General features: G+C 45.3%; 1 long non-coding RNA gene across 1 annotated transcript; it reads right to left on the minus strand.

Moving 5' to 3' along the window:
* Window positions 1-9295: 9295 nt before the first annotated feature.
* Window positions 9296-62511, minus strand: LOC140387222 (uncharacterized). Its single transcript, XR_011933786.1, has 4 exons — window positions 62405-62511; window positions 33446-33481; window positions 25506-25532; window positions 9296-9331 (listed from the first exon to the last, which is right to left on the minus strand). It is a non-coding gene; the product is annotated as an uncharacterized lncRNA (long non-coding RNA).
* Between the last annotated feature and the right edge of the window lie 81668 nt (window positions 62512-144179).

Consider the following 144179-nt stretch of genomic DNA (forward strand, 5'->3'; position numbering starts at 1 on the left):
ATAAAAATTGCATGCTCCTAATTGTATGAGAATGCGGTTCATTCTGACTTCCGGAAAACATACTGAGTTTCCATCTCTATCAATTGGGAGGTCAGAAATTAGCCAGCAACTTATCTGCGTATCTGGCGTCAGATATTGATCAAAACGCCTGAGGACAATATAGATTGTTTTTATCCGAATCAATACGACTGAACATGTGATGCGATTATATCCCCTCAAAACTCCATGCCCTAGTTTATATTACATTTGTTTTTCTTTACCAGATTGCGATGTAAATTCCTGTGTTCCAATCATTATTGATAGGGATTATCAGTATAACATTGTGCCTGCCATACCCGTTATGCAAAACGACTTATCGGACATTCTGTATTGAAATATGTGGAAACGAGTTATTCCTATTCGGAATTTGCCTAGGTCACCAATAAATAAGATGTTTGGCCATTTCAAATTGGTGCACTGTCTGGTTAATTGATACCGCGCAAAAATGCATGCTGTTATCGACTGTTCAAAGCGCTTTATGCACTGAACAATTGAGCTTGAAACCACCTACAGATCGGGATTTTTTTCTGTGATACACATTCTACATAGTGCCTCTCAGAAGCCGCGATACAGCCACATGCAGAAGCTATGTGTTCGCGAAAGTCCCCGAAGCCTCGGAGTGAGATGCCTCTGACGATTTGAGGTGCATCGATTAGAACGATTGGTTATTGGCATCAGATGCGCCAAATCTTAATTATATGTCTGGTATCTTCTAACTTGCTTTCTGAATGTGTGTTTTGGAATTATAGATTGCCCTTTCCTTGATTCAATTAATTACGAGTAGAATTTTAATTCCTGATCAATCTCCATAACTGGCATGATGATATGCTATTTGATGATTTTTTTTCACCGATTCTTTTAACAAGTCTATTCAGTTGTTTTATCACTGTGAGTACGATTAAAACAATTCAACTAATTCGCAACTGTATTTAGTGACAAAGGATGCAGCCCAAATAGTCAGCGTTTTGCAGCAACTGATGAAAATCAGCGATTTTGCTCCAAAAGTTGTTTCTTTTTTCTCGTTCCACATGTGCAATAGATTCCAAGGAACTGAATCAAAACAATTGGAACCAAAAACAGTTGTGTCAGCGAGTTTCAGATTTTAACACATTTTAAGTTAAGACTGATGGCTCCATTTTATTTTCTTTGTGCGACATAAGCGCTTTATAACTGCTTTGGGAAAGGCCTAGTCGTGGAACAAATCGCATCAATTTGTATCGGTCGTTATCTCTGCCAAATATTAAAGATGTTGGTTCGATCAGAAATTGTTGAATAAAGGACACCAGTCCATCTGTCCCAACGTCCCCCGCCCCCCCCCCCTCCCCCCCCCCCCCCCCCCCGCGCCCCCAATACTACAGCAGAAGGTGATCCAAAAGGCCAAGCCACGGTTGTTATCCGCGACGCTACCTGACACACTTCGACTCAGAAATAAGCCATAGTTTAATGTGCAAAGCTTCCACTTATGGTGTTCTGGCCTAGTCCCGTACTGCGACCGCCGACGGTTCGGAGTGACCAATCATTTTCACGTCTCGCGACCGAACATAACTGTGCCCAAAGCGAAAGGATGCGTCTGACTCTCAGATGTTCCTCCAGTGTGTGTACTGTCATGCATTCAGAGTATCTCCAGACCACAAGCCTCTGTTCAGGCTGTCGGTAGAGGATCAGGTGATACCCCCGGTCGCATCCGCCGGAATACAGCCGTGGTCTTCCCTCCTATCACCGTACACTTACACACTAGATTACTACCCCGGCATGCGGATTGCGATTGCTCACACGTTGATCCCCCTCTACTTTCACAAGACCACAGAGGTAATAGCGGCACTCCAATTCATGGTGTCTTTTCTGGTTAAGGTAGCTCCCATTAAAGAGTGGGCACAGCTAAACCTGAAGTTACCCAGGTCCGACAGATGGTCCAGCACAGGAGTCAACACAGAGCCCTGCAGGTCGATTTGCGGGCGATACGACAAACCTTTGGAGCACAATGTAGGGGACGGTGTTTTGTTATGGTGGGGGGGGGGGGGGGGGTATGGGTTGTCGTCCCAGAACGTGACCGGCCTCTTACAGTACAAGACATCCAGACCTGGAGGTATCCAAGATGCAGATGCTTGTCCTCATCTCGAGTTGGCGGCACGTGATAGACTCGAACATCGAACAGTACAAGACATCCACACCTGGAGGTATCCAAGATGTAGATGTTTGTCCTCATCTCGATTTGGCGGCACGTGATAGGCACGAACATCGAGAAGGTGGTCCAGCGCTTTGCGCTTGCCAGGAACACCAGAAGGCTATACCTGCTGCTCCGATAGACATTTTGGGAGAACGTTAGTCGCAAGGCCACCGGGAAGTCATTGGCGAATTCCAGGGAGCGGCTTTCCTCACCATGGTGCCCGTCCACTCAAAGTGGCTCGAGATCCAGAAGGTGCAGAGCGTGACCAAAAAGACAACCATGGACAGACTCCAGTACATTTTCTATATCCAAGGAATACCCGGCGTCCTGATGTCCACTAACGGTGCAGCGTTCACCAGGAGGAAGATTAAGTCGTTAGTGGCCTCGAATTGAAATCGACACATGCAGACTGCCCCATATCTCCCGGCCTCAAATGTGTTAGCCGACCGGGAAGATCCAAACTTCATAAGCGTCATGAAGAGACAGACCACCGGATAATGGGATATCCAATTGGCCCAATTCCTTTTCAGTCAGCAGACGAACACACATGCCACCACAGGAATGACATGGGCGAAGCTGCTGATGCGACGCTGGCTCAGGACTCCGCTCGGCCTCATCATTCTGAACATATGTGCTCGGATGCGCCAGCGCCAAGACCGCTCCGTGAAAGACGCTATTCGGCGCCTGCAGTTCATGAACTTAAGTCAGGAGACGCAATGTTCGTTGGTAATTTTGCTGCTGGCGCCACATGGAAGCAAGGCGTGGTGTTCTGCTTGACTGGTCCGATTTCCTATTCGGTCCAGGCACAGGGACATAAAGCCAGCCACCACTGAACGTCATCCACCGCCGGGCGCAGGGCCTCCTTTACAGGCTCACAGGCTCAGAGCGTAAATCTGTGTCCGCATGCGGTCTCCGCCGTTGGCTAGATCGCCCCAGAGTTCCGCCCAGTTCGCAAACCCGATCGTCGTCAGTTCCGCCTGTCGAGACCCAGGAGTATGACACTCCCGCCGCCTCCTTCTAACCCTCCGATACCGAGTCTGATATTGGCAAAGGACCGTCCGACGTATTCGTCCAGCCCCGTCCGGCAACAACGCTTTGAAAGACGACACCACTTCTGCCTTGACGCTCCACTCGAAAACGATGGTCCCCCGTGCGCTACGCACTCCAGGACTTGTCTCATCGACGCCGCACCATTGTTTACTCAGCAACGATAAGGAAGACATGGTAGATGGCATGGACGTTTCTGTAGACTTGGCGAGGTGGGGGCAGAAGTGTTCCGACCCCTTGAATTTCATGGACTATGCTCTTTACGATTATTCCCTCAACCCGGTATTTGGCGTTCGGGGTTTGCACTTAAGAAGGGGAATCTTCACAGTAGAAAAAAGTGACCTGTGTTCAGGTCAGGAAGGGTGGCCCTTCGGGTAGAGGAGTTGTAGATTTGTGAGTTTGTGCAATAACATTGTCTTCCTTCCTGCCATTCCGTGTATTCCTGCGTCTGTTCCATTGGACAGTACAGGTTCAATCATTCTGGCGGCAAGGATTGAGGAAAAAACTGAAGTCCACTGCAATTTGAAACGTTGGTATGTGACGCATTCAACACATTTTTAACGACAATTGACCTGGAATCATTTTACAGATGATTTGATGAGAATAATTTCGGTAATGATATTTATTTCGGTACACATTATGGAATGCTCTGGCCGCTTGGATTCTGTTTTTCTGCTGGCAGCGGGACACTGCCCGCTGGATTCTAGACAGTGTGGTGTGGCGCCGATGGAAAATCCCACGGATAATCATCGAGAAGGTAGAATCCGGCCGCTCCTGAACGACGTGTGGCCTAGATAAACTCGCACCGAAGGATCATGCTGATGATGTATGACAGACAAGCTACTTTCTGGGTATCTAGAATAATAATAGCAATCAAATTTATGGTGATAAAAGTATGACAGGGGATGTGGCCTCGACATCCTGGGTTAGTGCGTGATCACTTCCAGCCCGAATTGACCCGGAGTGGCGACACAATTGAAATTAGCAACTAATTCTTAGAAAAGTCCGGAAGTCCAACAGCTGCAGTCACTATGCTTGTAAATTTACTGTTAATCAAGAAGTGGAACTATAATTCAATAGGCAGCAGATGCAAATGTGAAGAAGATTATCTAATGTTTAACGCCACCTTCTCCCACACTTTTCGTTAGCACCACACTGTATTCATACAAGGGGCATACAGTGAGGGCAAAGAGGGATGGAAAAAAAAATCTAACGAAGAGATAATGGTTAAAAGTTTTTCTGTCAGGTGGATGTCTTTCAGACTCAATATATTCCTCGAGGTCTTCAGCTGGGTTAGATCTTTGCTTGCAATCTCTGATTGGTTTCATTGTTAATTCGTCTACATCTCAAGTTTTCTCTGTAGTTTTAGAAAACGTAGACACAAACCCAATTTAGTAGAAAAAGCAATAGAGATGGCAACTCAGAGCGTCTTCCATCGGCGTTCAGGACCTTTCACTTTCTTTTCTGGTTGCACTGAATATCTTTCACCTGACGTAAGCGAATCACTGCCTGTTTCCAAGCAGAATAATGGTTTTGTCCAATCCATTGTCCACCAGCCAAGCAACGATAACCAATCCCTCCGATTTCTCAGCTGGCAGCTAGTCTGCGATTATTCTGTGGAAAGAAATCTACATCTTCATGGTACAATATAGAATTTTCCAACTTTTGACTCCTGGCATCCTCTGCTCACCTTAAAGCTATATGTCAATTTAATAGCCATGGCTCGGGGCGGCACGGTGGCGCTGTGCTTAGTACTGACACTTCCTTGCACCAAGGACCGGTGTTCCACGCAAAGCACAGGTTACTGTCCGTTTGGTACTTGCACATTCACCCCGTGGCTGCGTGGGGGTCGAGCATAGAACTTAAAAATATGTGCAGGGTATGTGAATTGGCACTTAATTGGAAAATATATCCCTGGGTCAAAATATCATAACTGCAATGTAAAAGAAATGGAAAATAAGCGAATCATTAGGGAAGGTGCTTCGTATATTAAGAGAGGAACTAATTTTACACATATCAGAACATCAGAACTGAATGGCTCTTACGATTACCTTTAACCAAATGCATAAACTTTTTTTCAAATGCATGACCCTTGTTTCTGCACAATGAACTGTTTAGATGTAATTTTCAGAGTTCTGTGCAATTTGGATATTAAATGATAATTTATTCATTGGACAAAGTGAAAATTGAGGTAGCTTGGGAAATAGAAAATCTAGCTTTCGAACAACTGCAGGCATTATCTCGAAGCATATTCTATGGTCAGAATTTGTGTACCTATAATTGGTTAAAGTTACAGACACTCAATCCTTCTGGAGGTCTTCTGTAATGTAACAGTTCGTTCGTTCGTGTGTGTTTCATTTCGTTATGCACTGTTGTCTGACAATTGTGTTTTTGACAGAATTCTTTGCTTTGATGGCCAGTTCTCCGAAAGGAAAATATTTAATATAGACCATACCATCATCTTTCTGCTCAATTATTCTTTCTATGTACAGCAGGAATCAGAAGTAATTGTTATGTTCGATGTCATTTGAATCAAATTCTCTTCGTCAATCTTATCAACCTCATAAAAATTGAGAGATACATATTCGCTTAGGATGTCTGTGGAACGGTGTATTTTTAACTTTATTTCATGAAAACTAAATTTCCTTTGAAAGATGGTAAAATTTGGGGTAACTCCTGGTTAATACATAAAACACCCTCATTAATTAAATGTTAATTCATGCGGCGGAAGATTATGTTCATCGCAGCTCTAAATGCACCCCAAAACCACTGCAGATCAGAATTGAGGTTGAATTCGACTATTTTGTCAGGATTACATGCAATGAGTATCTCCTGGGAATGTTCATCGCGTTTGGATGCGGCACTGGTGAAAGAAGCACAGGAAATATTTTTGGCTTCCCACAGAATTCCGGAAGGTCTAAGTCCAAATAAGTCAACTGTTTATCCCTCTCCATCTGCGAAGATATACACGATGAGATATCACTACATTTCTTTTGCAAACGACGGCATTGGCAAGGATAATCTTTCTCCACCTCAGACTTTGTTCAAAGACATTATGGTGCACATTGCGGTGTCTATCTGGATTCGGAAAACACTTTGGAGAGATCAATCTTCTCCAAACTATTCGAATCTTACTTGCTTCACTTTAATACAAACTCACAACTGATGTGGGAAAATGTTGTTTGAAGCGCTGAAAATATCAAGATACACTTTGTATATATTGGCCTGTTCGTTACCAATAGGTTCGCCATCTGAATGTAAGCTCTTGGCAGGAATTACATCAGCCGCTGCAAATTGCCGTGAATTAATACGTCAGACGAACGTCGAGGTAGCTCCAGAGTATATTTCAGCAGGGACGGCGGTTGACCCATCTGCCATTGCACCATTTGACACGAACAGAGCAAAATTCTGTGTCCAAACCTATATGGATGGAACGTTCCTGAAATACAATTGTTGCTGTTGGAATCTAGAATGTAGAAATGTCCACGTTTCAATCAGATTTTGAGTGCATGCATTTTTCCTGTCTTAAATTGTGGATGAAAATGTAATTATGTTGTACATGTGGTCAAATGTTTTGGCGCTTCACCAATTCAGAAAGGTGTTTATTACACTTACGCTATTATGTCAAGTCAATGTAAAGGCGATATTCATGATCCCCAGTGCATTTTACAAGAACTATTCATCATGTCTTTCCTGTTTGGATTTCTCACTCTTTTCTAACATGCTGCCTGTAGATTTATCAGTCACCGCGGTGTCAATTATGCCTTTAAAGATGACTGCCCAAACATTACAATGCAACTAGTCTGTGTGTCACAATGACAAAAAATGACGATTCCAACATGTAATACAGCAATATACTTCAAGTCATTGGTCCTAATTACTTCCGCGAATTAATGACCGAGTCAATTATAGACCATTCCAGATATCGAGTTCTGAAAAAGTTATCAACCGATAGTTTCCAACTGGCTCAGTTAAAAAAAAACTTCGAGTCCTAGAGTTCAACATTTTAGGTTTTATTTACTAAAGCAAGACACGAGCAAGAACATCAGACGACGATGAACTATGCAATACCTGAATTTACTGTTTCATCAAGTACACGTCATGAACTCGAAAACTGCCAATGGGTCAACTACTGCACAACGATGTTCATGCTCCGGTTGCGACTTCCCCACACAAATTATATTCTTCCTGGAAGGTGGGGACCTGAGCTTCACATCATAATAATACAGTTGTGGCCTCGTCAGTGATTTTTTTTACAATTGCAATATTATATTCTTACTTTTAGATTTCGTATCCCTGCCAACAAAGTTGAACATTAGCTCTGCTTTCTTTAAAACCTTAGCTGCTTGAACCACTGCCTTCTCGGACTTGTATACCTGTACACCATGATCTCTTACTTTATGATATTCCTAATTATTTTGTATTCACTCAAACCATTTGACCTTCATCAACGCATGACCTCACACGTCTCTGTGTTAAATACCACCTGCCACTTTACGGCCCACGCCACAATCTATAGTATTTTGGCGAGTGTAACTGCCAGTACGCTGTTTGCAATTTGGAAAATCAGGAAATGTTCCAATTATTGAATCTGTTCTAATTCTATTGAGTTGGTCTGTGTTGCTGGTCATTTGAAATGTTGAACTATTGTTCCATCATCTCTTCATTCTTTGACCATTTTGAAAAGAGTAACTGCGGCTTTTCTGCTAAACTGAAATGCTTTGCTTTCGATTTCCATTCAAATCATGCCGAGTGCTTTCCTCCACTCCAGGACCTATTTTGAACTGAATGGACTATTTTACAACTTTGCAATATTTCGACGCAGAGAAAATGCTGTCCACCCATGAACACCCCCGGTCTTAGAGTTCGATACTCCAAGCCAAATAAGAAACTATACCAAAGAACCTAGTGCATGAGCACTCAATTTATTCTCACCGCCTGGTCAGGCCTCAACAATAGCTAAAATGCTTCTCCAGACTATAACTTTTTAAACAATTTTTAAACTGTGCAGAAAGATCGATTTGTTCCAGGAAAAATAATACTACAAAAGGCTTGATTAAGTTAGAATCACATTTCATTAAGGCAAATGAAAAGAAAACAACGTTTCCACTTTTACTTCAGCCGACACAATCTGATAACAAACAGTTCCTTCGGCTTAATACACGAGTTCCATGAAACCAGATTGCACATGAAATTAAAACCCTTATTCCGCTTGCACAAACAGGCAAAGGTATTACTTGTGAAGTCAATCTTTTATTCGGTTAGGGATATTTGTTCAGATTTCTTTTAAAATTCTACATCTAGCAATTTTACTAACCTCGCAGGTCGATTCCACCCTGTAACTTTCCAAATCAGCATTTATTGTTTATCTCGTTCCACACTCTGATCAGCTCTTCAAGCAAACGTTGTGCCCTGAGCTGTCCTCCATTAAATCAATTATCGTTATTATGTCTGATTGTCAACGTCCTTTTGTACAAACGGACAACGCTATGCCATGCACCTGCAACTAACCTTCCACTGACAAATAAATAGGTCATCAAGCCCTGTGGTGGGCTTATGGCTGGTCAAACAAGATTGTCCCGAATGATATGTATCTTTAGTGAATCATCTTGTCTCAACCGGGAAATCCTGGGTATTCGCAATAACACGGTTAAGTGTAAGCGGGACAAGATGGATGCAAGCGTATTCCTCTGAGTGTAATGAAAGCAGTCTTTTCTTTCATCATGTTTAACGCCTAATTTTCCAGCACATATTGGACCCCATTTCAGGACCAAAGTTTTAAAGAGCTCCCTGTCACGACACAAGCCATAGTGTGATTTGCTTGTCATTAATATCCTCTGCAATTGCATAATTATGGATTCCAGCACAATGTCTCCGATTTACCTCCTATTCGACCCTCTTCAGATGTCTGCATGTTAAGTCCAGGATATCTTTTTTCAATGTTCAATTGCACGCATGTATCTGCTGTGTTAATTGATATCACTTTAGTTTGTTACTTTTAAGATGGAAGGAATAAGGAATATAACAATTCTTTCGTGGTACCTGCTGATTCGAGGAGCTGGGTCAACTTCACGATCACTGTTAGAAAAGATAAAGAGGCCGTGTCAAATTGTCCATTAATTGACGCATGAGGTACATGTTGAATAGAATGCGACAAACAACGCTAAAATGGATATCTCGGATCAGATAACACCTTACATCTACACGTGGTGCAACCAGCATGTCATAAATGGAAAGCACACCTGAAGCCGCACAATTTGGTTCCGCAGAATTGGGAATATGCCGGCAGCAACAGGCATAACTATATATTGATCAGTGCAGATCAAGTCAGTTTTATCCACCGTCTGGATTTAAGCCCCATTGCATGACTGGAGTTTTCTCACAAATAAGATGTTCAGAACGACTCGTTTTGCACATGACAAATATAAATTAAATCAAGACGATTTATTTTTTTACTGAACTCTCGCAGAATGATACCCGGGGATGGCACGCCGAACTATGAAATAGTAAGACTGCTGTAGCACAGAAATACAGTAGTTAGTTCATTAATGTTTGTATCAGCTTTCTGTAAAAGGAACGAAATCAGTCCCTGTAACAGTTTTAAATGACAGGATATGTCCGATGGGTACTACAAAGATGTACGGAACCAAAGGAATTGAGATCACCATAAAATCGTTTATATAGAGACTTATTAAAAATGACTTATTTGACTTCATTTACGTTGTGTTCGCCAGACCAAGCGACAGGGAAAGCCCGCCCCCCACCACACCAGGGGATGAATGTAGGACCGTCCTCTCAAGAGAGTTGAAGGATAAGTGAGATGAGACAAAGTCAAACACAAAAGCGGCGGTGAAGTGTGCGTTGGCGAAAGCTCTGGCAAGCATGCAGATAGGCCTGGACAAAGCCGAAAAGTGACTGGAGGCTCAGGAGACAACTAATACAGGTCTGAAAGGGCTGGAAAAGACCTGGGCGACCGAAGCGTCGCCCCGGAATAGATGGTAGCAAGGCGGGGCGCGACACAGGGCAGCGCGGTAGCCTTGTGGATAGCACAATTGCTCCACAGCTCCAGGGTCCAGGTTCGATTCTGGATTGGGTCACTGTCTGTGCGGAGTCTGCACATCCTCCCCGTGTGTGCGTGGGTTTCCAACGGGTGCTCCGGTTTCCTCCCACAGTCCAAAGATGTGCGGGTTAGGTGGATTGGCCATGATAAATTGCCCTTAGTGTCCAAAATTGCCCTTAGTGTTGGGTGGGATTACTGGGTTATGGGGATAGGGTGGCGGTGTTGATCTTGGGTAGGGTGCTCTTTCCAAGAGCCGGTGCAGACTCGATGGGCTGAATGGCCTCCTTCTGCTCTGTAAATTCTATGATAACAAAGCAGCTTCAGAAGAAAGGTTGAGGATCAGGAAATCCGGTCTAGGCGGCAGAACCTCCATATCGTGCGCCTACCGAGCGGGTTGGAAATTAGGAAGCCCACAGACAATGTGGCCCAATCACTGGGTAAGCTGGAGGGAAGGGACAGTTCCGACAACCCACCAGAAACCGAGAGGGCTCTCCAGTCGCTCCGTCTAAAGCCCACAACTAGCGATAATTGCAAAATAAACCGGTCCAGGGCCGTGGTAGAATCCTGCGATGGTCCAGGAGCCCCACACCTACAGCTGAGAATGCCACAACATCAGGATCTAACAGGACATTGGGGCTGACCTGGCCAAGTGCCGGGCCGAATTTAACAAAGCAAAGGTCCCGTTGTGTTGAAACGGCGTAGGATTCGGAACGCTGAACCCAGCCAAGCACCTGGTCACGTTGCAAGTCAGGGAACGCATTTTCATGTTCCCTGCGGATGCTGACACGTTTGTCGCAGAGGACGTCCGGGAGATATGGTTGCAGGGCCAACGATGAAGAGCCCGCAAAGTACCAACTAAAAAAGTTTCTCCCCCTTTTACAATCTGTGCAGCCTACATTAGACAATTACCACAGCGACTACTTTACGCGCGAGAACACTGTCTGGATTTAGAGATTGTGTGATAACAGAGGGAACGGAGATAGAAATACAGCTATGCACAAGGTAAGGTGGGGGAATTGCGGGAAAAGAGCTCAGAGATCGGCAAATGGGAGGAAGTGCACCAAATCCTGAGTGGGGGATAACTATACTTGCGAGGTTGCTCGCACTGGTATTCATGAGGAAGATAGAGTCCCCCTCAACGAGGACGTTGGCTGGCAGAGGGAAGGGGTAGATAGCGGACCTGGAGGTGTAGGGGAAGAAAGGGGGAGGGGTGGTAGCCATTGGATGAGTGGTGGTACGGCGGCGGGGGGGGGGGGGGGTGGCGGGGGGGGGGGGGGGGGGAGGAAAACGTGGGGCGCAGGGAAAGACACTATAAGGGAGAATAGGTGATGGCGGAGGGCATTTGATTGGCTACAGCAGGCCACACGTGGCCACTTGGAGCACAATTTCGCTGCAAGCCGCCAGTTGGGAATGACCATGGATAAAGACAAACAACGCAATTCAGGGGCTCATCCACACAGTCAACAACAGTTGGCGGCCATGTTGGATACTCCTTGGTAAAAGGAAAACCACGGAATGCAGTGGCCTGACTTCACGGAGAGAAAAGCGACCGCGGCAATTTTCGACAGCCACGTAACAAACGGAGTTCAGAGCAGCGTCCAACAGGCAAGTGTGGTTGATCTCACAGGGCGGGGACAGGGACGGGCACCGGGGGGGGGGGGGGGCGGGGGAAAAGGAAACCCACAAGGATAGTCTCCTGGCACGTCAGCGGACTTAACGGCCCAGTTATAAGAGACATGGCTAACGTGAAAAACACGAAAGAAGACACAGTCTTCCTCCAAGAGACGCACCTGGGGGAGAAGGACGGACTACGGGTAAGGAAGGGGTGGGCGGGACAGATTTACCATTCCTGCTACGGAACAAAGACCAGGTGGTAGCCATTTCCTTAAATAACAGAACGATGTTTACGGCGACCAATGTGGTTACTGACCCAGAGGAACGGTGCACCTTGGTGAACGGTGTCCCGGATGGGACACCGGTTGTCATCTGTAACTTGTCTGCTCCCAACTGGAATGACGAGGGGTTTATGCAGAAGACCACGACGTACATTTCATACATATATACGCATCTACTGACAATGGGGGTTGTGGGATGGGTGGGACTTTAACTACGTATAGGACCCGCGGGCGGGCAAGTCGAATCTGAAAGGGGAAAGACCTCCAACATGGCAAAATAACTCAGCCTATTATTGGAGCAGGTGAGGGTGGTGGAGCCATAGCGATTCACCTGTCCAAGAGAGAAGGAATTCTCCTTCTTCTCAAAGTACATACCGTTTATTCCCGGAACGACTTATTTTTAGTGGGAAAGTCGGTGCCTTCAGGGCCAACACGCCGAGTCATAATCTCCGTCCATGCTCCACATTCTAATAACATAAGAACTAGGAGCAGGAGTAGGCCATTTGTCCCCTGCAGCTTGCTCCACCATTCAATGAGATCATGGCTGATCTTTTCTGGAATTAGCTCCACTTTCCGGCCCGAACACCATAACCCTTAATCCCTTTATTCTTCAAAAAACTATCTATCCCTTCTTTAAAAAAATTATTGAAGGCGCCTCAACTGCTTCACTGGGCAAGGAATTCCATAGATTCACAACCCTTTGGGTGAAGATGTTCCTCCTAAACTCAGTCCTAAATCTACTTCCCCTTATTTTGAGGCTATGCCCCCTTGTTCTGCTTTCACACACCAGGCAAAACAACCTGCCCACATCTATCTTATCTGTTCCCTTCATAATTATATATGTTTCCATAAGATCCCCCCTCACCCTTATGAATTCCAACGAGTACAGTCTCAGTCTACTCAGCCTCTCCCCGTAATCGAACCCTTCAGCTCTGGGATTGACCTAGTGAATCTCCTCTGCACACCCTCCAGTGCCAGTACATTCTTTCTCAAGTAAGGAGATCAAAACTGAACACAATATTCCAGATGTGGCCTCACGAACACCTTATACAATTGCAGCATAACCTCCCTAGTCTTAAACTCCATCCCTCTAGCAATGAAGGACAGCATTCTATTTGCCTTCTTATTCACCTGGTCCACCTGTAAACCAACATGTTGCGACTCATGCTCTAGCACACCCAGGTCTCTCTGCACAGCAGCATGTTTTAATATTTTATCATTTAAATAATAATCCCTTTTGCTGTTATTCCTACCAAAATGGATAAACTCAAATTTGTCAACATTGTATTCCATCTGCCAGACCCTAGCCATTCACTTAGCCTATCCAAATCCCTCTGCAGGCTTCCAGTATCTTCTGCACTTTTTGCTTCACCACTCATCTTAGTCTCGTCTGCAAACTTGGACAAATTTCCCTTGGTCCCCAACTCCAAATCATCTATGTAAATTGTGAACAATTGTGGGCCCAACCCTGATCCCTGAGGGACACACTAGCTACTGATTGCCAACCAGAGAATCACCCATTAATCCCCACTCTTTGCTTTCTATTAATTAACCAATCCTCTATCCATGCTAGTACTTTCCCCTTAATGCCATGCATCTTTTTCTTATGCAGCAACCTTTTGTGTGGGTATGGGTTTGGAGACGGGCCGAGCCTAAGTTGTCGTCCCCCTCCCCCCCCCCCCCCCGAGGTTGGACACGACTTTTTGCGAGAAAATATCACATGCCAGAGACGAGTACATTACTCATAACCAGAATGCGGCGGTACGGTCTGGGTGGCACTGAAGGTCCTGGTCACAAGATAAACGATCGCTTTTAAAGCACAAAGGTAGAGGAAGGAGAGGGCGACAAGGCATCAGGTAGCGGACATCATACTGGACGTGGACCAATTATATTCTGAGGCAGAGACCGGAGAGCTCCTTGTGGAGAAGAAAAAACTATTGATGGATTTTGATCTGTTCTTGACGAGGAATGCAGTGCACCAACTCCGCCAGGCACTGGGGGCCGTGTAAGTGCCAAAGACAAGTCTAGCCGCTTGCTCGCTCATCAGCTGAGACAGCAGGAAGTCACGAGGGAAATAGTACAGTTCAGGGACAGCAGACGCAAATTAGTACTGGAACTGGACAAGGGCGACAAGGCCTGTGAGACCTTCTCCAAGGGGCTGTACACCAGTAATCCCCCAGTTAGTGACTCTAGGATGAAGCATGTCCTTCATGGATTGGCCATGTTATATCTGGGTGAGTACAGGAAACTGGGCCTGGAAACACCATTAGAACTGGGATGGACATAGAGAGCATTAGCTCCAACCAGGTGGGGAAGGCACAGGGACCAGATGGTTTCTCAGCTGGCCTTTGCTAAGAATTATCAAAACCACTGGACCCAGACTTGCAAGCAATGTTCACATACTAGTTGGCGAGTGGAACACTGCCGCCTACACTAGCAGAGGCCTCAATCACGCGGACACCTTCAAAAGACAAATATCCAAGAGAATGCGGTTCCTACAGACCCATATCACTGCTTGACGTCGAACCCAAATTACTGGCCAATATCTTGGCCAGAAGGCTGGATAATTACATTCCAGAGGTGGTTGCGGAAGACCAGATCGGCTTTGTCTTGGGGAACATCAGGCGCCTGCTGAGAGTCATACAGAAGTACCTCATTGATGTACTGGAGCAGTTCGGCCATGGAACAGGGTTTACCACCTGGGTGAAAGTCATGAGCAACGCTACCAGGGCGAGCGTACATGCATACACCACCAGCTCTAAGTAATTCCAGCTGCATAGGAGCACAAGGCAGGGATGTCCATCACCCGTGCAGCTGTTCGCATTATCAATCGAACTACTGGCGATTGCGCTCAGGACGGCAAAGAATTGGAAAGGGATCTGGAGAGGAGGTCGAGAGTGCAGACTGTTGCTCAATGCAGAAGGTCTAAACTTCTTTTTCTCGAGCATGCGAAGCAGCATGGAAGGAATCATGGTGTTCTTGAAAGAGTTTGGAACCGTTTCAGGCTACAAACATAGCCTGGGCAGAAATGCGATCTTCTCGAGAACCCGCAAGTGTAAGAGTAGAGCTCGAGGGGCTGTCGCTTAAACATCCCCGGCACAAATTCCGCCAACTGGGGTTCCAGATCGCTCACGAGTAGACCGGGAGTTGTATGCGGAACCTGGCCAGCGTGACGGAGGAAAATAAAAATGAGACATGCAGAGATGGAACACACTCCCTGATCAAAATGAACGGATTACCCAGAATTCTCTTCCTATTTCGAATGATCCGGAACTCTCTCCCAAAGGCCTTATTCAATTCCCTGGACAAACTGATTATGGCGGCTGTATGGGGAAGGGGTGCGGTGAGTGGAGAATGCAAGGATTCCAAAGAGAATAGTGCTGAGAATGAGATCCACGTGTGGCCTATCCCTCCCAAATATACAATGTTACTACTGGGCAGCGACCGCAGAACATAAGAACATAAGAACTAGGAGCAGGAGTAGGCCATCTGGCCCCTCGACCCTGCTCCACCATTCAATGAGATCATGGCTGATGTTTTGTGGACTCAGCTCCACTTTCCGGCCCGAACACCATAACCCTTAATCCCTTTATTCTTCAAAAAACTGTCTATCTTTATCTTAAAAACATTTAATGAAGGAGCATCTACTGCTTCACTGGGCAAGGAATTCCATAGATTCACAACCCTTTGGGTCCAGAAGTTCCTCCTAAACTCAGTCCTAAATCTGCTTCCCCTTATTTTGAGGCTATGCCCCCTAGTTCTGCTTTCACCCACCAGTGGAAACAACCTGCCCGCATCTATCCTATCTATTCCCTTCATAAACTTATATGTTTCTATAAGATCCCCCCCTCATCCTTCTAAATTCCAACGAGTACAGTCCCAGTCTACTCAACCTCTCCTCGTAATCCAACCCCTTCAGCTCTGGGATTAACCTGGTGAATATCCTCTGCACACCCTCCAGTGCCAGTATGTCCTTTCTCAAGTAAGGAGACCAAAACTGAACAAAATACTCCAGGTGTGGCCTCACTAACACCTTATACAATTGCAGCAGAACCTCCCTAGTCTTAAACTCCATCCCTCTAGCAATGAAGGACAAAATTCCATTTGCCATCTTAATGACCTGTTGCACCTGTAAACCAACCTTTTGCGACTCATGCACTCGCACACCCAGGTCTCTCTGCACAGCAGCATGTTTTAATATTTTATCATTTAAATAATAATCCCTTTTGCTGTTATTCCTACAAAAATGGATAAACTCACATTTGTCAACATTGTATTCCATCTGCCAGACACTAGCCCATTCACTTAGCCTATCCGAATCCCTCTGCAGACTTCCAGTATCCACTGCACTTTTTGCTTTACCACTTATCGTCTGCAAACTTGGACACATTGCCCTTGGTCCCCAACTCCAAATCATCTATGTAAATTGTGAACAGCTGTGGGCCCAACACTGATCCCTGAGGGACACCACTAGCTACTGATTGCCAACCAGAGAAACACCCATTAATCACCACTCTTTGCTTTCTATTAATTACCCAATCCTCTATCCATGCTACTACTTTCCCCTTAATGCCATGCATCTTTATCTTATGCAACAACCTTTTGTGTGGCACCGTGTCAAAGGCTTTCTGGATATCCAGATACACCACATCCATTGGCTCACCGTTATCTACCGCACTGTTAATGTCCTCAAAAAATTCCACTAATTTAGTTAGGCACGACCTGCCCTTTATGAACCCATGCTGCGTCTGCCCAATGGGACAATTTCCATCCAGATGCCTCGCTATTTCTTCCTTGATGATAGATTCCATCATCTTCACTACTACCGAAGTTAAGCTCACTGGCCTATAATTACCCGCTTTCTGCCTACCTCCGTTTTTAAACAGTGGTATCACGTTTGCTAATTTCCAATGCGCCGGGACCACCCCAGAGTCTAGTAAATTTTGGTAAATTATCACTAGTGCATTTGCAATTTCCCTAGCCATCTCTTTTAGCACTATGGGATGCATTGCATCAGGTCCAGGAGACTTGTCTACCTTTAGCCCCAATAGCTTGCCCATCACTACCTCCTTGGTGATAACAAACCTCTCAAGGTCCTCACCTGTTATAGCCCCATTCCCATCAGTCCCTGGCATGTTATTTGTGTCTTCCACTGTGAAGACCGACCAAAAATCCTGTTCAGTTCCTCAGCCAGTTCCTCATCTCCCATTATTAAATCTCCCTTCTCACCCTCTAAAGGAACAATATTTACCTTAGCCACTCTTTTTTGTTTTATGTATTTGTAGAAACTTTTACTATCTGTTTTTATATTCTGAGCAAGTTTACTCTCATAATCTATCTTACTCTTTTTTATAGCTTTGTTTAGTAGCTTTCTGTTGCCCCTAAAGATTTCCCAGTACTCGAGTCTCCCACTGATCTTTGCTACTTTGTATGATTTTTCCTTCAATTTGATACTCTCCCTTATTTCTTTAGATATCCACGGTCGATTTTCCCTCTTTTTACCGTCCTTCCTTTTTGTTGGTCTAAACCTTTGCTGAGCACTGTGAAAAGTCACTTGGAAGGTTCTCCACTGTTCCTCAACTGTTTCACTAGAAAGTCTTTGCTCCCAGTCTACCTGAGCGAGTTCTTCTCTCATCCGATTGTAATCACTTTGTTTAAGCACAAAACACTAGTGCTTGATTTTACCTTCTCACCCTCCATCTGTATTTTAAGTTCCACCATATTGTGATCGCTCCTTCCGAGAGGATCCCTAACTATGAGATCATTAATCAATCCTGTCTCATTACACAGGACCAGATCTAGGGCCGCTTGTTCCCTCGTAGGTTCCATTACATACTGTTCTAGGAAACTATCGCGGATACATTCTATAAACTCCTCCTCAAGGCTGCCTTGACCGACTTGGTTAAACTAATCAACATGTAGATTAAAATCCCCCCTGATTGTTGGACAGGTGTTGGATTTGGAGGTAGGAGAGCACTTTGGGGACAGTGACCAAAATTCGGTGACGTTTACGTTAATGATGGAAAGGGATAAGTATACACCGCAGGGCAAGAGTTATAGCTGGGGGAAGGACAATTATGATGTCATTAGACGTGACCTGGGGGGGGGGGGGGGATGAGGTGGAGAAGTAGGCTGCAAGTGTTGGGCACACTGGACAAGTGGGGCTTGTTCAAGGATCAGCTACTGCGTGTTCTTGATAAGTATGTACCGGTCAGGCAGGGAGGAAGGCGTCGAGCGAGGGAACCGTGGTTTACCAAGGAAGTGGAATCTCTTTTTAAGAGGAAGAAGGAGGCTATGTGAAGATGAGGTGTGAAGTTTCGGTTGGGGCAATGGAGAGTTACAAGGTAGCGAGGAAGGATCTAAAGAGAGAGCTAAGACGAGCAAGGAGGAGACATGAGAAGTATTTGGCAGGAAGAATCAAGGAAAACCCAAAAGCTTTCTATAGGTATGTCAGGAATAAGCGAATGACTAGGGAAAGAGTAGGACCAGTCAAGGACAGGGATGGAAAATTGTGTGTGGAGTCTGAAGAGATAGGCGAGATACTAAATGAATATTTTTCGTCAGTATTCACTCAGGAAAACGATAATGTTGTGGAGGAGAATGCTGAGCCCCAGGCTAATAGAATAGATGGCATTGAGGTACGTAGGGAAGAGGTGTTGGCAATTCTGGACAGGCTGAAAATAGATAAGTCCCCGGGACCTGATGGGATTTATCCTATGATTCTCTGGGAGGCCAGGGAAGAGATTGCTGGACCTTTGGCTTTGATTTTTATGTCATCATTGGCTACAGGAATAGTGCCAGAGGACTGGAGGACAGCAAATGTGGTCCCTTTGTTCAAAAAGGGGAGCAGAGACAACCCCGGCAACTATAGACCGGTGAGCCGCACGTCTGTAGTGTGTAAGGTCTTGGAGGGGATTATAAGAGACAAGATTTATAATCATCTAGATAGGAATAATATGATCAGGGATAGTCAGCATGGCTTTGTGAAGGGTAGGTCATGCCTCACAAACCTTATTGAGTTCTTTGAGAAGGTGACTGAACAGGTAAATGAGGGTAGAGCAGTTGATGTGGTGTATATTGATTTCAGCAAAGCGTTTGATAAGGTTCGCCACGGTAGGCTATTGCAGAAAATACGGAGGCTGGGGATTCAGGGTGATTTAGAGATGTGGATCAGAAATTGGCTAGCTGAAAGAAGACAGAGGGTGGTGGTTGATTGGGAAATGTTCAGAATGGAGTACAGTCACAAGTGGAGTACCACAAGGATCTGTTCTGGGGCCGTTGCTGTTTGTCATTTTTATCAATGACCTAGAGGAAGGCGCAGAAGGGTGGGTGAGTAAATTTGCAGACGATACTATAGTCGGTGGTGTTGTCGATAGTGTGGAAGGATGTCGCAGGTTACAGAGGGAGATAGATAAGCTGCAGAGCTGGGCTGAGAGGTGGCAAATGGAGTTTAATGTAGAGAAGTGTGTGTTGATTCACTTTGGAAGGAATAACAGGAATGCTAAATATTTGGCTCATGGTAAATTTCTTGAAAGTGTGGATGAGCAGAGGGACCTAGGTGTCCATGTACGTAGATCCCTGAAAGTTGTCACCCAGGTTGATAGGGTTGTGAAGAGGGCCTGTGGAGTGTTGGCCTTTATTGGTGGAGGGATTGAGTTCCGGAGTCGGGAGGTCATGTTGCAGCTGTACAGAACTCTGGTACGGCCGCATTTGGAGTATTGCGTACAGTTCTGGTCACCGCATTACAGGAAGGATGTGGAGGCTTTGGAGCGGGTACAGAGGAGATTTACCAGGATGTTGCCTGGTATGGAGGGAAAATCTTATGAGGAAAGGCTGATGGACTTGAGGTTGTTTTCGTTGGAGAGAAGAAGGTTAAGAGGAGACTTAATAGAGGCATACACAATGATCAGGGGGTTGGATAGGGTGGACAGTGAGAGCCTTCTCCCGCGGATGGAAATGGCTGGCACGAGGGGACATAACTTTAAACTGAGGGGTAATAGATATAGGACAGAGGTCAGAGGTAGGTTCTTTACGCAAAGAGTAGTGAGGCCCTGGAATGCCCTACCTGCTACCACGCCAACATTGAGTGCATTTAAAAGTTTATTGGATAAACATATGGATGATAATGGCATAGTGTAGGTTAGATGGCTTTTGTTTCGGTGCAACATCGTGGGCCGAAGGGCCTGTACTGCGCTGTATTGTTCTATGTTCTATGTTCTACTCTGACTAGCTCGTGGCAGAAAGAGCAAAATGATGGATAAAGGAGCCAGAGGCTGAGTGGATGCTCAAAGGTGGGCTCCTCCAGATGTATATCTCCCCGGGACCTAACCACGGCGGCACTCCCATCCCCACCTAATAACTGTTCAACGAGACCACTATTGGTAGCAACAGTCCAGTAGTGGAATCAACTGCTACAGCATTTCGAGTTAACTAAGGTGTTCGATAAAGCCCCATCTGCAACAGCGCCGGGTTCACGTCGGCGACCATGGACGCCTCCTTGAAAAGGAAGAGTCAGGATTGGGGGATGTTGACAGTTAGGGACAAACAACAGGGTAACAACGCTCGAAGAGCTGACAGAACTATTCCAGTAGAGGTGGGGTGTCTAACGAACTCAGGTACCTACAAATCATCCAAGGAAAAGACGTAAGGATGTACCCACGGCCAACACGACACTCACTGCCAGAAGACCTGTTGGACGCGGACATCTTAGGGATAAAAAAACACAGGGTGACATGTGCAGACGACTGCTAGGGGGCCCAACATCCAACTGGATGAGACAAGTTAGAAGTGGGATGAGGACTTGGGTTTGAAATAGTGTGGGGCCTCTGGACGGAAGCACTGTACAGGGACAACTCCACGTCCATATGTCCAAGGCTAAGCCCAATGCAGCTAAAAGTGGCACTCAGAGCCCAGTTAACCAGAACCAGAATGAGTAGGTTGATCGTGGAGGTGGAGCACAGATGCGAACGGTGCCGAGAACGCCCTGCCAACCGCGCCTACATGTCCTGGTCTTGCCGCAGACTTGATGGAGACTGGGCAGCCTTGTTTGAGGCCATAGCCAAAGCGATGCGGTAAGTGAGGATGGTGCCATGCCCTAGAGTGGCAGTCTTCGGGTATCAGAACAGCCAGATCTATTCATCGAGAGGACGGTGGCGCTCTTGCCTTTGCCTCCCTAATCGTCTGCTCCAGACTTCTGTCCGGGTGGCGGTAAGGGTCACCACCCACACCACCAAAGCTGTAAACTGGCTGTCCGACCTGTTGGAATTTCTTCAAATGAAGGAAATCAAATTCGCCATCCGAGGGTCGGAAGAATGCGTTCAGAAAACGTGGTAGCCATTCACTCGGTTGATCCAAGTCCGACGTCAATAACTAGTACGCCAAATATCAGGACTGTGTAGCTATGACACGGTAAGGAAATGGGCGAGAGGGGGGTGGGTGAGGTCAAGAGAACAAGAAACACAGACAAGCCCAACAAAACATCCAGGAGAAACAAGGGGAGGGGTGGCAACAACAACCTGGGACAGAGGGAAGAAATGCAAAGGGAAAACAGTTGGGGAGCGAAACACAGGGGACCACAATCACCACAATCACCACGGCAAACACTGTAAGGAAGGAATACAAGAAAATGAGGGGAAAACTGATGTATTTATGTAAATACTAAAAACCGATCTCTGTGTAATTAATCCTAATTGATCTTATATATAATGTTGTTGAACTCCCACTGTTTGTTCATACGTATATCAGTTTTGCACACCCAAAACTCAATGAAAAACATTTTTTTTTAAAGTAGTGCAAATAGAATTAGTATTTTTCTCAACAATATTCTTTTAGAAGAGGTTAGATGACTTACAGGATGTTGGTATCAGAGACAAAAATCTTTCTGCCCGCCGTGCCTTTGCAAATTCCTTCCAGCCAAATTATCTCAACCAGTGCCATTCCGTCCTTTTTTCTCAATAAATAATTTTCCCGTCTTCAGAAAAATAACAAATTTTAGTTGGGCAAATTTTGACGGTATTTTCGGCCAACATAATCTCGGCAGATCACTTCACATCTTGGCCATAACAAGTAAAATGAGTTCGCCAAATGACAGTTGCTGCTGTCATCACTCACCTGAGATAATTGTCCTCGAGTTTTCGACGGTGCCAACAAAAAGATAGTTATCTTCCCACATTCTCTGCCAAGCCAGCTCTCATTCATAAGCGTCCTGTGAATCTTGAAGCAACCATGCGTCCTACAATGTGAAGAGGCTAAGTTTCGTAAAAGTAGAAACTTATTGGAATCCACTATCCCTGGAGTCCTTCTCCAGAATACTTTCTCTAATCAATTAACGAGGGAGACAGTCCAGAAATTGAAGCAATAGTAACTTTAAAATGCTGGTTTTTAATTTGAAATTCAAGCTACGTGTATAGTTTGAATGTGCATGCAAAGGGACGGTAGCATCTCTTATTTTTAATGTATATCTGGTAAATAATGTCACTGGAATGAGCACTGAAACAATTATGGGCAGAGGGTAACGATAAGTCAATTTAGGAACTGTCTCTCTCGTTAATTATTTTTTAAAAACTGCATAAGCGTTGAGTAGAGACGCAGTTAATCAAATTCTTTGACGCAATTTTTAGAGTTAGCTACAATGACATAACCCTTCATATAAATTGGGTGACTCAAATTAGTTGCAGTATAATGAAAGAATGAATTTATATAGTTGATAGGGGATGGTTTTCTGGAGCAATATGTTAAGTAATGAACAAAGGAGCAGGTCATATTGGACTGGGTGTTGTGTACTGAGAAAGGATTCCTTGGCAATCTAGTTGCGATAAAACCCTTGGGGATGAGTGACCATAACATGGTGAAATTCTTGATCAATATTAATAGTTAAGTAGTTGATTCTGAGATACGGGTACTGGACCACATGAAATGTAACAATGCTGGTATGAGGCATGAGCTGGCTATGACAGAGAAACATAACTGAAAGGAAGGACAGCGGATAGACAATGACATGTTACCAAGGAATAAGTAGGTGAACTCCAAAAATGATGTAATTCTGTTTGGCTAACGAGTAGAAAGAGAACTGTGGCCAAACAATGGACATTATATATCGTATTGGAATCAAAGAAGAAACATACAAATTAGCAGGAAAATGCGATAGCCCTGAGGATTGGGAACACTTTCAAATTTAGCTAAGGAGGAGCAGGGTTTGATTAACAACGGGAAAATACAATTTGAAGTAAACTAACAGTCAACATACATACTGACTGCACACAAAGATGGATGAAAACGAATGTAGGCCCCGAGCAGTAAGAAATGGGGCGATTCATAACAGTCAACAAAAAGATGGCTGAGGAACTACATTCATACTTTGCATCTGTCTTCACCAAGAAAGACGTGGATAATTTACCGGAAGTATTGATAAAGCATAGGTTTCGGTGGGAGCCTGAAGGAAATTAATCTGAGTAAATATATCTCTTGGGGGAAATTAATGGAATTGAAGTTTGTTAAAACTGCATGGTATGATAATCTTCATTCCAGAGTACTTAAGACGTGGCTGTGGAAATAGTACGTTCATTGCTGGTCATTTTCCAAAATTATTTGGACTCTGGAAATGCTCCTACCGATTTAAGGGTATTGAATGCAACCCGAGATCCAAAAAGGGAGGTATAGACAAATCAGGGAACTATAGACCAGTGCGCCTACCGTCCGTTGTAGTACACCATTAAGAAAGCAATGATGTAATCAGACAAAATCAGCATGGATTTACGAAAGGAAAATCATGCTTGACAAATCTGCAATAAATCTGTGAAGACATAACTGGTAGAGTTAACCTGGGAGAAGAGGTGGATGCCATGTTGTCAGATTTTCAGAAAGCATTTGATTTTATCTAACATAGCAGATTAATATGTAAAGCGAATAGGATTACGGGTCGTGTCTCGAGATGGGAAAAAAGCTGGTTCGCAGACATTTGAATGACTGGATCTTTTTCTGACTGGCAGGCAATGCCTATTCAGGCACCGTAGTGATCTGTGCAAGGACCCCAACTCTTCATTATTATTTATTGAACGAAGGAACTAAATCCCAATTAGAGGAAAGACAATGTGTTGTGGGAGGGTGAGCTGTGAGAAGAATGCAGAGATGCTTCAGCGGAATTTGTACAGGCAGACATAGCGGGCAAATGCATGTCAGATATATTACGATGTGAATACATGCGGTTTATCCACGTCGATAGGAAACATTGGAAGGCAGATTACCATTTCGATTAATGTAAACTGAGAGAAGTAGAAACTCAGCGAGACATTGCTTCCTTGTGTATCAATCGCTGAAATTAAGTGCGCAGGTACAGCAGGCAGTAAAGAAGGCAAATGGTTTGTTGGCTTTCAGAGTGAGAGGATTTCAGTGTAAGGACAGATATGATTTACAACAATTGTAATGGGCATTGCTGAGGCTACACCTGGAGTATTGTTTGCAGTTCGGCTATCTAAGGAAGGATGGTTTTGCTCTGGAGGGAGTGCCACGAAGGATTCTCAGGCTGCTTCCAGGGATGGCAGGACTGTCATATGAGGAGAGACTAAATCGGTTAGGATTATATTCATTAGAGTTTTAAAAAGTGAGAGAGTATATCACAGAAACTTGCACAACACTGACAAGGTTGGGCAGGGTAGATTGAGAAAGAATGTTGCTGGTGGAAGGTGTCTCCAGAACTAGGGGCCATAGTTGGATGATAAGGGGTAATCCTTTTAAGAAACAGAAGAGGAGAAATGTCTTCACGCAGATTGTGGTGAATCTGTGAAGTTCACTACCACAAAAAGTAGCGGAGGCCGAAATGTTGCCCAATTTCAAGATGGAATTCGATATAATTCTTGGGGTTAAGGAATCGGGGATATGAGGGGAAGACAGAATAAGGATATTGAACTTATTAATCATCCATGATGATAACGAATGGAGGAGCAGGCTTGAAATGCCGAATGGCCCCCTCCGGGTTCTATTTTCAAAGTTTCTATGTTTGGATATGTAGGGCCCCTTGGGAACACATATTGCGAAACAGAAAGAAACATAAAAACAAAACTCCTGTCGGCATTATCAGTCAGCATTGTCTGTGGTCAGACTTTCTGTACGAGCAATTCTATGACATTGCGCAGACTTAATCATTCTGATAGCCTTCGTTAATCTAACATTTCTTTCATATGGGTCTGCTTAATTTCGTTCGACACTATGGTCTCGCAAGTTAGTTTTCACCGAAAGCTTTGCTTCAATTCCCAACTTTCCGAAATGAAAATCTGTAAAAAAAAAAGCATATATACGGCACCTTCATCTTTACGTTTAATTGTTCTTTCTATATGTATAAAAGGAAAATAAGGAAATATTATTATTTTCTATTTAATTTGAATCAAAGTCGCTGAGTCAATAATATCAAAACTGTTGATTACGTTGGTCCATGTATTTTTTTATCTGAGGGAGTTATATTTGTTTTCGATAGATATGAAATTCTGTGTTTACTTTTCTTCACAATTTGGAATACCCAAATCATTTGTTTTCCCCAAGGGGCAATTTAGCTTGGCCAACCCAGCTACGCTGTACATCTTTGGGTTGTGGGGACGAAGCTCACGCAAACACGGGGAGAACGTGCAACTCCACATGGATAGTGAAACTATGTATTTTCCATTGATTTCTGAAAACAAAACTGCCTTTGAAAGATGGGAAGATTTGAGTCACTCATGTTTAATACTTAATACTCCGACTGTAATTGAATTTCCACTTCATGCGGCGGAAAATTACATTCATTCGAGCTTTGAATTCACCCTCATCCCTGTTCGGAAAGAATTAAGGTAAAATTAGATGGTTTTATCAGAACGATGTGCAACGAGCATTTGCTGAGAATGTTTATCGCCTTTCGAAACGACCCTGGCGAAATAAGCACAATGAGTAGTTCAGGGGTGGACGCATGCTACAGAATTCTGAAAGGTCAAATTCTACACATGTTTGGGACAGATTTATCATTGTTATCTATCCCAATAAATGTGAAATACATTTGGCGAGATTTCACAACCTTCCTTTTTCAACCGACGGCATTGGCAACAGAAATATTTTCCCACCCTCAAACTGCTTTCGTGAATATTATGATTCACAAAGTGCCTGTCTGGATTCGATAATTATTTCATCTAGATCAATGTTCTCCAAACGATTCAAAGTGGACTTGATTCCTTTAAATACAAGACGTGCAACTGGTGTGGGAAAAATATAGTGTTATGCTTTGCGAATATCAAAGCATTTTTTTCATATCTAGGTCAGTTCGTTGCGATTCGGTTCTCTGTCAAAATAGTCTAATCTAATCTGACAACGTTTAATTCAAACAATCTTTACTGTCACCAGTGGGCTTACATCACTGCAATGATGTCACTGTGGAAAGCTCCCAGTCGCCACATTCCGGCGCCTGTTCGGGTACACAGAGGGAGAATTCAGAATGTCGAAATTACCTAACAGCTCATCTTTCGGGACGTGTGGGAGGAAACCGGAGCACCCGTCGTAAAGCCACACAGACACAGGGAGAACGTGCAGACTCCGCACAGACAGGGAGTCAGTCGTGAATCGAACCTGGACACTGGCGCTGTGAAGCAACAGTGCTAACCACTGCAGGCACCCGGTAACAATTCCAACAGACACTGCCATGATTTAATACTGTAAGCGGGCAATGAGTCGGTCGAGAGTATATTTCACCCGTGACGGCAGCGGAACCATCTGCAGTTGCACCATTTTCTGTGCTCCAGAACCCGTACTGAAGGACCGTCCTCTGAAGTAAATGTTCCATCCGAGGCCGAAGGTCGTATTCACTTTACATGCACGTTCCATCTACATTTTGAGTGCACGGAGTTTCCGTGCATTACTTTGTGGAATAAATTGCTTTACTTGTGGCCTAATATTTTGGGATTTTCCATATTCAGAAAACACTGTGGTTAGCACTGTTGCTTCACAGCTCCAGCGTTCCAGGTTCGATTGCCGACTTCGGTCATAATCTGTGTGGAGTATGCATCCTCTCCTCCTGTCTGCGTGGGTTTCCGACGGGTGCTCCGATTTCGTCCCACAGGTCCCGATAGACGTGTTGTTAGGTAATTTGGAAGTTCGGAATTATCCCTCTGTATACCCGAACAGGCGCCGGAATATGGCGACCCGGGGCATTTCACAGGAGGCGAATTGCAGTGTTAATGAAAGCCGAAATATGACAGTAAAGATTATTATTATTACCTCCAATTACACTATCATTCCAGGGTAACATACCGATAACGTTCATGCTTTGCGTTGCTTTGAGAAAGAAGGATGAACTTTTCATCATGCCTTTCCTGTATGAACTTCTCATCTTTGGTGGTATAATTCCATTACACATATTCGTCGCCCCAATATTAAATTCTGCATTTAAAAATGGCTGTCAAATCATTACATAGTAAGTAATCTGTGCGTGACCAGTTCAACAACGACTTTTCCACCATATAATAGTGCAATCTAGTTCTTGTCATTTATACTGCTGGTTGCGGTTAAGTAGTAATAACTATCGCCCCAGAAGAACGGTCCTGCGAAAGTCATCAACCGATAATCTCAAACTGGCTCTTTCAAAATGTTGGATTCCTGGATTTAAAAATGCTCTTTTGTTTAATTTTCAGGAAGACACGAGCAAGTACATCCGGGTGTGCTGAACTCTTCAATATCTGAATTTGCAGTTGCCTCAAGCACAGTTCAGGAAATGGGAAAAGTGATTCAGAGACATGCCAATCGGCCAACTAATGCATAGCGACGCTTATCTTCGATTGCTATGTCCTCCGATGTTTTCTTACATAACTCAGCCAGAGTGAGCATCGTTTTTCTGCCTCCCAAAATGTGATGCCACGTTCCTAAGTAAGCCAGCTACAATATTGCGTGTACTGCAGAAGAACAGTAATACGCATTAAACTGCATTGGCTAAAACGTCAACACGTACAATCTAAGAAAAACACGTCAGCAGGCGGAGTAGATGATTCTTTTCACTGCAGCAAATGTAACTCCCTGAACACATTTCCCATGATCTGCATGGATAAATCAACACCCGATAGATTGCAGCAGTTGAAAAAGCCGGCTAACCATAAGCTGCTCAAGAGCAACTTGACAATAATGACTTGTCGAGCTTGCAGGAAGCGTCAACATCTGCTGACGGAGAAGAATAAATTTAACTCTTTAGCGCCCCAGTCCATTGGAATGAAGTACATAATCGCATTCATTACTCAATCTGTGTTCCGACCAACATTGGTGTTGTTAGGTATAGCGTCCAAGCCTTAAAATTATACCCTGAAGCACAATTTACTGCTCGTTGCATTTAGACGCTGTGGTACATTTATGCCTTTCGCTCACCGTGACTTCCACCTTGAAGGGTAAAGTTCACTCCTTCTCTTCTTACCAAATTACAATTAACTGCGCAGATCATTATTTCACAAATAAATGATCAATTCTAAAGCGTTTATTCAACTCATTCTAAAACTATGTGTTGACTTGCGCACTATGAAACTACTCTGTGGTTTTATAGCATTCTTTAATTTGTGTATTGTGCTCTCCATTCCAATGTCCAAATGGTCAATGCAAATCTTGAGCAAAATTGGTTCCAGCAACAAAACATCGCAACCTATTCCATGCTGAACAATTTTCCCTTGTTTTCGCTTCCGCTTACTTCAAAAAAAGAACGCTGTAAATATTGCCACTTATCATATGCCAAAAGATTATGTGAATATATGTATGAACATTTTCTATTCCAGCTCATCCAAGATCCCTAAAAATCCAGAAGAAATTAAGTAATGAATAGCCATTGCACACTCTATATTTTACCTCCCTGAAAAACTGAAAATGTCTGGTCAAGGACGATTTATCCCTTTCAAATCAATGATGTATTTTCATGAATAAATTTATCTTTGATACAGGTTATTCTATATTTTCATGTGAAAATACTGAACAAGGCGTTCTATACGTTCCTGCGCATGTGCAATTTGACATCCTCAAACATAGTTGGTCAAAGCGCAGAAGAGCAACAGTCATAGGGGACTCTATGGTCAGGGGCACAGATAGGCGTTTCAGTGGACATGAATCAGACTCCAGGATGGTATGTTGTCTTTCTGGTGCCAGGGTCCAGGATGTCTCAGAACGGGTAGCGGCATCCTGAAGGCAGGAAGGCAAACATGCAGAGGTCGTGGTATACGTTGGTACTAACGACATAGGCAGGAAACGGCATTATGTCCTGCAGCAGGAGTTCAGGGAGCTGGGCAGAAAGTTAAAAGGCAGGACCTCTAGGGCTTTAATCTCGGGATTACTCCCTGTGCCACGTGCCAGTGAGGCTAGAAATAGGAAGATAGAGCAGCTAAACACGTGGCTAAACAGCTAGTGTAGGAGGGAGAGTAGCAGTTAACTGGACCACTGGGAGATATTCCGGGGCAGGTATTACCTGAAGAAGGACGGGTTGCATCGAAACCGGAAAGGCATAAATATCCTGGCCGCGAGGTTTGCTAGTGTCACACGGGAGAGTTTAAACTAGTATGTCAGGGGGGTGGGTACCGGAGCAATAGGTCGGAAGGTGACAAAATAGAGAGAGAACGACGGATTCGGGCTAGTACGGCTCTGAGGAAGACCAGACAGGGATGTTGCTGAAAACAGCGCGACTGGTGGCCTGAAGTGCACAGGTTTTAATGCAAGAAGCATAACAGGTAAAGCAGATGAATGTAGAGCTTGGATTAGTACTTGGAACTATGATGTTGTTGCCATTACAGAGACCTGGTTAGCGAAGGACAGGATTGGCAGCTTAACGTTCCAGTATTTAGAGAAGGAGCAGAGGAGGTTCACCAGAATGTTGCCTGGTATGGAGGGCGCTAGCTTTGAAGAGAGGTTGAATAGATTAGGATTATTTTCACTCGCAAGACATAGGTTGAGGGGGACCTCATTGAGGTCTACAAAATTATGAGAGGTATAGACAGGGTGGATAGCAAGAAGCTTTTTACAAGAGTGGGGGACTCAATTACTAGGGGTCACGAGTCCAAGGTGAGAAGGGAAAAGTTTAAGGAAGAAATGCGTGGAACGTTCTTTACGCAGAGGGTGGTGGGTGCCTGGAACGCATTGCCGGCGGAGGTGGTATAGGTGGGCACGATCGCGTCATTTAAGATGTACCTGGACAGGTACATGGGCAGGAAGCAGAGGGATACAGATACTTAGAAAATAGACGACAGTTTTAAATAGAGGGTCTGGATCGGCTCCTGGCTTAGAGGGACGAAGGGCCTGCTTCTGTGCTGTAATTTTGTTTTGTTCGTTGTTCTCTTTGTACTGCGGGAGGAGAACTCAGAGGTCAGCGAGTCTATCTGCGTAGAAATCAGGAAATAGAAGGGTGCAGTCACAATGTTGGGCGTTTACTATAGGCCTCCCAAATGCCAGCGGGAGATAGAGGAGCAGATACGTATACAGATTTTGGAAAGGAGTAAAAGCAACAGGGTTGTTATGATGGGAGACTTCAACTTCCCCAACATTGACTGGGATTCAGTTAGTGCTCCAGGCTTATACGGGACAGAGTGTGTAAGGAGCATCCAGGAGGGCGTCTGCAAACAATATGTAGATAGTCTTACGAGAGAAGGGGCTATACTGGGCCTGGAATTGGAGAATGAGCCCGGCCAGGTTGTAGAAGTGTCAGCAGGGGAGCATTCGGGGATAGTGACCACAATTCAGTAAGTTTTAAAGTGTTGGTGGACAAGGATAAGAGTTGACCTCGGGTGAATGTGCTAATTTGCGGGACAATATAACTATAACAATATTAGGCGGGAACTGAAGAAGCTAGATTGGGGGCGGATATTTGAGGGTAAATCAACATCTGACATGTGGGAGGCTTTCAAATGTCAGTTGAAAGGAATTCAGGACTGGCATTTTCCTGTAAAGAAGAAGGATACATATGGCACATTTCGGGAACCTTGGATAACGCGAGATATTGAAGGTCTCGTCAAATAGAAAAAGGAGGCATTTGTCAGGGATAGAAGACTGCGAACAGATGACGCCTGTGTTTAATCTAAGGAATGTAGGAAGGAACTTAAGAAAGGATTAGGAGGGATAAAGCAAGTCACGAAAGGCCATTGGCAAGCATGGTTAAAGAAAATCCGGATTTTACACGTATATAAAAAGCAAGAGGGTAGTCAGGGAAAGGATTGGCCCACTGAAGTACAGGGGAGGGAATCTATATGTGAAGCCATAGGAAATGGCCGAGGTACTAAATGAATACTTTGCATCAATATTCACCAAAGAGAAGGTATCGGAGGATGTTGAGTCTGATGAACGGTGTTTAGATAGCCTGGGTCACATGAAGATCCAAGAAAATATTAAGGTGGATAAGTCCCCAGGGTCTGGTCGGAGCTACCCCAGAATACCGAAGGAGGCAAGAGAGGAAAGTGCTGCGGTCTTGACGGAAAGCTTTGGATCCTCACTGTCTTCAGGTGATGTTCCGGAGGACTGTAGAATAGCCAATGTTGTTCCTTTGTTTAAGAAGGGTAGCAAAGATAATCCCGGGAACTACAGGCTGGTGAGCCTTACGTCAGTGGTAGGTACATGACTGGAGAGAATTCTTCGAGGCAGGATCTACTCCCATTTGGAAGCAAGTGGACGTATTAGCAAGAGGCAGCACGGTTTTGTCCAGGGGAGGTCGTGTCTCAATAACTGCATGCAGTTTTTCGAGGAGGTCGCAAAGACGATTGATGCAGGTAGGGCAGTGGATTTTGTCTCTATGGACTTTAGTAAGGCCATTGACAAAGTGTCTCATGGAAGACTGGTACAAAAGTTTAAGTCACAGGGGATCAGAGATGAGCTGGCAAGATGGATACAGAACTGGCTAGGCCAGAGAAGGCAAAGTGTAGCAATGGAATTGTGCTTTTCTGATTGGTAGGCTGTGACTAGTTGTGTTCTGCATGGATCATTGCTGGGACGTTTGCTGTTCGGTGTATATGCAAATGATTTGGAGGAAAATATAACTGGTCTGATTAGTAAGTTTTCGGACCACACACAGTTTGGTGGAATTGCGGATAGCGATGAGGACTGTCAGAGGATACAGCAGGTTTTAGATTATTTGGAGACTTGGGCGGAGAGATGGCAGATGGAGTTTAATCCGGGCAAATGTGAGGTAATTCATCTTGGAAGGTGTATACAGTTAGGGAATATACAGTGAATGTCAGCAATCTCAAGAGTATTGACAGTAAGAAAGATCTAGGTGTACAGCTCCACAGGTCACTGAAAGGGGCAACACAGGTTTGAAGGTTGTCAAGAAGGCATACGGCATGCTTGCCTTCATTGGCCGGGACATTGAGCAATAAAATTGGCAAGTCATGTTGTAGCTGCATATAACCTTAGTTTGGCCACACTTGTCTTATAGTGCTCAATTCTGGTCGCCACACTACCAGAAGGATGTGGAGGCTTTAGAACGGGTGCAGAAGATATTTACCTGGATGTTGCCTGGTATGGAGGGCATTACTATGAGGAGATATTGAATGAACTCGGTTTGTTCTCACTGGAACGAAGGAGGTTGAGGGGCGACATGATAGACGTCTACAATCTTATGAGGAGCAAATACAGAGTGGCTCGTCAGAGACTTCTTCCCAGGATAGAGGGGTCAATACCTAGGGGGCATGAGTTTAAGGTGCGAGGGGCAAGGTTTGGAGGAGAGGTTCGAGGCACTTTTTTTCTACAGATGCAAGTGGGTGCCTGGAACTCGCTGCCGGAGGCCGTGGTGGAAGCAGGGACCATAGTAACGTTTCAGGTTAACTTGACAAATACCTGAATAGGATGGAAATAGAGGGATATGGAGGCCGGAAGTGAAGAAGATTTTAGTTCAGACGGGTAGCATGGTCGGCGCAGGCTTAGAGGGCCGATGGGTCTCTTACTGTGCTGCACTTTTCTTTGTTCTTTGTTTTTGTTTGTACATTACGTAGCCGCCCATGTTCGAGCATTATAATTTATATAAAGTCATAGTGTGATTTGTTTTGTTACCTTTTTCTGTTCAATTGTTTAACTGTTACCGCGATCCCAATGTCTTCAAAACATTCCTATTCGACGCTGTTGAGAACTCGACATGTTTATTTTGTGACATTTCAGTAACGCTCAACTACTCTCATATATCTTTGATGTACATTGACGCCATATTATTTTAGTTTGCTCAGTGTGTCCGATGATTGATTTTACGTAAAAGTAATGAGGATAATAACAAATATTACGTGATACCTGCTGATTCCTGGAGCTTGGTCAACTTCTTGATCACTGTCGGAATATATGAAGAGACCGTGACAAATTTTCCGTTCATTGAGGTGCACATTGAAAGAAAATGGGGAAAACACGGCATATGTTGAGACTTACTGCAGAAACTTGAGCTACCGGTAATACAAATGAAGGAGCAGTGGACTCAAAATTGTGAATCGTGATGTAGAGGTACAATTGGACAGACCGTTCAGGGTGGTGGTCAGAACGCAGTTGGTGAGCATACAGGGAATCGGTGAATGGGTAACCGCCAAACTGCATAAGAGAGACAGTCATGCAGTATTGGTGCTAACTGAGTGTGTCTTGCTTGCTAAAACAGTTTTTAAAATTCGATACTGTTAATATCATTGGGTTCTCGGCGGCGGTTACCCAGTGAAATAACCGTCCAATTTGAGTGTGAACGTTTCTTCGGGCCGGCGGAGAAATAGTGGCACAGAATTTGACAGTCATTTGTTCAGGAAGGCATTTTTGTGACACTGGGAGTAAAATAATGATGGCGTCCTGTCTCTGTTGCAATTCTGAATCATATACGAGTGAGACTGGCGATTATTCTGCTGTGGGTGAATAAGCAGCGACAGATTGTGTTCAACATTTTAGCTAAAGCAGTTTTATTAAATTGGATGAGGTCCTGAAAGCGGATTTTCGGGATGTTGGTCGGTAACACAAAATGCAAGAGGTCAAAAGCGGTAACACTAGGTTTGTGCCGTGTGGCACATGATGATCAGCCCATGAAGGGAAACATGAGCTTTCACAGTTATTTGGAGAATTGCTGCAAGAGGTAGTGCATCGGATTTCTGAGTATTTGGGAACATTCCGAAACCGGTCGGACCAGTAAATGTCGGACACATTGGCCTGCCGACCATTATCCTTGTGGAAGAAATTTGCCAATTCTCTTTGGGAGTAATTTGTTGCCTTCACTGTGGATGGCAACTGTGGGGTAGCTAAATTTGGATGGACGTAATGTTGGTAACGGGAAAGTAGAAACATAACAAGATAAATTGGAAAGGAGTCAAACGCGAGCATCAATTCAACTTAGAGTGCGGAATGATGCTACAGTCGAAATTAAAGACGGTCAACCATTTAACATTCCTTTATGGAATGTTAGGATCGCAGGCTGGGATAGTATTTTTTTTAATTTTTATTAAATTAGACGACCCAATTATTTTTTTCCCCATTAAGGGCCAATTTAACATGGCCAATCCACCTACGCTGCACATATTTGTGTTGTGGGAGTGTTATCCAGGCAGTCAGTGTCCCAAGGCCGGGATTCGAATCCGGGTACTCAGCGCCATAGACAGCAGTGCTACCCATTGCGCCACGTGCCTACCCTACTGGGACAGTATTTATTGCACATCCCTGAGTGGATTCATTATTAAACACCTTTTCTTTTTTTCAATTTAGAGCACCCAATTATTTTTTTTCCAATTGAAGGGCAATTTAGCGTGACCTATCCACCTAGCCTGCAAATCTTTGTGTTGTGGGGGCGAAACCCACGCAAACATGGGGAGAATGTGGAGTTTCCAGAGCTGGAATAAAAACTGGGACCTCCGCGAGGTGAGGCAGCATGGCTAACGCACTGCGCCACCGTTCTGGTTGTTAAACACCTTTCTGTGCATCTTGAGGAACATAAATTCCAGCCACGTGAGGGCAACAGATTTACTTACCTAATTAACAGAGCATTTTGTGTGATAATCGGCAATAGCTTTTTGGTCATCATGAATATTTTAATTCCAGTTGATTAGTGAACTCAAATTTTACCGTCCGCCGTTGCAAGATTGAAACCCTCGTCTCCAGAACATTACCCTGCACCTCTGGATTCCTGGTCCAGCAAAAACCGCACAATGTTCCTGCGTTGCTCAAATCTGTATTGATGTGCTAACTCTCTCTGAAAACCTAGAACGTTTCGTAACCAGGGTTCAAGCAACCTTCGAATTAACTGATCACATGGGGTACGAAAAGGGGCCAGTTGTTTCTCCAGATTCCCGTTCAATCTGGATAGACACATAAATGGGCATGGGGGGGGGGGGGGGATGGGGGTGCGTGGAACTTTGTCTGCAGTGGAGCCGATTTTAATTAAATGAGCTGAAGTGAACATTAAAGGAATACATTGAAAATGAAAGCTGAAGAAACTAAACAGCTGGAATTGTACCTAATTTAACGTTACAATGAAGAGATTTTGCATGCGTAAATGTCAGAAATTCGAATGTTCGAACTTAGCACACTATTAGACGGGAATCTGTAAACAGAGAATATTATCAATTGAGCATTTCCCAAGGTTGTTTAATCTAAAAAATATATAATAAGGTAAAAGGTGGCAAAGCCTGAAGCGCTGTAAAAAAATGTTTGTGCATACTTTCACACCACTGGCACAGTCACAAGATGCAATACATTTCAAACCTGGGACAGTCAGAAGATAAAAAACACTTTTTGACCAGACATTATGGCAAAGGCCATATGGAAGACCGGTTTTGGGCCTCAGAATTGCAAGAATTACAAAAATATAAATATCACTGCAAATGTACAGCATCAGAACAGGTCCTTCGGAACTCCAAGCCCGCGCCGACCATGCTGCCCATCATCCAGAAACCTTCGACGCTTCCAAGGTCCATATCCCTCCATTCTCGTCGCCTTCCTGTATTTGTCAAGAATGCCCTTAAACGTTACTCTCGTACTTGCTTCCAGCATCTCGTCCGGCAACCTGTTGAAGTCACCTACACACCTCTGTCTATAAAACGTCCCTTTCACATCTCCTGTACACATTTCACTTCGCACGTTAAATCTCCGGCACCTATTAATTGATTGTTCCACCCAGGGAATAAGCTTCTGCCTCTCCACTCATAATTTTGTACACATCTATCAGACCAATCCATTCCTCTGACGATCCACTGAGAACAAACCAAGCTTATTTATTCTCTCCTCAAACACAACGCCCTCTATACATGGCACAACCGTGCTAAACCTCTTCTGTACAGCCCCCCCCTCCTCTCCCCCCGAAGCCTCTACTTCATTCTAGTAGTTTGGTTGACTAAAATTAAACACTATATTCCATGTGTGGCCTAAGTAACGTCTCTTACTTTAGCATGACTTGCCATTTTTTAAAGTCAGTTCCCTGACCGATGAAGGGAAGCATGTTGTTTGCCTTTTTGGCTACGTTCCACACTTCCGTTGCCAGTTTTAGTTTCTTGGGGACGTTTTCACCCAGGTACCATTGCCTGCCAGTAGTACAAATGATTGTGTCATTTACTGTCTATTCGCAACCTATATAAGGCCTTCGAAAATGCATTAGTTCACATGTGTACGGGATAACTGCATCTGCTATTTCTCTGCCCAAGTCCCTGACAAATCTGTATCCTTCTGTATCTTCTGACAGTCCTCATCGCTATCCGAATTCCACCAACCATCGTGTCAGCCGAAAATTTACCATCACCAACCTTCGTGTTGGCCAAGTGCTTTGAAGATATGAAGACATCTTAAAACAGTGCTTTTCTCTTTCTCATGAACATGCATGACATTTCTTGTTGATTTTTTGATTTCTTAAATCTTCAAAGATGAAAGTGGATCATTTATGTGAACAAAGGTTTGGTTACACGTTTTAAACCTCTGAAACTATTTACATTTGGACTGTATCATTGCACAATGTAACGGGTGACTTGCTTCAAAATGTTTGTCTATTTTAATTTAGATTATGGTCATACGATTTTACAAGCGTTCGAGAGCATTTTGGTGTCACTATCCTTGTAACGCCTGATTTTTTTTGAGGTTGCAGTTTATACACTGACTTCAGTCCAGATGACATCGATTCGGCCCATAAAATTTACACTGACACTCCGAAAGAGTATACTACTAATGTCTATGCCCATGCACTATTCGCAGTAACCACCAAACGTTTGGACACGACGGACAAAGTCGGAAGGGTAAACCACCTAATCTGCACATCTTTTGCATCCTGGAGGGAAACCGAAGCACCCGAATGAAAAGGCATAGCACGACTGCATAGCGGTTACCACTGCTGCCTCACTCCGCCAGGGCCCCTGGTTCAATTCCGTCCTTGGATGACAGTCTGTTTGGAATTTGTAGGTTGCCTCCCATGTCTGTCTGGGGTTCCTCCCACAGACCAATGATATGCAGGTAAGGGGGATTGACCACGACAAGTTGGCACTTAATGTCCAGGGATGTGCAGGGTAGCTTCCGGTTATAGGACGGGGGAGTGGACCCATGTATTGTACTTTTTCAGACCGTCAGTGTTTACTTGAGGGATTTAATTAATCACTGAGGCTTCTCCGGATGAAGGGCGACTTGCAAACAACTCATCTGAAAATACATTGCAAAATCCCAATGCACTGTAGCTTTGAATCAGCTGGGAGGATAGTCATTCTGCCAGCAGTGTCATTGAAGAAGTCAATAGCACCAGCATCGAGGCCTTGAACTCCGTTGGGCCGCCCATATGCTTAGGATGTCGACTTCCGACCTTAGATGACAGTCTGTTTGACAGTGCTGGTTGCAAAGGAAATCTTCTGCATCCAGCACAAGGAAGGATCCCAAACTAGAGAAGTACAAAAGAAAATCGACAAAGACACCTTGTAGACTTATCTCGTGAAATGGGACATAGATGTCAAATGCTTAAAAGACACGTACTTGCAGGACAATACTGATTGAAGGGACACAACTCTTCGGAAACACCTGACGCTTAGAGGAGGACTGGAAAAGGGTAACCCGCGACAAATAAGACATTTTGGAAACTCTTACATGTGATGGGTAGTACCTGTGACTCAACTGTCAGGCTCGTCAACCTTTCAATGACACACAGAACGCTTGGGCGGTAACACAGAGTATCTTAGGTGGAGAATCATACCCGTTAGCGAGTGGCCACCTATCGATTCCAGTTCTATCCATTATAGTTCCCTTCATAGAGTTAGAAACCTAATGACAAACCAACATTAAGAAATGATTTAAAGACCTATCCCTTTAATTTAATTTGCATTTTAAGCGTATGCATACACGCGAAGCACTGATAATATAAAAGTGTATCCTCCCCCAAAAAGTCTACCGATGCCTCCTACCTCTGCAAGATTGAAAAATTTCCATGTAAACGAAAACGTGTTAAAACTCATCAAATGTCAGGCCCAGTGGCTCAAGGTCGCGCTGCAGCTGCATTTTTCATTCAACAGAGCAGATCTTGAAGCAGCGGGGGAGAACAACGGACTGGACATTGAACGCCGCGGGTCTTCAGCTCATGCCTAAATGCCCCCACATCAGTTATCATGTCAAGCATTTGCGGAGCACGAGCGACCCAGATACACGAATCATGCTGAAAATTATTGGCCATTGTCCACATGGCCTTCTCTAAATTCTGAACCTTCTGTACTTTACGAATTCAATCCATTCGTGTCTCGCCAACTTCGTGCTGATGACTATTCTCGGGGACTCATAATATCGCAATCTTTACCAATTTGCAGCCAGGGTGTTATTTCTGCTTCTTGCCTCTATTTGGCGCGAGGCATTAAGTCGTACTTAAGGTTTGCGAAGCACGCATGACTGTTGTAACATGCAAATCCTCAAAATTGGGCAGCAAGGTGGGAGGAACAGTGGCACTCCTGCTTCACAGCGCAGCTGACCCAGGTTCCATTTCGCCCATGGGTATGTATCTGTGTGGGTCTTTCAATGTCTCACTATGTTTGCGTGTGTTTCCTCCGTGCTCCAGTTTCATCCCACTGCTCAACGATCTGCCAGGTAAGTGGATGGCCATGCTAACAGGCTTAAACATGTGCAAATTAGGTGGGATGTGGGTGTGTGGCGCAGAAGTGGGCCCCTATCGTGTGCTCTTTCAGAGGGTAGGTGCAGACTCGAAGGGCTGAATGGTCTAATTGAACAATGTCAGAGTTCTATGATTTTATGATTCACTGAAATGCTTTCTTCAGCAAATTATGCTACTATTCTGAGATAGATGGCCAACGTCTCATTTCTGTTTCTCCATTTCCGGTCACAATACTTAACCCATAGATGGCTTGAAAAATGTTCTTTCAAGATCATTATGCGGATTACAAATTGCAATAATTGGAGAACAGATATTGTTGTCTAGAATTTGCCCTCCTGGTCAGTGTAGACTTTAATTTAGCGCAATGGTATTTTTCACAATACTATGTTATCAAGTTATCTTTCAATTCCTCCACCTGTAAAACGCTCGTCTTTCATAAGTTATTGACATGGTGGCTGTGACCAGACATGAATTCCATACAAGGATGATTGCGTCGAACTTTAACATTCTCTCCCTGTCTGCGAGGGTTTCCTCAGACAGATTTGGTTCGCTTCACAGTCCATAAATGCGCAGGTTAGGTGGATCGGACATGCTAAATTGCCCCAGACGTATGGAAGTATTAGGTGGGGTTACTTGGATAGACTGGGGTATTGAGCTTATGTAGCTTGGTGCTAATTTTGATGTTTGGTTCAGACTCAAAGGATCGGGAAGCATCCTCCTGCAGTGTCGGTGTTCTTTACTTATATGATACCGATAAATTGACAGCAGACTTGCGTATTTTCATTGCACTTAATATTTTTTATTTTTCTTCAAAAGATTTGCAAACAATTTAATGGGGAAAAAAAAAATCAAAGCTATTAATAATAAAATCCTTGCAGTGTAGAAGGAAGCTATTGGGTACATCGAGTCTTCATGGGCCTATGGAAAGAGTACCCTATTTAGGTCCAGGGCTCCACCCGATTCCTGTAACCCGACATAAATTTAGAGTACCCAATTCATTTCATCTAATGAAGGGGCACTTTAGAATGGTTAATACAACTACCCTGCACATATTTGGATTGCGGGGGCGAAACCCACGTTAACACGGGGAGAATGTGCAAAGTCCACACAGACCGTGACCCAGAGCCAGAGTCGAACCTGGGGCCTCGGCGCCCACTGTGCCACCGTCTTGTCCCCCTACAAAATCTCCTCAGCACTGAGGGACAACTTAGCATGTCATATGGAAATCACCTTCGTATTTTTCGACTGTGGGAGGAGACCGGAGTACCAGACGGGGTGCAATGGACATATTGGTTCTCCTGTTACAGTTAATTTTGGGGAGCTACATTTCCCTTTAGATTGTTTGCATCATAATTATCCTACGGGCACCAAAGACGAGCCACATTTCTTCTTTCATTAAATATAGACAATTACCTATTGTAGCATTTCCATGGAGAAAAGAATCATCGTGCAGCACAAGAAGAGATTGGTTATCTCTCAGCGAATCTCGCTTGCTTTTGCTTTCAATCAATACTAATTAGAAAAAATTTCCCTTATGCCCTGCCATTTGTTCCTCCTCTACTGGTAGAATGTATCTTTCTAAAATCATTGAAACTGATGTTACCTTTCACTTAGTCTAGCTTCCTTAACTAAGAGTTATTTACTACCAGTATATGTTTAATTTACAGTGAGCATCTCGCCTATGTCTCCAAATCTTCAAGCCAACGAAACGTTTCCCCGAGTGACTATAGTAGCTAGTTTGAATCATTGAAGGTATCATAAGTAGAATATTTTGAGCAAATTGAAAACTCTGAACGAAACCTAAATGTATTAAAATGCTGGATTTAAAAAAAACCTCGTGGGGAAGAGTAGAGACCGAAATGAGAACATACACATTGATTATGATCGACAAAAAGTGTATTTACTTCCGCGAAGTTATTATTCGGTTCAGAGTCGATTCCACCCCAAACATTGTACTTGGAAAAAATACGTTCATGGACCGCCGGAACTTTCGGAGTGAAGCCCTGTGGAATCCTTCAGCTCAGCGCAATCCAACGACCTGATATAGAATGCATTTGAACTGGACCAAAGGAATGCCGCGTCATTTTGCAGCAGTTTCTTCAGTGTATCAGGTGATTTGAAAGTTCCTACCACTTCCCGACGCTAACCGGAAGGATTATTAGACAAGCGTTCTGATTTCGAGTAGGTGCGCTGCGGAATAGGGAGAGGTCAGACTTCGTTGGTCGGTAATAGAGGCGCGGTTTAACAAGAAACCGCGTACTAGAACACTGCACAATTGGAAAGTTGGGACGAAATAGTTTCGGAGCTGTGAGTATTCAGAGAACGAAGGTAAGATATTGACCAGAACTCGAGAGGCTGGCCTTGTTTGAGGTCGGGTGCAGCACTAGTTGGGTTAATGGTGCATGGGGTTTTAGCCAATCCGGAAGCTATTGGAACAGGGGAAGTCCCGTTATTCTGAATGCAGGTAGTGGTGATGTATGTTGGTTTTCCATGGTTTGTCGCATTGCTTCAGGGGCGAAGGACGTCGCTGTTCCTTTGCCCAAATTAGGGCGCTAGGGGTGTAACCTTGGGGTAATCCAGACTGATGGTAATCCCGTTCGGATCCAGGAAGTAAGTTAATCCTGTGGGGATCCGTGTGGACCCAAAATGTCTCGAAGCTCGAATTTGCTACAATTCGTCCAACTCGTCATGCACACCGATCGCCGGAACCATTTGTGGTTGCTGTGAGAAATACTTAAACAAAATCGACATGTTAATTATTTCTGGCTCTGTCCACAAGGTGCCTAAAATGGTGCATTAATAGAGTATTTTTTGTGACAGATTTTGTGTTGCATTTTCATCTGGTTTCCAATGCAGGATGATTTCCCAGTGGAAGATTGCAATTCCCAGGCAACATCCGCGCAGTCTCTATCGGGGAACCACCTGGGCCGTTCTTGCGGTGCGGTGTGACGGAGAGCACTGATGTTTTCGACGGATTATCTTTTCGTTTACCATGATTTACACTGCCCTCGATCTCTGATGTTGCAATCCGGTAAGAAACAATAATGTCCCAGCCAACGTGTTGGAACAGTGGTTCGGCAGAAAGTGCTCTGTCCATTTCCTTACATAATTATTTTGGAAGACTTTTGAGATGATAGAGTATTTAGCGGAAAAACTCTGAAGGGCTTAAGAGATAATTGATCATAGAATCATAGAATTTGCAGTGTAAAAGAAGGCCATTCGGCACGTACAGTCCGCATCGGCCCTTATAAAGCGCACCCGACTGACGCTCATGCTCATATCCTTTGTTCGTAACACAGTAACCCCACTCGACTCTCTGGACACTAAGGGGAAATTTAGCATGACCAATCCACCTTCCGTGCACATCTTTGGAATGTGCGAGAAAACTGGAGCACCCGGCGAATCGCACGCAGACAAAGGAGAAAGTGAAAAAAACTCCACACAGACCCGAGGCCGGTATTAAACCCGGGTCCCTGGAACTGCGTGACAGCAATGCTAACCAATACGGCGTTTACATTTTAGAATACATGGTTGATTAAATTTAGACAGGAGACTGCAGAACCACACGATGCTGGGGATTGGTCTTGAAAAAAATCCCATTTCCTATTGAAGGTACTGTCGAGTCCTTGAAGATGATGAATACAATTGGTTGCTGAATGAAGCAGCGGCCACTTGGTGAAATCAATGTCCTTTGCATTACATACAATTAACATGATCGCAATGTACTTCCCGATCTTAAAATGGACGAAAAGTCAGTCTCCGATGTCAAACGGGAACGTTTTATTGATCTGATGTGGAGGTGGATCGTCACGGAATACGAAGAACAGAATGCATTGGCTGGGACCATCTAGGCTGGAACGAGCAAGCACGCGCATGGCTGACGAAACAACCTTTGTTTGTGATTCCTGTGTCCTGTGACTCAATAAACCTCTGTTCTAAAGTGATATTGTTTAAGAAGATAGGTTCCATTTGCCCCGCTTAGCGAACTCCTGGTCCTTTTTGCTCAGCGTTCCATGCATTTTCTCAACTTACACATAATTTCTGACCTGTGTGGCGAAGGATGCGGCAGGCGATCCAATGAAGTCAAAGAAATGGGGATGCACTTTGATTTTCCCTAGCCCCGTGATTCGCCCCCGTTCCGTTCGCTGGCTGCACTCTATCTTCCCGCCGCTTGTCAATGCCATTTTCAATTGAGCACAGTAAGAAGTCTTACAACAGAAGGTTAAAGTCCAACAGGTCTGTTTCAGGTCACTAGCTTTCGGAAGACTGCTGCTTCCTCAGTTGAATAAAGAGATAGGTTCTAGGAACATATATTTTGACAATGTCAAAGATGCAAAGCGATAGTTTAAATGCAAGCATTTGCAGGTCATTAAGTCTTTACAGATCGAGAGAGCGTGGTAATCCCACGTCGAAGAGGTGTGAATTGTCTCAAGTCAGGACAGTTGGCAGGATTTCGCAAGCCCAGGACAGATGGTGGGTGGTGAATGTAATGTGACATGAATCCAAGGACCGGTTGAGGCCTTATTCATGTGTGCAGAACTTGGCCATAAGTTTCTGCGCTGCGATTCTACGTTTTCGCGAGTTCTGAAGGCTGCTTTAGAGAACTCTTACCCGAAGATAAGAGGCAGAATGCCCTTGACGACTGAAGTGTTCCCGATTGGAAGGGAACATCCCTGCCTGGCGATTGTCGCTCGATGGCCGTTCATCCACTGTCGCAGCGTCTGCAAGGTCTCACCAATGTACCATGCTTTCAGGACATCCTTTTCTGCAGTGTATGAGGTACACAACATTGGCCGAGTCACACGAGTACGTACTTGGTGGGTGGTGTTCTCAGGTGTAATGGTGGTACCCGTGTCGATGATATCGACATCTTGCAGAGATTGCCATGGTTTGTTTGAGGTTGCGTGATTATTTGAAGGCAAGTAGTGGTGGTGTGAGAATAAACTTGGCAATATGTTCATCTTCAGCGATGCTGTGTTGAAGGCTGCGAAGCAGATGTCGTAGTTTCTCCACTCCGGGGAAGTAATGGACGACTAAGACTACTCGGTCTGCTGTGTCCCATGTTTGCCTTCTGAGGAAGTTGGTATGGATTTTTGCTGTGGTGCGTTGTAACTGTCGATCAATGAGTCGACTGCCATACCCCATTCGGACGAGGGCTCCTTTCAGTGTTTCACAAGGAACACCCAGCTTCTGTCGCAATATGCCGGGCGTCTTACAAAATCTCAGCACTCATGGTCCAGTTGAACCAGGAACATTCCTCGTCACAACATTCCTCCACACCAGCAATGCCCCATGACGAATACATTGCTGCAACAGCCTCACCGACAACTGCCAATCTCCAGAATCATTTCTGCAACTCATCCGCTTCATTCTGGATCACAACTTGTTTACCTTCGACAACAAGTTCTTCATCCAAACACACGGAACAGCCATGGGGACCAAATTCGCACTTCAAGATGCAAATATCTTCATACACAAGTTTGAACCAGACCTCCTCATCGCTCAGGAACTTCAACAGAGTTATACACCATGTACATCGATGACATATTTTTCCTTTGGAATCACTGAAATGACTACACGACGACTTCAATAAGTTCCATCCCACTATCAGACACACCATGGATTACTCTCCTAAATCGGTTGCAACCTTGGACACACTCATCTCCATCAAGGATGGTTTCCTCGGCACTTTGCTTTACCGCAAACCCACGGATGACCTCACGATGCTCCACTCTTCTAGCTTCCACACTAAACACATTAAAGAAACCATCACCTATGGACAAGCCCTCCGTGTACTCAGGACCTGCTCAAACAAGGACGAGTGTACCAGACATCAACAGACGCTGAAAGATTCGCTCGTACGAACGCGATATGGCACTCGACTCAACGAGCGACAGTTCCAACGCGCCACAGGAAAAAACCGCAGCGACCTCCTCAGAAGACAAACACGGGACACAACCGACAGAGGACCCTTCGTCGTCCAGAACTTCCCGGGAGCAGATAATATACGACATCTTCTTCGCAGCCTTCAACACGTCATCGATGAAGATGAAGATCTTGCCAAGGTCATCCCCACACCCGCACTACTTGCCTTCATACAACTGTGCAACGTCAAACAAACCATTATTTGCAGCAAACTACCCAGCCTTCAGAACAGCGACCACGACACCACACAACCCTGCCATGGCAATCTCTGCAAGATGTGCCAGATAATTGACATCGATAAGACCATTACACGTGAGAACACCACACACCATGTACATGGTACATGCTCGTGCGACTCGGCCAACGGTGTCTACCTCATACGCTGCTGGAAAGGATGTCCCGAAGCATGGTACATTGGCGACACCATGCAGAGGCGGCGACAATCAAAGGAAATCGCACGGAAATCGCGAGGCAGGAATGCTTCCTTCCAGTCGGGGAACACTTTAGCAGTCAAGGGCATTCCGCCTCAGATCTTCGGGTAATGGTACTCCAAGGCAACCTTCAGCACTCGCGACAACGTAGAATCGCCGGGCAGAAACTTATTGCCAAGTTCCTCACACATGAGTATGGCCTAAACCGGGACCTTGGATTCATATCACATTACATTTACAACCCCCCCCCCCCTGCCCCCGCCACCCCCCCCCCCCCAATCTGGCCTGGGCTTGCGCAATCCGAACAACTATCCTTGCTTGAGGCAATTCACACCTCTTTAACGTGGGATTACCGCTCTCTCTGGAACTGTAAAGTCTTAATTACCTGCAAGTGTTCGCATTCAAAGTATCGTCTTGCATCCTTGACTTTGTCTATATGTTTGTTTCTGGAAACTATCTCTTCATTGACCTGAAGAAGGAGCAGTGCTCCGAAAGCTAGTGATTTGAAAAAAGTCTGTTGAACTTTAACCTTATGTTGTAAGACTTCTTAGTGTGCTCAACCGAGACCAACGCCGGCGTCTCCACATCATTTTCAATTGAAACCAGCCCATGTCGCGGGGAAATCCACGAGAGTTCGACGCTGCTGTCCCGAGTAGAGAATCCCACCGGCCGGATAACTCACGTGCTGGGGCAAAGGTTGAATCAAGTGAAGAAACTATCATTGAACAAGACAATGAAATGGCATGCCAGTCTCTAACTCAACACAAATCTCGATCTAAACATGTTCGACAGTCCACAGACGTGAACGACAGAACGAGTGGAAGACGGAATGTAGTGGGGGCAAATACAGTGCTGGGAATGAAAAGATGTCAAGAAGTCAATTTTCTTAAAACGAAACACGACGTTTAACCAGCAATGCACGGCACGTTTGTTAACTTAGCACAAGGCCTCACAGTGTATGGTGGCATATTGAGATTTTATTGGTAAAACAACGGAGGCGCAACCGAGCAATCAATGGCGGCAGCCACGAAGGAGGTAAGCCTGTGCTGCGAAGTAAAAATAGGAGTCAAATTTAGCCCCGAACAATTTTATTAGCGAAAGCAAATTGTTTTCGTTTTCATGACTTATGGCAATACAAGTAACAGACCCTCCTGTAGGAAAGCGCAGATCTTCAAGTATGCGGAATGATAGCTGAGACACCACGAACAATATGAAAAATAAACTATATATTGGATTTGGATGTGGATTTGAATGTGTTTATTGTCACGTGCACCGAGCTACAGTGAAAAGTATTCTACTGCGTGCAGCTCAAACAGATTATTTAGTACATCAAAATACAATACGTAATAGGCAACACAAGATACACAATGCAAATACATAGACACAGGCATCGAGTGAAGCATGAAGGGGTGTAGTATCAATCAGGTCAGTCCATATCAGAGTCGCTCAAAAGGAGCTCCCGGGGAAAAGCCTGAATATCTTCTCATTAGCGTTTTACTAACTGATTGGATGCTCACTGACACCACGATTGCAGAGGTTACTGATGCAGGGTCTGGGCCGTTTGATTAGCAGTGATCAGGCCATAAGCATTGCGTTGTGATCAGTGAGTCAAGATGGTCAATTAAATTATAAAAACAGGAAGGCAAAGCAATTGCTGCAGATATGGAGAGAACGGAGGAATTTAAAATATCCCAAAGGAGCCATTAGATCAAGTAATATTTAACGAGGTTAAAACAAGTTGTATGGAAGTGAAACATTTGCAACAATTACCAATAGAAATTTGAAGGAATTCTCATTGGCAGATGTTCAAAGGAAATTAGTGGATGCCAGATGAACAGAAACCATCTTGAAATGGTTCAATGGAAATTAATAAACTTCCCAAACTAGCAAGCAGAACAGCAGGGAGATACATTGTTTATTCCTAGATCGACAGGGATATTCAGTCGATAATCCAAAAATCATGTGACAACTTGAGGCCAAACCTAAACCTGGTGTAAAGGAAAACAATAAGCTATGACGTGCTAAATTAAAGGTATACATGAGAAGCATTTGGTAAACAAACTGAATTTAGTGCCGCTTTCAAATTGGAGAGTCGAACGGTCAGTTTATCCGCACATATTATCTGAGGAGCAGAGCCCACTGAGAATAACATGTTACAAGAGAACGCAAGCACCTTACACGGGCAAAACCTCAGATAAGAAGGCAATGTCACATGTGGAGACAATATTATTCGTGTGAATGTATCTATCTACTAAATCTAGTTTTTCTGGTAATCGCTGTTCAGAGACGAATCATTTCCCAGACCGTCAACTTTGCCAACTCGCAGAAGAAATGCCTTTTTTAAACATGAACGGCCTTAGAACCAGAAGCTCTATCTCCAGGATCGGGGAATTCTAGTCCTCTCAAAATACGTGGATTTAAAACGTCGATTTGGCTTTACCTGAAACTGTTGACGGTTTTCTGTATTTTGGCACCAAAGTACCAATTATGCCACAAACAAATGCGAAACATAGAGCACTTTCAGACAAGGAGTAAATCATTTTTTAAATGGGCCCGCATGTAAGTGAGCCAGAGAAGACAGAGCCAGGAGTGAGACACAGCTAAGAGTGAGTTTGGGAATTTGAATCTAGGTGGGAATTGAATTAAATCAGTAAGGTAGCTCTATTTAAATTTCAGGAGATTAAATTAATTTAAATTAAGCTAGTATTGTGCAGTGTGGGTTAACAAGGGCTTCCCGACCCACTCACATAACTGGTTGGCAGTTAAGTGTTAGTCACTTAAATCTACCTTGATCTAAAAGCGGGTGGGGGAGGGGAGTCAATTCAGGACAGTTTAAAAAGAGCAACTTGTAAACTCAGTCCCAATGAGTTCTCCCAGTGAGCCAGAGAACACAGAGCCAGGAGTGAGACGTAGCTAAGAGTGAGTTTGGGAATTTGAATCTAGGTGGGAATTCGAAGCTGGGTGGGGAGGAAGTACATTTTATCCCTGGTAAGTGACTGGTAAGTAGTGTTTCTGTTTCTTTTCATTGGTATATTTATTTAGTTTTTCTTTGTTTGTTTTTTTGTTGAAATTGTAGTTGTTGAAGTTAACCGAAGGTTTAAGACATGGCAGGAGATCTCAGACCCGTGTCATGCTTCTCGTGTGCGATATGGGAGCTCACGGAAACGTCCACTGTCCCTGGCTCCTTCACGTGCAAGACGTGTGTCCAGTTGCAGCTCCTGTTAGACCGTTTGACGACTCTGGGGCTGCGAATGGGCTCACTTTGGAGCATCCGCGATGCTGAGGCCGTCGTGGATAGCACGTTTAGCGAGTTGGTCATACCGCAGATGAAAGGTACTGAGGGAGTTAGAAAATGGGTGACCAAAAGACAGAGCAAGAGTAGGAAGGCAGTGCAGGTGTCCTCTGCGGTCATCTCCCTGCAAAACAGATATACCGCTTTGGATACTGTTGAGGGAGATGGCTCACAAGGGGAAGGCAGCAGCAGCCAGTTTCATGGCACCGTGGCTGGCTCTGCTGCGCAGCTGGGCAGGATGAAGAATGGCAGGGCTATAGTGATAGGGGACTCAATTGTAAGGGGAATGGACAGGCGGTTCTGCGGACGCAATCGAGACTCCAGGATGGTATGTTGCCTCCCTGGTGCAAGGGTCAAGGATGTCTCGGAGCGGCCGCAGGACATTCTGTGGGGGGGGGGGGGGGGGGGGGGGGGGGGAGGGTGAACAGCCAGCTGTCGTGGTGCACACAGGCACCAACGATATAGGTAAAAAACGGGATGAGGTCCTACAGCTGAATTTAGGGAGCTAGGAGTTAAACTAAAAAGTACGACCTCAAAGGTAGTAATCTCAGGATTGCTACCAGTGCCACGAGCTAGTCAGAGTAGGAATGTCAAGATAGAGAGGATGAATGCGTGGCTCGAGAGATGGTGCAAGAGGGAGGGATTCAAATTCCTGGGACATTGGAACCGGTTCTGGGGGAGGTGGGACCAGTACAAACCGGTCGGTCTGCACCTGGGCACGACTGGAACCGATGTCCTGGAGGCGGGGGGGGGAGGGGTTTGTTAGAGCTGTTGTGGAGAGTTTAAACTAATGTGGCAGGGGGATGGGAACCGATGCAGGAAGTTGGAAGGTAGTAAAACAGGGACAGGAATAAAAGGCAGTAAGGGGGAAAGTGTAAGGCAGAGAAGCCATAGTCAAAAATCAAAAAGGGCGACAGTGCAAGGTACAGTGACTGAGGGGAGCTCAGTGAATAGGACCAGGAATACTAAAAGGAAGAAAACAGGAAGTGGAAACATTAATGGTAAGCGACGCGACAGGTTGTTGCATGAAGATATGGTTCAACGACAAGGAAAATTAGGAGAAAGGTTAAGAGGAAATATAACTTAAGAGAGGTTACTGATCGAGGTGTTAAGATTCAGAACAGAGGTAAAAAAGTGTACTTTACCTGAATGCTCGTAGTATTCGGAATAAGGTAAAATAGTTGATGACGCAAATCATCGTGAATGACTATGATTTAGTGGCCATGACTGAAACATGGTTAAAGGATGGTCACGACTGGGAGTTAAATATCCGAGGGTATCAGACTTTTGGGAAGGACAGAGTGGATGGTAAGGGAGGTGGTGTAGCTCTGTTATTTAAGGATGACATCCGGGCAACAGTAAGGGATGACATCGGTGCTATGGAGGATAAGGTTGAATCCATTTGGGTGGAAATCAGGAATAGTAAGGCGAAAACGTCACTGAAAGGAGTAATTTACAGGCCACCAAATAGTAACATTATGGTGGGGCAGGCAATAAACAAAGAAATAACAGATGCATGTAGAAATGGTACAGCAGTTATCATGGGGGATTTTAATCTACATGGTATTGGTTTAACCGGGTCGGCCAAGGCAGCCTTGAGGAGGAGTTTATAGAATATATCCGCGATAGTTTCCTAGAACAGTATGTAATGGAACCTACGAGGGAACACACGGTCCTAGATCTGGTCCTGTGTAATGAGACAGGATTGATTCAGGATCTCATAGTTAGGGATCCTCTCGGAAGGAGCGATCACAATACGGTGGAATTTAAAATACAGATGGAGGGTGAGAAGGTAAAATCAAGCACTAGTGTTTTGCGCTTAAACAAAGGAGATTACAATGGGATGATAGAAGAACTAGCTAAGGTAGACTGGGAGCAAATACTTTATAGTGATGATGTGGAGATGCCGGCGTTGGACTGGGGTGAGCACAGTAAGAAGTCTTACAACACCAGGTTAAAGTCCAACAGGTTTGTTTCGATGTCACTAGCTTTCGGAGCGCTGCTCCTTCCTCAGGTGAATGAAGAGGTATGTTCCAGAAGCACATATGTAGACAAATTCAAAGATGCCAAACAATGCTTGGAATGCGACCATTCGCAGGTGAATTAATCTTTACAGATCCAGAGATGGGGTGACCCCAGGTTAAAGAGGTGTGAATTACATCAAGCCAGGATAGTTGGTAGGATTTCGCAGGCCAGATGGTGCGGGATGAATGTAATGCGACATGAATCCCAGGTCCCGGTTGAGTCCACACTCATGTGTGCGGAACTTGGCTATATGTTTCTGCTCGGCGATTCTGCGTTGTCGCGCGTCCTGAAGGCCGCCTTGGAGAACGCAACCCTATGGTAATCTATGGTTGTGAATCTAGTTCAGTTATGCGCATACTTTGATGATTTCAATTCATGATATGCTTCATTCGTCTTATTTGTATGAGGAAATTATCGTGCTCCTGATTCACTTGTTGTTGTTGAATTGGTAATCCATTGTCGTGTGATGCCAAAAGCTTGCATCTGTTGATAAATCAGCATTCTGTGGGTGCTGTCAAGGGATAAATCGTCCTCCGTGCTCAGCAGGCTTGCCTACGTTTTCCTTTCATGAAAATCATTCACAATTGATCGTGCATGTTTTCATGATAATTTATATTCCTAATTGCGCCCACGTTGTATTAGGCCTGACTCGATATAACATTTCACTCACGCATTAGCAAATTGAAAAAAAAAACGGATATTGCGTACATATATTCTGGTGTTCCAATATTCTGTAAGCAAACACTAAAGTTGTGAAAACAGAATTGCGCTCAATTTCCTTGCACCAAATTATGCACCAATCAACAGTCGCTGTTGGTTGCCGAAATTGCTGAAATACCAACGGCGTGTTTCGAGTTTGAGAATCACTCTTAATATTGTTTTTGGATCATAATGCCATTGCTGGACTTACTCAATTGTTTATCTTCGCATTACTATAATCAATTTTTTAAAAGTTTCTGACCTCTTCCGGCAACATTGAGCCCCACAAAACCGAAATGCACGCCGGGATGTAGTCAAATGACTTCCTGTAGGATGAGTGAAGTCCTGCAATTTAGGATTTGAGATTGTGTGATGAATTATTGGGCATCTGAGGGGAGCAAATCATATTTTATCATTTTGGAGCACTTCAGAAAGTAATTTCCCTCCGTCATTTGCAGAACCATAACAATTGATATCAGTCGCAATTATGTATCCATGTCTGTGGATAAAGGAAGTGGAATTATGTAATGTTCCGACTTCCCGATTCAATTTAAGTTCCTCCCACATAACTGCTGGTTTGACATGAACAGGACTAGAAACGTAAAATATCAGTTTGATCATTGAGTACGATGATGGTCGGGATTCTCCCTATCGGGATTCCCCGATGCGCCGGGAAAACACCCACGCCGGAGAAGTTTTGGCGGTGTGGGGCTGCACAAAATGGGAAAACCCATCGGTTGGCTGGGGAGACGGAGCACCCCGCTAAGTATGTTATACTGCACATTTAAATCTTTGTTTCAATTTAGAAGTAGTTCGAATTTCGAATTTTTTCCAACATGGATTCTTTTATGCAGTCAATATATATTTTTTAATACATTTTGTTCCAGTTAAGGGGCAATTTAGCTTGGCCAATCCACCTTCCCTGGACATATTTTGGGTGCGGGGTGTGCGAGCGAAACCCACTCAAACATTGGGAGTACGTACAAACGCCACACAGACAGTGACCCAGAGCCAGGATCGAACCTGGAACCTCGGCGCCGCGAGTCTCACGCTGTGAATATGTCCAGTGTTTAAATTGCCCTCGATCTCCTGAGGAGCCGGCCTGAATCATGTACGTCATTTCCCTTTCTGCAAATTTTTGTTTCAAGCTAGACGCTCGAGAGGCATCTCCATCAAACCTGCAGGGGCACAAAGTGTATTGCAGAAAATAAGTGAAACACTTATTCTGTCCGAGATTCAGCACCATAATGTTTGCTGCGCAGTGAGAGACAGCACGTCGCATAATGAATTTGAGTTATTAAGCTTGCCTAAATTTCGTCATTAGCAGATTCATGATGTAAGTACTGGATATTTCGATTTTAGCATCCACTGCGAGGCTTCCGCTCCATGCCAGATGGCTGAAGCTAAATTCTCAATGTGATCTCAAAACCTGAGCCCGTGCTACAGAAACGATGCACCATGGGACAAGGATTGGAAACAAAAAGTTCGATTTTCGGAGGCGAAAACTGTGGGTGGATTCTTAGTTTTTGAGACTATGTGTGGACGCCATCGACGCAAATCCCTCAACAATTCTGATGCCAGTGAGCGGCTAGCGGCACCGAGTAAAATGCTCGCGGGTTGCACTGAAAACGGCCACAGATTGGCTGGCCCCGCTTGCGCAGGCTGACGACCTGCACGTGTCGCGCTCTACAACATTGCGTCACTGGTGCGCAAACTGAACCCGCCAGCTGCGACGCCGCAGCCAACACCGTGGCAACCCACTGGCCATCCCCACTAGTCTTCCAAGCCCTTGTAGAAGCCGACCCCCTGCCATGGTCCTATACGAGTCTAGGGGTGCTGGACACTGTCGGCAGCCGTCAAGCCACACGCGTGGGACCACAGGTGGCACGGTAGGGGGAAACTGGCCCATTGGAGGTCACGCATCGTGGGTGGGCAAGCCGTTGATTTGCTAATGACATTAAAATGACGTGCCGCTAATGTTTGGAGGGGGCAGACTTGTAGCGGTCCTCCTCCCGAAAGCCGATCGTGATTTGAGCGTCGGGCTACGGCGAATCCAGCCCTGTGTTTTTCAAAATAGTAAATGTAAAAATGTGCATGTCTGACTTACGTTGACTTAAAAGAACATATTTTGTATTCGCATTAGAATCATGGAAATGATATAAATTTTCGATAACTTTGGGCACGACTGATAGACGGCTTAGTGGTGCAGGCACAGCGTAACACATTCAGCAGGTCGAGCACAAAACCGGTGTGTTGATTCTAGCATTTCTCTGGAACGGATCTTAATCGCATTGGTCTCAAGTTTCACACTTTTTGTCCCACTTTCTTGTTGCGTAATGAAATTACATTCGCTTCGTTCAAACTAATGGTATCTTCCCCACATTTAGAGTGTTTCAGAAATTTAAAAGCGATGCACAGATAACATCACGATACACATCTTTTAAGCCAGTGGGAAATTGGTCTCAAAGCATTGTCAGTGAACTCATCTGGCAATGTGTACATGCCACATGCATCAAGGCAGTCATTTTCCTTTGCCCCTTACTCACTTCTATTTCCTAGCGTTAGACTAATCCTGGAATGTTGTTCTTATTATCAGTAATAGAAACTCATGAAAAATGGCTGGTGAATTTATCTGCCAGCGGCTTGTATTCAATGGCCAATTAGGAAAAGATCCAAGGTTTAATTATTATGTTTAAATACTTTTTAAAATTCTGTTTTTAGATCTCAGTCTTTTTTCTCTCAGTCGCTAATTTTACTCGGTGTTAATATTTTAGCCACACTTTGCTGTTTCTTGTCCTCTGCACAATATTCAGATATATCACTATTTACGCAAATTATAGGTTTCATCTTTAAGTATAATGTCTCTCTAACATTTCTCGTTATGCCTGAATGTTACTCCTGCTATCGGGCTGTTACTTACTTGTTGGTCTGTACTTATTCGGTGCAAATTTTAGGTAACCTCTTTTTAGCGCTTTCGCTGCATCACAACCGACCAACTCCATAACATAATTTTTCAATTGAAGGAGCTCAAATTTGATGTCATCTTAATTGCTTTCAATTTACGTAAAACCCAGGGCGGGATTCTCCACTCACACGTCGAAGTGGCCGCGCCGTCGTGAACGCCGTCGAAATTCACGACGGCGCAGGACGGCCCCGGTCCCGACCGATTCAGGCCCGGACAATGGACCAGTATCGGGGCCGCGTCATCTACCCGCGCCAGGCCTTGTCACCTGCGTAAAAGCGGCGTCGCATAGGTGACGCGGCCGGCGCCGCATTATGGACGGCATGCGCGCATGCACGGGTTGGCCGGTGCCAACCCGCGCATGCATGGTTGCCGTCCTCTCTAAGTACGCCCCACAAGAAAATGGCGGAAGGATCTTGTGGGGCCGCAGAAGGAAGCAGGTCCTCCTTCAGAGAGGACCCCACATTTCATGTGAAGCCCGGTGCAGGATACCCCCCTCGCCCCCCCCCCAACCCCCCGCCGCCCCCCACAGGCCGCCCACCCCCCCCCCCCAGCGTTCACGCACCACCCACGACTGCAGCGACCAGGTGTGGACGGCGCTAGGGGGAACCCGCCGTTTTGGCCTGGCCGCTCGGCCCATCCGGGCCTCAGAATAGCGGGGGTGCTGGAGAATCGCCATTTTCGGTGTCTCCGGCGATTCTCCATCTGCGTCCCGCGAAACTCGACCGGGCCGTTCCCGCCGCTTGGGAGAATCGCTGGAGGGCGTCGGACCGGCGTCCCCGGAATTTTTGGCGGCCCAGGGGATTCTCCCAATCGGCGTGGGAGTGGAGAATCGCTCCCATGGAGTTTCCGAGTTAGTTACCGCTTCCTCAAACTAAATGTCCTATTCAATTACATTATGGCGTTTGATTTCTGAAGGCTTCTTCGATGCAAAATCTTGAATTCCCTCAGTTTTCTTGCGGAAGCCATATCGATCAGGTTTGTTCTCCGCTTTGCTCCGGAACATGCTGTTCCACAAAACAATCCCAACACATTCCCGGACTCCTTCAGAAAGACTAAGTTTGATCATGTGCCGTTTCAAGTCCATACATGAATTGAAATCCTCCTTGGCCAACGCTGTGTGTCTCTGAAAATCGTCGATTATTTATTTCTCTGGGCTGCACCCCACCATTTGTTAACAATTACCGATTTTGTACACGCCCAATCCAAAGAGATTCAGACCCTAATCATTTCTGATCTATCCCAAACATACACCCACGATTGCTAATATTAAGTCATTGTTTTCTGTTGCAAACAATAGATGACTGGAGATGGTACGCCCCACGCCCCACGTTAGCAGAATGGTTAGGACAGTTGGTTCACAGCTCCAGGATCCAGGTTCAATTACCGGCTTGGGTCAATGTTTGTGTGGATGCGTGTATGCGTGGATTTCCTGTGGGTGCTCCAGTTTCCTCCCACAGACCAATGATATGCAAGTTTAGGTGGATTGGCTATGTTACATTGCCCTTCGTGTCCAAAGAGGTTCGGTGGGGTTACTGGGTTGCGGGGTAGGGGTGGAGGTGCGGGCTTCGGTAGGGTTCTCTTTTCAAGGGCCGGTGCACACTCGGTGGAACGCATGGCCTCCTTCTGCACTGTAAATTCCTGGGAGGAGCGCGGAAGCGTAGTGGTTAGCACTGCGGATTCACAGCGCCAGGGCCCCAGTTTCGATACCCTGGTGGGTCACTATCTGTGCGGAGTCTGCACGTCCTGCCCCTGTCTACATGGGGCTTCTCTGGGAGCTCTGGTTTCATGCCACTGTCCAAAGACGTGCAGGTTAGGTGGATTGGCCATGCTAAATTGCCATTCGTGTCCAACAAGGTTAAGAGAGGATATTCGGTTAGGGGGATAGTGTGGAAGTGATGACGTAATTGGGTCGGTGCAGACACGATGGGCCGAATGACCTCATTCTTCTCTGTATGTTCCATATACTCCATATTATATCAAAATGTCATAATTAATGAACATTGAAATCCCACCACATTTGTTCGATTGATTCCCAACTTTGGTATCCTTTAGCCATCACAAATCACTTTCCAATGCTTGTCCATCCGCAACTATGTGTCTGAAATTCTTGTCAGATCGTATTTATCTGTATATATGTTCACGTTGAGATCAGGGGCGGGATTCTTCAGTCATCTGCCACAAGTTTTTCGACAGCGCATCGTTCGCTGCCGGCAGGATTCGACCTTCTCATAGCTTTTCAACGGGATTTTGCATTAAAGCCATTAGTCACACCAGGAAAACTGGTGAATGAGGTTGTGCTACCAGCCGGGAAAAAAAGTCCCAACAACCGAGATATTCCGGCCCAGCTTTAATATTTCGAACGTTACCTGCATTGAGATGCATAACATTTACTTGAGGGTGTACATTTTTCTAACCTTTAGTCTGGTTTTCTCCCACAGTCCAAAGACGTGGGACGTCTTTGACACTAATTTCCCTCTGTTTCATCATTCAGATTTGCCTGGAACTTATCTTTGACAGACTAAACATGTCCAAATTAGATGGCTTGACCTCACTAATGTGCATAATAACTCTCGGTACATACGCGGCTCCAAAGTACACCGCTCCCAATACGCTTCTGATGCAATTTAGCACAGCAACTTAACCCCTAATGTCCCAATACAGTGCCCCACGAACTTCAACTACCACAAGAACAACTGTTTCTAAGCCTTACAATCATCTCTCTAATTGTTGAATTCCATGCTACACGTACCTCAAGTAATAGTCCATATATTAAAACTGCACCTGTTGACTTAGTATGTGGTCTCCATTCTGCTATATAAAACCTTCTTCATAACTTCTTCAACCTTCCCGTAACAGCCTCCCCGAACAGGCGCCGGAATGTGGCGACTAGGGGCTTTTCCCACTAACTTCATTTGAAGCCTACTTGTGACAATGAGAGATTTTCATTTCATTTCATTTCCCAGATAGGTTCGTCGGCACCTGCACGAACTAGGACCACTGCGTCCTTGTCCTCCCATCGCAATGACTGTCTACAGTCAAGAGTAGTTTTCTTCGAACTGGCACCGGAATGGCAACATACTCGACTGGACACAGAATAGCGTTAATTTCACTGATTGTACTGGCGCCGCCACCACCCGTGTAGGTAAATTTACTCCCGACTAACGATGTAATGATCAATGAACTCATTCACCCTGCAGCCACCACTCTCATCATACTAAGTTGAGAAATCATATGCGTAGAAAACTCTCCAATATTGAGTCTGTCGTCCTGTTCCTCTCTGAGTCCACTCTCTCGCATTTACACTCGCATGTCATAATAATAATATATTTATTGTCAAAAGTAGGCTTACATTAACACTGCAAAGAAATTACTGTGAAAAGCACCTAGTCGTCACATTCCAGCGCCTGTTTGGGTGCGCAGAGGGAGAATTCAAAACTCCAAATGACCTAATAGCACATATTTCGGGAGTTGTGGCAGGAAACCGGAGCACCCGGAGGAAACCAATGCAGACGCGTAGATAATATGCAGAGTGCACACAGACAGTGACCAGGGCATCGAACCTAGTACCCTGGCGCTGTGATGCCAGATGCTAACCACTATCCGAAGACCAATGAAACCACAATCTTGCACAAGGTAAATTGCTGTCTCCTGATGGAACGAATACATGTATGCACCACTCTTCGCCCCCCCCCCCCAACCCCATCTCTCCACTCACCCTCCCAACCGGACATAACCTTTGTCGATCAGCCTCCAGTTCATAAACTGAGGTGAGGCAGTTTGCATTTTAAACACTTTATCAAGACGATTTCCGCCTGGATCAATCTAGCAAAAACAAGTTCACATATGCTGCAGCCGTGTCGCATCGTCTGTCCTACCACAATTAGTGTCTCATAGTATATCGTGTTCTTATATTATTCAATTACATGTTTAACATTTTATTTATATATGATGGTAACAAAAGATTAACAAACAATTATCGAAAAGTTGCAGGGCCTATTTTGAATTTGAAGAATAGGAAAAACTACACATACCAGATCATGACGAAATAACTAGACCCTTCTCGTTCAGCAGTTCAACATCACATACTGAAGACGAGAAGTTACAAAGCGAATGTGAAATTGGTAACTGTCTCCTTACCTTTGTAAAACTCGTTATTTCCCATATGCCAATACGATATTTAATTGCATTTTCTTGCTTTGAACTCTTATATTTACATATTTGACTCTGTGCACTGAAATCATACTTTGCAACAAATTGTCACACACATTCACTCTATCTTTACCTCATTGTTCCACTCAAGAGGAAATCACTCGGAATAATGGTGTGCTTCTTGTATAATTTTCTCACAACTTCTTCCAGCAGGTTTCAGAACACTCGCCAGGTGTTCGGCTTCGATTCTTCTATCTCTCTGAGACATCGAAAGATTAGATGTTCAACTAAATATGATCTCTCATTTGGAGCAAACAAATGTGTTCGTGAAATGCAGCTGCCCAGCAGCCTGCCAGCATTTATTGTTCGAGATGTTTATGCCTTCTACCTGGGTCCTGGTGCACACACATATTTGAAAAATATTCTGTGCCGCTATTTCTCTCTGCTTGGTCGTGTCTATACCTGTCTCTGGACCACTGTCGCGGGACATCAACATATTCCGTTTCACTTTCTTATGGATTATTCTCTCTTGGACAAATAGTCGGGAAGAAAACGATGGTTTCTTGACCAAACGATTGGGAGAGCCCAGCTTCAGTGATAAAACTGCGGACCTAAGTCTACCCAGGTAAAGAATCAGGTGGCATTGCTACAGAGTGTGGTGGTACGTCACAGAGTGTAGTGACATAAGAAAGAATATTGTTTACATTTGACCATGTCTGATTTACATTTTCCGTGAAACACGCCCCTAGGCAGAGTGTGATTTACTCTGCATTTCATGTATCTACGGATCCCTCCGTTATCTCGCTAACCTCCTCACTTGTTTCCAGTTCTGAAAGCGGTGTCCTTAGGTGGTGTTGGAAAGGCATGCCTGTTCATGTTTATGCTGGCAGTTGCAGAGTGTGTCTTAAAAATGAAACTGCTTAAGGACGCATGAAAATGGTTTACGTGAAATGCGTTGTTTAATTCTTGTTCTTGCTGCTAAAGATGCTTCCACGTCAGATTTTAGCTGACATCCTTATGATAATTGATTTAATATACTGTCCTACACTTCATTGATTCAACTCCGTGAGAAATAGAGAGAATTATCCAAATAGACTATTGGTTATATATTCTAATTATTTGTCTTCCCTCTACATGTTTTATGCTGTTTCTTTTTCATGAATGGTTTGTAACCGATCACTAAAAATATATCTGTACACTCAGGGGTGCAGACGTGCCAGAATATAGCACATCTCTATATAAATATATAAATACATCTCTAAATAAAGGTAGAAATGTCTTACACTTCTAAACCTAGGGTAAAATATACAATTGTCCATAAAGCTATGCACTACTTTGTCATTTTTGTATCCACAGCGGAACTTTTAGACACATTACCGATATAATTAATGGATGATCGAGGGTGCGATCTAATGTGAAGGCATACATGCTAAAGACTAACCTCTTTATCAAGGTGCACTCGTGTTTCTTACTAAAATATCCTTGGTCATACTACAAATAAAAATGCAGAATTCCAACCATGTGTTGCCGTTACATCGAGGCAGCATGTGAGTTCAATTCACTGAAAATCAACGTGCAATGTATGTGTTGGTTAGTGCCATACCGACGCGGGACAACGTGGTTTACCCTGCTGGAGCACAGTCGTCACTGCCAGGGTCAAATGTGCTCGGCCCATATATTTTCAAAAGCTGCACCAATCCCAGAGATTCCTCACTGCACACACCGGATCAATTCATCTTCACTTATTTCATCAATGCCTGCCCCGTTATAAAATAAACGAAGTTGAGATGCTCCATCAGGCGCTCGTAATCTTCCAGAGCTCATCACAAAATGTGACGGGCCAATTAAAACATCGTCCTCATTTCGTCAACCATTAAGCAGTGTTTTATTATTGTTTGTTATGCAGATACTGAAAAAGTGATGGAGGAAAATTCAGACGAGCTTTCTGAAGATAACAAGATCATTGTCAAAGCAAACTGGAAACAATTGACGAAACTATAGTGGAGTGAGACGAGGTGAGGTATTCTTACTGAGAGTTTTTGAGTGCGGATGACGTCGAATGGACTCCTGCTTAACTGTGGCCAGTCAACTATGTATCATTTACCGAAGCCGTACTTGTCCAAATTAAAAAAATTCTGGACAACATTCACCCATTTCACCATCAATAACAAGTTACCTTGGCAGCATAAAAGTTCAAGAAAACGCTGCGTTCACTGAACAACATTCTAAACATCCTGACTGGCTTCTATGGTCCCAGCTGCATGTTTCTGAGTTGAGCACCGTTCGCTGACGGCTGGATTTTCTTTTCCCGCTTTTTGTCTATGGCATTGCCGATTCAGGTGTCTAAACGCCGCCCTGAAAAGCGCGGGCGGTGCAGCGCCTACAGCCCGAAAAGAAAATATCATCACCGGAGAAACCTTCTCCGATTTATCACCAGACAGTTTTCCACCGTAAATATAGTAAGATTTCCCTTGGGAGTAAATTCATATAGATCAAATACGGCAGTGTATAAGTGACGTAATATATGGCAACCTTACAAAATCAAAACACGTCATACGTCCAAACGTACTGACCACAAGCGACAACGCGCATGCCGCCGTTTTATGGAATAGATTTAATTTACTGCATGAGTGCTCATCCAACAAGTCTCGGGGATTATAAACAATTCTGGCCAAACCATGAGATAACCACATTGACCATTTCGATATTCTTTATCAATTGCCCAGTTCTTGGAGTCTGTTCCATGGAAGATATGGCGGTCAGAAAATGTCAGAGGCTCACACTGAGCATGCTCCACACTTGTACGCAATGCCGCCTGGAATGACACGTGCATTCACAGAGAACCCCTTCGAATCACACACCGTGATGACTTGGAACTGGACCGTAATTATCACTGTCCCAAGCTGGGCACCATAATACTTCTACATCCACCCACATATATCTTTCTGTGTACGTGTGCATCAAAAACTGCATCAATATGGGAATGACTCTCTCCCCAATTTTCGCACCAATAGCTATTTTCACTGCACTTCAAGAACTATCATTACAACAAATAATTTAAACTCGAATTTTGATTGCACATGGCTAGCAAACTTCACAGGTAAAATAAAAAACAAAATATTCCAGATTCGAAAATATTTTACCAGTAAGGCATTCTTCAGATTATCGTAAATCCTTTCTAATTGACTTCTAAGTTCCAAAGGAAATTCATTTCAGGGAAAATCATACCCCAGCGGCAACAGTCTGTTCCGGCCGGCCTCGTCTTTATCGGCGGCGAGCTGTTCTGTGTGATTTTCCAATGAAGCCACCTCCCTTCGGCGTAAAACCCGCGAGCACGGGTGCGTTGATCATGGAAAAATAAAATCCCGCCAACGGGAAAATTCCGGACGGAACTTCGCATGCCAATCGTTGTAAGTGGAAAATATACAGTGCATGCGGGTTTCAATTGAGAGAAGAGTCATTTATTTGGTTAAATGGACTGCATTTTTAGAAGGCAGCTTTCGGCAGCAAGTTGTGTGAACAAATAGGGAGCTTTAGAAATATCGCTGCAGCAAAATATTAAGTGTCAGGCTACATAGGGAAATATGACAGAGGAACTGATTTGAATATCAGCAATCAAATTTACAATTCCAAATTAACCCCCTTTGATAAATTGAGTTCAAGTAGTGTGCAACCGTGCTCTTACCTTCCAAAGAACCATCACGTCGTGTTCCTCCGCCTTCCTTTCCGTCCGGACCTGGATTCGCAGGGCTTTTTAGATCGGAACTGCTTGCAACTTCAATGGCCAACATGACAGCTGTAATAACTAGGAATAATTAATGTGATTTCGTCATTATATTTCCAACTAAAATATCATTAGAACATTCAACAGCAATTTCCATCATGCGGCGAAAGTATTAACTGCTAACTGGCGAGGAGTCCGATAATATTGCATTGTTATATCCGTGTGCCTGCCGATTCGGCATTGCTTTGCATTGATATTTACGAACTATGAAGAATAAAGAAACGAAAACATTGCTGTTTCAGCGAATCACAAATATCGATTATTATTTGACAGTGATGCGCTTTTCCGTTGTGTTTGTTTCAATTATGTATGAAATAAATGCATGGCGAAAAAAAGTATCCATAAAAAAATCTGTATTTCAGCTACCATTATAGCCGGAATTAGTTGAACGTTTCGTCGATTCTTAAAAACGACCGATATCACAACAACCGTGTCATCAATGTGAACCAACATATCAGCCAGATTCGGACATTTGCTCAATTCAGCATTTCCGAATTAAATATCATGACCTAAACCAATTTGTTCACACCATTTCATTGGAGCAATGCTGCAGGTCTAGGATGGACGTGTGGGCAAAGCTGCAAGGCGCTGAACTAAAATTCAGTTTGGAACCATGGATCCCGACAGACAGAATGCGTTTTGCAACGCAGGCATCCTGTTTTTGTATTGTCTGCGATTTTAGGGAATTCGGGATGGCGAATATAATACATTAATTTGAAGGAAGTACAAGTGAAATGTTGCATCATCGGAACGTAGTGCGTGGGCTGGTGCACAGGAAGAGGGAGGAGGAAATGGAGTTGCTGTTGCAGCATCTGAGAGAAAGCCTGGAAAGTACATTGGGATGGCTATATATGGTTGTATTCGATGGAGTCCAGGTCAGCATGGCTTTGCAGATGGTATATCATCTTGCGACTGTTAAAGGTTGTTGGAGGGCCAGAGAGGGGGGTGCGTCATTTAGGACATAGTTGTACGGCGGGCGATTATTCTTATATTGAGCTCGCAGTAGGGTGAAAAATCTGAACAAGATGGACAGCGTCATGGTTCTGAGATATGTGGCTGGAGGGGCGCTCATAGGGCACAGCTCCAGAAGATGGGTGGAACACTGTCGAGTGATCTATAAACGACAGTGAGGCGGGATTGGGATGTGCGGGGGATTGATGTGCATGGTGATGGGGGTGGGGGTGGGGGGGTGGGGGGGGGGGGGGTGAGTACTCAGTTCAGGAATAGTTCAGAAAGGACCAAATGTAAAAATGCTGCAAAACTCAGCACGCCTGGCAACATCTGTAAAGAGACAAAATAGCTAACGTTTAGAGTCCAGATGCCCCTTTGTCAAAGCTAAAAGGCACGGAATGTGAGAGATATTCATACAGTAGGTTGAGGGAATGAGAGATGAGTGATACCCACAGAAACCAAGGAAACAGAATGATAATGGCCGCCTCCATGGAGAATAAAAGGTGTGGAAGGCTAATCATCTGAAGTTGCTTTCTTCGGTGATGAAACCGGAAGGCTTTTGCGTGCCTTACTGGAAGATGCTGTACCTCCAGTTTGCGTTGAACATCGCTGGAATTTTGCAGCAGGGCAAGGGCAAACATGTGGGAATGGGAGCATGGTCACGTGTCAAAATGGGACAGCAACGGGAAGGTCACGGTTCTGAATGCGCACAGACCGAGTGTGCTCAGCAAAGCGACCACTCACTCTACGTTTGTATCTCCAATACATAGGAACCATGTTTGCAGCAGCGAATGCAAGAGACCAATTTGTTATAGGTGCAAGTAAAACGAAGGTTAACCTGCAAAAAACTGTTTTGGGGCTGGAATATTAATCATGGAAGCTGTTAAGGTGTTAGACCTTTTGCGATTGCATGGGAATCTTCCACGGTTGGTGGGAGAGGTGTTGGGTATGGTGGAGGAGTGGATTAGATAATCATGGAGGGAACGGTCTCTGTGGAATGCATACTGACAGAGGGAGTGAAGGGAAGATGTGTTTTGTGGTGGCATCGCGCTGGATTTTGCGCAAATGTCGGAGGATTATGCTTTGCATAAGGGAGTTGGTGAGCTGAAATGTAAGAATGAGGGGTCCCTCTCCTTGTCCTGGGAGGGGGGGGAGGGGGCAAGTGTAGTGGCGCGGTTTAAGGACCGCACGCTGTTTAGTGCACAGCCAACAACTCTAGATGGGTAATGACGGTGAGGAAGGAGGAACACATTTTCGAAGCACCACTTTGGAAAGTGGCATCATCGGAATAACTGGGAGCATGGAAACATAGGAGCTGAGAGAAAGTGATGCCGTCTTACAGGGTGCACGGTGCGATGGCGGTTGTCCAGATAGCTGTGGGAGTCGGTTTGCTTGAAATTTATATCAGCAGACAACCTGCTGCCGGAAATGGAGGCCGAATCGTCATGGAAGGTAAGGGTAGTGTCTGAGATGGACCAGGTAAAAGTGATGGAGGAGTGGAAACTGGAAGCAAAGTTGATGAATTTTCCAGGTCCGGACGAGAGTATAAAGCGGTAGCGAAACAGTTTACGATGCCTTTCTTTGGTGCCGCGTCCTACTGCCGTTCAGACATGGAGGGGTTAATCAAATTCGCTTTCAGCTTCCACCGTATCCATCACGTTAAACTGGTCTATCGCAAACGCTTTCCTTGCCTTTCTTGACCTTTCTGTCTCCATTACCGTCAATAGACTATCTTCCACTATCCATTACAAGTCCACTGACTCTCTCAGCTTTCTTGGATCAAACTCATCGAACCCTGCTTTTTGCAAGGTCTCCATCCCTTTGCCTCAATCGCATTTGTTCCGATGATGCCACTTTACAAAGTGGTGCTTCATATGTGTGTCCGTTCTTCGTCAACTATCATTTCCAACCTACAATTGTTTACAGGCCCTCAACGGCAAGCGGTCCATCTCCCGCGTAACTCCCCTCTCCCCTCCCCTCCGACCCAGAACAAGGACAACGTCCTTTTGGTTCATACATTTCACCGCACCATCCTCGGTATGCAAAGCATAATCCTCCGCCATTTTAGCCAACTCCAACGTGATGTCAGCACAAAACACATCTTCCCTTCACTCACTTTGTCAGTATTCCGCAGCGACAATTCCCAGCGGGAAAATCTAGTCCACTCCTCCACCGGGCCCAACACATCTCCCCTCACAAATGGCACCTTCCCATGCAATCGCAGAAGATGTGAGACCTGCCTTTTTACCTCTTCCATTACTAACATTCCACTCATTGTAGGCTAAATCGCTGTCTTTTAAAGCAGACCAAGGCAGGCCAGCAGCACGGTTCAATTCCCGTACCAGCCTCCCCGAACAGGCGCCGGAATGTGGCGAATAGGGGCTTTTCACAGTAACTTAATTGAAGCCTACTCGTGACAATAAGCGATTTTCATTTCATTCATTTCATTAAGCAGCGTTTCACTTGTACCTCTTTCAATTTGGTCCAATGCACTCGCTGTTGCCAATGTAGTCTCCTCTGTATCGAAGAGACCAAACGTAGACTGGATGTTCTTTTTACTAAGCACCTTTCGTCTGTGCACATTCAGAACCCTGGCCTTCCAGTTGCTTGCCATTTTAACACAAGACCCTGCTCCTATGACCACATGTCTGTTCTTGGCCTGCTGCAATGGTCCAGTGAAGCTCAACGCAAACTGGAGGAAGAGTGTCTCATCTTCAGGTTCGACACGCTGCAGCCTTCCGGTCTCAACATCGAATTCAACAACTTCAGATGATTAGCTCTGCTCCACTTCGATCACTTTGTTTTCATTCCAGTTCATTTTAACTGTCTGTTACCTTTCATTTCTTTCTTGTCTTTCTGAATGCAAATTTCCCTCGCCGTCCCACTCTTTTCTTATCTTATCCCCCCCCCCCCGCCCCCCCCCCCCCCATTTCCTTACCGTTTCTCCTCTTTGCAACCCCCTTCCCCCCCTTGTTCTCATATTACCTATCTCCCACCCATGCCCCCGGCCCCCAACATGTACATCTGCCACAGTATACCCTTTGATTATAGTTTTTCTACTCTTTAGCCTTTCACGACTCTTATTCTTGATGCGGACTGCCATTAGAATGCTTTCTCCCATGGTTTTGGTGATTATAACTCATCTTTCATTCCTTTACGCTGTAGTATAAATATCTCCCACTTTCGAAACCTTTTTGCTTTGATAAAGCGTCATCTGGATCTAGAAACGTTAACTCTTTCCTGTCTTTGCAGATGCTGCCAGACCTGCTGAGATTTTCCAGGATTTTCACTTTCGGTTTTATATTCCAACATCCGCAGAAACTTTATTTTAACCAGAAAAGACTGAAGCTCTGTTTTCTGAGGTGACATCATTGGAACAGATGCTCTGAGGCGCAGATACTTGGAGAGCAAGATGCAGTCATTAAAGTGAGCAGCGAATGTGTGGCCAATATAGCTGTGGGCGCTGGCGGCTTTTTCATGAATGTTAGTAGTCAGACAATAACCAGAAGGGAAGGGATTTGTCGGAGATAGACCATGTGACGGCGAGAGAGCAGTATAAATTAAAAGCAAATCGATAGATTTTACCTGGTCCAGGCAAGACCTGGACAGCACGGTAGCATAGTGGTTAGCATAATTGCTTCACAGCTCCAGGGTCCCAGGTTCGATTCCCGGCTTGGGTCACTGTCTGTGCGGAGTCTGCACGTTCTCCCCGTGTGTGCGTGGGTTTCCTCCGGGTGCTCCGGTTTCCTCCCACAGTCCAAAGATGTGCAGGTTAGGTGGATTGGCCATGTTAAATTACCCTTCGTGTCCAAAATTGGCCTTAGGGTTAGTTGAATGGGGTTACTGGGTTATGGGGATTGGGTGGTGTGGGCCTCGGTAGGGTGCTCTTTCCAAGAGCCGGTGCAGACTCGATGGGCCGAATGGCCTCCTTCTGCACTGTAAATTATATGTCTATGTAAGAGCATGACGCGGCATGAATATAGTCATCGATATAAAGGAGAGAGAATAGTCGAACAATACCTGGGTATGATTCGCACAAGGATATCCGACATAACCTACAAATAGGCAATTCATAGACAATGGTAGCACACATTACATTTGCAGGAAGTGATAAATGTTAAAGTTGTTAGTAACAGAATAATTTTACATCGGTGGGGGAGGCTGGTCGTGGGAACTGCACGGGCTTCTGCACGAATAACATGCGAGAGCCCTCAGGCCACCCTGGTGAGGGATTGGTCTTCTCTGGTAAAATCCTGCGCTTCGGGCCAGAAAATCGGATAGTGTTGATGTGGCGCAGAGCACCAGAGAAATCGAGTAATGTTGGTGGGACCGTGTAATGGGAATGGCTTCTCGACAGGATGAAATTATTTCAGTTTGGCGGTAAAAGGCTGAGACGGTGGATGGACGTGGGGAATCCTGATTTTCGATATTGTGAAGCAGATAGATGAGAGCCGTGTGGGGTTCGGTTGGTATGACGTTGCAATGTATGGAGGAAAGTTCGATGTATTTGTGTTACATTTATGGGTTGATGATCCAGGATAGGTTGGAGACAAGTATGTAATTTGGCGCTCAGAGCATGAGAGGTAAATATCAGCCCTTTAGACAGCAGCACCTTGTCGGCTGGGCTGATAGCCAGGTCAGAGCTGGACTTTTGAGAAAGCAGATGATAATTATCATGGGATCATAACACAGAAACGGAGGTGTCTGAGATCGCAACGGCAGTTCTCATTGAAAGTATGAAGATCAGGTGGATGGACAGAGGAATGGGGCAGATCGAGAGAGAATCAGGAAGACGGTTGAAATGATCTAATGATGAGTCGGAGATCTCTCTAGTCCAAAAAACAGAATTAAATTCAAATATATTTTCAGTGTCTTTATAATGTCAGTAACTAATGTCTGGTTGTCATTTCTGGCAGAACGTCCAATGACATAGCATCTTTATAAGACGTCTTTCACTTTTGAACAATTATTATTGTTTTTCCTCAACCAGCGGTGCTGTATGCTTTTCTAAATGTATATCTTTCTTGCAGGGATAAACCTTTGCTTACGGTTATTGAATGTCTCCTTAAACGTCAACCACTGATTTTTCCTCATCTATCGATTTATGCAGTTTACCAGTTCAGTTTCGCGGCCTCAGCTCTCTTTGTTCTTTACAGAACATAAGGAGGCTATCTGACCCATCGTGTTCGTATCGGCACGCAAAAGAGCTCCCCAAGGAGTCCCATTTTCCAGCCCTTTCTCTGTAGCCCTCTAAATTCATCGCTTCCAAATATCTATCCAGAACTCATTTGAAACTACCGATGTAGTCCACATCCACCCACGTCATACGCAGCACATTCGAAACCACAGTAAGTCTCTGTGTAAAATCGTTTCTCTTCATCTCATTCCGAGCTCTCTTGCTGACCACCTAGACATTGCGACCACAAGTCACTTACATACCAGTTAGGTGAAACAGAATATATTTCTCTATTCTATCAATTATGCTCATCATTTTGAATATCTCAATAAGGTCATCTCTTAATTGTCTCTGGTCCAATGTGAACAAAAGCAATTTCTACAGTATTGTCTTTTATCTGAAAGTCCTCATTCTGCCATCATACTAGTAGCTCTCCTCTGCGTGCTCTCCGGGGCTTGAACATCCTTCCTTAAATAAGGTGTCCAGAAGTGAACACACTACTCCAAATGTGGTCTGACCAATGATTGGTCGAGTGGCAGCATCATTTCCTTGCTTTTATACTCTATGCCTCTATTTATAAACCAAGCATCCTCTGAGCCTTCTTAGTAACTGTTTCATCTTGCCGAGCCACCTTCAGAGAAGTGTGCACTTGAACTCAATGATTGCATGGTAATTTTTCTTCATTTGCTTTGACTATATTTTCGGCCGGCTGCTCCCTGGTTTCAGACAGGCAGCCCCCCTCTCCCCCTCCCCCCCTCCCCTTCCCCCCCTCCCCCTTCCCTTCCCCCCTACCCCTCCCCCTCCCCCCTGCCCCCTCCTCCCCCCCCACACTAACTGAAATAAAATCCTAAGATCAAATGCTTCTTGTTATTTCAAGACAGTTTACGATGCGACTATGCATTAATTTTGTCCTGTTGTCTACGACCAGATCTCTCTGTCAAAAAAAGGTGCAGATTTGTATCTTTGTTTCTGAAATTCCTTCCCGCACTAACGCTCAACGAAAATAATTTTCCAGGTCGATTCCCAATATGCATGTACATTACAGTCGCAAATAATTATGAGGTTAATAATAATCGTTAACTGTACAATTAAACCTTACTGCATATGCCATACTACGTTGTAAAAACTTTTGGGACCCAAAACCTGGTCGAACACATGCCTCTTTTCTTTTACATTTCTTAAACCTACGCAAATTAATTCTGCACATTTCACTATCGTGCTATGATAAGCTATCATAAATATACTCCTGCCACTAATAAATGATCTGCCTGCACTGGCAACTTTTCCTAGGTTCCTGCATTTTAGAAATAGCTACTACGCTAAAATATTCAGGGTCCGACCTTCGCCACCTTGCAATCATACATCTGTGCGCATATCAGTTTATATATGCATACTTCCACGTGTGCAAATGATTCGTCCAATTTGGGGGAGTGGCTAAACGAACCGGCAAAAAGAGCATTTTCTGCTGTCATTTTTCACAATTTATTGATGTATCTGTCCTGCATTCTTCAACAAGTTATTTCAAACCATTCTGGACCTACCCTCGGTATGTTCTGCCCTTCACCTTGACTGCTCGAAAGCCTTGTTATTTCTCTTTGGCTCCTTCATCTTTAGTGAAAAAGTACTTCTCCACCATTCCAGTGCTCATTTGAATGTCCCCTGTCCCCTGGCTAGTTCTCTGACTAGCCAAAACTCTGGATAACGTGAAGCTCACTATTTCCGCACACTGTTGGCACTGCGTCATGAATTTAACTCATTTATTCCCACAGCATACTTTGAACTAATCAGTAATCTATTTACCGTATTCCAAATAATTCCTAATAAGAATTTTGTCTTTTCTCAGGTCAGAATTTATTACATTTTACGTTATATTTTATCTTGAAAAAAGAGCCTGGAGCTGCTGAAAATTGCTCAGGAGAACTGTCTTTCTGTTAACAGTTCTATACTGTTGTCAAGAAACGAACCGAGACAACTAGTTCACATTCCTCCTACTTCTATTTCTCCTCCAGTCCAAAAGACAATGTATCAAATCGTGATGCCAGCCAGGCACCTTGGACTGCTGGAAGCATGCTGCCAGCCGCACAATGTCTATAAACATGGCGATGCCCCCAAAGAGTACCGAATTCAATTCATGGCTTATTCACTGTCTGCACGTTCTCCCCGTGTCTGAATGGGTTTCCTCCGGGTCCTCCGGTTTCCGCCCACAGTCCAAAGATGTGCAGGTGAGGTGGATTGGCCGTGCCAAATTGCCCTTAGTATTGAAAATGTTGGGTGGTGTTACGGGGAGATTGGGGATGTGGAGCTCGGAAGAGTGTTCTTTCCAAGGGGCGGTGCAGACTCTGTGGGCCGAATGGCCTCCTTCTGCACTGTAAATTCTGTGAAATTGGAAATATATTATATTGCTTGAACTGCTTGCTTTAAAATGTTGGGTATATGAGTTATCTCTTCTGATTTGGAACTTGCGCATCGATATATGCAAACTACAAGCGCCTCTGTCCTTCTGGATACGTGAAAGGATAGAGTGTTCTCAACATCCCCGTTAGAGGCATCCTTCGTCATTCTTGCCAACTAAATGTAAACCGAATATTTCCACGCCACCAGGAGCAGGTTTTTACCTGGAAGACGCCGAAATCCTCTCATTACCATATTCTTCAGTCTCAACACGGAGCTGCATACGAACGTATTTATTACATGTACATATTTGTTCTCGAAATGCACCCTACACCTCCTAATTATTATTATTGTTAGTGGTTACAGTGTAACATCTCATAAAATGTTTCAAAGGCTGGTAATCTAATTCTATTGAATTTGAATAAACAGTATTATTTGATAATCATCAACAAATCACCTATCTGCTTCCTTGTGTTGTCATGTGTTCATTTGTTTTATTTAGAGCGTATGTCTGGCGAACAGCAGATTCGACAGCAACTTGACGCGCTGTTCCTGATTCATGGCAAGATTAATTCTCGTTCTCTGCGTGGTCTCTCCAAGCATCGCTGTTCTGGATTTTTCCTGAAAAGCAGTTCCACTGGCGATGTGCTGCGGCCTTTGAAAACTCATTGGTTTCCTTCAAAATATTAACCAGCGCCCTACTTAGGTGAAATCTTGCTCTCTGTGCAATATTGGGGGCAATGGCTGTTTCGCACGATTAACTAGTTGTCTCTTCGCCGCATTTTGCAGCTGTAGTTCCTTGTTGTGGTGGATAATTATTTATAATTTGAGGGAAAGTCAAGTTCACAACCCAAATGTTAAAGCGCAGACCTTTGCTGCCTTAAAGCCGACGCGAATTATTCTATTTGGAAGCCACGCTTGCTATCTACTTGTATTGCAATCAGGAGGACAGATGATTGAATCGTATGGAAAAGAGGGGATCGTTTCCTTGCAAACCATTGCATTTTGAGTTGAACTTTTAACGTCATTGCTCAAGTTTTAACACACGCCACATGCATACATACTCAAGCCGAAGCCCCCCTCCCACCTCTCCCTCCCCATACACCCCCACCCCTACCCAAACACACACACTCACATTTCCAGTAATATATTCGGCAGCTATGATATCCACTCAAGAAGCACCACGTCAGTCCCAAAGCGCCATTTTTATTCATTAAGTTTTCCATTGAATTCGGAATGTTTGTTGGTGCAACATAGCCCCATTACAACTTTTAATGTGCCATATGCTTTCTCAGGATGCCGGAACTTCAATGTGTGTCACTAATTGCCGCAGTAATAACGTATTGACTGCACCGTTTATATGGGCTGCTTCAATTCTTACAATACCAGAACTTATCAGGCTTTGATTTTAATGTTCCAACATTCGCTGTATGTTCCAATCGATATGCCTGTTGACAAAGTCCAGCATTGAACAAGCAGTCATCTATTTTGATTAATACAAGTGATTTGAATTCATCAGCTGGCTTTAATAATCTGCAAAACGCTACCTCCATTAACCTTGTGAGCAGAGATGTAAAATGGGGAAATAACAAAAGTATTTGTTTAATATAAACGTCATCACGTACTCAATGCTGAAGATTTTTTAAAAAAAATCTTATTTTAAATCTCCAACTGACTTAATTTACAGAAATCATTGAATAAAAGCAATTAATCACTTACCTCGGTGCCAGTGATTCGAATAAAATCCACTCTATTTGAAAATACGACACTATCCTTTTGACGCAGTAATGCCACAGCGATGGCCCGAGAGCAATTATTCCAGTGTGAACAACTGTTGTCAGAATGTTACGCCTTGGCATCGACTGATACATATTTTGTCCTGGTATGCGCTGAGTTGACTAATCTCAGCTGCACATTTTTGCACTTCTCAGTGATTGACAAGAAAGCAACATAACCAACCCCAAGGCCTCAATCATGCTCATTCCAACGTAAGCAATGAAGTGCTAACGTGACCAGTTTATTTTTGTTGGCTTTTGTTCTGGACTAACCGATGATTACGAGAAAACTAGGCAAGCTGGATGAACAGTTACGCTGCAACTAAATTTCGAAAGAGGCAACAGACCATTCACATTATAAGGAGCATTAAGTCCTTTGACGGAACAGGATCCGTCGTCGGTGGCAAGTTCAAGTCGATATGAAATTTCTTCAAAACCTCTCATGAAATTCCAGTCCGAAATGCAACTTTAAATATCTTCCTAGACAAGGAAACTGCCTTATATGCATACCTGCCCCCACACCCGCTCGTTGTGAACGCATTTTTTTGCATTCTTCGAGATACACTGATTTTGGTTGTGTTTTGCGAATGATTGGCTTCTAAAGTGCATATCTTCCTTTACTTCCACGAGAAACAGTGAAACAATTTACCGTGGGCAGTGTGCCGTGAACATAACAAAATGTTGATAGCAACATAAAGGAGTTACGTGTTCTATCATCGATGCAAATTACTTAGTTGACGGACAGGTAAACATGGACCACACCACCTTTTGCCGCTCGTTAAACCAACTCTCTCTGAAACAAATTATCTTCAAATCGCAGAAGATACAAGACATCAAAAAACTTCCATGGAGCAGCAGAATGACGAATATTATATTTAACTAGTGGCTCTGGGGATCATTATCATGAGAGCCAGAGAGATGAATGTAGTTAAGTGAGTTACAAGTAATACCGGTTGATAACTAGGAACTAAATATCTCCTATATATAAATGGCCTTGAAAGAGACGGCTCAGGTTCGTAACTGAGAAGAACATGTGTTACTTGGTAAGAAAACCCGGAATGAAATCGTGAATAGCCACGATTGGATGTAAGCATGCGTGACTGTATTAAAATAGCTTCCCAAGTAAATAGTCAAGGGTTACTAACAGGATAGATTAAATTTAAAAAAGCAAAACCCGCTGAAATGTATCGACTCGCAATCAATAAATAGCAATATTGTTCAGATTGTTAAATTATGACATAGCCCAATTGAATGTTTGTTTCTCAAAATAGTTCAAATACGATGCTATATTATCTTGGATGAGCATTTCTGACGAAATGCCGAACTCTGTCTTTGGATAGCAGTATTGAAATGTTGCTTGTGTGGCAAAAAATGATCAAATTAGTTGCAAAGATACGGAAAAAGCAGCTTATATTTAACACAATGTTCAAAAATGAGTTACATGTGCAACACATACAATGTTGCTGCGTATTTGATACGTATCAATGTGTTCAGAAATAGCGATGGACCCAGAAGTAGTGATAACGAGGAATATCCATATTCACTGTTGCGTAACATCTTCAAAGGTCAACCCAAAATTGCACAATAAACAACTTCTCTATGCAGCCACCGCATATTTTTCTAAACTGGCTCTAATGAGCGGACATCGTATTTTTTAATCTCCTTTTGTCATGCCTTTGCCACGCAAAGAATACCACGTTTTGCTGGATCTCTTAGCAATGTTGTAGTATCGGCGACACCTAATATTATCAACGAGTTTCTGAAAATGTATCAGATTCTATGAGGAGTCATGTCCATTCGGCATAAAATGCATACGACTGAGGATTGGCAGCAATTATGAATGCAGCAGAATAAGGATCAAGAGAGTGATTAAAAAGGAAAAGAGAGGTCTGGGAAAGAAATAAATGATCCGTGAAGACAAATGTCGGCCCTTGATAATAACTGTATAATTTCTGATAGCTAACAAAGAAATGCTGGAGTAATTAATCAACTACGTCAATATTGTCTGAAATGTGGAAAACGTAATAAATTCGACGAAATGCGAAGGGCGAATTTGAAGTGAAAATGAATACCTGACTAGGGTGGCACGATGGCACATTGGTTAGAGCTGCTGCTTCACAGCACCAGGATTCCGAGTTCAATTCCAGTCTCAAAGAAATGTCTGTGTGGAGCTGGCACTCCCCCCCCCCCCCCCCGTGTCTCAGTGGGTTCCATCGGGGTTCTCCAGTTTTCTCCCACAGTCCAAAGAAGGTAGGTGCATTGGCAATGGTAAATTACCGGTTAGTGTCCAAATGTTTTCGTCGGGTGACTGGGTTACTGGGATAGGGTGGAGGCGTGGGCTTAAGAAGGGTGTTCTTTCAAAGGGCCGATGCAGGCTCAATGGGCCAACTCGACTCCTTATGTACTGTAAATTCTAAGAATCCGTGAATCAACAAGAACAAGAACGTCTTACTGCAGCCTCATATGCCTCAGAAATACTTCATTGAAGTTGGTATGCTCTGCTTTCAAAACGTATCGAAGAAACGATATATTTACCATTGAAAGAGTGCAACAAAAGATAACCAGTTAAATGTAGGCGATAGGTCGTTTGACTATGACGACTGGTTGGATCGAATGGGCCTGTCCGCAAAACAGTTCAAAATAATGAGTGCTGACCAAATTGAAAAATGTACAGGAATGGCAGGGATAAACAGACTGGACGCTGGAATGGTCTTTCCTCTGATTCTCTGGTGTGCTGTGGGTGGCGGAAGGGGGGGGGCGTGAAACACTGAATCACAGTTTCACGTGCGGCGTAGACCATTTCTTCCTGAATGAGGAGACACATCATCACTGACACCGTGGTGAAACTATAAAATTCGCAACCACGAGAAATTGTGAAGGCCAACCCACTGCCTATATTTAAGAGGGAATCTGATAGATGCTCTGTCTCCAAAGGTGTCAAGTGGTTTCGGGAGGGTGAGAGAAAACAGTACTCAGACAGAGGATTAACTGTGCTTATGGTGCATAGATGTTCATGTTACAAGGTCTGAATGCATCCTACTGCTCCTATTCTCACTGTTTCTGTCTCTCTTATCTTTTCCGTAACTTGCGCATGTACACAAACATGGGTGGGCAGCTCCATTTCCCAACAGCCAAGGCGTCGCAATAATGTGAAGCAACATTGTTACCTGTATACTGAAGAATAAACATACGCAACAAAATCGTTCAATCACTCTCTCTCACTTTGCAGGTGAGTCGAGACATCCGGAACATTTCCAGCATGTTACCTTTTCATTCTGATTCATGCATCGGCAACATTCTGATTTTCTTTTTCCAGTTAGTCCCATTGCTGGATGTTTCATTTACGAACATGAGTTTCTTAGCCTTGTTGTGTTCACGCGGACGGAGAACCTCAGAAGAAATTACCGACAGTATTCAGCCTGTTTCCGCATAGTAACAAATTACTTCGGCAGTGCACAAGTGTCAGAAGATGGCTACCTTAAGAAAAACAAATCTGATTGTATTAGCTTGACGTTGTACGATTTGCTCTCTGACAATATTCCACCAATAACTATAACAGTTTATTGCTAGTATAAGCGTATTAAGCCAAATATATACTTGTCTGATCCAGATGCAATATATACAGCACCACGAACAGCCTTGAATCGGACGATCCCGAGGCCTTGTCCATCGTGTTCAATCAGGCCAAGTTCAAGAGCGTACTACCAAGTTACCACCAACACGTTACCTATTCCACCAGAGGTCCAAACATCCTGGCCCACTGCTGCACAAATATCAAATATGCCTACCGCTCTATCGCCCGCCACACTTTGGCAAATCTGACCACAAGGCTGTGCTCCTGCTCCAGGCTGTAAAGCAAATCCTGAGTTGGGAGAATCCATCAAATAAAGTCGTGCCCTTCCTGATGATCTCAACGCATTCTGTGCCCGCTTTAAGCAATACCTCCACCCTGGAAGCCTCGGATGAACTTGTATCCAAGGTCACCATTACAGATGTCAGAGCAGCCTTCTTGAAGGTCAGACCACGAAAAGCCACTGTCTCGGATGGGGAAACCGAACGAGCACTCAGGTCTTGCGCGGATCAGCTGGCGGGGGTATTCGCAGACATCGCAACCTCTCTTTACAGCAATCTTAGGTCTATATCTGTTTCAAGAAGATCTTCATCAACCCTGTACCAAGGATAAGCCAAGCGGCGTGCCGTAATAACTATAGTTTAGTGGCTCTGACATCCATCATTATGAAGTGCTTCGAAAACGTAGTAATGGCACGAATCAACTCCAGACTCCCGGATTGCCTTGCTCCACTAGAGTTCGCCTACCGCTGCAACAGGTCCACAGCAGACGCCATCTACCTGGCCCTGCACTCAACAGTGGAACAACTAGATAACAAAGACAACTATGCCAGCCGCCGATTTATTGACTACAGCTCAGCCTTCAACACTATTATTCCTGCGAAACACATCTCCAAACTTCGTGGCCTCGGCCCCGGATCCTCCCACTGTGATTAGATGCTGAACTTCCGAACCCACAGACCGCAATCCAAAAAGAGGAGGTGTTGGGTGACTTGAAAATATTAACGTAGATAAGTCCCCAGGGCTGATGGGATCTGCCCCAGAATACTGAAGGAGGCGAGAGAGGAAATTGCCTCAACAGAAATCTTTGGATCCTCACTGTCTTCAGCACTGGAGAATAGCCAATATTGTTCCTTGCTTTAAGAATCATAGCAAGGATAACCCACGGAACTACAGGCGGTGAGCCTTACGTCAGTGGTAGGGAAATTACTGGAGAGAATTCTACGAGACAGGATCTACTCCCGTTTGGAAGCAAATGGACGCATTAGTGAGAGGCAGCATGGTTTTGTGAAGGGGAGGTAGTGTCTCACGAACTTGAATAGTTTTTGGAAGGGGCCACAAGATGATTCATGCAGGTAGGGCAGTGGATGTTGTCGATATGGACTTCATGAAGGCCTTTGACAAGGTCCCTCATGGCAGAGTGGGACAAAAGGTGAAGCCACATGGACTCAGGGGTAAGCTGGCTAGATGGATACTGAACTGGCTAGGTCATAGAAAGCAGAGAGTAGCAATGGAAGTGTGCTTTTCTGATTGGAGGTCTGTGACTAGTGCTGTTCCACAGGGATCAGTACTGGGACCTTTGCTGTTCGCAATATATTTAAATGATTTGAAGGAAAATGTAAATGGTCTGATTAGTAAGTTTGCAGACCACACAAAGGTTGGTAGAATTACGGATAGCGATGAGGTCTGTCAGAGTACACAGCAGGATGTAGATCGTTTGGAGACTTGAGAGGACAGATGGCAGATGGAGTTTAATCCGGGCAAATGTGAGGGAATGCATTTTGGAAGGTCTAATGCAGGTAGGGAATATACAGTGTATGGTAGAAACCTGAAGGGTATTGACAGTCAGAGAGATCTAGGTATACAGGTCTACAGGTCACTGAAAGGGGCAACACAGGTGGAGAAGGTAGGCAAGAAGGCATACGGCATGCTTGCCTTCATTGGCCAGGGCATTAAGTATAAGAATTGGCAAGTCATGTTGAAGCTTTATCGAACCTTAGTTAGGCCACACTTGGAATATAGTATTCAATTCCGGTCGACACACTACCAGAAGGACGTGGATGCTTTAGAGAGGGTGCACAAGAGCTTTACCAGGATGTTGCCTGGTATGGAGGGCATTAGCTATGAGGAGCGGTTGAATAAACTCGGTTTGCTCATACTGGAACGACGGACGTTGAGGTGCGACCTGATAGAGGTCTACAAAATTATGAGGGCATAAACAGAGTAGATTGTCAGACACTTTTTCCCAGGGTAGAGGGTTCAATTACTAGGGGGCATAGGTTTAAGGCGCGAGGGGCAAGATTTAGAGGAGATGTACGAGGCAAGTTTTTTGCACAGAGCATAGTGGGTGCCTGGTATTCGCTGCCGGAGGAGGTGGTGGACGCAGGGACGATAGTGACGTTTAAGGGGCATCTTGACAAATACATGAATATGATGGGAATAGAGGGATACGGACCCAGGAAGTGTTGAAGATTTTGGTTTAGACGGGCAGCATGGACGGCACAGGCTTGGAGGGCGAAGGGCCAGTTCCTGTGCTGTAGTTTTCTTTGTTCTTTGTTCTAATTAGTAAGGATTGACAACACCAATTATTCCACGATCATCCTCAACACCGATGCCCCACAAGGCTGTGTCCTCAGCCACCTACTGTACTCCTTATGCAGTGACGACTCTGTGGCTAAATTCCCTTTCAACTCGATTCTCAAATTTACTGATGACAAGACTGAAGTGGGTCGGATTTCAATCAATGACGAGACTGAGTGCAGGAATGAGACAGAAAATCTGGTGAACTGGTGCGACGACAATAAGCTCTCCCTCAATATCAACAAAACGAGGGAGATTGTCATTGACTTCCGGAAGCATAGAGTAGAAGATGCCACAGTCTACATCAATGGAAACGAAGTAGAGATGGAGTAGAGCTTCAAGTTTTTAGGTGTCCAAATTACCAACAACCTGGCCTTGTCTCCCCATGCCGACAATATAGTTAAAATTTAACCTGCAGTTTGTGGGGGAGAAGCTGCAATCAGATGTAACGGTAGTACAATTAAATAAGGGTAACCACAAAGAACTGAGGGAGCAGCTGGCCAGAGTTGAATGGAAAAGGATCCGACCAGGGAAGATAGAGGAATAGCAATGGCAGGGGTTTTGGGGGTTTATGAGGGAGGCACAACATAAATTCATCCCAAGGAGGAGGAAACGTACTAAGCAGAGGACAAGGCATCCATGGCTGACGAGGGATGTCAAGGACAGCTTTAAAGCTAAAGGAAAAGCATACTAAATGATTAGGATTAGTGGGAAGCTAGAGGATTGGGAAACCTTTAAAAGCGAGCAGAGGACAATTAAATAAGCAATTAGAGGGGAGAAGAGGAAGTATGAGTACAAGCTAGCTAGTGATATAAAGGAAGCAAGGAAGAGTATTTTTTAATATATAAGAGGTAAGAAAGAGGCAAAACTAAACATTGGACCACTGGAAAATGGGGCTGGAGAAGTAACAATTAGAAACAATGAAATGGCAGACTAACTAAATATTTACTTTGCATCAGTCTTCAAGGTGAAAGACACCAGTGGGATACCAGAGCACGAGGAGGACCAGGGGGCAGAGGTGAGGGCAGCGACCATTTCTAAGGAGAAGGTTCTGGGGAAGCTGAAAGGTCTGAAGGTGGATAAGTCACCAGGACCGCTAGGCTACACCCTACGGTCTTAAAAGAGATAGCTGAGGAATTTGTAGAGGAATTGGTGAATGTTCTTTCAGAAATCAGTGGAGGCAGGAAGGGTCCAAGACGACTGGAAAGTGGCTAATGTAGAGCCCCTGTTTAAGAAGAGAGGGTGCAGAAGACGGGAAATTATAGGCCAGTGAGCCTGACTTCGGTCATCAGTAAGATTTTAGAGTCTGTTATTAAAGATGAGAAAGCGAGGTACTTGGAGGTGCATGGTAAAATAGGACTGAGTAAGCACGACTTTGTCAAATGGTGGTCGTGTGTGACAAATCTGTCAGAGTTCTTTGAGGAAATAACAAGGTAGTTAGAAAAAAGAGAACCAGGTGACGTGATTTATTTATGATGTGGAGATGCCGGCGTTGGACTGGAGTGAGCACAGTAAGAAGTCTGACAACACCAGGTTCAAGGCCAACAGGTTTGTTTCGATGTCACTAGCTTTCGGAGCGCTCCGAAAGCTAGTGATATCGAAACAAACATGTGGGTCTTTAACCTGGTGCTGTAAGACTTCTTACAGTAAGAATAAAAAACAACACTTCTTCCAGGATAATCCTCACTACTGGGGCCAACAAGGCTGCGTGCATAGCCCCCTGATACAAGCCCTATACACGCACGACTGTGTGACAAAAGGTGGCTCCAACTCCACCTACGACTTTGCTGACGACACGACCGTCCTGGGTCGGATCTTGAACAACGATGAGTCAGACTACATGAGGGGGATAGCGAACTTGCCTATAGGTTTCTGCTCGGCGATTCTGCGTTGTTGCGCGTCTTGAAAGCCGTCTTGGAGAACGCTTACCCGTAACTCAGAGGCTGAATGCCCTTGGCCGCTGAAGTGTCCCCGGACTGGAAGGGAACATTCCTGCCTGGTGATCGTCGTGCGATGTCCGTTCATTTGTTGTCTGCTTGGTCTCGCCAATGCACCACGCTTTGGGACATCCTTTCCTGCAGCGCATGAGAGAGGCAACATTGGCCGAGTCGCACGAGTATGTACCGCGTACCTGGTGGTTGGTGTTCTCACGTGTAATGGTGGTATCCATGCCGATGATCTGGCAAGTCTTGCAGAGATTGCCATGGCAGGGTTGTGTGGTGTCGCGGTCACTGTTCTGAAGGCTAGGTAGTTTGCTGCAAACAATGGTTTGTTTCAGGACGCGCGGCGACGCAGAATCGCCGAGTAGAAACTTAAAGCCAAGTTCTGCACACATGAGTAAGGCCTCAACCGGGACCTGCGATTCCTGCTGCCTTGCATTCATCCCCCACCATCTGGCCTGCAAAATCCTACCAACTGTTCTGGCTTGACACAATTCACACCTCTTTAACCTGGGGTTACCCCATCTCTGGATCTGTAAAGATTTAATCATCTGATAATGCTCGTATTTCAAGCATTGTCTGGCATCTTTGAATCTGTCTACATATATGTTTCTGGAACATACCTCTTCATTCACCTGAGGAAGGAGCAGCGCTCCGAAAGCTAGTGACATCGAAACACGCCTGTTGGTCTTTAACCTGGTGTTGTAAGACATCTTACTGTGATTTATTTAGATTTCTAGAAGGCATTTGACACGGTGCCGTATAGCAGACTATTAAATAAGTGAAAAGCCCATGGTGTTAATGGGAACATCCTGGCATGTATAGAGGATTGGCTGACTGTCAGGAAAGATCTTTCAGATTAATTTGCTAAAACGGCCTTTTCTGGCAACTTTAATAACCTTTCACAGTTTCTTAACAAATCATATACCTGTACAAAACAGGATTGTATTTCTCTCACCGAAAGCTCTGCAAAACCTCCACAAGCAAAGGTTCTCTGCGGCTTGCAAACTTGGACCCATGATTGTTATCTTGGCCACTCCATTTATACAAAACAGCGGAGCAATATGTTATGGGCGAGGCGTTTTCAGAACCCCAAAATGTATCATGGAGTTCAACTAACCTGTCCTTTTAATGGATATTCTCTTTTCCTAGCACACGGCTTTTCTCCTAGGTGTGGGATTACAATTATGGACACGTGAGTTTTCAAACACAAAACACTGTTTATTCCATGAAGTATACTTAACATCTTAAATCAAAATTGAAAATCTTAACACCCCTTACTTCAAAGAGAACTCAGAAAATATTGCAACAGTAAATAATTCCTTAAAATGTTTCTTCAAACTTTCAAGAGACTTGACACCTTAAAACAAAATCACATCAGGTTAAAGGCTGTACTCTAAATCACCCAAATGATCCAGAGAAAGTCTTTCATGGCAGAGATCCAGTTCACTGCAAAACACAGACACACACAAGCTGCTTTTCAAACAAAACCTGCAAAACTAAAGTTCAAAACTAAACTGCAAAATGGCTGACCTGACCTCAGCTCCACCCGCTCTCTGACATCACTGTTTTCTTAAAGGTGCATTGTTTAAACATCCACGTCTGAAAGGTACTCTCACATGACAAATGCGATATCATTTTTTTTAGACAAGTCGACATCACATGAATGAAGTCTACTGTAATATATTACCATATTACATTCGGAGTAGGGCATCAGCAATCACATTTTCTTTTGGACTGTTCATGAGTCCTTTCGAAGTACTTCTGATGGTAACAGACATGACATTGGTCAATTTGATCGGCTCTATACTTTTACACAACAAACCTTCGTCAATAACTCAGTTACATGCACCCGTCTGGCATTACCAACAGAGTTTTCACTGTGGTCATTGATGGTCCATTTTCTCTCTCAAAAAGGAGGTGTCACGTGAGGGAACTATTGGGAACCTGGGTGCAGAAATGAGATCAAATATTCACCAGGCAGGCAAATGGTTAAGACGATTGAGTGAAAGTGCGGCACATGGCGCAGTGTTTAGCATTGCTGCCTACGTCGCTGAGGACCCGGGTTCGAATCCCGGCCCTGGGTCACTGTCCGTGTGGAGTTTGTACATTTCCCCCGTGTTTGCATGGCTTTCACCCCCACAACCCAAAGATGTGCAGGGTAGGTGGATTGGTCACGCTAAATTGCCTCTTAATTGGAACAAAATGAATTGGGTACTCTAAATGTAAACAAACAAAATTGCGGCAAAAACTGCTACCACGGGGTCAGAGAAATACGCCCACAAATGTCGTGGGTTGCATTGTCGCAATCGGAGTTGAACTCGACAGTTTCGTGATCGTTCTTGCAGCCTTCATCATCTGTTCTTCACAACTATAATTGATTTGCTTCACTGCCTCGTTTTCTTTCTGTTCAGGATATCTATGATAGATGTTAACAGCTAGTGCCTTTGGACAGTGTCAAACCCCAGCAATTCCCTGCTCGAAAGTGGATGACTATTCTGGCTACGCTAATACGAGGCCTTCAACCTCCAGATTCCGTGTTCCACTATGGAGCATGCCCTCGATGAAATGTTGAGAATACGTGAGTCATTCGTCTCTCTCTCCTGACCAGATCCTAGCCTCATCGCTTCCTCTGTCACAGTGATGAAAGAAAATTGTCTGCTCTGGGAGCTCATCTACTTCTGCAGTGCATTTCATTATTATCTGCTATCTAGTGAGTAGTTCTGTTCCTTGCTTTGCTTGTTTTTGCTCCTCTTAAACCTAGTCAGACGCTGGCTGATATGATGGAGCTCCTGTGCAATCTGATGATGGATTTCAGCATTCTTCCGAATCGGCCTTTCCAGAATCACTTCCTCCTCCATGTTACCAACTTGATGCCTCCTGCTCGATGAGGTCCCATGGCAGCTGCTTATTAACTTTCCTTTCTCCATTGACTCTGTCAAGGAGTTCCATTTATCGTTCAAGTACATCATCCAACTCGATGAGAACCTGTCCTGTTAATCGCGGGTTGAGGATGTATGGGTATTGTTTAATGGGAACATCGCTTCCGATAGCCACATCCTCCATAATTATTATTGTATTTCACGACACCCCAAATCTCTCCCAGACCCACCCCCCCCCCCATCCACCCACACGCACATCACCCCACTCAGCTCTATATGCCTGCAATGATTTTTGTAGGTCATTTTGATTTTCATCAGGAAAATAAGACGATAATTTCCACCAAACGTTGAATGGTTCATCATTGTTCAATGTTATTAGAGGAATGTGGAATTTGGACTTCAGAGACCTCCGATTGTAACTCACCTCCGGAACTCTCACCCCCCCCCCCCACCCTCAAGCCCATCCACCATTTTCCAAGCACTGTTCCGGAGTGTGATGAGATACTCTCCACTTGCCTGGATGAATGCACCTCCAACAAAACTCAAGAAGCTCGACACTATCCAGGACACCCCAAGCCATTCATTTGCTCCGCCTTCTGCAAACATTCAAAACGTTCCCCACAAACGAACAGTGGCAGTCGTGTGTATAATATACAAGATGCACTCCTGTAACTCATTAAGGGTTCTTCGACAACACCTTCCAAGCCACGACCACTACCAACTAAAATAACAAGAGCTGCAGATACCTGGGAACCCCAAAACCTAGAACGAAAGAGAAAATGCTGGAAAATCTCAGCAAGTTTGGCAGCATCTGTAGGGAGATGCTGTTCTGAAGTGCAAATAGTGATGGGCAATAATGGCTGGCATAACCAGTGACGCCCACAACCCGTAAATTAATTTTAAAAATGTTTGGATTTTTCCCTTCTCCCGGAGTCACAATGCTTAACACTTTCTCTTTCGATCCAACGTTTTAAAAGTAAATTGTAGCATATTCGGCTGGCAAAATCTGTGATACCTCCTTCTGTGCCGCTTTCTTATTAAATAATTCATCTTGTTCACTTTCCTTTCAATCTCATGAGGCCCCGTGAATCTTGCTTTTAATTCCAAAGACAAAATGCTGGAAAACCTCAGCAGGTCTGGCAGCATCTGTAGGGTGAGAAAAGAGCAACGGTTTCGAGTCCAGATGTCCCTTTATCAAAGCTATAAGACAGAGAAAGTGGGACATATTTATACTGTGGAGTGAGAATGAAAAACAGTCATAGGCACAGAAACCCAGGGATACGGGGCACTAACAGCCACAGATACCACGGGGAAATTATGCTCATGGTAGTTCTTAGGGAGAAGAAAAGGTGTAAAAGGCCAAACAGCAGAACAACTCACATCAGAGGGAAAACTGTGACAGATGCAGCTGTGGGGGGGGGGGGGGAAGGGGGGGGGGAGAAACGGGCAGGAGGGGTAAGGACAGGTGGATAAGATGGAGTGTTAAATATACATATAAAGGAGGACAAGAAAGAATGAAGTGGTAAAATGCAGTTAAAATTAAATTAAATGAATACAAATGGGTCGAGGTCAGGGAGAGCTAATCATCTGAAGTTGTTGAATTCGATCTTGAGACCTGAAGATTGCAGCGTGCCGTACTGGGCGATGATATGTTGTTCCTCCAGTTTGCGTTGACCTTGACTGGACCATTGCAGCCGGCCAAGGACAGACAGTTGGGCATGGGAGCAAGGTCGTGTGTTCACATGGCAAGCAACGGGAAGGTCAGGATCCAGAATGTCCACAGACCGGAGGGGTTCATGAATGCTATCACCCAGTCTGCGTTTCTTTTCTCCGATTTGGAGAAGACCACATTGACAGCAACGAATGCAATAGACCAGATTGAAAGAGGTGCAAGTGAAACGCTGCTTAACCTGAAATGAGTGTTTTTGGTGGGATGTAAACATGAAAGGTGTTACACCTTTTGCGATTGCATGGAAAGATGCCATGGGTGATGGGATAGGTGTTGGGTATGGCAGAGGAGTGGACAAGATTGTCTCGGAGGGAACGGTCTCTGCGGAATGCTGACAGAGGGACTGAAGGGACGGTGTGTTTGGTGGTGGAATCACGCCGGAGTTGGCGAAAATGGCGGTGGATTATGCTTTGCAGTTGGGGTGAAGTATGAGAGCGAAGCGGACTCAAACTTTGTTCTGGGAGGGAGGTGAGGGAGCTAACGTAGAGGCGCGGGAGATGGACAGCACATTGTTGAGGGCGCCATTAACAACTGTAGTTGGGAAATCACGGTTGAGTAAGATCATTTTGGAAACTGACATCATCGGAACAAATGCGATGGAGGCGAAGGAGTTGAGAGAAAGGGATGGAGTCCGTACAGAGCGTAGGGTGCGAAGAGCTGTAGTCCAGATAGCTGTGGGAGTCCGTGGTCTTGGGGCTGGTTTAGCACAGGGCTAAATCGCTGGCTTTGAAAGCAGAGCAAGGCAGATCAATTCCCGTACCAGCCTCCCCGAACAGCTGACGAATGCCGCGATTAGATACTTTTCACAGAGACTTCATTCAAGCCTACTTGTGACAAAAAGCGATTTTCATTTCAATTCGTTTCAGAATATAGTCTATTGCCGGAAATTGAACCAGAGGAGATCAAGGAAGGGAAGGGAAGTGTCTCAGATGGACCAGTTGAAAGTGATGGAGATGTGGAAACTGGAAGCGAAGTTGGTTAATATTTCCAGGTCAGGACGAGAGCATGAAAAGGTACCAAAATACTCATTAATGTATCCGTAAAGGAGTTGTGGGAGTGGACCCGGGTAGGCGTGGAAAAAGGCATGGTCCACATACCCCGTAAACAGGCAAGCACAGCTCTAACCCATGTGGGTACCCGTTGCAATGCATTTGATTTGGAGAAAATAGGATGCGATAAAGAACAAGTTGTTGAAAGATAGAACGAGTTCTGCCAGGCGGAGGAGGTGGTGGTGGATGGAAATTGACCAGGCATATTTTCGAGAAAGAAGCGAAGAGCTCTCAGGCAATCCTGGTGTGGGATGTAAGTGTAAAGAGATTGCACATCCATGGTGAATAGGATTCAGTTAGGACCCACAAACCTGAAGCTGTCAATATGACGCAGGGCATCAGAGGCATCCCGGATGTAGGTGGGGAGGGAATGGACCAGGTGAGCGAGGATGGATTCAAGATAAGAGGAAATAAGTTCGGCGGGGCAGCAGCATGCTGACACAATGGGCCTGCCGGGACAGTCATTTTTGTTGATTTGGGGAAGTAGGTAAAACGAGCACTCGAATGTCATAGTTCCCTGAATGTGGGTCTGTGTATGGTACTCTTTTTATTACCGCCCGAGTTTAGTCAATTTCCTGACATTTGTGACATCTATATCAAATTCAACGACATCATTTAGCATTGCAGGCCAATAAAAAATGCCATCGTATTTTTGCTTGAGTCTTTATCAGACCTAAAGACCAGATACTGGAAACGAATGTGCTACCCACAAAATCCCCTTTCTGTAACCATGCTGCTGAAGGTGTTTGGGAATTTCAACTCTTATCGAGTAAAGAACGTTGTGAGGAAAAAAGGGTCGGGGTCGAAGTAAAAAAAATGCGATTGATTATGGAATTGCCATTGCTCTGCCACATAAGAACATAAGAACCAGGAGCAGCAGTAGGCCACTTGGCCCTACGAGCCTGCTGCGCCATTCAATGCGATGATGGCTGATCTTTTGTCGACTCAACTCCTGGAGAAATCTGGCATCAAATATTGCCATACAATCGCAGAATCATATCAATTACAGTGCTGAAGAAGGCCATTCGGCCCATCGTGTCTGAACTTGCTCTTGGAAAGAGCACCCTAATCAGCCTATGCCTCCACTTTATCCGGAAATCCATTAACCTACCTAACCTTTTGGACATCAATGGACAATTTAGAATGCCAATCTACCTGCAAAACAACGCAGACACGAGGAGAGCATGCAAACTCCACACTGACAGTCACTCGAGTCCAGTATTGAACCCGGGACAATGGAGCTATGCGGAAGCAGTGATAAACAATGTGCAACCGTGCGTCTTCAGTGTGTCACCTCTGTCAACTTCCTCCGCAATGTGGGCCGACCTTCGAACCCTTGACCCATCAATCCAGATATCTCCCCGTCCACGGGGCACCCACTGCTCTCCGGCCGTTGACATGTCCCCGGAGCTGTTCCTGGATGTTCTCATGTTGGCTTTTGCGTGTGCTGTGTTGCCTCCCGCAGTGCTCAAACACAATGTCGAGGCGGAACGTTTTGATTGGGTTGGAAGGCAATGAAACCCTCATACAGGCCTGCCCACCCACGGGAATCCACTTGGAATGTGTACAGTGCTCACTTCGCCACTGTTTCCAATTTCCGGTTAGGGATAGCCTTCATCAGCGCGGCCAGAGGCCTCGGCAGTCCGTTTGGGTTATGGGTTGTCGTTGGACAGGGTGGAAGGGACAAACGTTGCCCCATGAGTGGATATATATGATCTAGCTGTTGGTATGGAGGTGCCACGAGAAATTGCACCCTAGTTGCCACGCCACCAATCCTCCGCCCATGGCAGCCTATCCCTGCGGAGGATACTCGTCTCCAAGCCAAGTTCCTCTATCCCTTACCCCCTACCGAACACTGGACTGGCAACACCAGCACCCCCGGTTTCCTTACCTATGAGCAAAGATTGATAATCACCTCCTCGGCTCTCCAATGAAGCCCTTTCGCAAGCTTCACGTTTTTCAAAAGGAGTACTAATCAGCGCCAGCGGTACCATTTGCTGGGGAGTCGGCTGAATGACGAAAGGGCGTTAGATATGGGGTGGCTCTCGCTAATTATATAGTATATAGATCTTTGTCGTCGCTTTTTGAAAATTAGGGATCTCACCAAGTGCAACATTTATTTATTCCGGGCATTAGTCCCAGAATAATGAGGACACGTAGTGTGATATATGCGCCACTTGATAATCATAATCTTCATTCGTGTCACAAGCAGGATTGCATTACCACTACAATGAAGTTACAGGGGAAATGCCCGAGTTGCTGCACTACGGCGTCTGTTCGGGTATACTGAGCGAAAATTCTTGCAGGAACGACCGGCAGGAATTGGTGATATGAAGCATAACCATGCCTTTCATTACTACCAAGAATTATTAATAATTAATTAGTATGTTTTGGCACAGGAATGTGATAATTTCTGTGGCCCACTGTGATCTGCGAAAGGATAGTCCAACCATCTGTGTGCAGAAATAAAATTGCTTGCCACTTCCACACTAAAACATTTCTCAGTGCTATTGCAATGGGAACGCACGTGTGTGGCTTATATACTTTGATACAATTTGAAAATGGAAATCTGCAAGACCAATCGCAGCCTCAATGTCACCATTTTCAGAGATCATAAATGCATTACAACATTTGCCTAATTTCGAAAGTCGCATTCCTACATCCATCAGATTGCCCCCGTATTCATCCCATTAACGGTGATATTCCTGGAACCAATATTTGGGAAGTCGCTGTTCTGATGTTCCTTGGTGCTTCACTTGATTTCTGCAATCATCATTTAAAAAATGATAATTATGGTGTCTTCGAGGTTTTGTTACCATGAATAGGGTTTTAATCGGATACCGAAGGAGACCTTTGACCGGGGCTGGTTTAGCACTCGGATAAATAGCTGGCTTTTAAAGAAGTGCAAGGCAGGCGAGCCAGCAGCGCGGGTTCAATTCCCGTCCCAGCCTCCTCGGACAGAAGTCGGAATATGGCGACTCGTGGCTTTTCACAGTAACTTCACTTGAAGCCAACTTGTGACAATAAACAATTTTCATTTAATTTAATTTCAGATCGCCGCATGTTGGATTCTAACCTGGATATCTTGCAATACTTTCAGAAACGTTGATAAGGAAAGGCGATGCAGTGTTTACATTACGCTTCCTCAATTTATATCATTTCGTACGCGTCTGTATATCTACACACAGGCATGGCGAAATCCAACAGGGCGAAACAAATGCAACTTGAAATTAGGTTAATTTCCACATTTTGACCATTTCCAATGGAACCTGCAACCTTCGGATTTGTATCCATTTGCAGTGCGCCAAACCCGGTTAGACTATTCATCCAAATTGAGACTGTATCATTGATTGCTGGGAAGTATGTTTCCCTGGGTGTTTATGTGTTGGATCCTATTTTGAAACATGTTGGTAATAAAACACTGTGAAACAAAATTAAAAAGGTAACACCCTCACTAAAGTCAAAGATGAACAATTATTCCTACACAAATCAGGAACATGACTTTTGATATAGGGCGATATCAGAAGTGTTATTTTATGTCAAACGAGTATTTCCAGAGACGTCATCCATTGGTTCAGAGAAACTAATTCATGATCGCTAGATTGTAGCTGGAAATTTTCGTTATTCAAGAAAGTAAAGCAGGATTGAACAGGCGCACTAAAATAATTCTGAAAGTTTCAAACTACCCCACAGGTTTGCAGTCGATCGTTGTGTAAGTAACGCATCATGTAAATATGGCCCCTGACAACTGGTACAAAACGAACTCCTGAAATGAGCTAGAAGGATTTCACTGAATACGTCGAGAAAATGTATTTACTGCCTTATTTAGAGAAAGGTGTGAATGCATTAGAAGAGACAAAGGAAGAAAGTGTACGATAGGCATAAAGAATTAAAACACCGCAGGTGGCCTAGACGAGGATAGAAGTCGGAAAGACAAAGTACAAAAGGAAATAAGGAAATCAAAGGAAGGGCAAGAAAAAAATGTCAAATATAGAAAATCCAAAGTTATTTTACCAATATAATAATTGTAAAAGGTTCAGTAAGAAGTCTTACAACACCAGGCTAAAGTCGAACATGTTTATTTCGTATCATTATCTATCGGAGCACAGCTCCTGTCTCAGGTGAATGAAGAGGTCGGTTCCAGAAACACATATATAGACGCATTCAATAATGCAATATGATACTTTGAATGCGAGTCTTTACAGGTAATTACATATTTGCCGGTCCAGACGGTGCAACTCGAGAGACAGATAATCACAGGTTAAATAGATGCGAATTGTCTGAAGTCAGGACCGAGTACGTTTCGTCGTCCAGTACTTTCCAGGAATCGAGAAACTATAACATCTTCTTCGCAGCCTTCAGCACGTCAACGATGAAGACAAACATCTTGCCAAGGCCATCCCCACACCCCAACGACTTGCCTTCAATCAACCGCGCTATCTCAAACAGACCATTGAGTGCAGAAAACCTTCAGGAGAACAGCGACCACACAACCCTGCCATTGCAACTTCTGCAAGACCTGTCAAATCATCGACATGGATACACCATGACACGTGAGAACACCTCCCACCAGATAAATACTCTTACGACTCGGTCAACATTGTCTGCATCTAAAGCTGCAGGAAACGATGTCCTGAGGCGTGGAACATTGGCGAGACCATGCAGAAGCCGCGAGAACGGATGAACGGACATCGAGCGACAATCACCAGGCAGGAGTGTTCCCTTCCAGTCGAGGAACAGTTCAGCAGTCAATAGAATTAAGCCTTCGATCTTAGGCTAAGCGTTCTCCAAGGCGGCCTTCAGGACGGGCGAAACGCAGGAACGTTGAGCAGAAACTGGCAGCCACTTTCCACACGCATGAGTACGGCCTGAAGCGCGACCTCGGATTCATGTCACATTACATTCACGCACCACCATCTGGCTTGGGCTTGCGAAGTCCTAACAGCGCTCCTGGATTGAGGCAACTCACACCTCTTTAACCAATGACTATCTTTCTCTCCAGTTGCACCGTCTGGATCGCTAAAGACTTAATTACCTGCAAAGACTCGTATCCAATACATCATTTTGCTTTGTCGATACATGTGGTGTTGAAGCCACCTCTTCATTCACCCGAGGAAGGAGCTCCGAAAGCTACTGATTCGAAACAAACCTGTTTGACTTTAACCTGGTGTGATAAGATTTCTTAGTGTGTCCACCCCAGTCCAACATCGGCATCTCCTCATTTGCAAAAGGTTACTTACTAAACCCGCAGCGTCGGACCTGTCAGAGATCAAGAGGGGGACGTCTGTGTACATGTGGAGGCTGTGGGTAGGGTTTTCAATACATACTTTGTCTCCATAGAGACAAAGAAATGGACGTGGAGAAGTCCGAGTCCTGGAGGAACACCGTGTTACACTGGAAGAGAAATAATAAATGGAATTAAAGTACATGAAGGATTGAAAGCCTTGAAAGGTGGTTGTCAGGGAAGAGATAGTGCATGCTCTCAGGTTTATTTTATAATGCTGAGTAGAAACATGTATGGTAAAGGAAGGCTGCAGAAATGCAAATATGGGGCCACTCTTTAATAAGGGATTACAGGAAATGCCAAACAATTATTGGTCAGTTAGTTTTACGTCAGTCGTGGGCAAATTAGTAGAATTAATCCTGAGAGACAGAATGAACTGTCACATGTAATGTCATAGACCTGTGAGGAATAGTCAGCACAGATTTGTGAAAGGAACATCTTGCCTCATGAGTGTGATCAAATTTCTTCAAGAAGTGACAAGAATGGATGATAAAGGTACTTCAGTGGATGGGGTAGGCACAGATTTTGGAGTCGGTTGAGAAAGCTACACATGACAGATTGGTCAATAAACTGTCGGTCATTATAACGGAGAAGAAGAGACTTTTGTAAAACCTCTGATTATTGGACTCTATGCAACGACTTTACTGTTAAGCCAGGCAGAGATTTGTAGATTCCAGGATGCAAGTGGATTTTAGATATTTGGAGAACGCGGGTTGCAGATTTGAGGTTACCAGCAAATCAGTCATGCTTACACACATAATGCCATATTTAGGAAAACAAAACACGATTTACACAGCACGAAAGTGGAACGTTGATTTTGTGGCCAGCTAATTCCAACTCATAGAGATATGTCATGGAGAAAGCACGTTCCCCACGTGCCTGCGCAGCTTCGTATCGGTGTCCTGCTTTCCTCCCACAGCTCCCAAAATACGTGCTTATTCGGAGAATTGGACATTCTGATTTTCCCCTCGATGTACACAAAGAGATGCTGGAGTTTGGCGACTAGGGAATGTTCACAGTAACTTCATTGCTGTGTGAAAGAAAGCCAACTTGTGACACGAATAATGACTATTATTATTGTTATTATTATTATGTTCCAGTTGCACCTTGCAATGAACTGTACAATATTTTTCAGTTCAAAAGGGGCAGTTTGAATCTGACTGTCCAAGTATAGTCCACATGAATGCACCATGGAACGACAGTGTTAACTTTTTGTGGTTGTAAAAGGCAATGTGTGAAGGTGTCCTTTCCTTTACCGCGGGACAGTTATATGTTTTGGGCTATATTTAATTAAGTTTACAAGTAAATTAAATCGATGTATTGTGAGAAACAGTATATCATTAACAGTTTTGAAATTCATTCGATTTAATCATTTGTGCTGTAAACGAATCGAGTAATAAGTATTAAAACGAAGAAGGTTAACAATAATAATAATATATATAAAATATGTATTAAAACTGAAGACCAAGAAAGTTGAAAAAAATCTGATTCTCACATCCCACACACCTGTTTTTTTTTAAATTTAGAGTACTCAATTCTTTTTTTCCAATTAAGGGGCAATTTGACGTGGCCAATTCACCTAACCTGCACATCTTTGGTTGTGGGGGCGAATCCCACGCAAACACGGGGAGAATGTGCAAACTCCACTCGGACAGTGACCCAGAGCCGGGACCGAACCTGGGACCTCCGCGCCGTGAGGCAACAGGGCTAACCCACTGCGCCACCGTGCTGCCCTCATCCTACACATCTTAACGTCAGAATGCTGCTGTGGAGAATGATGGGTGCCAGAGCACCGAAAGCTATCCTGACCCAATTTCTTATGCCTAAACAAGTGACAAAATAAAGTAACCGAAGTCCACATTTCACCAATATGAAATGTGAACTTAATCATATATACACAGTTGCTTCATATCTCCGATAGTTCGAAGCTACATGCCCTCAAACTAGGAAAACCTTCAACAGTGCTTCACGGTAGCAATGTCCGACAAAGCTTAATGATGACATTGGACGGTATGGTGACGCATTGGTTAACACTGCTACCTCACGGTGTCGATGCCCTTAGTTTGGTTCTAGTCCGGATCATTGTTCATGTGGAGTTTGCAGATTTCCCAGAGTGTGCGTGGGTCTGAGCCGCACAGCCCAAAGGTGTGCAGTGCAGTTGGATTGGCCATGCCACATTGCCACTTAATTGGAAAATGGTACAAGTCAATCAATAAATTGAGGTTACGATGAGCTGAAACCTCTCCCACAGGAGAGATTTAACCCAGCTTCCTGAAGCGAGAAAAATATGTCGCTTTTTCGGAATGAAGTTGTAGAATGTTTCCCTACCTCTGCTTAAAGCATACATGTTCAGGTTCAAAGGACCAGAATTCTACAAGAGGCTGTTAATGGATGAATCCCGACCACTGAAAAATTCAGGCACACGTTCTTAAAGCACAAATGAAGATGCTAAACTGGCCAGAATTATACAGTCGTCGGGACTATCTTTCCCACTGACAGCGGACCCTCGCCAGTTCGTTCCCCGTCGGCGCCGTTGGTTTTAGTGCGAAACTCCATCGACCAGAAGATTGAATATAGAACCCCATGCCAGCGAAAGTAGCACCGTCGACAAACGCGCGGCTAAAGGTCCAGAGATTCCAGCCTCAGCACTCCCAAAGCGTGCGCTGAAATATTTTCACACAGTCACTAATGCAGTTAACAGACGTCTTTGGAAAACTCAGGAAAGCTTTTAGCTCTTTGATAACTCAATCTTTCAATCCTTTCATGTGCGTTATATTTCATGATTTTAACTTGCGTATTTTTTCCCTGGCATAAATATGTTCAGTAATGATGAAAGCTAATACATCGAAAACAATAATTTCCCTCCTCATTCTAGAGGTCCGGCCTTTCCATAATGTTCCACAAGTTTATAAATCTGATGTAGATATCCATTGTGTCCATCAGTAATATACGACTTTTCTGAATGTTGGTCAGCACCAGTTAACTACTGAATCAAGACCGAAGGCCTCAACAAATTAGTCCTTCGAAGTAGCCAACTGCCAAGCAGGTGATTGCAGGTATCAACCAGAACACACATCACGTAACAATCCGTCAAAATCTGATGAACAGACGTAGACGTTTACACCAGGCAATAAAAATATCAGTGGCTATGTGATGAACGAAAACAGCTTTTTCCTTTTAAAACAAAAGGTTGAGTGCAATCTTCTATCATGATTTTTCGCACCGTCATCACCGACAGGAAACCGAAACAAATAAACCGATTGGTTCAAAAGCTCCACACAGGAATCGATTGGAGGTTAAGTTCTGATGTAGCCCAAATTGGAAATGTCTGTTAGATTTTTTTTACATATTTCGCTTCAGAAATGTTTTTTTCCTGTTGAAATGCATTGTGTTTTAGCCCACATTTCGGCATCTGTTATGACCACAGAGCCACCAGATTCCACAACGCGATTATTCAGTCAGGAGCATTATTGCTCATGATGTGAGGAAAAATAAAAGGAATACGAGAAGAGTCAGTCATCACGGATGATACTTACCGTGCACTCAAAAGGCCTTCCTGTTCCTCCAACAGGCGAAGCAATAAGCGACTGAAAGTCGATTCTTGCGTACATTCGTCCGGATTCGAATTTGAGAGGGACAGGAACTTGAAGTTCAAGAATTGGCATTGTGCGTCCTTCACATCTCCTGCAGGTTTCTTTTCTGAATTATGTTGAATGTATTCAAGCATCTACAGCACTTCGTGAAATTTATAACGTGCTCCAGACACAGTTTTCACCAACTGATATGTAATTAGTTTGGGGAAATTGATGAGCGTCTGGTTGATTTAAGACGTCATCTCACTGGGATTAATTGAAAAACCCAGGGTTGGGGTGAGTGGTTCAAATATTCCAGAATATCGGATCTTGAGGCGATATAGGGAAGAGTAGTGTAGCAATTTTGATCGGGTAATAAATTACAACAGTAAGGAGAGACAATATCACGGAAGGCTCTTCAACTGACACAGTGAATGGCAGAATCCTCACGTGTATTGAAAGTCAGGGAGATCGAGGTGTACAAGTCCACAGGTCATTGAAAGGAGCAACACAGGTGTAGAAGGTAGTTAAGAAGGCTTTTCGCATGCTTGCCTTCATTAGCCGGGGCATTGCGTATAAAACCTGGCAAGTCATGTTGCAGCTGTATAGAACCTTAGTTCGGCCACACTTGGAGCACAGCTTTCAATTCTGGCCAGAACACTACCAGAAGGATATAGAGGATTTACCAGGATGGTGCCTGGTATGGAGGGCATTAGCAATGAGGAGAGGTTGAATGAACTCGGCTTCTTCTCACTGGAACGACGGTGGTTGAGGGGCGACCTGATAGAGGTCTACAAAATTATGAGGGGCGTAGACAGGGCCGAAAGTCAGAGACGTTTTGCAGGATATAGGAATCAATTCTCAGATGACATAGGTTTAAGTTGCAAGGGGCAAGGTGTAGAGGAGATGTACGAGGCAAGATTTTTATACAGAGGGTAGTGGGTGCCTGGAATTCGCTGCCAGAGGAGGTGGTGGAAGCAGGGACGTGAGTGATGTTTAATGGGCATTTTGCAAATACACGAATAGGATGGGAATAGAGGGATAAGGACCCCGGAAGTGTAGACGATTTTAGTTTCGACGGGCAGCATAGTCGGCGCAGGCTTAGAGGGCCAAAGGATCTGATCCTGTGCTGTACTTTTCTTTGTTCGTTGTTCTTTGAAGCAATGTGGGACGAACCTAAAAAACAAAAAGGAGCAATCGCATTGCTGGCTTTGTTCTACAGGCCCCCTAATATTCCAAGAGAAAACATAAGATGGATGCAATTTTAATTGGAGCAGAAAAGTAATAGGTTTGTGAAAGTCGGTGATTTCTACTTCCCCAATATGAGACTCATCGAGTCATAGAGGTTTACAACATCAATCGAGGGCCTTCGGCCCAATTTATCGATGCCGCCTGCTTTTTATTACTAAGCTAGTCCCAAATGTCCCCAATTGACCCATTTCCCTCTGTTACCCATTTTATCCACACAAATGTACAAATGATTTTTAAAAGAACAAATTGTACCTGCCTCTACTACTGCATCTGTTAACTCGTTCCAGACACTCACCACCTTCTCTGTAAAACTGGTTACCCTCTGGACCCATTTGCATCTCTGCACTCTGATGTTTAACCTATACAGTCTAGTTTTAAACAACCCCGAGCTTTGGGAAAAGGTGTTGAATATCTATCATATCAGTAATTTGTAGATCTCCATAAGTTCATCCCTCAGCCTCCTACGGGCCAGGGTAAAACGTCTCAGTACATCCAGCATCTCCATATGACTCAAACCATCAAGTTCCGGTAGCAATATAGTACATATTGTCTGCACTTTTCCACGTTTAATTATATCCTTTCTGTAATATGGCGACCAGAACTGCACACATCATTCCAAGTGTGGCTTTGCGAATGTCTTGTACAACTGCAACAAGACGTCTCAAAACAAGTGTTTAATATTTCGACCAATGAAACCAATCATGCTGAATGCCTTCTTTCAGCAACCAGTCCAACTGTGACTCCACTTTCAAGGAGCTATGAACTTGTATTCTTAGATGTCTTTGTTCTGTAAATCTCCACAACATGCGGCCATTATCTAAGTAAGTCCTGCCCGATTCGATGTAGAAAATGCATCACCTCACATTTATCTCAATGGACCTCCACCTGTCATTCAAGGGCCCACTTGCCCAACTGATGAAGATTCAGTTGCAATACCAGCAACTTTCTTCGCAGTCCACTGTGCCAGAAATATTGTTTTCATCTGAAAGATTATGATCGATGCCTTCTAAATTCTCATCCAGATCATTAATGTGAATAACAAGTAACAGTGGACACAGAACTGATCCCCGAGGCGCGCCGCTGGTCGCAGGATTCCAGTTTCAAAATGAACCCTCTACAACCATCCTTTGTCTTCAGTACTCAAGCCAATTTTGTCTCCAACTGGCTAATTATATGGTGTTTTTTTGGATGAGGCTACCTCACCGTGGATACCGTGAGATTTATCCTAAACCAAAAACCTACCATTTGGTTCCATGGAAAAATTATGCTAAAGTCAATGCAGGCAATGTCGACTGCACTGCCGTCATCTACCCCTCCTAATCAGTCCTTGCCTCTCAAAATGTCTGTACATCCTGTCTCTTAGAATACCTTCTCACAACATTATCCACCACTGGTTTGTAGGCCACAGGTTCTACTTTGTGTGTAAGGAGCAGGCTCGTGGGGCAGACTCCTCGGTTGTATGCAACGAGCAGGCACGAGGGGGCGACTCCTAGTTTGTATGAAAGGAGGAAGCTCAAGGAAGCGACTAAAGGCACAGTATCTGTACACTCCAAGCATGAGGTACCTGACCTGTGGATTTCGACGAGTTAAATATCTCTGCTAGGAGACCAGCAGTTTCCACCCTCTGCATCCAATATCTCCTGGCATACATTTAATCAGGTCCCGGGGATTTATATAACTTTATGCGCTTGAAGACTTCCAGCACCTCCTTCTCTGTAATATGAACACGTGTCAACACGGCACTATTTGTTTCACCAACTGAGGTAGCCATTTTGTGAAACGTTTCCAGGGAGTAGAATTCTTAAAATGCATCCAGGAGAACTGGTAGAGATAATCCGTAGAAGGATCTACAAGATGGGGCGCTGTCCTGGACGTAATATTCCATAGAAAAGCTATCAGTGCGGCGGGGGGGGGCATTGTGCTGACAATAACCATAATTCCGTTTGATTCAAGCTTGTATTGGAAAAGGATAAAGGTGAGCCTCAGATCAAAGTTCTAAACAGAGGGGAGGCCGACTTCGCTCCCCAATTAAGTGGCATTATAGCGTGGTCAAATCGCCTCTCCTGTACGTCTGTCGGTGACCCGAGGACTGGATCGAATCCTGGTCCGAACCACCGTCAGGCAGCAGTCTAAATATTGCGACGCCATGCCACCCTGGGAGGGCCGATTTTAATAAGATCAGAAATGGTTTGGCCAGAGGGGACTGGGAGTAGACACCTTTAGCTAAATCTGTGACTGAACAGTGGGGTGCATTCAAGAAGCAAATGGGGAGAGTACATGGCGAAAATGTTCCAATCAAGAAAATCGATTGGAACAACAAATCCAGTGAACACAGGATGCCGAGCGAGAGGCAGCATTGGATCGGGAGAAAAACCAAGTTTCTGGTATATATCGGGAGATAAAAACCACACAAGCCCTGGAGGTGTGTAAATCTGCAACACGGAAGTTAATGAAATTAGGAAAGCAGAAAGGAAACATGAATGAAAACTGGCAGTTAAAATAAAGGAAATTACTAAGTTGTTTTACAAGTACATTAAAGGTAAAAGGAAAACGAGGAAAACAGGGGTGCCCATTAAATACCAGAGTGGTAATTTGTTGGTGGTGGCGGAGGATGCAGGAAGCATTACTTATGAATACATTGTGAATATGTTCACTTGTCAGAGAGATGGTGTGGATGAAGATATCAGGGAGTAGGAATCTAATAAAATTAAAACATTAACATAGATAGAGAGTGTGTTCTCAGTCGTCTGACTGAGCGGCTTAAATAGGCAATTATCCATGTCAAAATGAAATGTATCTCAGACTGTTGGTGAGGAAAGGGGGGAATCGCAGAGGAGGAGGCAATGATATCCAATTCGCTGTCACCACAGTAGAAGTCCCGGAGGGCTGACGGACAGCCAATGTGGTACCATTAGAAAAGAAGCCAGGGAGTGATAAAGCAGGAGACTGCAGGACAGTCAGTATAACCACAGTGCTGCGAAAACTATTGGAAGCAATTCTCTGAGACAGAAGTAATCTGCATTTGCAGAGGAAGAGGCTGTGGAAGAACATCCAACATGGTTTTGCTCATGGGGGCGAATGACTGACCGAAATGATTAAATAGACCCCAGAGGTCTCCAGATGTTTGGGTGAGGGAAATACATTTTACATAACCTTCTTGCACTTCAGCAACGCTTTTGAAGCCCAGTCCATTACACGAACCTGCCTCCAATCCAATTAATCCATTTGCACCTCCCGCTGCCCGGGGGAAGCGGGCAGCATAATCAAAGACCCCACCCACCCGCTTATTCACTCTTCCAACGTCTTCCATCGGGCAGGAGATACAGAAGTTTGAGAACACGCACGAACAGACTCAAAAACAGCTTATTCTCCGCTGTATCCAGAGTCCTATATGACCCTCTTATGGACTGACGTCATTAACCTTGTATGCTTCATCCAATGCCGGTGCTTATCTAGTTACATTATAAATCTTGTGTTGCCCAATTATGTAATTGCTTTTCTTCCCTTTTCGTCCCATGTACTTAATGACCTGTTGAGCTGCTCGCAGAAAAATACTTTTCACTACGCCTCGGCACAGGTAACAATAAATAAATCCAATCCAAGCTTCCATATGGGAGCCTGATTGCCGACAGGAACCAAGGCAATTTGACCAATTGTTTCCATTGTTGTCTGTGGGGCAGGAGGCACATTCTGATGGTCGAGGGTTGGGTTTCTGATTGTAAACGTGTGTCCAGTGGATTGTCGCAGGTATAGGTGTTGGGTCTTTGCTGATTGTCGTTTATATCAACGATTACGATGTGAATGGAGGAGGGTTGATCGGTTAGTTTGCTGATGATCAGAAAATGTGAATCCTAGAATTTACAGTGCAGAAGGAGGCTATTCGGCCCATCGAGTCTGCACCGGCACTTGGAAAGAGCACCCTACCCAAGGCCAACACCGCCACCCTATCCCCATAACCCAGCAACCCCAACCAACACTAAGGGCAATTTTGGACACTAAGGGCAATTTATCATGGCCAATCCACCTAACCTGCACATCTTTGGACTGTGGGAGGAAACCGGAGCACCCGGAGGAAACCCACGCACACACGGGGAGGATGTTCAGATTCCGCACAGACAGTGACCCAAGCTGGAATCGAACCTGGGACACTGGAGCTGTAAAGCAATTGTGCTATCCACAAGGCTACCGTGCTGGCCGGGCGGGCTGGTAAATAGAAAGCAGGATAGCCTTCGATAACAGGAATATACACACCGTAATCCCAGCTGGGATGATCAGTGGCACATGGAATTAAATCATGATAAGTATGAGCTGACACATTTGGGAATGAAAAACAAGGCATGTGGACACGTGATAAACGCCAGAACGCCGGGAATCACGAAGGATCAGAGCGACCTTGGTATGCCTTGATACTGGCCACTTTAGAAGCAGAGCAGGTGGATTGCTTGGTTAAGAAGATATTTGGTACACTTACCACTATTAAATTAACTGAAGGAAAGTTGTGCTGGAACTGTAGAAAACGGTGGTTAAGCTGCAGCGAGACTATTGTGTGTCGTTCTAGAATCCACATTATCGAAGGATGTGATAGCACTGGAAAGGGTGTAGAGAAGATGCACTAGGATGTTGCGTTGGCTAGAGAGTGGGAGATTTTAAGAGAGATTGGATAGACTTGGATATTGTTCCTTGGATCACAGAATATGAGGGGGGGGCACGTGTGAGCTGTAGAACATTATGGTACGCATAGATAAAGCTGGCAGGTTGACACGTTTTCACTTGGTGCATGGATAAGTAAGTGGGGGGGGGGCATAGGTTTAAGGGAATGGGCAAGACGGTGAGAAGGGATGTCAGAATAAAACATTATGATACAGAGATTGGCATCGGATTTGAACACGCTGCATGAAGAAATGGTAATGCCATTCGGAAAGGCTAGTATGCAAGAGCAGGGATGTCCTTTTGAGGCTGTATAAAGCTCTGGTCAGACCCCATTAGGAGTAGTGTGGGCAGTTTGGGCCCTAGTCTACGTAATGATGTGCTGGCCTTGAAAATGGTCGAGAGGAGGTTCACAAGTCGATTTCGGCGGGAGAATCAGCTGGTGAGTCAGTTTCAGCGGGAGCATTGCGGAAGTGGTTGCTGGGAGATTTTTCGGCGGAACATGAAGTCGACCCGCGGACGTCTGGGAAGACCCTCACCAATAAATTCTGGTGGAGAATAGCAGCTTCAGGGAATTAGTTACACCAAAGATTGGAGATAGGTGGGTAACTGTAAGAGGGACTGGGAAAAAGCAGTCAGTGCAGGGATCCCCTGCGGTCGTTCCCCTGAGAAACAAGTATACCCGCTTTGGATACTTGTGGGGTGGGGACTTACCAGGGGTAAGCCATGGGGTACGGGCCTCTGGCACGGAGTCTGTCCCTGTTGCTCAGAAGGGAAGGGGGGAGAGGAGCAGAGCATTAGTAATTGGGGACTCTATAGTCAGGGGCACAAATAGGAGATTTTGTGGGAGCGTGAGAGACTCACGTTTGGTATGTTGCCTCCCAGGTGCAAGGGTACGTGATGTCTCGGATCGTGTTTTCCGGGTCCTTAGGGGGAGGGGGAGCAGCCCCAAGTCGTGGTCCACATTGGCACTAACGACATAGGTAGGAAAGGGGACAAGGATGTCAGGCAGGCTTTCAGGGAGCTAGGATGGCAGCTCAGAACTAGAACAAACAGAGTTGTTATCTCTGGGTTGTTGCCCGTGCCACGTGATAGTGAGATGAGGAATAGAGAGAGAGAGCATTTAAACACGTCGCTACAGGGATGGTGCAGGCAGGAGGGATTCAGATTTTTGGATAACTGGGGCTCTTTCTGGGGAAGGTGGGACCTCTACAGACAGGATGGTCTACATCTGAACCTGAGGGGCACAAATATCCTGGGGGGGAGATTTGTTAGTGCTCTTTGGGGGGGGGGGGTTAAACTAATGCAGCAGGGGCATGGGAACTTGGATTGTAGTTTTAGGGTAAGGGAGAATGAGAGTATAGAGGTCAGGAGCACTGATTTGACGTCGCAGGAGGGGGCCAGTGTTCAGGTAGGTGGTTTGAAGTGTGTCTACTTCAATGCCAGGAGTATACGAAACAAGGTAGGGGAACTGGCAGCATGGGTTGGTACCTGGGACTTCGATGTTGTGGCCATTTCGGAGACATGGATAGAGCAGGGACAGGAATGGATGTTGCAGGTTCCGGGGTTTAGATGTTTTAGTAAGCTCAGAGAAGGAGGCAAAAGAGGGGGAGCTGTGGCGCTGCTAGTCAAGAGCAGTATTACGGTGGCGGAGTGGATGCTAGATGGGGACTCTTCTTCCGAGGTAGTATGGGCTGAAGTTAGAAACAGGAAAGGAGAGGTCACCCTGTTGGGAGTTTTTTATAGGCCTCCTAATAGTTCTAGGGATGGAGAGGAAAGGATGGCGAAGATGATTCTGGATATGAGCGAAAGTAACAGGGTAGTTATTATGGGAGACTTTAACTTTCCAAATATTGACTGGAAATGATATAGTTCGAGTACAATAGATGGGTCGTTTTTTGTACAGTGTGTGCAGGAGGGTTTCCTGAAACAATATGTTGACAGGCCAACAAGAGGCGAGGCAACGTTGGATTTGGTTTTGGGTAATGAACCAGGCCAGGTGTTGGATTTGGAGGTAGGAGAGCACTTTGGGGACAGTGACCACAATTCGGTGACGTTTACGTTAATGATGGAAAGGGATAAGTATACACCACAGGGCAAGTGTTATAGCTGGGGGAAGGGCAATTATGATGCCATTAGACGTGACTTGGGGGGGATAAGGTGGAGAAGTAGGCTGCAAGTGTTGGGCACACTGGATAAGTGGGGCTTGTTCAAGGATCAGCTACTGCGTGTTCTTGATATGTATGTACCGGTCAGACAGGGAGGAAGGCGTCGAGCGAGGGAACCGTGGTTTACCAAGGAAGTGGAATCGCTTGTTAAGAGGAAGAAGGAGGCCTATGTGAAGATGAAGTGTGAAGTTTCGGTTGGGGCGATGGATAGTTACAAGGTAGCGAGGAAGGATCTAAAGAGAGAGCTAAGACGAGCAAGGAGGGGACATGAGAAGTATTTGGCAGGAAGGATCAAGGAAAACCCAAAAGCTTTCTATAGGTATGTCAGGAATAAGCGAATGACTTGGGAAAGAGTAGGACCAGTCAAGGACAGGGATGGGAAATTGTGTGTGGCGTCTGAAGAGATAGGCGAGATACTAATTGAATATTTTTCGTCAGTATTCACTCAGGAAAAAGATAATGTTGTGGAGGAGAATGCTGAGCCCCAGGCTAATAGAATAGATGGCATTGAGGTACGTAGGGAAGAGGTGTTGGCAATTCTGGAGAGGCTGAAAATAGATAAGTCCCCGGGACCTGATGGGATTTATCCTAGGATTCTCTGGGAGGCCAGGGAAGAGATTGCTGGACCTTTGGCTTTGATTTTTATGTCACATTGGCTACAGGAATAGTGCCAGAGGACTGGAGGACAGCAAATGTGGTCCCTTTGTTCAAAAAGGGGAGCAGAGACAACCCCGGCAACTATAGACCGGTGAGCCTCACGTCTGTAGTGGGTAAAGTCTTGGAGGGGATTATAAGAGACAAGATTTATAATCATCTAGATAGGAATAATGTGATCAGGGATAGTCAGCATGGCTTTGTGAAGAGTAGGTCATGCCTCACAAACCTTATTGAGTTCTTTGAGAAGGTGACTGAACAGGTAGACGAGGGTAGAGCAGTTGATGTGGTGTATATGGATTTCAGCAAAGCGTTTGATAAGGTTCCCCACGGTAGGCTATTGCAAAAAATACGGAGGCTGGGGATTGAGGGTGATTTAGAGATGTGGATCAGAAATTGGCTAGCTGAAAGAAGACAGAGGGTGGTGGTTGATGGGAAATGTTCAGAATGGAGTACAGTCACAAGCGGAGTACCACAAGGATCTGTTCTGGGGCCGTTGCTGTTTGTCATTTTTATCAATGACCTAGAGGAAGGCGCAGAAGGGTGGGTGAGTAAATTTGCAGACGATACTAAAGTCGGTGGTGTTGTCGATAGTGTGGAAGGATGTAGCAGGTTACAGAGGGATATAGATAAGCTGCAGAGCTGGGCTGAGAGGTGGCAAATGGAGTTTAATGTAAAGAAGTGTGAGGTGATTCACTTTGAAAGGAATAACAGGAATGCGGAATATTTGGCTAATGGTAAAGCTCTTGAAAGTGTGGATGAGCAGAGGGATCTAGGTGTCCATGTACATAGATCCCTGAAAGTTGCCACCCAAGTTGATAGGGTTGTGAAGAAGGCCTATGGAGTGTTGGCCTTTATTGGTAGAGGATTGAGTTCCGGAGTCGGGAGGTCATGTTGCAGCTGTACAGAACTCTGGTACGGCCGCATTTGGAGTATTGCGTACAGTTCTGTTCACCGCATTATAGGAAGGACGTGGAGGCTTTGGAGCGGGTGCAGAGGAGATTTACCAGGATGTTGCCTGGTATGGAGGGAAAATCTTATGAGGAAAGGCTGATGGACTTGAGGTTGTTTTCGTTGGAGAGAAGAAGGTTAAGAGGAGACTTAATAGAGGCATACAAAATGATCAGGTGGTTGGATAGGGTGGACAGTGATAGCCTTCTCCCGCGGATGGATATGGCTGGTATGAGGGGACATAACTTTAAACTGAGGGGTAATAGATATAGGACAGAGGTCAGAGGTAGGTTCTTTACGCAAAGAGTAGTGAGGCCGTGGAATGCCCTACCTGCTACAGTAGTGAACTAGCCAACATTGAGGGCATTTAAAAGTTTATTGGATAAACATATGGATGATAATGGCATAGTGTAGGTTAGATGGCTTTTGTTTCGGTGAACATCGTGGGCTGAAGGGCCTGTACTGCGCTGTATTGTTCTATGTTCTATGTTCTAAGAATGATTCCTGGAATATGGAGTGAGTCGTATGATGAATTGTTAAGCACTCTAGATCTGTTTAGAAGGATCAGGGGGATCTTATTAAAACTTACAGGATAATGCGAGGCCTAGATAAAGGGGACGTGAAAAGGATGTTACCAGCACTCGGAAAAACTACAACCAGAGTGCACATCCTCAGAGATGAGGATGAATTTCGTCAGCCAGAGGGTTGTGAATCTGTGGAACAGTTTGCTGCAGAGGTCTGTGGAGTGTATTTAAGATGCAAAAAGAAAGGCTTTTATCAATAAGGGAATCAGGAGTCAAGGGGAAAAGCAGTTGTATTGGGATGAGAAAAATATCAGCCATGATTGAATGATAGAGCAGGCTTGCTGGGCGGAGTAGCCTAATTCTGCTCTTATGTCTTAGGGTCTTATGTTTATATCATTTGAAAAGTGGGTGGCACAGTCGATAGTACTGGTGCCCCACGGCGCCGTGGACGCGTGTTTCTATCCGGTCCCATATCACTCTCCGCATCGAGTTTGCAAATTCTCCGCTTGATGTGTGGGTCACACGGCAACAACCCAAAACAACGCGGAGGATAGATAAATAGCCAAACTAAGTTGCCCCTTAATTGGAAAAAAAATAACTGTGTTCTATAAATTGATTTAGAAAGCCCACATTTAGAATTATTTAGATGTGCAATTGGGATTCAAAGACATGCAATGGAATGGCCATGAGACTGAACTTGGGTTAGAAGTGATAGGTCCTTTTTCGACGGCTCAGAGGAGATGGGTTGAATGGGCTTTTCTGTGCTGGATAATCCTCTGGCTATGACTCTAAATTCGAACAGGGGTACTGGTTACATTTTATCTAAATTAACAAACTCTGTAATTGAGGACTCAGCTCCATCATGGTACTGGCCCATGACAGCAGTTTCCCTCTCTGCACCTAAGCTGTGTGAGGCAGAGATTCCTCACTTTACACAGCGAAATGTCTTCATGGAACAGGTCTCTAGTGCGCCGCCAGATGTTTTCATATTGAGGAAGAACAATGCTCACATCCCAATGGTTGTCGAGTTGACACTCGTGCCCTGGCATTTGCGTGATCGAATGTGGGCTGAAATGCAGTCCGTGAATTTACCTTTCTTGGCTATTAAATAGCAACTGGATCTCGCATTCCTCGATGCGGAGGCAACAACGCTCATCTTTGCCTCACCATTGATCGCCCTGTCCTCCTGAATATCGTAAATTGTTTTTCGTTCAATAACCATCTGATTCAGATTAAGACAACAATTTATTTTAATTTCCTTTACTGGCATGTCCGACACATGGGCCAGCTCCGACAGGAATGTCATAAAAGCTTCTTGGCAATCAACTGGCAAGACTTTCAAAACAAGCGACATGGAGGATTGGATACGAAGGCGTCTCGTTCCGCTAACAAGTATCGAAACTATAATGGGGGAACATCCGTTTATACTGCATCAGACGTTCAGTGCTGATTGTTCGCTATTTGGAGATTGATTGTTTGAGGCGTTGAAGTGAAACACACAGCATGGAGCAATAGCATGTCTCATATAGTTAAATATTAAACACGGTAGTCTCGCCCTGATCAATGCATCAACACTGCTCGTTACATCGAAAAATACTTCCAGTCGATTTGACAGGAATCACAAATTTACTTGCATGAATCCATGCTGGCTTTTTCTTTCCAAATGCTTTCACTGCTTTCCAAATGCTGTACTATAAAATCCTTCATTTATTTTTTAAATTTTAGGGTACCCAATTCATTTTTTCCAATTAAGGGGCAATTTAACGCTGCCAATCCGCCTAGCTTGCATACCATTGGGTTGTGGGGGAGCAAACCACGCAAACACGGGGAGAATATGCAAACGCCAGGTGGACAGTGACCCAGAGCCCGGATCGAACCTGGGAGCTCAGCACGTGACGCAGCAGTGCTATCCACTGCGCCGCCGTGCAGCAACTAACATCCTTCATAATGGATCGAGCAGCTTTGCTGCTACCGACGTCAGACTCACTAGTCTATCGTTCGCTGTTTTCCCTCCATCTCCATTTTTGAAGAGCAGGATTATCTTAACATACATCCAATTTGTAGGGTCCATTCCAGAGGAAAAAGAGTTTAGGAAAATTGCAATTAATTCTCACACCACTTTATTCAGTGCTCTGGGATGAATATTATCAGGCCATGGGAAGTGATCAATCTTCCAATACAATAATTTAGCAGAAGCCATTTATCTACTATTTGTTGAGCCGAAGATCCCTTGGACATGGTACCAGCACCATGACTCTGGAAACTGCAAAGTGCACGATAATAAGCAGCATCCAAATACCCTCTGCCAGCAAACAACCAAGCAATTGAAACAAGTCCACTTGTCCCACCTCGAAATCTCCCATGATGACGCAGCCGAACAGTCTTATCTGAATGCTTCGAATTTACTTTAACTCAAACTCCAAAATTATAACTGCTTCCCGTAAATTATCAGACACTTCGACTAGTTTATTATTAAAGCATTTTATCAGGTGCACGTATTTGGGAGAAAAGCAAAGACCAAACACAGATACACGATTCACCCCAAATTTATTCACAGAGCCAAACAATTAATTTCCCAAATGATCCCAAATATTATCTGCTGAAAATTCTAGTTCTCCGCGTGCTAATGAGCTAGATAGATATGTGGGTCCAATCCTCTTAGTCTCAGTCATCTCTACTCGCTCTTCAGCTAAGATTATGTCTGCCGTCGCATTGTCTGATCCGCCTTCAAATCTTCTCCATCGCCTTTGCATTCAGTCTTCCCTCTGTGGGTTCCTGGTGTGTCTTGTTTTTATCCTATACTTTGAACAGAGAATGCACTGCAGGCTTTAGCCAATGAAGTCAGTGGTCGCGGATCTCAACAACCGATGAAGTTGCCTATTGAAAATCTGCAGCACATCACGGACTTCCCTCATCCCGCCACCACGAGGTACAATCCCCAGATGCATTATGCACACGTACCTTATCCCAGACAAGGTATCTTGCCCTGACTGTCTGTCTTTGTTCACCATATTTTAATGTAATTGTTTGTGTTCCGATAAGGCATGTCAGCAATTCCGACTGTGTTATTTTAAATGTGAAGTGACAAATGCTTAAATTAAAATGTCAAATTCTATATGGGGGATAAGATTAATTGGCCGTTGGCAATTTTATCAATTCAATTCTCTTGTTCCTCTGAACGTCGGTCCACCGCATCGCACAACTTCATCTAAGTTCCCAGCCGGGCAGGAACAGGAATCTCACGCAAATAATTCTATTCACAGGCAGAACATATAAAACTTATGGATATATTACAAGCGCAACGTATTGGAGCAGTGGGTAGCACTGTTTTTGTGCCGGGTTTTGTCCCGACTCTGGGTCATTGTCCGTATGGAGTTTAAACATTGTCCCGCGCTTGCATAAGTTTCGCCCCCACAACACAAAAATGTGCAAAGTTGGTGGATTGGACACGCTAAAATTGTCCCTGAATTTGCAAGAAAAATTAAATTTTAAAAAATGAGTGCAAAATGAGACTGTTAATATGACGATAGAAAATACAGAAAAATTAAATCAGAAATAGACAAGTGCAAACTAAAATATTTTAAGGGGCAAGAGACCATAATCAGTCCCTTGGTGGTGGCGCAGTTATATGCTTTCCACATGCAGGTGCAGCATTAGATCATTATGCAGAGTATGACAATTTCGTCTTCCTGTAATGGGCTAATTCTCGATGGTTCTGTTCACTTGTGTCCATCACGAGTCAAAGAATCCGAGGTGTCATGTCAGAAGGGAGTATTGCATTCTGTACAGAGAAGGCAGTGCAGCTTCCTTTATCATTCGTTTTTGTATGATTTCCTCTTGCCCTTATCGCTACCACGAGGTGCTGGCTCACATCCTTTACTAACTCCTGTTTTATAATATCTTTATCCCAGAATCTGTGGTGGCCAAGCATCCGTATTGAATATAGTTCATTCTGGGGATGATGAGTTTTGTGGCGAATTTCAGAATGCAGCGTTGCATACGGGGAAGTACCGTGTGCCAGAAGAGGAGAACGAAAATGCTGGCGGTGGTTCGCAGGCTTAGGGAGAACGTATTATGGTAATGGTTCTATGTACTTGTATGATCAGGAAGGATATTTGTCATGATTCAGATGAACAGCAAATAATATAGAAGATACCATAGGTCCTGTACTTTAGAAAAACGGAGATGATTAAGGGAATCTGCCGGTCTGTTGGCCTCAGTACTAGGGCAGAGCCAGTGTCTCAAACATGTTTATTTTGCCCGTATTTGCGCGGGGTGGGGGGAGGGAGGCGGAGTGGTGGTGGGGTAGGGGGCACTGATGATGGAAGCTCCTGTTCGTTTATTATGTCTTCCCAAAGTAACAGACAACAGAAGTCACGAAAACTTGCACCCGGAAAGACTTGTAGGCAGAATTAGTGTCTCTGTATTCTGTATTCTCTGTCGTCTCTCGGAGGTATTCCTCAGAGAAAGTAAAGGTGGGAAAATTGCGCACCAAGGGAAATAAATCAAGGTTCTATCATATGGAGAAACGGACATTCTATTTTCAGTTCGGCATGGTCGTGTCCCTGTATGCTTTCCGACCTGCAAATTTATTGAAGTTGGCGGGATGTGGCTCTCGTGGAGCCTGCTCTTGCAATGGCTCCCCATCTGAGCGTCATTGCAGGTGCTTGTGGGGATTCCTGTCCCAGGTGTATTTATTTTACTTTGGAATATTCGTTTTTTTTCTAATAAGGGGCAATGTGGCGTGGCCCATCCACCTACACACGCAGGCACGGTGAAAGCGGGTAAAGTCAATAAGACATAAGTAGTACAGAAACCAGCATACACCTTTATTATTCGACTGCAAGACCAACAGGAACAGTAACAAACAAACATTAAACTAAGTAACAGATATCGCACTTGCACTCGGCATGATGGGACACAAACCAACCAGACTTTACCACGTTCCTCGGAAGTACAGACACTTACAGAATGTGGATTGTCCAGCTGAGCAGGGATATTCATTGTCCCCATTTCGAAACAGCCTTTGCTAATTTCACAATGGCACACGTCAGAGATAGTAGGAAGGATAGTTTGTGTAAGGCACCAAGGGCCGTAGATACGTCGGACATAACAAACACCTGCTGGCCATGAACAACATGAGTTAATCACACAGTACCAAGATGCAGCCCATTCAATTTACTGGACAATGGAGGTATGCTGTGGCTCAGAATTGGTCCATGTCTAACTGAGAGAGTGGTGGTCATTGTTGCTAATGTATAACAATGAGTCCACAACCGATATAAGGTTAAAGTGATTTGGAACCTGCCCCGAATCACTCTCTATCGTACAATGAAGAAGTTTGGAGAATACATTCGTGTTTATAGAGTTGCTCTCTCCGCAATTCTTTGCATAAACTAAATCAGTTTAATTCTTAGCCTCTGAAAAACACTCCAATAATTGACGCTGGCGAGCAGGGTCCTGCACCGAATTTCAGCGGACTGATGCGACCCCTATGTGGGTACAGTGAGAAGTGTTACAACACCAGGTTAAATGCCATGAGGTATGTTTGGAATCTTTAGCTTTCAGAGCGCATCTACTAAATAAGGTCTGATGGCCACTTGAGTCCAACGTCGGCACCTCCACCACATGGCTCCCATATATGCGAGTATATTATTATATTTTACCACCCACTGATAGAAGAATCACGCATTGGGTAGTCGGATCTATATGTTATTTTTAAATGTATTTAGCGTACCCAATTCATTTTTTCAAATTAAGGGGCAACTTATCGAAGCCAATCCACCTACCCGGCACATCTTTGGGCTGTAGGGGCGAAACCCACACAAACACGGGGAAAATGAGGAAACGTCACACGGGCAGTGACCCAGAGCCAGGATCAAACCTGGGACCTCGGCGCCATAAGGCAGCAATGCTAACTATTTCGCCACCGTGCTACCCGATCGGATCCATATGTTGAGGGACCAGAATGAAATAGAAATAATATTAATTGGCGGATATACGGCACTGGGTAACGAGACGTGCTAATTGGTCGGTGAATAAAATAAGCTTGCTTCTCGCGCCTAGCCAGGAGCAGAGCCTGCCGGGACGCCGCTCATAAGGCAAGGACGATGGGGAGGGGGGCGGGGCGGGGGGGGGAGGACATCACAAAGAGGGATGATTGCCAAAAAGGAAGTAAGGCAAGGATTGCAGGGTCCTAAATGGGGGAGCTGGAGGTGGATATCATGCAGACTATAGTGATGGAACACAAGGAGTCGTTGCGGAAACTAATGGCAAAACGTTATGATCCAGAACCACCCGAAGCTGAGCAGAAGGCTTGGTGGTCTGGATAGAAGAAGAAAAAAAATCAGAAATGGCAGCCGCTGTTTTGGCTGCAAGGAGGAAAAATAGCCTCCAGAGCGAGGCATATTCCAACCATATAGATGTCATTAGTGTAATGCAGGAAGAAGCAAAAAGAAAACAAACAGGTAGGATGATGACGGGATCACTCCATCTCCTACTTTCCGAGGGCAAAGAAAAAGGGAGAAGTGGACTGGGAAAAGCGAGCAGTACAAAATGGCAGGATGATCAGACGAGACAGACGAAGCCGTTTTCACTATTCGGAGCCTATACATACAACGAGCAAAGTTTTTTTTAAATAAAATATTTCATTGAGGAATTTGTGACGTTGTTACAATAGCAGAAGAAACCGTGTACATACAAACATAAACATAGTGAAAAGGCCGTCTTCCTGCCTTACAGGTCCCACCATTCTTCCACATTAATCTAAACTAAACTAAACCCCAAACAACCCCGCCCCCCCCCCCTCCCCCCACCCCTGCTGACTTTCCCTAAAGAAGTCGACGAACGGCTGCCACCTCCGGACGAACCCTGGCATTGACCCTCTCAGGGCGAATTTGATTTTCTACAGTCAGAGAAAGCTGGCCATGTCCGTGAGCCAGATCTCTGACTTTGGGGGATTTGAGTCCCTCCAACCTGATGATATCTGTTTCCAGGCTACCTGGGAGAGACAGGCCAGAAAGTCTGCCTCTTTATCCTCCTGGATTTCCTGATCTTCCAAAAGTCCGAAAATCGACAACTCTGGATTCAGTGCCACCCTTGTTTTTAACCCCTTGGACCTGGCATCCACAAACCCCTGACAGACTCTCCTAAGCTTCGGGCATGCCCAGAAGATATGAACATGGTATGCTGGTATACCAGCACACCATTCCCACCTGTCTTCTATCCCAAAGAACCTGCCCATGTGTGCCCGGTGAACGACCTTATATTGTATCAGGCTGATGCTGGTGCATGATGTCGACGCATTGACTCTACTCCACGCATCCGCCCAGAGTCAACCCTCTGTCTCTCCCTCTAACTCCCCTTCCCATTTGCATTCCAGCTCCTCGGTCTTCGTTTCCTCTGACCCCCATGAGTTCTTTATAGATGTCCTGAACCCTCCCCTCTACCACCCATACTCTGGGAACTGCCCTGTCCTATGTCCACTTTGGTGGTAGGAAGGGGAATTTGGAGACCTGCCTGCGTCGGAGGTCCCGCGCCTGTAGGTACCTAAACTCATTCCCGACCGTCAATTCAAATTTCTCCTCCAACTCCCTCAGGCTGGGAAAACTTCTCTCTACGAACAAATCTCCCATTCGCTCGATCCCTGCTCTTTACTATTGCCGAAACCCTCCTTCGAGCCTCCCCGGGGCAAACAGGTGATTATCGCAGATTGGAGACCAAGCCGATGCTCCCTCTGGTCCCACATGCTCCCTCCACTGTCCCCAAATTCTCAGAGCCGCCACCATCACAGGTCTGGTGGAATACAGTGCCGGCGGGAATGGGAGTAGGTGCCGTTACCAAGACATAAACTCGTGCTCTTACATGATGTCGGCTCTACTCGCTCCCACTTCCTAATTATGGCTATGTTTGATGCCCAGTTTTAATTGCCAAAGTGCGGCAGCACCAACCCGCCCTCCCCCGCGGCCGTGCTCCAGCAACCCCTTTTTTAATCGCGGTGCCCCCCCCCACCCCATGCAAAGCTGCATATCACCTTGTTTACCCGTTTAAAAACGGCCCGTGGAATAAAGATGGCGAGGGACTGAAAAACAAACAGGAATCTCGGCAGGACAATCATTTTTATAGTCTGTACCCTCCCAGCAAGTGGTAGGGGGAGCATGTGCCACCTTCGGAATTCTTCCTTCATTTGGTCCACCAGTCGGGTAAAAATTAGCATATATTGCAGTTCCCAATTCCCGTACCACCTGGATGCCTAGATACCGGAAACTTCCTCGCCAACCCTAAACGGCAACTCCCCCAGTCGTCCCTCCTGTCCCCTTGCTTGGATTGCGAACATCTCACTTTCCTCATGATCAATTTATAACTCGGAAACCGGCCAGATTCCCCCAGACTCCTCATTATTTCTCCCATCCCCTCTCGTGGGTCAGAAACATAGAGGAGCAGGTCACCTGCGTCCAGCGAGACTCTATGTTCCACCAGTCCCTGAACGAGCCCCTTCCAGTCCCTTGAGGCTCTCAGCGCAATTGCTATTGGCTCTATGACCAACGCAAACAGCAGTTGTGATCGGAGGCATACCTGCCCTGTCTCCGGTGGAGCCTAAAATAGGCCGATGTCAAACTGTTCGGCGGTACACTCGCGACAGACGCCTGATACAGCAGCCTAACCCAGTCGATGAAGCCCCGTCCAAACCCAGACCGCCCCAGCACCTCCCACAGATAGGTACATTCCAAACGATCAACGGTCTTCTGTGCGTCTATTGCGACCACTACCTCCACGTCCCTACTCTGGGGGCACATTCAACAGTCTTGCTACTTTGGCCGCCAACTGCCTGCCCTTAACAAATCCCGCCTCGTCCTCCCCAATGTTATCTGAAACGCAGTCTTGTATCGTTGAGGACAATATTTTGGCCAACAGATTGGTGTCAACATTTAGTAAGGAGATCGGCCTTTAGGAGCACAATTGATCCGGTTCCTTCTTCCGCTTCCAAATCAGTGAGATAGTGGTCCGGGACATCGTCGGAGGAAGCACCACTCGCTCCCTTGCCTCTTAAATGTCCTCATCAGCAGCGAACCCGGCATCCCAGAGATCTTTTTATAGAACTCCACAGCGTACCGGCCCCGGGGCTTTACCCTACTTTCAGCCCTTCTGCTATTTTCTCGATCCCTATCGGGGCCCCCAGCCCTTTTACCATCCATTTCTCCACCTTCGGGGACCTCAGCCCCCCTAGGAATTGCCTCATCGATTCTTGCCCAGCTGAGGTTTCCGACTTATATAGCCTGCTATAAAGCTCCTTGAACGCCCTGTTAACCACTGCTGAATCCCCGAACAAGTTCCCGTCTGTCCTTCACTTTCCCTGGCTGCCTCCCTCTTTCTGAACTGCCGTGCAAGCATTCCCGTTGGTCTTCTCTCCATACTCATATATCGCCCCTCACGCCTTCCCCAACTGCTACACCGCCTCCCCTGCAGTGTGCAAACCAAAATCCGCCTGTAGCCCCCGTCGTTCCATTTAAATCCCTGCTTCCTGGGTCTCCGATTATCTCCTGTCGACTTGACGCATTTCCCCTATCAGACGATCCGTCTCTGCCCTATCCACCTTCTCTCTGTGGGCACATATCGAAATCTGCTTCTCTCTGACCACTGCCTTCGGCGTCTCCCAGACCACGGTTGCTGAGAATTACCCCATGTCATTAACTTCCAGATAGTTCTGGATGCATTTCCTCAGGCGCCCGCACACCTCTTCATCTGCTAACAGTCCGACATCCAATCTCCAAGCGGGCGTTGGCCACACTGCTTGCTCACCTGCAAGTCCACCCAGTGCGGGACATGGCCAGAGCCCATTATCACTGAGAATTCAGTGTCCACTACCCCCGTCAGTGAAGCCCTGTTCAAGATGAAAATGTTGATCCGGGAAAATGTTGATAACTTTATGTACGTGTGAGTAGAAAGAGAAATCCTTCACTCTCGGCCGCACAATACCTCCATGGTTCCACTCACCTCATCTGTTCCATAAACCCTTTTAGGTCCTTTGCCATTGCTGGCACCCTGCCTATCCTCGAGCTCGATCCGTCTAGCCTTGGGGCAATGACTGTGTGAAATCCCCCCCCCCCCCCCCCAATGACAGCTACGGCGAGTCCAGGTCCAGGATCTTCCCAACATCCTCCTTCTCAACTCCACATCATCCTAATTGGGCACATAGACATTCACGAGTACCAACGGCAGCTCTTCCAGCTGCACACTAACCATGCTGTACCGACCGTCCACATCCACATCTATTATTTCCGCCTCGAATGACACTTGATTATTAATCAGGTTCGCGACCCCCCCCCCCTCGTCTTAGAGTCCAGCCCCGAGTGAAATAACTGCCCGACCCATCCGTTCCTTAGTCTAGTCTGATCGATTACCCTCAGATGCGTCTCCTGTAACATTCCCACGTCCGCCTTCAATCCCCTCAAGTGCGTGAAAACGCATGCCCTCTCTTAACCGGCACGTTTAGTCCTCTCACGTTCCACGTCATCAGCCTGGAGAGGAGCTTTCTGCCCCACCCCAACCCCTCTGCCGAACAGCCATCATCTGTCTTAGGGCAGTCTCCAGCCTGCGCCACATGCATGCGCAGGCCCGGCCGAGGCAGCCCCCGTCCGCGACCTCCCATTTGTCCCCCAGGCAACTGTCCCTACCCCGTCAACAGAGCAATTTCCCCTGCCCCCCCCCCCCCTCCTCACAGTAACAGCATAGTAAAAAAAAAGGCCCCTTCAACAAGCACAACATCTGCTTACCCTCCACAGCACTTCCGTGAGCCAGCCCGCCCAGCTAGCTTGATAGCCCCGACCATGGCGCCAAACATTTTCACACCTATTGTTCCCCCCCTCCCCCGCTCGGCCACACATATGCAAGAGAAAACATTCCCAGCCGAGTTAACCGAAAGAAACAAAAAGAAAAGAAAAATCCCACGTTGAAAACTTACAGCTCCAGCCCCCACCAGTACAAATGCAAACTTCAACTGAGACAAATATGCGGCGGCTCCAGGATCGATACCAAAGGCATTACAAACATAGTGCAAAAAGAAATGTATTTTTCACGTGAACCCTGCAGCAAAGTGCAATCACCTCAGTCCCCTGACAGCCCTTTCCTTCTGGCAAAGTTCATCGTTCTCGGGCGAATGAAAAGAGAATTGTTTCTCCTCATTGGTGACCCAAAGGCGGGCCGGATACAGCAGACCAAACCTCACCTTCTTCTTGAAAATAATCGACTTTACTTTGTTGAATCCCGCTCTTCTCCTGGCTACGTCCGCGCACAGGTCTTGGTAAATGTGCAGGGTGGTATTCTCCCACTTACATCTCCATGGCTGCTTGTCCAACCGGAGAATACGCTCCTTTTCGTGGTACCTGTGCAATCTCAACACCATCGCCGACGGGTGGGGGGAGGGGGGGGGGCGGTGAACTACACCTGGCTTCTTCGCTAGTGTTCTGTGCGCCCTGTCCATCTCCAGGGGTCGGATGACCGCACGATCGCCCATTAGCGTCCCGAGCATACACGCCATCTCTGCCCCTGCAACCGCTCCGTCGGACCCATCAGGGAGAACAACTATCCTCAGGTTTTGCGGGCGGGACCTATTATTCTCTAGATTCTCCACCTTCTCGAGGAACATTCTCTGCTCGTCCCTCAGCATCCACATCTTCTCCGTTGTGCTCGTGCTCAGTCAGTGCCTTCTCCACTTTCTGGATCACCCGATCTTGAGTGTCCAAAATCTGTTCCAGCCAAGCAATCGATTCCGCCATCCGGTCCAAGCATTTCTGTTTCTGTTTGGCCAAGCCCACTTGAATAAATTTCATCAACTGCATCCGTCGACCGCACGGTCATTGAGCCCGAACTCCGCTCGTCCGCCATTGTTTTTCCCGCTGCAGCTTCAACCCAAGCCTTCTGTGTTCACCTATTTCTTCCTTTGCGAGCACTCCTGGTCCGCCTATCTATCCATTGGCGTGGGACTCCTCCTCATGGTCGCGGCCACTGTCGATTTTTCAATTAAAATCCGGGAGAAAAAAATCAGGGAACAGATCCAAAGGTCCGTCGCGAGCGGGAGCTACCAGATGTGCGACCTACTCCTTCATGGCCACCACCGGAAATCAACGAGCAAAGTTGACACATGAACAATACCTAAACCACATGAGTGCCAGTCCGTGCGCAGCCGTGGAGATCAAATGGTGGAGCTGTGAGTGGGCGGCCCCAGGTGGGGTGAAATTAAAGAGGCCCCATGCGGGGTGTAATTGAACCGGCCGTAGAGTCGTGTGACCTCTGAGTGGACGGCCCCTGGTGGGTGAATTTAAAGCGGTCCCAGGCGGGATGAAGCGGATGAAGAGCCATGTGTCCGATTCAGGTGGTGCGCAAAGTTTCTTGATAATTCGTCCTCGGAGCGTGGACAATGGCGTTAGAGGCCGACGAGGTGAAAGCTGCGCCGTCAGAACATAGGTTTGTGACTGAATGGGGAGGGGTTGTCCCTTTTCCTTGCCCAAAAGCATTCTAATTAATAAAAGCAGCGTGAATTCCAACAGACGCTCTGCTGTGCAGCATAACCGGTAGTGAACCTGAAATATGGATTCTTCCTGGAAAGCTAGCACTGCGAATGTTGTTACAAAATTGATGAAATAAAGAATTAGTTATGTTGTAAATGACATACAGGCTTGCGTTAATAACTTCTCAAATTCAGTTTTGCGTCATTTGAGCTTTCAGATAATTGAAATAAAACTGTTATAACTTCTTTTATGCTTGGTTAAGTGATGAAATTGAAATATAAAAAAATATTTAGCTGGTCAAGGAGACACAGCCTGAGTGAGTGAGACACAGACAGAGTGAGAATTTGGTGCAGTGAGGTAACCAGGAAAGGTCAGTGGTTAATCTAATTGTGCAGTTTTTCAGTTAAAAGTGCAGTGTAAATTAGTGTCTGATTGGCTGAAGCTGCCCCCACCCTAATTGCTGAGAGGCAGTTATCTGGCAGTCACCTGAGGCCTGTTAAGGGGCACAAAGGTGCACACTGTATTCTTCTCTTTGAAGTGTTAATGTGAGTAATCCTAAAGTCTGCATAAAAGACAGACAGAAAGCGCACTTAGTAAGCATTGCGTTGGTCAAGGAGACACAGCCTGAGTGAGTGAGACACAGACAGAGTGAAAATTTAGTAATTTGGTGCAGTGAGGTAATTCGGTGAAGAGTGGGAGAAGGTGCTTTTTGCCGACTTTTTTGTTCTCTCTCTTTCTTTGGGCCTAATTTCGGGAGCCGTTCGGAGGAGGAGGAGCAGTCTCTGTGAGTATAAAAACCTAACGGTAACTTCCGGTTTTCCAGTTCTTCCCCCCAAAAGTGATGTCATAGGGAAGCTGTGATCTGATTGGTTGATAGCGAATCTGCCCCAACTTTAAAAGAAACGCAGCTAAACTCGTAAACTTAAATTAAGCTAATTAATTAATTAGTGATGGCTGGTCAGGTGATGCGCTTGAGCTGCTTGATGTGGGAGCTGGCAGAACCCATTGCGAGCTGCAGCGACCACATCTTCAGTAAGTGTTGGCTGCTCGAAGATCTCCGTCTCAGAGTTGATGAGCTGGTGTCTGAGCTTCAAAAACTGACGCACACCCGGGAGGGGGAGACTTACCTGGACACTGTGTTTCAGGAGGCAGTCACACCTGTCAGAGTAAGTAGTTTAAATCCTGCCAGTGGCCAGGGACAGCAGGGTGTGACTGCAAGTCAGGCAGGTAAAGGGATCCAGCAGTCAGGAACTCAGGAGCCTCAGCCTTTGACCCTGTCCAACAGGCATGAGGCACTTGCTCCCTGTGTGGATGGCGAACAGGGCTACAGGAAGGATGCGTCAGCTGACCAAGGCACCATGGCTCAGCAGGCCATTCAACGGGAGGAAGTAAATAGGCAAGTTGTAGTTGTAGGGGATTCTATTATCAGGGGGACAGATAGTATCCCTTGTGAGCAGGATAAAGAGTCCCGCATGGCATGTTGCCTGCCCGGTGTTAGGGTGCGGGACATCTCTGACATGCTTGAAAGGATACTGGAGAGGGAGGGGGAGGATCCAGTTATTGTGGTCCATGTCGGTACCAACAACATAGGCAAGTCTAGAAAAGAGGACCTGTTTAGAGATTATAAAGAGCTAGGATTCAAATTAAAACACAAGTCCTCAAGGGTCATAATCTTCGGATTACTGCCCGAGCCACTTGCAAATTGGCATAGGGAGGAAAGAATAAGGGACGTCAACAAGTGGCTGAAAGAGTGGTGTGGGAAAGAGGGGTTCCTTTTCATGGGACACTGGCATCATTTTTGGTACATACCGTTGGGATGGTCTCCACCTTAACCGAGCTGGGACCAGTGTTCTGGCGAAAAGAGTACATAGGGTGGTCAATAGGAATTTAAGCTAGATATTGGGGGGGGGGGGGGGGGGGGGGGGGGGAAAGTCAGGGAACGAAGAGGTGAAGTAATCAGTGGGAAGCGTAGCTGCTTAGAAATACAAAAAGCATGAAAAGACCGAACTCAGGAGAGGTTACGATAGTCCCCATCCCACAAAATATGACAGTGTATGGAAAGGCTCAGTAAACCAAGGTCCACCACACTAAGAAAACAAAAAGGGACGGTCAATAGAGAACTAAAGGTGCTATATTTAAATGCGCGCAGTGTACAGAACAAGGTAGATGAGCTTGTGGCCCAGATTGTGACTGGCAGGTATGATGTGGTAGGCATCACAGACACGTGGTTGCAGGGGGTTCAGGACTGGCATTTCAACATCCAGGGATTCACAACCTATCGAAAAGACAGAGGTGGGCAGTGGGGGCGGGGTTCACTTGTTAATTAGCAATGACATTAAATCAATAGCACTAAACGACATAGGGTCAGATGATGTGGAGTCTGTGTGGGTAGAGTTGAGGAACCACAAAGGCAAAAAAAACTCAATGGGAGTTATGTACAGGCCTTCTAACAGTGGTCAGGACAAGGGGCACAAAATGCACCACGAAATAGAAAGTGCATGTCAGAAAGGCAAGGTCACAGTGATCATGGGGGACTTCAATATGCAGGTGGACTGGGTAAATAATGCTTCCAGTGGACCCAAGGAAAGGAAATTCATTGAATGGTTACAGGAGGGCTTTTTGGAACAGCTTGTGATGGAGCCTAGGCCATTCTTGACTTAGTGTTATGTAATGAGCCAGACTTGATTAAAGATCTTAAAGTAAGGGAACACTTAGGAGGCAGTGATCAGAATGGTAGAATTCAATCTCCAATTTGAAAGAAAGAAGGTAGAATCAGATGTAAAGGTGTTACAGTTAAATAAAGGTAACTACAGGGGCATGAGGGAGGAACTGACGAAAATCGACTGGGAGCAGAGCCTAGTGGGAAAGACAGTAGAACAGCAAAGGAAGGAGTTTCTGGGAGTAATTGAGGACACAGTAAAGAGGTTGATCCCAAAGAAAAGAAAGGTTATCAGAGGGGGGGATTAGGCAGCCATGGCTGACAAAGGAAGTTAGGGAATGCATCAAAGCAAAAGAGAAAGTATATAATGTGGCAAAAAGTAGTGGGAAGCCAGAAGATTGGGAAGGTTACAAAAACAAACAGAGGATAGCAAAGAGAGAAATAAGGAAAGAGAGGCTCAATCATGAAGGTAGGCTAGCCAGTAACATTAGGAATGATTGTAAAAGTTTCTTTAAATTCATTAAAAACAAACGGGAGGCAAGAGTAGACAATGGACCGCTGCAAAATGACGCTGGTAATCTAGTGATGGGAGACAAGGAAATAGCTGAGGAACTAAATAAGTACTTTGCGTCAGTCTTCACAGTAGAAGACATGAGTAATATTGCAACAATTTAGGAGAGTCAGGGGGCAAAGTTGAATGTGGTAGCCATCACAAAGGAGAAAGTGCTAGAGAAACTAAAAGGTCTAAAAATGGATTAATCTCCAGGCCCAGATGGGCTACATTCTAGAGTTCTAAAGGAGATAGCTGAAGAAATAGTGGAGGTGTTATTTATGATCTGTCAAAAGTCACTTGAGTCAGGGACAGTCCCAGAGGATTGGAAATTCGCTGTTGTAACCCCCCCTGTTCAAGAAGGGAACAAGAAAAAAGATGGAAAATTATAGGCCAACTAGCCTAACCTCGGTTGTTGGCAAGATTCTAGAATCCAACAACAACAAAGAACAAAGAAATGTACAGCACAGGAACAGGCCCTTCGGCCCTCCAAGCCCGTGGCGACCATGCTGCCCGACTAAACTACAATCTTCTACACTTCCTGGGTACGTATCCCTCTATTCTCATCCGATTCATGGATTTGTCAAATGCCCCTTAAATGTCACTGTCGTCCCTGCTTCCAACACCTCCTCCGGTAGCGAGTTCCAGGCACCCACTACCCTCTGCGTAAAAAACTTGCCTCGTACATCAACTCTAAACCTTGGCCCTCTCACCTTAAACCTATGCCCCCTAGTAATTGATCCCTCTTCCCCTTGGAAAAGCCTCTGACTATCCACTTTGTCTATGCCCCTCATAATTTTGTGGACCCCTATCAGGTCGCCCCTCAACCTCCTTCGCCCAGTGAGAACAAACCGAGTTTATTCAACCGCTCCTCATAGCTAATGCCCTCCATACCAGGCAACATTCTGGTAAATCTCTTCTCTACCCTCTTTAAAGCCTCCACATCCTTCTGGTAGTGCGGCGTCCAGAATTGAACACTATACTCCAAGTGTGGCCTAACTAAGGTTCTATCCAGCTGCAACATGACTTGCCAATTCTTGTACTCAATGCCCCGGCCAATGAAGGCAAGCATGCCGTATGCCTTCTTGACTACCTTCTCCACCTGTGTTGCCCTTTCAGTGACCTTTGGATATGTACTCCTAGATCTCTTTGACTTTCAATATTCTTGAGGGTTCTACCATTCACTGTATATTCCCTACCTGCATTAGACCTTCCAAAATGCATTAGCTCACATTTGTCCGGATTAAACTCCATCTGCCATCTCTCCGCCCAAGTCTCCAAACAATCTAAATCCTGCTGTATCCTCTGACAGTCCTCATCGATGTCCGCAATTCCACCAACCTTTGTTTCGTCTACAAACTTACTAACCAGACCAGTTACATTTTCCTCCAAATCATTTATATATACTACAAACAGGAAAGGTCCCAGCACTGATCCCTGTGGAACACCACTGGTCATAGCCCTCCAATTACAAAAGCATCCTTCCATTGCTACTCTCTGCCTTATATGACCTAGCCAGCTCTGTATCCACCTTGCAAGCTTACCCCTGATCCCGTGTGACTTCACCTTTTGTACTAGTCTATCATGAGGGACCTTGCCAAGGGCCTTACTGAAGCCGATATAGACAACATCCACTGCCCTACCTGCATCAATCATCTTAGTGAACTCCTCGAAAAACTCTATCAAGTTAGTGAGGCATGACCTCCCCTTCACAAAACCATGCTGCCTCTCACTAATACGTCCATTGCTTCCAAATGGGAGTAGATCCTGTCTCGAAGAATTCTCTCCAGTAATTTCCCTACCACTGAAGTGAGGCTCACCGCCCAGTAGTTCCCTGGATTATCCTTGCTACCCTTCGGAAACAGAGGAACAACATTAGCTATTCTCCAGTCCTCCGGGACATCCCCTGAAGACAGTGAGGATCCAAAGATTTCTGTCAAGGCGTCAGCAATTTCCTCTCCAGCCTCCTCCAGTATTCTGGGGTAGATCCCATCAGGCCCTGGGGACTTATCTACCTTAATATTTTTTAAGACGCCCAACACCTCGTCTTTTTGAATCTCAATGTGACCCAGGCTATCTACACACCCTTCTCCAGACTCAACATCTACCAATTTCTTCTCTTTGGTGAATACTGATGCAAAGTATTCATTTAGTACCTCGCCCATTTCCTCTGGCTCCACACATAGATTCCCTTGCCTATCCTTCAGTGGGCAAACCCTTTCCCTGACTACCCTCTTGCTTTTTATGTACGTGTAAAAAGCCTTGGGATTTTCCTTCACCCTATTTGCCAATGACTTTTCGTGACCCCTTCTAGCCCTCCTGACTCCATTGTTAAGGATGAGATTTCTAAATTCTTGGAAGTGCAGGGTCGGATTAGGACAAATCAGCATGGATTTAGTAAGGGGCGGTCGTGCCTGACAAACCTGTTAGAGTTATTTGAAGAGATATCAAATAGGGTAGACCAAAGAGAGCCAATGGATGTTCTCTATCTTGACTTCCAAAAGGCCTTTGATAAGGTATCTCACGGGAGACTGCTGAATAAATTAAGGGCCCATGTTATTCGAGGCAAGGTACTAACATGGATTGACGATTGGCTGTCAGGCAGCAGGCAGAGAGTTGGGAGAAAAGGTTCTTTTTCGGAATGGCAATCGGTGACAAGTGGTTTCCCGCAGGGTTCAGTGTTGGTGCCACAGCTGTTCTCTTTATATATTAACGATCTCGATGACGGGACTGGGGGCAATCTGGCTAAGTTTGTCGATGATACAAAGATAGGAGGAGGGGCAGGTAGTCTGGAGGATGTGGGGAGGCTGCAGAAAGATTTAGACAGTTTAGGAGAGTGGTCCAAGAAATGGCGGATGAAATTCAACGCGGGCAAGTGCGAGGTCTTGCACTTTGGAAAAAAGACGAGAGGCATGGACTATTTTCTAAACGGTGACAAAATCCATAATGCTGAAGTGCAAAGGGACTTGGGAGTCCTAGTCTAGAATTCTCGAAAGGTAAACTTGCAGGTTGAGTCCGTAATTAAGAAAGCAAATGCAATGTTGTCATTTATCTCAAGAGGCTTGGAATATGAAAGCAGGGATGTACTTCTGAAGCTTTATAAAGCATTAGTTCGTCCTCATTTAGAATACTGTGAGCAATTTTGGCCCCCCCACACCTCAGGAAGGACACACTGGCACTGGAGCAGGTCCAGCGGAGATTCACACGGTTGATCCCAGGAATGGTATGCCTAACATACGATGAACGTCTGAGAATCCTGGGATTATATTCATTGGAGTTTAGGAGGTTGAGGGGAGATCTAATAGAAACTTACAAGATAATGAATGGCTTAGATAGGGTGGACGTAGGGAAGTTGTTTCCATTAGCAGGGGAGACTAGGACCCGGGGGCATAGCCTTAGAATAAAAGGGAGTCACTTTGGAACAGAGATGAGGAGAAATTTCTTCAGCCAGGGAGTGGTGGGTCTGTGGAATTCTTTGCCACAGAGAACGGCGCAGGCCGGGACGTTGAGTGTCTTTAAGACAGAAGTTGATAAATTATTGATTTCCCGATGAATTAAGGGCTATGGAGAGAGAGCGGGTAAATGGAGTTGAAATCGGCCATGATTGAATGGTGGAGTGGACTCGATGGGTCGAATGGCCTTACTTCCGCTCCTCTGTCTTATGGTCTTATGGTCTTATATATCTATAAATCTTTGCATCTGAGAAGGTAACTATCTCAGACAGGTAAGTGATTTGATTTTCAATTGCTCAGAAACTTGAATGTGTATAATTAGATATATAATTGAATTGTTTGATCGAAGATTTAATTGTGGATTTTGGGGATCTGAAGGAGACACCATTAAAGTGAAAATTTTAAGCTTACTCCAGAGGACGTTGGAACAAATGTGATAAATTAATTTTGCTGTCACATCACACCGTTCGAGAACAAAGGTTTTGTAGACACGAATGTGTTTCGGTGAGAATACCTTTCAGACTTGAATTTAACTAAGAACAGGTCATCCTTTGAAATCAGTTGTCGGAAAATGGCAAAACTGGAATACAAATTATGTAATTCATGAATTAAAAGATTTAAGACTGTAACGAAGAACAATGGAGGGTCTTCATTATTATTATTTTAAAATTAAAAGTACCCAATACATTATTTCCAATTTAGGGGCAATTTAGCGCGGCCAATTCACCTACCCTGCACATCTTTGGATTGTGGGGCCGAAACTCACGCAAACACGGGGAGAATGCGCAAACCCCTCACAGACCGTGACCCAGAGTCGGGATCGAACCTTGGACCTCGGCGCTGTGAGACATCAATGATAACCACTGCACCACTGTGCTACCCCCTTCATTATCATTTTAACCAAGTGATTGTGAGCTTTAAGTGGCCTGCCTCTTCAATAATCTGTAGTGACAAGAGAAGGCTGAAGGTAATTCGTTTGAAAATTTACGAGCAGTGAGAATATAGGTGTTTCGTTTCTTTATGTGGATGTGGGCCGAGCCATATTATCGGTAAGATGATGGCAGCCCGGTGGCGCTGTGGTTAGCATTGTTGCCTCACGGCTCAGGGTCAGTGTCCCTGCGGAGTTTGCACATTCTCCACGTGTTTGGGTGCGTTTCGCTCCCAGAACCCAACGATGTGCAAGGTAAGTGGATTGACCAAGCCAAATGTCCTCTCAATTGGAAAAAAAATAATTGTGTATTCTAAAATTATATATGATAAACTTTATCGTTAAGGTCTATCTTATGGATAATTAACCTTGATTTTGTAAGTAGAGAAACTTGGAATTTAAAAACGAGAATCGCAAGGACATTTATGTAATTCATTTTGTTTATTTTTGTTTGAAAGCAGTTGATATATTTCGCTACTTGTGTATAGATTATAAGACCATAATACCATAAGACATAGGAGCCGAAGTAAGGACATTCGGCCCATCGAGTCCACTCCACCATTCAATCATGGCTGATTTCAACTCCATTTATCCGCTCTCTCTCTTCATAGCCCTTAATTCCTCGGGAAATCAAGAAGTTATCATCTTCTGTCTTAAAGACACTCAACGTCCCGGCCTCCACCGCCCTCTGTGGCAATGAATTCCACAGACCCATCACTCTCTGGCTGATGAAATTTCTCCTAATCTCTGTTCTAAAGTAACGCCCTTTTATTCTAAGGCTGTGCCCCCGGCTCCGAGTCTCCCCTGCTAATGGAAACAACTTCCCTACATCCACCTTATGTAAGCCATTCATTATCTTGTAAGTTTCTATTATGTTCGCATATGTCTGTTTGAAGCATATGTCGTTGCTTTCTGTCACAAATTTCATTATTTGAGATAATAGTTAAAAGTGATTTAAGTCAAACAGCTCACACAACCTGGAGTCATGTGTGTTTCTGGCCAGAGGCATGATTCTAGGACATTTGTGATTAACATGTGGTAATTTCAATCTGGATGCAAATTCACAGATGTGAAAGAGAGATTTAAATTGAATAGGATTTCTTGGAAGTTGGGATATTTAAATTGATTACAACCAATCCTGTGTTGGATGATCTTGTGTTAAAACTTCTTATCAGGTTCAATTAAGAATTTTTCCTATCATAACTGACACGGAAAGAAAGACAGATACAATTCTGACATTGGAGTGCAAAGTAGCGATTATGAAAGAAAACGGGTCTGCTGATCATGTTTGCTCCTCAGATCGAAACAAGGAGAAATGGTGGCATAGTGGCTTCCAGTTGAAAACATTTACTCCACCCCTTTTTCAAACGAGCAGAGGATTAACCCTTGCCTGTTAACAGCTGAAGATGCATTTAAACGTTTACAGGAATTGGGAATTTCAAATTTTAAGTTTGAATTGTCAGGAATAATCCGATTAATTAATCCATGTTATCCTTGTAGAATGGACGTTTTGCGTTAAACTGTGTAGGTAACTGCAGGTGGAACACGATTTGCAGTAGCTTCAAGATTGTGAGAATGTATTTGTAGATTTACAATAGTGCAGCACTAGTCGACTCAATTTCAAATCTAGTTAAAGAGGTCGGGCATTCAGTGAGATGTTGTAAAAGACAGAATAGATGGAGAAGCGCGTGGTCACATTCGCCAGTCTACGCCAACACTGAACAACAGAGTAGGCATTGGGTTTGCGAGATTATTCCCTCCCCCCCCCCCACCGCCCCCCCCCCCCCCTCCCCCGGTCGCCATATAATGCCATAATAATGGAATTACTATACTTCTGCAGTGACCGAACAATAAGATGATTATATGTGACCTGTCGGTCAACAGGGTGGCGCAGTGGTTAGTATTGCTGCCTCACGGAGCCAAGGTCCCAGGTTCGATCCCGGCTCTGGTTAATGCCCTTGTGGATTTGTACATTCTCCCCGAGTTTGCGTGAGTTTCGCCCTCACAAAAAAAATGACCTGTCGTCTGTTATTCCAACAGGCAATCAGCAGTTGCTGTTCGGTATAGCAAAACCATATAGAACATCCCTTAGTACATTTTCTGATTATGGGGAGATGATCTCAGATTTATCCAAACTGGTCTCAGATGTTTATTACTTAAATCCGTGGGTGACAGCAGTTAAGGACGAAGGGAATAACCAAGTGGGATGTATGAAATTTGAGAAAAATATTATGTATGTGATGGCCAGATTGGAATTAAGGAACTGAGGAGGGCAGGAGAAGATCAGTTAGAGGACGCCATTGTGTCCCTGTTTGCTAATGGGATATGGTGGAGTGAATGAACAGCCACGGACAGGAGTGGCGATAGGAGTAAAAGGCCGGATAAAATTAAAATTTGAATCTGTGTCATTGGTAGCAAGAGTAACGATTATATATAAAAAACATACAGTGTAGTTGGTGTCAATGGACATAAGGACAACGCCCATTTTGAAGAAGAGATCCTACAACTTAAGACAAAGAAGAGATGAACTGGGCATTAATAAAAATCTGGAAACCGTCAACACTGTTATTTGAATTTGGGACACTTATCCAATGTAGAAACACAATGTAATTTAGTAAGGTAAATGGCCACAATTTGTATTTTCAGTCAAACAACAACCAATCAAAATGTCACTGCATGGAATCAATTGGAAATGTTTCATTTCTGTTTTACGCATGAATATATTTGATTGTACTGCAAGAATTCGTAAGGATTGATGGTTGTGATAGGAATTAACTAATTGATGTGGATAATAGAGACACAGCAATAAAAACAGCAAATGGGAATCGGAGGATTGGGTGAAATTCATTGGAATTTCTCAAACCGGCATTAATATGAAAGGGAAAGTCTTGAGGAGGCTAGTAAATTGATAAACATTCTCTTGCTACTGATTTTGCCCTGTTGAAACTTTCATTTGAGAGAACACAAGTCCGATACTCTGGTCGCCACCTGAGGCATCTGGACCATACGTGGAGAGATAGATATATTTATTAGATCACAAAAGGTGTACTAATGTGTGGTATGACCCTTGCGGCACTGCGTATCTGTGCATATGAGTTACATGTCAAGTAACAAAAGGCAGTAACCGGTTCAAAATAAAACTTTCAAGTGTTTGAAACGTATTGCCATTATGCATTATTGCAAGAGCAGGTCCTATGCAAGTGCAGTACTTGACAAAGCGCATGACAGGAAATGGTCAATGGTACCAACCGAGTGAAACAACGCTTTTCAAATAATCAAAACACTGACGCCTACTTCATCGAGAAACTGATTTGAAAATAATTGGGATAGAATCTCACACACCGAAAGCTGCCAAAATGAGAAAAAAGTAAAGTGACAGAGCAAATTATTTGGACAGGAACAAGTAAGGGCCGGGTAGCAAGTAAACCTGGGGAGCTGTATCCACAAGATCCATACAGATGATTGGAGAGCTTGAGAATATTTCGCACTTGCATGACGTTTTTTTGAATGATATTGAATGAGATGTTCTGAACGTGGGGATGGTCGCTGAAAAAATCTTCGATTATCAGAGATCACATTCAAGTCACAATAGATAATGGAATAAACTGGAATTCAACACAAGGTGTGTAAATAGAAAAAGGGAACGCATTGCCAAAGGGAAGTAAGTAAATGTTCTCCCTGCCCTGATGGCGCCATTCAAGGTCTAGAGAATGAAAGTGTCCAAGAATAAAAATGCGATAAGGCGTTAAAGAGTAAGTGGAGGAGCGTTTTCAAGGTCTGGGTATGGAGCTAGCTTTTATGTTCGGCTCCTCATTCTTTGATATGGCGCAGCTGAATACACATATCTGCAGACAATCATCAAACTGGACAAGAAAGCTTTATCATTCCAAACTTGGTCCATGTACATGCGAGAAAGGTCTGGATCAATGCAAAAATCAATCTGCTAACACTGGCACAAACACACAAATTATAGGGTTTCCCAAAAATCAGTCACCCCAGTTGGACTTGATCCAATCATTGGAGCAGTGAATTTTATATAATCTAGAAACATTTACTGTAAGCAAAATAATGTGTGATCAGGTCATAATGCTAAATTGCCCATGGTGCCCAAAATTGCCCTTAGTGTTGGGTGGGGTTACTGGGTTATGGGGATAGGGTGGAGGTTTGGGCTTTGCTCTGGTGCTCTTTCCAAGAGCCGGTGCAGACTCGATGGGCCGAATGGCCTCCTTCTGCACTGTAAATTCTATGATAATTGAACCCCACCCTGCCATATGTTGTTTCCTGGGATCTTGCGTTCATTTTAAAGTTGTTCTGTTGACATTCCTATTCTACGTGTTGCAGTGAGTTCCTGTCCACCTCATTGTTCCTCCAGGTCACGGATGCCAAATTTGTTTTCTTCTTTGCACCATGGATTGCCGAAAACAGGATTTGGGGGGGGGGGGGCATTGATAAAAACTGTTTACCGAGTTGACCGTGTTATTGTTCACCACACAATCCTGTTTATCTCAAAAACATGGGCAAGTTAGCTAGCTTAAATCCCATCTTGCATTGTGACCACTGCTTGTAACACGAGTTTAAATGCGTATTGCTGCAATGTCCTCAAAATACATATTTAACGGTTAATTATAGAATCATAGAATTTACAGTGCAGAAAGAGGCCATACAGCCCATAGAGTCTGCACCGGCTCTTGGAAAGAGCACCCTACCGAAGGTCCACACCTCCACCCTATCCCCATAACCCAATAACCCCACGCAACACTAAGGGCATCTTTGGACACCATGGGCAATTTAGCATGGCCAATCCACCTAACCTGCACATCTTTGGACTGTGGGAGGAAACCAGAGCACCCGGAGGAAACCCAAGCACACACGGGGAGAATGTGCAGACTCCGCACAGACAGTGACGAAGCCGGGAATCGAACCTGGGACCCTGGAGCTGTGAAGCAATTGTGCTATCCACAATGCTACCGTGCTGCCCTGTAATAATTATTACTGGGTCTACTTCGATGATTAATCTCAATCCTTAATACACGAACTGATGTCGAACTATTCCAGTCCGACCCTAGGTATTCAGATTTAAGACGTCTCATCTCTGGACACCACTTTCAGTCCCCCTTTTGGCCCATGGCTAGCCCAAGCTTAGGCCATTAAATAGAGATACTGAAGTGGTTGGATTGCTGTCTAGGCGTGGAATGTTTAATAGGTAACAATAGTAACATTTCCTCTTTATCTAGGGGGGATTGTATTTCCGCTATTCCGTAATTCATCGTTTGAGGCAACAGAGTGTAGTAAAAAAAAAAGACGAGCAATATAAACAGCTGCAGGAGTCCAACACTGTGCCATGTAATGCGTATCCATGGATTGATATTGTGCAATGCCCCGAAATTCCATATTTTAGAGAACATGTTCTGTGATTTAAACAGTTCCTCAGTCTTCTCGGCGTGCGTCTTAATGAACACCCGCCCCTTGTTCCAGAGGTGGTCAATCTGTGTTGTCCCCTTCTTAAGTCCTTCCCTGTCGGTCCGCAAGTGAGAGATGCGTAGATGTCCCTTCTGGACGTATCGGGGAATCTATTTGTCATCATCAGGACTCTCGAGTTCATCTGCTTGCATGATGGACACTTCACTGTACGGAGTCAGTTCATGATGGCCAATGGGCATTGACTCAGATAAATTGGTTTGAACAACATCATGTTGTTCAATGCCTCGCTTGGTATAATTGCGATACGACGTCACATTGTTGTAGCTGATCAAGTACTGAGCACTATTAAACACAGTTTGGTTATTTACTTCTACCACTAACGTGCAGTTATCATACATAGTGTACCCGCAGAAATCTTCCGTACTAATTGCTGTTTCCGGGCAAATCCAGTTATTTCCCCTCCTTTGCATACCGGGAGGTCGACAAAGTATTTCCTATTTGCCTTTTGGATTACATTTTCAGGGGCATTCTTTAGTTTAATTAACAGCCTATTCCCATACTGTCCCAAGTTGTTCACCCGGAGAAGTTCATGAGTTCTGTTCTCCTCTGCCCTGGGAATATGCAACACCATTCCCACTAGGAGCGTGTGGTTATCATTGGCGAAGGGAACTCAACTGTCCAAGGTGAATTCACTTTGGTGTTCAGGAGCTTGGTGAGTCGTTTTTATCCAAGTCCTCACTTGATCATTGCTCACCGAATTAAGTACTCCGTGAGCATCCAGCCGGGGGTTGGACAGGAGGCTCTGTAATAAGTATGTTGCGTACACATGACATGCCTGTACTCTGTGCACTTTCTGCGAGATTGCACTCTGTGTATCAATTAACTCATTAAATGTTGTCCGATATGGCTGCAACTGTTAAGTTCCTGCAACACGAGCTGATTGTCTCGCTGGTTACGGTCTGCAGCCGTTCTGGCATCCTGATATATGTCTTAAACTGCATTTCTCATTGGCGCTTTCATAACCTCAATTGCTTACCTCTTATCTGTGGACGTCAAGGGCGTTGACAGTTGAGACTCCTGCCCGATAACCTCCAATTGCTCGTTCCACCATGCCTCTCTGTTGCCGTTTACGTGTTTCAATCCGCTCCCCTCCAACTCCTTATCCCGGGTTACAAATAAACCCTGACCGTAGCAATAAGCTGATATGTGTAGGCTGGCGAAATTCATCATACGTTTTGCATGTTCAAATCATGGTACTGTCGTTACTGATTCGTCAATGGGTAACTGGACTAAAACGTGTCCTACAGTGTGGCTCGCGATATGCTCAACAACTTTGTGTCTGGGGTCATCCTTGTGCTTGTGGTTCTAACCAAGCCGTGCCTTGCTGGTGTCACCGTGGTGGTGGTAGGTTTATGCTTGGTGAGGTCCTTGGTTTCTACAATATCGCACCCGATTCACGGGCTCCTGTGCTAACGGGTTGCCTACCTTACTTCCTTGATACAAAACGAATTATCTATAACATATCATCTCATGAACTTTATTCCGGTTATATGGCTGGCAGAGATCAATTAAGTGAATCTCCAGACGGCCCCCTATAACTTTACTGTTCACAATAGGGCGATTCTGGTCATCGATTCCATTTAACGTTTCCTGATCGGTCATTTAAAAAACATTTTTATCTTGCCTGGGTCAAAGGTCCTGCGTCCCAGCTTTCCGTATCACCAGCAATTAACTTGATCCTGCGTTCCTAAGTGAGATAGGGTCTCGGAATTTCGGATAAGTAATTCGTATAGGCTTCGCTGAAGGAATGTGTCGTCCCGTTTGTGCATATATCCATAGTCCCGTCATAATAAAAACTTATACCACTCCTGCCCTTTGCGTCTCTCATAACATTTACAGCATCCCGACGCACTGCGTCACATTATTTCACATTGTTTTTTTGTTTGAGCAATGTCCCGCTTCCTCCGTGTCCATGACGAGGACGTCGCTGTTGCTGTTTGCAACCATGAAATGGGACCCCAGTGTGTGTGCTAGCCATAGAATCCTGTGGGTCCATACTAATGCCTTCCGACGCTCAATTAGTATTATATCATTCGCATCATCTCCACTCCTTCCTCAAATACATCCTCTCCATGCCTTTATCCCATCTGCTGAGCCACCCTGGTGGCGCATCTGCCAATCCAGATAATTACTGTTATAAGTACAGCAGCTACAAATTTCATGGCTACCCCTTCTTTCTTGGCTTCGCTGACCCAGCGGAGCGTTCACTCAATCTTTGCGACTATGGGAATACTCATGAGCGTATGGTTTGAACTGTGTCCACTGACTGCACCGGGGACTGGTTTTCTCGTCTGTTAGAGCACATGTTTATCCAGCAATGATTTCTGCACAGGGTATCTCCCATTGAACCCCCATACCCCGTTTACCTGTTACGGGTTTCACAATTAATCTATGCCCTGTTATTGGTAGTTATGGGGTATCCTCTTGTTGCTCTTTTTAGCCTTAGTTTATTAGCTCTGATTATGTCACCTTTGCCCACGAGTCGCCAGGTATCTTTCTGATACCGCTACGTGGTTCAACCTCGAGTTATGATTAATACGTCAGCACACCGCTTAGTAAGATTGAAATCAACGGTCATTTATTATATACAACAGGTAATGCTTTTCCAATAATCCTACTATCTATATAGAAACCTACCACCACTGGCCAATACTTAACTTTAGGAAGGGTCCACCAGGTCAGGGGAAACGAATGGCTTATCGAATCGGATCTGGCCCGCGGGATTCAAAAAGGCTGATACGGGTTGATGGCTAGGAGTCTTTATCGGGTAGCGATCGCTGGAGTCAAACTTACTGTTTCTGGTGGATGTTCTTGCGAAGCAGGAGGAGAAGGGAGAGAGAGCGCTCTGAACTTGGCCCCTCACTTTATAGGGTCCCGGGGCTTCCCGCCTCTCGGGGCGGCCCTTGACCCTGAGTCCCAAGTGATTGGACTTGTTCCCAATCAGTGGGTTCGATATATCCAATAATGGGGCGATTCCTCGATCGGGGGGTGGTCGTTCACCTGTCTTTGTTTCGGCCACTGCAGGCGCCGACAGGTCTGGCCCGGCATTCAATTGCTAATATGTTGCAATTGTTCCCGGGGATGGCCGATTAAACTGCAGATGTCTGGGTTGATGCACTGCTAATGGTCTTAAGTATCGATCTGGGCCGACTTCCCCAGAGCCGAATGCGCTATTCTGTCTGCAGCTGTCCGTTTGTGTCCTGTTGGCTGATTTTCCCATCAGCCTTTTCGATTAGCCATTTTAAATCGGGTTTTGGCCAAATTAATAGGGAATCAGCCATTTTAGGTGGCTACAGACCCTCCTTGTGATTCTAACGCGAAGCGTGAAGGATCACATAAATTTTGCCCTTTCAGTTCCCTGACCGGGGGGTGGGTGGGGGGGGGGGGCGCACCTCCTACATGGCCAATCCTTTGACCCTAGCTATGCACAAACATTTACCTAAACAATTCTTGAGGGCGCAATGTCAGGCAGGGGCATGTATCAAAAAAACTTGGAACCTCTAATTTTACCTAAAACACTCATCAAGCATTGCATAATCCTATCTCCCTAACATACAACAACAATCATAACAGTCCATATATTCTTTCCTGGCATGGCAGTCAAGCTCAGGATCATACATTTATTTTATTGACAGGAAAAAGGAAAGTGCATGTTTTATTACTCTGGTTTCATAGGTCGCGGGGGTCTGGGGTCTGGTCATAACCGAATATAGGGGATCAGATCCGATATACCGGGGTTCGAGCGTGGTACGCTCTCCTTTTCCACTTGCAGAGGAGCATGGTCTGTACTGCACAGCAGAGTATGGCCAATGCTAACAGTGCCTCAATAACGTACGACAGGGAGTACCAAGTTATGAACTTGGCACACCAGGATAATGCAGCGTGGCTGGTGACTGGGCCCTCGGTACTGCGGGGCAATGAAACATTAACGACAGGGGGGTTTGGAGTAATGGGGTCCGCGTTCCCGCGCAACCAAATGTCCAAAAAGATGTTGAGCACGACGAAATAAGTCCTCATGGCTGTCCTCTTTCTCTGTGTTCTCTGTTTATCTCCGGTCCTGGAGCTTCTGGAGTTCTGTAAAACAAGGATAGTATCTGTAACTACCTTGGTTTAATATCCGGTGTGTTAGTGTGTCTGTCCTTCTTGGGGCCAATTAAACCCTTATAATTGGTCACTATATGTGACTCCTCCCCCATTTTTTTTGAAAACAAATATTAGGACACGGCACACTTCCCAATGGTGGACCAGTGCTAAGTTTATCATCCAAATGTTCTAGGATGTAAATAGCATTTGGCAGCAACCCAAAGGTTGCGTAAATAAATAAACTGTTTTTGAAAGGAAAAGGTTGAATGAGGTGCGTATGGGCCGCGGCGGGTAAGATTTGGATGGAGTCCCCGGGTAGGACGGCTACCAATACTGTATGTCCCCTACCCGAGCGTTCATGACCAACGGGGGGGGGGGGGTGTCCCCAGGCAGGACGGGTCTCTGAGACAGGTCCTCAGAGGTTTCGGCAGTATGGGCGTGTGGGAAAACGTCTCCTGTCGGACGAACAACATTAAACAAACATACAAACAACGGAAAACATCCTGCAGGTTCCATCAGGAAGGACAACACTTTTCACCAAGTCTCTCCTTTGAATCATAATGTGGACACCTCAGTTCTTTGTTGCGAACACGGTCGCAAAGGGGTTGGCGGCTTGGGAGTCAGACCCGAGGTCGTCACCTTCTCCCGGGTGCCAAACTCTGGGGTGAATTAGGGCGGAAAGGGCTGCGTGGTGTGAGTTGGGGTCATTCTCGCCGTTGCGGATGAGTCTGCAGGAGTTGTCGCGGTGCCAATGAGTTGGGTCGAGTTGGGTGGGAACAAAGTCGGGGTCGTCCGTGTGGTTCGGTGGTCGGTGGTGTGGTTTGTTTTGGAAAGTGATGAGGAAGGGATCACTGGAGTCGAAGTCGGAGTCGCTGGGTGTGGGACCAGGATAATAGGGAGGCATGCTGTGGCTGTCGACAGAGTCACGGTCGCTGTCTCTGCTGCTGCAGTCTGTGGGCGTTCCGTGGCGGAGTGTCAAGTTTGTGGGTGGAGTCGGGGGCGAGTCCGTGTCTGGGCGGGACGTGGAAGGGGTTGGTGTGGTTACGTTGCCTGTGGGCGGGGTTTGGTCTGCCGCGTCAAGCATGACGTGGTGGGCGTGGTTCGAGTGTGCTCCATAAACCTTTAGCTGGTTTATGTGAAACCAGGCAGTCTTACCATTTTGGTATTTGATTTTGTATACCGATGGGCTTACTTTATCCGTAATGGAGTACGGACCCGAGTATTTCGGAGACAGAAATGTGCTGGGGTTATACACAGACAACATCACTTGTTGTCCTATATTATACTCCGTTGCATGTACTGCCTTATGAAAACAGGCCTTGCTCTGTTTTCTTTTAGTGCCCAGTTTAACAGCGGCTGCTATCTGAGCTGTTTTTATATTTGCGAGTAATTGTTCAACGGCTTTCCCATGGGTGAGGGCCGTAACTTCAGGGCTGGTCAGGTCTAAACCCAACAAGTACTCAGTCCCTTTCATGGGGCGTCCGGTCATAAGGGTGGTGGGTGTAACCTGTGGAGGTGGAAATAGTGTTCTGTAAAAACATCAGCGCAAAGGGGAGGACCGAATCCCAAGTGGTGTTATTCTGCTGGACCATTTTCCTAAGGGTGGTTTTTAGGGTCCGATTCATGCGCTCCACTATACCACTCGACTGAGGGTGGTACGCAATGTGAAATTTTTGGGTTATGCCAAACATCGTGAGGACGTTCTGCATGACCCGTCCCATAAAGTGAGAACCTTGGTCCGATTCAATACTGCGGGGGAGTTCCCATCTTGTGCAAATGTGGAGGGTTAGGATTTTGGCTGTGGTTTTCGCGGTGTTGGTGCGGGCGGGAAATGCTTCCACCCACTTTGTAAAAGTGTCTATGACCATCAGAACATATTTATAGCCATTCCTGCAAGAGGGCAATGGACCTATAAAATCGATCTGGAGGTTAGTCCAGGGGCCGTTAACGTGTCGGGCGTGGCGGAGATGTGCGTTTTTGGCATATCTATCTGGGTTGTTCTGAGCGCAGATGAGGCAATTCTCAATGTAATGGGATACGTCCTCTTTGAGATTAGGCCACCAACAAAGCTGGTTGAGGTGGGCTGCTGTTGGTTCGATTCCCTGGTGTCCATGACCATCATGGAATAAACAGATCATTTGATTCCTATCCTGCTCAGGAACTACGTAAAGGGTCTCATTTAGCACCACACCGTCATGTGTGGTTATTATTTCTGTACCTCTCGTATGAGGCTGGAAACCGCCCTTTCACGATTTCAGTGAAAGCGCTATCCTGCTTCTGGGCCTCTACTAGATCTTCGATCCTAATCTGCGCGACTTGAACTGCACTCACTGGCGCAATTACTGGGGCGCTCTCGGGGGGGGGGGGGGGGCTTCCAAAAATACCCGTGCCTGGATCCTGCCTTAGCCAGCGCGTTGGCTTTTACATTTCCAAGGGGGGAGGAACAATGGTGGCTGCGGACATTTATAATGCCAAAAGTCCTGTTCTTGGCTTTTTTCAGAATATGGCGGAGTAATGGGGCTGAGGGGAGGGGTTTCCCATCCGCGGAAACAAATCTTCTCGTTTCCCAGTGGGGCAGAAATTCAGTGAGGCTGTTGCTCATGTATAGACTGTCTGAATATATTTCTGCTGGCTGGGGAAGGAATCTGGGTGCTCTACAATGTAAACGATGGCCGCAAGCTCTGCTGCCTGCATACCTAAGTGTCCGGGTAATTTTAATGCAATTTCCTCGAGGGCGCGTCCCTCCACGTCCTCCACATAAATCCCACAACCTGTTATGCGTTGCCCTTCCAGGATTGTGGAAGATCCATCCACATAAATCCTAATGGGGTCACACGTGTCCGGGTGAGGGGGGTTCTGAGATGGAGTGGCTAGTTTTCGGGGGGGGGGGGGGGCGGTAGCTATAAAGGGGCCTGTATTATGGTGGGGGTGAAATGATCTCACACTCATGGGGGGTTCCGTGATACTGTAGATTGTCCGCTAAGTATGTGTGAGTCTTTGTCAGTTTTACTGTGATGTCCCGTCCTTGTAAGAGAAGGGTCCACCTAACAGCGCGGATTTGGCTGACGGTCCCGTCTTTAAGTCGTCCGTCTATTAAAAGTTGGGTGCGGGTGTGCTCGGTCAAAATGGTGATGGGGTTCAGTCCGGTAATGTATGAGAAGTACTGGCCTGCCCAGAAAACTGCGAGCAGATGCCTTTCACAGGCTGAGAATCCCTGCTCGACAGCATCTAAAATCCGGGAGGCATAAGCCACGGGTCTCAGCTGGTCGTGCCGTTCCTGCAGGAGCACGGCTGAAAGGGTGCGGTCTGTGGTCGCTACCTCTATGGCGGAAGGGGAAAGTCGGTCGGGAACTTGTAGTGCGGGGGCGGCTTTGAGCGCCTGTTTTAATGATTCCACAGCATCCGTATGCTGCGGAAGACATTCCCAGGGGGGCTCCTTTGTTTAGGAAGTCTGAGAGGGGCGCTGCCTTGCTGGAGAAATCGTCAATGTGGTTTTGGCAGTAGCCAACCAGTCCTAAAAATGACCGGAGGGCTGAAACGTGTTGGGGAAGGGCAATTTAGCGATCGAGTCAATTCTTTTGTGCTCGATCTCGCGTTTGCCGTGTGTAATAATTGTACCCAAATATACCACTTTTTCTTCCAATATCTGGGCCTTTTTGAGGTTGACTTTACAGCTAATGGAGTGTAGTAATTCCAGGAGTTCGGACTGAAGCTCAATGTGCTCTTCCTTCGTGTCTGTCTGCGGTAGTAGATCGTCTACATACTGTACCAGACATTCGGGGCGAGAAGATTTTGCTAGTCCATTTGCCAGCTGTCGGTGGAAAAAGGAGGGGGAGTTCTGGAAGCCTTGTGGCAGGCATGTCGACGTGTACTGCTACGCTCTGAAAGTGAAGGCAAATTTATACTGGCACGCCTTTGCCAATGGAATGGACCGGAACCCATTACTGACGTCCAAAACCGTGAAATATCGGGCGTGGAGTCCCTGTTTGAGCATGGTCTCGGGACTTGTTGCAACGGTGGGGGCTGCTGCGGGGGTGAATTTATTGAGTTCCCGATAATCAATGGTCAAGCGCCATGATCCGTCGGGTTTCCTTCCTGGCCAAATCGGGCGTTATTAGTTGAGGCTACCGATCTTAGGACGCCCTGTGCTAATAAACTTTCTATAACCTTTAGAATTTCTCCCTCTGCTTCTAGGGGGAATCTGTACTGCTTTTGGGGTCTAGGGTCCGGTCCTGTTATTTGTACGAAGCCAGTCATCTGTCCACAGTCGTGCTTGTGGGTCGCGAATGCTGCCCTGTTCTTTTGCAGGACTGCCCTAACCTGTCGGTCCGTGCTGAGTGTGGTGGGGTTGAACCAAAACTCGCCTACTGCGCTAATTTTGTTCATACAATTCCCTGTATTGAGCGTTGCGGGGGCTCTAGCGGATTTCGCCATCTTCCAGACACACTGGTTGACTGTATCGAAAGAGAGGTGATGAGAATTCATGAAGTCGATCCCCAAAATGTGCTCTGCTGTTGGGGGCAGGTCGACTAACACTACGGGGTGTTTTGTATTAATGGTGCCGAATTGGATGGGTACAGGGGTTGTGATATGTCCCTGTTGTGAGTGGCCTGTGAAGCCGCTGAGGGTGACAGTGGCTGTGGTGGGCCACGTGCCCTTACCAAGGGTGGAGGAATGTAAGGTTGTGCAGGACCCTCCTGTGTCCCATAGAAGCTCGATCGGCTGTCCCCTAACATTTGCTGCGACTACGGGTCGTCCTGACCTATCCCAAAGTGTATCGCAGACCCAGCTTGGGGAGCCTGTACACCATCAGTCCGTTCCGGTCAAGTCTGTCTGATCGGACTGGGCGCTAACGCTATGCATGGGTTCTGCTTTTTTCTTATTGATAGTGCCTGTCCGTTGGGCTCTCTGTGGCTTTTTAGGGCCATTGCATTCTTTGGCAAAATGTCCCAACTGTCCGCAATTGCAGCATTCTTGCGGTTTTGCTGGGGGGGGGGGGGGGGGCTGCTCTTTCCCTCGTTTATCCAGTCGGGGTTGTGAAGAGTGGTTCTTACTGTCTGCACGTCTGCGGCGGCTTGGTTTTCCTCAGGGGTTCCAGCTGCGGGTTTACTGTGAGCCGCTTGTTCCCAAACGCAGGACAATCTTTTGACACCCACTTCTCATTTTGAGCCACCTCCGAGGGGGTCATAATTACTACAAGCATTCTGTCCTGCTTCCGTGGCATGGGAGATAAGGGTGCGGGTCCATTTGGCCATATTGTCGACGGACAAATGGGCATGGTCTACATTTCCGAAAACGGCTTCAAAGTGAATCCACAAGCATGCTGCGAATGCATTGGGGTGTTCATACCTTTTCTGTCTGCACTTATTCAGACCGTCTACGGGGTCGCCCCAGTTGTACCCGATCGCACCCAGGATCGCGGTATGCATTTCTGCAAGGGTGCATCCTCCTACATTCTGTGGGTCGGGAAAGGCTGCTGCGACTGATGGGTCTTAGCTGAGGACCGTGAGCTTTACCTGCTCTTTTTCATCCAGGCCGTACATGGTCGCCTGTTGTTTGACGGTGGCGAAGAAATGATGTGGGTCTGAAGGGGGGAGGAACGGTGTATTTGGGTGACTGTGAGGGGGGTGGAATATAAGACTTCCGCCTCCTTTGCTGTGGCGGTGCGGTGGCTTGTTACAGGGTTCATGGGAGCCTGTATTACCTGCTGTGTGGGAGGTGGGGGGGGGGGGGGGGTGCTCTCCTCCTTTGGGGTTTTCCCTGCGCACATGCTCCCTGAAGATATCTCTGCACTGTCTCTTGCAGTTCTTCCCAGTCAGGGCCGTCTTCCTTGTCTAAACTTTCCCCAAAGGTGTCTTGGAATCCCTTTTGGACAGAAAGCATTGATTGCAGGTCTGCAATTTGCTTTCAGCACTTTGCATGGTCTAAGGTACTCTGCCTTTGTTCCGTGGTTGCAGCGTGGAGCGCTCTCAAGGCTGCCTTGAGATCACTACATTGCTTCTGTCGTGTCTCCACCTGCTTCTCCATCTCTTTCTTAAGCAGGACGGCACGCTGCGTGTCCTGATAAGCCTTCTCATACTGGGATTGAAAACTGCTTAAATGCGCCAGACAAGACTGGTGACCCCGTTTGGTGTCAGCCACCTCTTCGTCCTTGGCTTCTAATTGCCTTTTCAATTCCAGGTTTTCCTTTTCCATCTCGCATACATCGATTTTACTCATGCGATGTATGCCCTCTATTTCTTTTCGGAGCGTCCTGACGACCTCCTCTGTGCCTCGCAATTTTGCCATTCAGGACACGATTGCCATCGGCCTGCGTGCTTTCGCGAAGCTTTTCTTATGGATTTCACTCATGTTCTCCCACCAAGTATGCCCAATACTTCCGGGACCTGAGTCGTCATTATTACAGAAACCGCTCCACACGGGCCATCCTTTGCCCTGCAGGAATTTGCGAATTTCCACTTCCCAAATGGGACACTGTCCCACTTTAATTCTGCTGATCAGTGCGACCGCAAATTCTTCGGGGTTCATGAGGCATTGCATTGCCTGCATGGCCATCTCTCGTATCTGCTCGTTACGTTCAAATTTGGAACAGGGGGCTATGGTGGTGTCGTAGATGCGGGTACGGCTTGTGCTAATTTCCGAAAATACAGACTTCCGACAGTTTTGGCGCAACAAAAGTCTATCAGTTTTACCTTATAACCCTGTTATTTACGCATGCATACACACACTTCCGAATTGTGAATGATTAACCAGAACCGCTTGAACACTTGTGGGGTTTTTTTTGTTTCCAATTGGATTCTATTCAAATTTTTGGGGTTCTCCCGGAGTGGTTTTCCACTTCTATGTCGGGTCCCGCCGGAGTCGCCAATTATGTTGCTCTTTTTAGCCTTAGTTTATTAGCTCTGATTATGTCACCTTTGCTCACGAGTCGCCAGGTATCTTTCTGATGCCGCCACGTGGTTCAAGCTCGAGTTATGACTAATAAGTCAGCACACCGCTCAGTAAGATTGAAATCAACGGTCATTTATTATATACAACAGGTAATGCTTATAAAATAATCCTACTATCTATATAGAAACCTACCACTACTGGCCAATACTTAACTTTAGGAAGGGTCCACCAGGTCAGGGGAAACAAATGGTTTATCGACTCGGATCTGGCCCGCGGGATTCAGAAAGGCTGATACGGGTCGATGGCTAGGAGTCTTTATCGGGTAGCGATCGCTGGAGTCAAACTTACTGTTTCTGGTGGATGTTCTTGCGAAGGTCTCGAGCAGGAAAAGAAGGGAGAGAGAGCGCTCTGAACTTGGCCCCTCACTTTCTAGGGTCCCGGGGCTTCCTGCCTCTCGGGGCGGCCCTTGACCCTGAGTCCCAAGTGATTGGACTTGTTCCCAATCACTGCGTTCGATATATCCAATAATGGGGAGGTTCCTCGATCGGGGGGTGGTCGTTCACCTGTCTTTGTTTCAGCCACTGCAGGCGCCGACACGCCTGGCCCGGCATTCAATTGCTAATATGTTGCAATTGTTCCCGGGGATAGCCGATTAAACTGCAGATATCTGGCTTGATGTGCTGCTAATGGTCTTGAGTATCGATCTGGGCCGACTTCCCCAGAGCCGAATACGCTATTCTGTCTGCAGCTGTCCGTTTGTGTCCTGTTGGCTGCTTTTCCCATCAGCCTTTTCGGTTAGCCATTTTAAATAGTCTATAGTCAGGGGCACAGATAGGAGAATTTGTGGGAGCGTGAGAGACTCACGTTTGGTATGTTGCCTCCCAGGTGCAAGGGTACGTGATGTCTCGCATCGTGTTTTCCGGGTACTTAGGGGGGAGGGGGAGCAGCCCCAAGTCGTGGTCCACATTGGCACTAACGACATAGGTAGGAAAGGGAACAAAGATGTCAGGCAGGCTTTCAGGGAGCTAGGATGGAAGCTCGGAACTAGAACAAACAGAGTTGTTATCTCTGGGTTGTTGCCCGTGCCACGTGATAGTGAGATGAGGAATAGGGAGTGAGAGCATTTAAACACGTGGCTACAGGGATGGTGCAGGCGGGAGGGATTCAGATTTCTGGATAACTGGGGCTCTTTCTGGGGAAGGTGGGACCTCTACAGACAGGATGGTCTACATCTGAACCTGAGGGGCACAACTATCCTGGGGGATAGATTTGTTAGTGCTCTTTGGGGCCGGGGGGGGGAGGGTTAAACTAATGCAGCAGGGGCATGGGAACCTGGATTGTAGTTTTAGGGTAAGGGAGATTGAGAGTATAGAGGTCAGGAGCACAGATTTGACGTCGCAGGAGGGGGCCAGTGTTCAGGTAGGTGGTTTGAAGTGTGTCTACTTCAATGCCAGGAGTATACAAAACAAGGTAGGGGAACTGGCAGCATGGGTTGGTACCTGGGACTTCGATGTTGTGGCCATTTCGGAGACATGGATAGAGCAGGGACAGGAATGGATGTTGCAGGTTCCGGGGTTTAGGTGTTTTAGTAAGCTCAGAGAAGGAGGCAAAAGAGGGGGAGGTGTGGCGCTGCTAGTCAAGAGCAGTATTACGGTGGCGGAGAGGATGCTAGATGGGGACTCTTCTTCCGAGGTAGTATGGGCTGAAGTTAGGAACAGGAAAGGAGAGGTCACCCTGTTGGGAGTTTTTTATAGGCCTCCTAATAGTTCGAGGGATGTAGAGGAAAGGATGGCGAAGATGATTCTGGATAAGAGCGAAAGTAACAGGGTAGTTATTATGGGAGACATTTACTTTCCAAATATTGACTGGAAAATATATAATTCGAGTACAATAGATGGGTCGTTTTTTGTACAGTGTGTGCAGGAGGGTTTCGTGAAACAATATGTTGACAGGCCAACAAGAGGCGAGGCCACGTTGGATTTGGTTTTGGGTAATGAACCAGGCCAGGTGTTGGATTTGGAGGTAGGAGAGC

Source organism: Scyliorhinus torazame, chromosome 12 (genome assembly GCF_047496885.1).
Source record: "Scyliorhinus torazame isolate Kashiwa2021f chromosome 12, sScyTor2.1, whole genome shotgun sequence".
In the NCBI taxonomy this organism is placed as follows: Eukaryota; Metazoa; Chordata; class Chondrichthyes; order Carcharhiniformes; family Scyliorhinidae; genus Scyliorhinus; species Scyliorhinus torazame.